This window comes from Cetorhinus maximus, chromosome 21, assembly GCF_964194155.1.
Source record: "Cetorhinus maximus chromosome 21, sCetMax3.hap1.1, whole genome shotgun sequence".
Taxonomy (NCBI): Eukaryota; Metazoa; Chordata; class Chondrichthyes; order Lamniformes; family Cetorhinidae; genus Cetorhinus; species Cetorhinus maximus.
This window is the reverse complement of record NC_135899.1, coordinates 68,854,778-68,998,956: the sequence shown is the minus strand read 5'-3', so window position 1 is coordinate 68,998,956 and position 144,179 is coordinate 68,854,778. Positions and strand designations below refer to the sequence as shown.

The 144,179-nt window shown below is 43.1% G+C and overlaps 1 protein-coding gene across 3 annotated transcripts; it reads right to left on the bottom strand.

Moving 5' to 3' along the window:
* Positions 1-43,536: 43,536 nt before the first annotated feature.
* LOC144695964 (grainyhead-like protein 3 homolog) lies at positions 43,537-135,968 on the bottom strand. Of its 3 annotated transcripts, none has more exons than XM_078567086.1 (16): positions 135,831-135,968; positions 104,749-104,935; positions 102,947-103,017; positions 101,369-101,690; positions 99,149-99,213; positions 98,141-98,297; positions 91,441-91,552; positions 89,495-89,589; positions 71,216-71,374; positions 66,812-66,890; positions 58,407-58,546; positions 56,265-56,302; positions 52,898-52,986; positions 50,439-50,524; positions 47,764-47,828; positions 43,537-45,263 (listed from the first exon to the last, which is right to left on the bottom strand). In XM_078567086.1, exons 1-16 carry the CDS (start codon positions 135,845-135,847, stop codon positions 45,149-45,151), a joined length of 1,797 nt encoding a protein of 598 aa, XP_078423212.1. In that variant the 5' UTR covers positions 135,848-135,968; the 3' UTR covers positions 43,537-45,148. The 3 variants fall into 3 exon arrangements, with proteins under 3 accessions (XP_078423212.1, XP_078423211.1, XP_078423213.1); XM_078567085.1 differs by having other exon boundaries at positions 135,907-135,928; XM_078567087.1 differs by lacking the exon at positions 135,831-135,968 and adding an exon at positions 123,511-123,655.
* Between the last annotated feature and the right edge of the window lie 8,211 nt (positions 135,969-144,179).

The following is a 144,179-nucleotide window of genomic DNA, read 5'->3' as shown; positions in this document are numbered from 1 at the left end:
GAAGAGAAGAGGGGCTCGTCTGCTGTCCTGACCAATATTTATATCTTCTGTTTGTGGGATGCGTTGTGCACAAATCGGCTGTTGCGTTTCCCATCGTTGGAATAGTGATTGAACTTGAAAAGCACTTCATTGATCGGGAAGGCAATTGGGACATTCTGAGGACGTGGAAGATGCTGGGTTAAAGTGAGGACAGTGAATCTGGTACTGGGAGCCAGCAGCAGCACCAACCCGCAGAGAGCAGGCCTGAAATCTGTAACAGCATGCATATGATTTTGCAACATGAAACCTCTTGGGCAGCCATGTTTGCTGTGTGCAATTATCCATGTTGACTTGAGGAAAACTTGACTGGCTGCTTTCCCAGAGTTAGTATTATTTCTGAAGAAAAAAAATGGCATAATGCCATTGTTCTAATGTGCAGGAGCGGGGGTAGGAGGGGGTGTTGGTGGGGGGAGGGGAAGATTCTCTGCAATTCTTGTATGAATAGTTTGTATAGATAAATGCGAAGTGAACATGGACACTATTTCCAATAATTCATTTAATGCTTTTTAATGTATTAATTGATGAAAATTCAATCTGGCACAATTATGCCTCAAAATAACAGATGATGGGGGGGCGTGGGCGGGGGTGATGGATATGACATATGATAGATGTGCAGAAGGATTTCAATCTATTATTTACATCTCCTTCCATAGATTTCTAATGTTTACCTTGGGAAAGCTAACAATGTCTCGGCAGAATCAGCATTTTTATCCAAAACCAGCAGGAACATGATCCCAAAAGGCACTCTGAAGGGACCCTCCCCTTGTAAGTACATCTTACAAATACAAGGAAATAGTCTGTGTTTAGTTGCTTTTTGCATATAAATATGACAAGACTCACTGGAGAAATGAGGTAAGTAATTGAGCAAGTTGAAAATAATATTTAAGCTTTGGTCCTCTGCACTTGTTCCTGTACTGCAGCCAAAGTGTATAGGCCTGATTTGCCTGTTCTTTTTTTTGCTTTGTCTCGCCATCTTTCTCACCAGCCTTGCTAAAACTGAGGCGCATCTTCTGTCACAAAATGGTTATTACTTCATAGCATCATTTATGTGTGAAAACAAATCACCCTGACTTGTGTTAATGCTGCTCTACATAACTCTAAGTTCAGACTAAGAAAGGAGTTGAGCTGTGTGGAGAACCGAACTTAGCACAAAGATCCGATTGGTCTCTTTCCACTCAGCAACTAAATTTCACCGTAAACTTCCAATAAAAGTATGCCTCCGCAGAATTTTTAAAAAGTGACCGCTCAGGACAGGGCAGTGAAGTATGTTAGACACCTTTCTTTTCACCTCCAGGGCCTCAGTAAAAATCTAAGCCTCACTGACAGGTTTTTGCTCTCTCTCTCTCTCCCTCTCTCTCTCATGCTAATGCGGTTTGGAGCAGTTTCAGGCCAGTCCTTTGTTGGTAGAAGCCAACAAAAGGAGAACAAAATTGCTGGTAATTTGGTGCAAAGTGGTACTAAGTAAGCAATCTTACATCTGACTCTTTCATCATTGCTGCCAGGTTGTTTATACATGGATTATAGCATTATTAATCTGAATTATTGTAAGGTCAATAAAATATCTCAGGAAAACAGTGCGAAGTTGCTAGTTTTATTTCTGTTTCCTTTTGGGATGTGGCGATATTGGGCAAGTCGGAATTTAGTGCCTATGAATTTTACGGGAGGGTGGGGGCTACAACGGTTGGCCACGAACCAGTCGACTTAAAAAAAAAGGCCGCCCCGCAGTGATAACACGCTGCTGGCGTCCTAAATAAACTGAGGGTTGAACTTCCACCCCTCAGGGATTGGTCGGCTGGCAGCTCTGGATGTCCCAGCAGCGGTAGAACTCAGTAGTGGGCCCTGCAGGGATTGCAAGTAGCCCCATGAAGAAGACAGAATAGATCCTGGAGACATGTAAGTCAGGCCTTTTTAGGCAGGGAGGGATTGAACCCCATATAGAGGGGGAGGGGGTGAGAGGGTTCGGGAGATGGGTTTTGGAGCCCAAGCAGGGAAGCACAGAGGGGAGGGGTGTATTATCTTGGGGAAGTACCCCTGTCATGCACAGGGTACCCCCCCCCCCCCCAAACCCCCAAAGAGCTTCAGCTCTTTGCTCCCGGCTCTTTGTGTAACTTTGTTTACTTTTCTCTGGGCTGACACCCTGGCTTAACCAATCAAGCACAGTAAGCATCAATTGTAAACAGATCCACATAATCAAACATGGAACAATTAAACACTGCAGTACCGTCCACAGGTATACAAAACAAATGTTCTTCACCATTTATTGACTCTGGACAACTGCAGCAAAAGAACTTTGTTGTACAGAGAACTATTATCAAAACTGGGAAAGCTCATTTGCCTATTACAATGCTTTGCCATTGCTGCAGTTGTATAGAGCCTTGACATACCACACCTGGATTACTGTGTGCAGTTTTGGTCTCCTTACCTAAGGAAGGATATACTGACTATAGGGGCAGTGCATCAAAGGCTCACCAGACTAATCCCTGGGATGGCGGGATTGTCCTATGAGGAGAGATTGAGGAGTCTGGGCCTGTAATCTCTGGAGTTTAGAAGAATGGGAGGTGACCTCATTGAAGTGTACAAAATTTTTACAGTGCTCGACACCGTAGATGCAAGAAAGATGTTTCCCTTGGTTGGGGGATCTAGAACCAGGGGACACCATCTAAGGATAAGAGGTAGGCCATTTAGGACTGAGATGAGGTGGAGTTTCTTTAGTCAGAGGGTGGTGAATCTTTGGAATTCTCTACCCCAGAGAGCTGTGGAGGCTCAGTCATTGAGTATGTTCAAGGCAGAGGTCGATAGATTTCTAGACACCAATGAAATCGAGGGACATGGAGATAGTGCAGGAAGGTGGCATTGAGGTAGAAGAACAGCCAAGATCTAGTTGAATGACAAAGCAGGCTTTAAAGGGCTGAATGGCCTACTCCTCCTATCTTCCTAGGTTGTTACCTGAAACACATTGGGCAGAATCTTCTGGTCAGTGTGCAGGGGCGGCTCTACACGCTGACGTGTAAAATGATGCGCGGTGACTTCAGGCATGTGTCCCAACGTCACCGCGCGTCATTCTGATCTTCCGTTCGGCGGGCACGCACCGGAGTTGGCTTTGCACCCGCCGAGCTGTCAAAGGCCTGTTAAGGCCATTAATAACCTCATTAAAGCAATTGTCAGGGCTGCCCATCGTGTGCATGTGCGATAGAGCTCAGGCCCCAACTCTCCCTCCTCCCCCCGCCCCCATAGGTAGCGCTGAGCGCTTCTGGGTGCACATCACACGGGGTGGGCCTGAATTGGCTCACCCACGTTAAATGGCGGCGCTCAGCCAATCGCGGGCGCCTGCCTGCCCCAGCTCCCAACCAGCCCACCCGACAGGGAGAAAATTCTCCCCATTAAGAGACCAGAAGTAGATTTCCCTGCACAACGAGCATATTGTTTCATTGACACATTGGCCAGGATTTTATGCTTGCAAATTGGGACTGCTGATGTCCCACGCACGTGTAAAATCAGGTGTGATGACGGCAAGAGTGGGAAGTCACCGTGAAAAAGCAGGAAGGAAGGGGGATGCATCCTTTGCGGGAAGGATGCCCTGTGTGTATCGGGAGTACCAGAGTTGGTGAAAAAGCTGACTTCCCACTCTTGTCTGCCTGGCCATGCCAACCGCATTATGGCATGGTATGCTGTGCGGGTCATTTGGCTTGTTAACAAGATCAATTGCCTGTTAATGTCTTTTAAGAAACCAGTGGGTGGGCTGCTGATTTCAGCACCAGCCCAGGTACCATATTATGGTAAAACTGGCATGTCACAAAACTGGGTTTGTGACCTGACGTCATCACACCTGATTTTACACATGCGCTGGACATCAGCAGTCCCAATTTGCAAGCTTAAAATCCTGGCCAATGTGTTAATGAAACAATATGCTTGTTGTGCAGGGAAATCTACTTCTGGTCTCTTAACGGGGACAATTTTCTCCCCGTTGGGTGGGCTGGTCGGGAGTGGGGGCAGGCAGGTGCCCGCGATCGGCTGAGTGCCGCCATTTTACATGGGTGGGCCAATTCAGGCCCGCCCCGCGTGACACGTACCCAGAAGCGCTCAGCGCTACCTGTGTGGGCGGGAGGAGGAGGGAGAGTCGGGGCCTGAGCTATTTCATGCATGCACACGAAAGAGTGCAGAAATCTCCCTGAGGTAGCTCCATGCCTCAGGGGGATTAAGTTCAGTGCCAAAGATGTCAAAAATAAAAAAACAAAATTAATCATGCAGTGTCACATGAGCCAGGACATGTTTATGAATTTTAATAAAATTTTTTATTTAAGTTATAAACCCTTCGTGAAACCTCATCCTGCCCGATGAGGTTTCATGAGAAATGCGAAGGCTGCCTGGGCTCTTTGCCTGCCCGCCAACCTTAAGGTTGGATGGGCAGCCCTGACAATTGCTTTAATGAGGTTATAAATGGCCTTAACAGGGCTTTGACAGCTCGGCGGGCGCGCAGCTGCCTCCGGTGTGCGCCCGCCGAACGGAAGATCAGAATGACATGTGGTGACGTTGGGACACATGCCCGAAGTCACCGCGCATCATTTTATGCGTCAGCGTGTAGAGCCCACCCCCGCACACTGACCAGAAGATTCTGCCCAATGTGTTTCAGGTAACAACCTAGGAAGATAGGAGGAGTAGGCCATTCAGCCCTTTAAAGCCTGCTTTGTCATTCAACTAGATCTTGGCTGTTCTTCTACCTCAATGCCACCTTCCTGCACTATCCCCATGTCCCTTGATTTAATTGGTGTCTAGAAATCTATCGACCTCTGCCTTGAACATACTCAATGACTGAGCCTCCACAACTCTCTGGGGTAGAGAATTCCAAAGATTCACCACCCTCTGACTGAAGAAATTCCTCCTCATCTCAGTCCTAAATGGCCTACCTCTTATCCTTAGATGGTGTCCCCTGGTTCTAGATCCCCCAACCAAGGGAAACATCTTTCTTGCATCTACGGTGTCGAGCACTGTAAAAATTTTGTACACTTCAATGAGGTCACCTCCCATTCTTCTAAACTCCAGAGATTACAGGCCCAGACTCCTCAATCTCTCCTCATAGGACAATCCCGCCATCCCAGGGATTAGTCTGGTGAGCCTTTGATGCACTGCCCCTATAGTCAGTATATCCTTCCTTATATAAGGAGACCAAAACTGCACACAGTAATCCAGGTGTGGTATGTCAAGACTCTATACAACTGCAGCAATGGCAAAGCATTGTAATAGGCAAATGAGCTTTCCCAGTTTTGATAATAGTTCTCTGTATAACAAGGTTCTTTTGCTGCAGTTGTCCAGGGTCAATAAATGGTGAAGAACATTTGTTTTGTATACCTGTGGACGGTACTGTAGTGTTTAATTGTTCCATGTTTGATTATGTGGATCTGTTTACAATTGATGCTTACTGTGCTTGATTGGTTAAGCCAGGGTGTCAGCCCAGAGAAAAGTAAACAAAGTTACAGAAAGAGCCGGGAGCAAAGAGCTGAAGCATGGAGTAGACAGGTTAAAGCACTGTATATAAAGCCTGTTACATATATGGAAGTTAGTGTCATTTCTGCAAAGATCTGAGATATAAAATATATAACATACCATTACTGCTAATATGTCAGATGTGAAATTCATTCCCAGGTCAATACAGTGTCAACCATTCTTTGACGAAGGAGTCATCAAAGTCCATAGTCTCTTCTTTTAGATCCAAGACAACCCGCCTGAAATATCCAAATGAAACAAGCCCAGGACCAGCAACCTATGAACCATATAAACCAATGGGACAAGAGAGGATGCAATTCGTACATTTGCATCCTTGGTATGTGTAGCTGACTCCATTTGAGTGGCTGTTAGATGAGTGAATACAGCAAAACCTATCTGTATGAAGGTCTGATTGTGGAAAAAGTTATAGTGCATGAATTCTGAGCTTTCAGAAAGTAAAACGTTTGCATCCTCCAAGTCTGTTAAATGGGAAGGTGGGGGCTGGGGGCATGTGGCAATTAACACTGTCTGTGCAGAGTAATTTTGGCCCATAGTGGACATGAGTGCCTGAAACAAAGACTTGGTGCATGGTGTTAGAATTTAAAACAATTGCTTAATGCAGTATGTGCAACTTAGGAACAGGAGTAGGCTATTCAGCCACTCAAGCCTATTCTACCATTCAGTTACATCACAGTGGAATGATACCTCTACTTAATTTAACAGCCTTTGCCTCACAACTCTTGATAACCATAACTAACATCTATCAATCTCTGTCTTGAAAATGTCAGTTGACCTATATTCCGAACAAAAATATATAGTGTACTGTGTAAGCATCTGGAACAAATGCATAGTCCAGACTGAGCAATTAAAACAAAATGTGCAGCGCTGTATTTGAGCTTCTAAAATAAGCTATACAATGTGTGACAACCTAAACCAACTGGGCAATGCAGAATATGAACTTTAAAAACAAATGTGCAGGGGAGTATGTGAACATCTAAAATATCAACAGTCCAATAAGAGTGCATGTAAAATAAATTACAGCTTAATATTTGGCTTTTTAAAAATTTGGTCATACACTTCCATGAGTTACCTATGTTTTTTTTAAGTTAAATACGACCACCCGCCTTGTTTTAAAGTAACATCTTAAAGGGCCTTGGCCTGTTTTAGTGGAAAATCAAAGCTAGCCTCGGGAAGTAGGAATGGTAGGTGTGAAACGGTGGAGGTTGAGGTGCATTGACAGCAGGTGGACTGCTCTCCGGTAGGCATTGCTGACAGAGAGAGAAAGACTTTATTTCACAGTGATGTAATTTTCTTTCATGAGCCGGAAGCTTACAAGCACTGTGCACACAAATGGAGGCATTCCGATGGTTTTTGCACAGTGAAACTTCTTGTTGCTACGTTGGTGGGACATCTTGTTTGTTCATGACTGACCCTTGAAATTTTAGTCTTTAAACATCTTGCAGAAATCAATTCACTGGATGATTACTGTATCATAGATTTCACTTCAATGAGCAATGCAAACATTCACATCAACAAAATGAACGTGCTTCCATTGTATATGAGATAATTTATGTGTGTTTACCTTGGGGGTACCTAAATGTACTTCTTCCCCCAATCATTAGTAGCTTCCAGGCTGAACAATCACTGTGTAGGTGCTCCCAGGCTGAACAATCACTGTGTGGGTGCTCCCAGGCTGAACAATCACTGTGTGGGTGCTCTCAGGCTGAACAATCACTGTGTGGGTGCTCTCAGGCTGAACAATCACTGTGTGGGTGCTCCCAGGCTGAACAATCACTGTGTGGGTGCTCTCAGGCTGAACAGTCACTGTGTGGGTGCTCCCAGGCTGCTTACAATGCCCTTTTTTTGTGGTAACAGCCAAGTAAAGACTCCATGTCTGATTTATTTTCCTGCAACAGAGAGATATTCCTGAAATTCCTAGGAAACAATCCTGACAGTGAGCTGGGATCATGCCTATCGATGGCCTGCAGTGCAAGGCCCATGTGCAATTTGTGTGGTTAGTGGGATGCCACATAATTTACATGGGGCAGACAGGCATAGCTGCCACAAAAAGCACAACTTCGATGTTTGCCTGTCCCAGTCGGTTAGATAATCTGGTGCCTGACCACCATGAAAGATGGTTGCCCAGCCTCCAACCCCAGTCATGACTCCTTCTGTGTAAGGGGCCAGTCACAAAAATGTTGGGAAAGAAAACCCTTCCTTTGGGATCCAGATCAATTTCCTGGTCTGGATTGCACTCGTGAGGTCTATGTTCACCCATTTCAAAGCCACCGGCATCGAGAGATATGCCAATTCCTAACATCCATTGAAGGGGGACCTCGTGGTGTAGGGAATTTTCAGCTCTCTGACAGCATCTGCTTTCCAAGAAAAGATTCTGCCATTTATAACACATGTCAGAATCTTCTGTAAATGATGCAGATAACAGTTCAAGCAGCAGAAGATAGGCAGGACAAGCTGTCCCACCCCTGGATTTTCAAAGCATAGGGCCCTGCTTGACAATTTCCTAAAGAAGCTTGGCTGAGATCAGGAACTCAGTGGAGTAGAGGATTGAACCGTTTTGGTTCAGCATGAACAATATAAATAATCTGCAGCAATATTATGTTGTGTATATACATATTATGATTTGTTATCTGGACAACATGCTAAGGCTTGAATTCATTTCACAAATTATATTGCTGAAATGAGAAGCATGCTGCCAACCTTTTCATCTTGCATGCATCAGGACAAATGCAAGAATGCCAAATTTCAAATGATCACAACAATTTATACTGCAGTAGGAAAGAGTGCTGATTGGCAAGTTGACTCTGATTGGCTGAGACATTGCCATGGAGAAAGCAACAGGGAGCTATAGGTTGCCCAAGCTCCTGGGATAATTTCACATATGGATAAATTTCACAACTGAGGCCTAGTGGCTAGCTTGCAACATCATGAAATGAGTTGTAGTCAACTTCATTATATAAATCACTCGGACTAATTTATTGTTTTTGTAATAGATTTACCATCATTTAACAAAATGTTTGTTTACTTCTCATATTGTTCTGTTACAACTTATCTTTTCTAGGAAGAAACATTACTTGTGTATTTCTGCTCCTCCCTTCCCAGTACACAAAAACCCGGCTCCTCCTGGTCCCGGCTATTATGACGTTGTTGATTTTCATGATCCACCCAAGCACTATATGTCCAATGCTGTGTTTGTATCTAACACTAGCCGCTGGACTGGAAATGTCCAAAACAAAGATGCTCCAGGGCCAGGTATGAGACTTTGATGATTCGAGATAAGGAATAGTAATAGCATGATGCTGTAATTTTAACAATAGATGGTTGCCACTGTATTTGAAGGTTGCAATGCACACAAAAGCACGCAAATGATGCCAGGGTCTAGTGCTAAACTTTTAATGCCTTACAAATGTAGAGGTGGGAAATCTGCAGCCCTTCTAGAACATTCTAGCTGTAAGTCGTGAGTACACCAGAGGCGCCTGAAATGAGGATGTGTTCAAGCCTTGCATTGGGACTTCTGCAGGCTTTAATAGTTTTCACCTGGCCTGACGCAAGGAGAGTGGTCAGGGACTCCTAAAACAGGCAGTTATATTTGACTCCCACCCCAATGCTGCTAAATGCCAGATATTTATCTCCAACCCATACATGTAATATATCATTTTGATGCACATTCTCAGCTTTAAAATTGACAGTTGATAAAATATTAAATGCATTTAGGTGAAGGAATGTATGCAAATTAAAAGCAGCTCATTTACGGAACAACGGATGGATTTGCGTAAGTTGACCACCAAAGCAGGTAAACAGGTAAAAACCTTAAAATGCCACACAACAAAACAGACTTGACTTATTCAGTCACCATAAATCAGTGGCTTTGGTGCTATGCTCGACTTGGCATAAACAAATCACCTGGCATAATGCCACAGATCTGCTAGTTATACAATAAGGGCTTAACCTAAAGCACGCATTACCTGGAAGTGTTATAAAACTCTGAGTCACTGTGAACAGTACCATGGAAGATTTATTATAATATTCACACTGCTGAGTTCATCCATCTCCTCAGTTCTGCTGAACCTCTGCTGAAACTCCTGGCATCCTGTTGGACACTGCATCCCTGCAGATTCTAGGATTATTGGTCAGTTCTATAAGAGACAGACCTAAGCCCTTAAAAAGGGCACTGGTGTAAGGGACAGCACTGACTGCGTACCAGCCTCCATATGTGTGCAATGAAAGGTTGAGAAGAGATTTGATAGAGGTATTCAAAATCATAGGGGGGGTGGGGGGGGGCTACACAGTAGATAGAGAGAAACTGTTCCCTTTGGCAGCAGGGTGGAGAACCAGAGGGCACAGATTTAAGGTGGCTGGCAAAAGAACCAAAGGTGGCACGAGAAACATTTTTTTGCACAGCGAGTTATTAGCATCTGAAATGCACTGCCCGAGAGGGTTGTGGGGGCAGATTTGATTGTGGCTTTCAAAGGGGAACAGAATAAGCTCCTGCAGGTAAAAAAAAAAATGCAGGGGAAAAGGCAGGCGAGTAGGATGAGCTGCATTGCTCTTGCAAAAAGCTGGCACAGACTCAGTGGACCAAATGGCCTCCTGTGCCTTAACCATTCTCCCGATACTATAAGTGGACGCAACTGGAGGGGGAGGAAAGGAGACAGGTGAGGGGAGCTGCCTGGATCGTCGTTGAAATTTTATTTTAACACCTGGGGCAAAGCAGAGACTCTTGTGGCTTGATGGGCAGAGCAACACCTCATCCCCCACCCCCTGCCCAGCATCAGAAATGTACTGTTTCTTTGGGCCGAGCGCAGTGAGCAGATGATGGAAACGTGCTTCTAGTGGGGTGCATACATGCTGGGCCCGAGCGAATTATGTCCTCTCCTGTTGACCCTTCGAACTGAAGCTGATCCATCCAAAATGAAAGTCAGTATATGTTAAACATAATAAAATACAAATTGTAAATCAGGATGATTGTGCTGACTGGTCGGGTTTTGGTGGATTTTCTTTATCGATCCCTGGGATGTCAAACACAAATGCAGCACGAATACCAAGCAGTTTTGCTTGCTTCTTTGTAAAACCGCAGATGAACGGTTTGCAGTAAATTCATGAAGCACAAGGAAATGTTAAACCCCAAGAACTTTTTCTGCCAGATTTACTTACTGTTGCTCTCTGCCCATAATTTGCAAGCTGACATCCTTGTAAATGTTTTTGAAAGTTGAAACACTCACAGGGGACCTCCCTGTGGAAAAATCCAAAGATTGTAACTGTTGTTGATGAAATGGCACAAGGGTCACAAGAGTTTTTTAGAAATGGCAAGATACTTCACTGTTCCACTTTAACTGCAAAAAAAAACTGCATGACATCTCAACTCAGCCATTTCAAAATACAATGCAACTGTAAAACCTTGCTGGGTCAATTTGCAAACAAAATACAATAAGCAAATAGTTGCTGTGATAGAAATACACCCTGACATTTCCTTTACACAGTGCCAGCTTTTTAGTAAATATGGGTTTCTGGAACTATGCTGAAGGAAGCATTTGGTTCTATTTTTAAAACTTCCTGCAGTGTATTTTGTATTTTGGCAAACTTTTTGTCTTGTAGAAGGTAAGTTTCCCTTTGGGCAGGTTGGGGGGATGGGACTGGAGGTAATGGATCAGCCGCTTGTTCTATTCCTAGCTCAATTTTCCGATCTACTGTCTATAATGGAAAAGTAAATCAGGCAGCGTACAATCCCACGGAAGGTTGGCATTTCAACTTTTTTCGGGGCAGGGCAGGGATGAATTTTAACCCCATCAAGGTGAAAGATACTGGCACTGGGAAAAGAAACACTTCAAATCCTCAAACTTTCAGCCCAAGCTGCCTGTAAGTGACCAGATCAGCTGAGGTGTGATCTAATGATTTGCTAAACCCTTAGCAGGTATCATTGTGCAATGACTTGACACACTGGGCAGGTTTCAACAAGAAACAGTGAACTTTATTACAGAGCTTTTTTCAGATGCCACGTGCTTGAACCAGGGCCTCGACAAGAAAGCCCCGCCCCGGATTACCTGTGTTTAGAGCTCATTGGCCGGAGCCTCCAAGAATAATCACGTGACCCCCGATAGACAGTAGGAGAGGCAATGCCTTCAGTTACTACATTTCCTCCCCCTTTAGTTTTTTGTAAGTTTCTATTTACAGATAACATTTGAATATCCAACAACACATACATACATATATATATAACTCAGGTGATTAAAGATTAAGGGCAGAGTTTTCCGTCTGGCGGGGGTTGGGGTGCGGAGCGGGCACGGGCAGGCGATCCAGCGGCGATCGGGTCTGCGCCACCATTTTACACAGACGGGCCTAACGTGTTTCGCGGCTCCCGGGGACAGCGGGAGTCGGCAGGCAGCAGCAGATCGACACTCACCTCTGGGTCCAATGGCGACCCAGCGGCCTGTTTAAAGGCCAAGCTGCAGCCGCTCCAAGGCTGCTGGACATGGCCAGAGGTCGGGGCCAAGGCAGATCCAGGCTGGCCATGCAGGAGGGTAGGGCGGGTGGTCAGTGCGCCCCCCAGGTTTTCGGACGAGTGCCTTGCAGCCCTCCTCGAGGAGGTGGCAGCATGGTGGGAGTCGCTCGTCCCCCAGGACGGGAGGAGGAGGCCACCCCACTTGACAAAACGTGCCTGGGAGGAGGTAGCGGAGGTTGTGAGCTCCCATGACGTGGTGTGGTGCACATGGATCCAGTGCCGCAAGCGCTTCAGCGACCTGCTGCGCACGGGAAGAGTGAGGAGCATGTTGGCATCGTTCACTTCACCCATCATGTAAGCTTCACCCCCAGCCCCCCCAACCTCCCCACTAGTGCCCCACCCATGTCTGACTAGCCTGAATGCAATGAGTCATTGACAGCATGTGTCCTTAGCTGGGCAGCCCAGCAGGTATTCCCTTTGTGTTGGTCAGCCTGAGAGGGTGGTGATGAGATGGGTTCTGCACCCGCAGCATGTGTTGGACTGACACCCACACAATGTCATGTGTGGGGGGCAACCTGGAGGATCTGCACCCAGGCGCAGTGCTCGAACTCCAGGACATGTCGAAGTCAGGGTGATGACGCGGTGGGAGGGGATCTTCAAGGTGGCGTGGCACCGATCGATCTGCTGCCCTCTGCGCTTCACGTCATTGTGCCTCCTTGCTAAGGCAGGTTAAACTGTGTGCTCCCAAGTGTGATGAAGGCAGCATGTGGCCGGGGTGGGGTGGGGGTGGGAAGGATACACCGGGCATATTTGTGTGAGCGTTCGGCAGCAGCGGGGTAAGGATACATTGGACCCCTGCAATGGCCAACTGGGCTTGGGGAAGGCCGGCCGTGAGGAGATTCACGGTACAAATGTCACTTATCAGTGCTCTTTTCTCATTTCCAGGAGAAGAATTCTCACAACACCGCTGAGCGGATGAGGGCTAGCGATGGGCCAGCCCATGTAGTGCTGCTTAGCTGCTTCGAGCAGGAGACCCTTGACCTGGAGAGGCGCCATGCGCCCAGGTCCACCGGAGCCAGAGAGGCTGGGGTTCCACGGGCAGGTATGTGTGGCCAGCACTCACGTCATCAGTCGTCTCCCAACATCCATGGCAGTGCTGATTGTTGAGTGAGTGACGTTACCAAAATGGCTTGCCCATTGCGTGTGGAATGATGAGTGCATGACGATCCGGGGGACAGGCATGTACATTGACATTGTCCGCACACTAACTGATCGAATTTCCTTACTCTTCCTTTCAGCATCAGCGGCGCAGGGCCGGGACCCGGAGCAGCAGGGGCCCCCCCTGACACCTGAGGGCCATGAAGTTCCAACATCACAAGCGTCACACCATCTCTGCCAGGCAGTCAGCAGCGCAGACACGGGCACCTCAGTGGGCATTAAATCTTTGGCTAGTGTCCCGGGGCACAGCGGTGAGGGCACTTCAGAGCCGCTGGAGAAGCTGGCAGAGACAGAGAGTGCCCATGGCGCCAGCAGTTGGAGGACTGCAGGGGACCAGGCACACGCTCAGTCTATGGCTGATGGTGAGCCTTTGGAATCGTCCGCGATGCAGCCAACTCATGAGATGCGGTTGGCTGTGTGGGACCATCTGGTGGAGATACATGGGGCTGTGCTTGGCTTGGTGTCAATGGTGGAGGAGTCTACGTGGGCTGTAGCCAATGCATTGAGCCTCATAGATGAGCGCCAAGCTTCCTTCATGGAGAGAGTAGCGACTCTCATGGAGAGGCAGCTCCAGGGACAGGATCAGGGGTTCCTGGGGTTGCGCTCGGACCTGCAATCCCTCACAGTGACATTGACCTCAGGTGATCAGTGCCCGTGTGGGTGGTGGTTCGGGCACCAGGTAGCCCACCTCGGTGCCCATCTATCTATGGTGAGCAGGGAGGGCTGAACGGACCTCACGCCAACGAAGCAGCTGCCTGTCATCTCTGCTGGCACCTCTCAGGGCACTGTGGATGAGGCTGGCAGCTCCTCCACCCCTCTGCCAGTGACCGTGGCACCCAATGAGGCGGGGCCAACACAGGCTCCACAGTCCAGAGGACGTCCGCCAAGGTCATCGAGGCCAACAGGACAGCAGAGAGAGCAGGCTGCCTCAGATGCCAGTGCCAGAAAGGGGGCACCACAAAGATATAGCACACCAATGAGTTCCTTCTGATTGTGTTTGCAGTGCGACGCCATTTTATTTGTATAAAAGCAAAAAACTGCGGATGCTGGAAATCTAGAACAAAAACAAAAATACCTGGAAAAACTCAGCAGGTCTGACAGCATTTGCGGAGAGGGATACAGTTGAGGTTTCGAGTCCGTATGACTCTTCATCAGAATTAAGAAATATAGAAATGAGATGACATATAAGCTGGTAGATGGGGGTGAGACAGGTAGAGCTGGATACAGGGCCAGTGATAGGTGGAGGCCAAGAAGAGACTCCCAAAGATGTCATAGACAAAAGGACAAAGGGGTGTTGACGGTGGTGATATTATCTAAAGGATGTGCTAATGGGGGCATTAAGGGTAGCAAGCAGGACAAGCTAGTGGCAGGTGGCCCTAGTGGGGGTGGGGTGGGGGGAAGGGATCGAAATGGGCTAAAAGATGGAGATGAAACAATAAATCGAAATAAATTTAAAAATAGGTGGGAAAAGAAAAATATATTTGTAAAAAAATTATAAATTATTGGAAAAAGGGGGATCGGAAAGGGGGGTGGGAATGGAGGAGAGAGTTCATGATCTGAAATTGTTGAACTCAATATTAAGTCCGGAAGGCTGTAAAGTGCCTAGTCGGAAGATGAGGCGCTGTTCCTCCAGTTTGCGTTGAGCTTCACTGGAACATTGCAGCAGGCCAAGGACAGACATGTGGACACGAGAGCAGGGTGGTGTATTGAAATGGCAAGCGACAGGGAGGTCTGGGTCATGCTTGCGGACAGACCGAAGGTGTTCCACAAAGCGGTCACCCAGTCTGCATTTCATCTCAACAATTATAGAGGAAACCACATTGTGAGCAGCAAATGCAGTAGACTAAATTGAGGGAAGTTCAAGTGAAATGCTGCTTCACTTGAAAGGAGTATTTGGGCCCTTGGACGGTGAGGAGGGGGGAAGTAAAGGGACAGGTGTTGCACCTTCTGCGGTTGCATGGGAAGGTGCCGTGGGAGGGGGTTGAGGTGTAGGGGGTGATGGAGGAGTGGACCAGGGTGACTCGGAGGGAATGATCCCTGCAGAAAACCGTGTCCGGCCCATCTCCCGCGCATCCGCCCTCACCTTCCTTTCCCTCCCAGAACCATGATAGGGTCCCCCCTGTCCTCACTTATCACCCCACCAGCCTCCGCGTTCAAAGGATCATCCTCCGCCATTTCTGCCAACTCCAGCATGATGCCACCACCAAACACATCTTCCCTTCACCCCCCCGGCGGCTTTCCGCAGGGATCGCACTTCCCTCAATTTGGTCTGCTGCATTCGCTGCTCCCAATGCGGTTTCCTCTATATTGGAGAGACCAAATGCAGACTGGGTGACCGCTTTGCGGAACACCTTCGGTCTGTCTGCAAGCATGACCCAGACCTCCCTGTCGCTTGCCATTTTAACACACCACCCTGCTCTCATGCCCACATGTCCGTCCTTGGGCTGCTGCAATGTTTTTCCAATAATTTATCATTTTTTTTACAAATATATTTTTCTTTTCCCACCTATTTTAAAATTTATTTCGATCTATTGTTTCATCTCCACCTTTTAGCCCATTTCGATCCCTTCCCCCCACCCCACCCCCACTAGGGCCATCTGCCACTAGCTTGTCCTGCTTGCTACCCTTAATGTCCCCATTATCACATCCTTTAGATAATATCACCACCGTCAACACCCCTTTGTCTTCTTGTCTATGACATCTTTGGCAGTCTCTTCTTGTCCTCCACCTATCACTGGCCCTCTATTGAGCTCTACCTGTCCCACCCCCCTCTACCAGCTTATATTTAATCTCATTTCTATATTTCTTAGTTCTGATGAAGGGTCATATGGACTCAAAACGTCAACTGTATCCCTCTCCACAGATGCTGTCGGACCTGCTGAGTTTTTCCATGTATTTTTGTTTTTGTTCTACCGTTTTATTTGTGTTATGTTAAGAGACTTTTGTGAAAGCATTAAATTAAGATAATCTAACATGGCTGGGGGTGCCTCTTTTTTTGGGCAGGTGGTTGGACTCCTGAGATGTTATGAATGATTTGTGTGTCATTGACATTTATTGACTGGGCCCATCATCAGTGCTCCTATCCTGACAGATTTGGCGCTAATGTCTCCAGTATGGAGGCTGCAGCTCCGGCTTGTCCTGGAGGTCCATATGTGCTGTGCTAGCTGAAGGTTCCTTGGATTAGAGTGTCCCGGGTGTCCCTGCCTCCCTGGAGTATGCCTGGGTCAGCGTCTACCCCCTCAGCATTTTCCTGTACCTGTTCGTCCTCGGACTCACCGTTGGACTCATCGTGTGCAGCCGCAGCCACTGCGTCTACGTCTTCATCGTCCACTACGTCCCCCCTTTGCAGCGCAAGGTTGTGCAGAGTGCAGCATGCAACCACTAACAGCGACACACAATCTGGGGGGCACTGGAGTGCGCCCCCTGAGCGGTCCAGGCATCGGAAGCACATTTTGAGAAGACCGATGGCTCTCTCCAACACAGCTCTTGTGGTGCCGTGGCTCCTATTGTAGTGTTGCTCAGCTTCTGTTCTTGGATGGTGGAGAGGCATCATGAGCCACATTCTGAGGGGATAGCCCTTGTCACCCAGCAGCCATCCATCCAGCCGGGCTGGAGCACTGAAGAGCCCCAGCACCTGTGAGTGTCTGAGGATGTAGGCATCGTGGGAGCTGCCTGGGTACCTTGCACAGACTTGTAGAATCTGCATCCTGTGATCACACACTATCTGCACATTCATGGAGTGGAAGCCCTTCCTGTTGATGAAGGCACCGGGCTTACCTGCTGGCGCCTTGATGGCCACATGTGTACAGTCTATAGCACCCTGGACGCGGGGGAAGCCAGCAATGGCCGCGAAGCCTCTGGCTCGCTGTGCCTGACTTGCCTGGTCGCAGCGGAAGTGGATGAAGGTCAATGCCTGTCTGAACAGAGCATCTGTAACCTGCTTGACACCAATGTGGACAGCTGATCGGGAGACACCGCAAAGATCACCCACCGAGCCCTGGAAGGAGAGAGAGGCATAGAAATTGAGGGCAACTGTGACCTTTAGAGTCACTGGCATAGGGTGTCCACGCACACAGTTAGCTGAAAACTCTGATCCAATCATCTGACAGATAGTGTTGACTGTCTCCCTTGACAGACAAAGCCTCCTTTGGCACTGCACCTCAGACATATTGAGGTAGCTGCTTCGCCGCCTGTATACCCTGGCAGCAGGATAGTGGCACCTCCTGCGGCTCCTTCTGCCTCTTGGCCCTGCGCCCCTTGTGCCTGTGCCTGTCCTCCCAAAGGTGGCTCCCCTGGTGGCTGGATGTGCACTCCTGACCTCCTCCCCCTTCTAACCCTCCCTTCCTCCTCAGAGGAGGTGCCTCCACTGGAGAGTTCACCTCCCATTCCCAGACTCAGGGAGACTTCCTGAAACCTACAGGCCCCAAAACAAATCCTCACTGTAAAGTGCTGACCTGAAGGTTATGAGTCCAGTCCAAGCAGCTGGTATGCGTTTTGAAGTTTTCCAGCTCACACAGGCAAGTTTCAGTAACTTTTATGCAATAACTTTTAAATCTGTAGAATCGTGACCCTACTGAGCCCTCTTCTCCCGCTCGTGGATGAGGTTCATGCAAATCTCTGCTACCCGCCTGCCCGTTGCACCCGTGTGACAAGTCGAAGATGGCACGGGCGCCGCAAAATCCCTGTCGGTTGGAGCCTCAAGGGCCTGTTAATTAATGGCGGGTGTGCAACGGAGATCGTCGCGTGCCCGCCCACTGAAATATTCCGATGGCGTGTGGTGACGTTGGGCGAGCATCTCGACGTCACCGTGCATCATTTTACACGTCAGCGTGCGGGTCCCGCCCCCCCACACATCAAACGGAAAATTCTGCCCTAAGTCCCTGAGGCAGTTTCCTTATTTGTTTAGAGCGACATAGCTCTACCACTTGAGGTTCTTCCACAGGATCAACATGATCAGGAATTGCAGCATCAGGCACATCATTAGAAAGTGGCAGTTCAGGGTTTGGCAACTCTACAGAGATATCAGGCATGTCTATTCTAGGTCGATCTGTCACCACAGGGATTAATGGTTAGATGTTAATCACAGGCAGAATAGCTGGTTGGAATTTCTTTCTATTCCTAAGATGATCCACATGTTTTTGAACAATTCGGTCTTCCGTTTCCACTTGGAAGGACAAAGGACCAGTTTCTGAGACAATTGTGCCAGGAACCCTACAAGGTCCACTTCCAAAATTCCAAAAAAAGTGCCTCCTTCAGTGAATCTTCAAGCTTTGCTGTGAATATCGAGATTCAATTTTTGATTACTCTGATTCTTCTCTACCTTCACCTCTAAATTTGGAAACACCAGGCTTAACCTTGTACATAGGCGGCGTTTCATCAATAATTCAGACGGCATTGAACCCATAGTTGAATGAGGTGTTGTACAATAATTGAGAAGAAAGCGGGAAAGTTGAGTTTCTAGAGTACCTTCTGATAACCTCTTCATTCTAGATTTGGAAGTTTGCACAGCTCTTACAGCTAAACCATTTGATGAGGGATGACATAGTGCTGTTTTAATATGTCTGATTCCATTTAAACTCATGAATCTCTGAAACTCTGTACTGGTAAAGACTGCACTGTTATCAGAAACGATGACTTCCGGTAGGCCATGTGTACTAAAACTCTGACGCAGCTTTTCGACAATTGCGTTCGGTGTTGGTGATCTGACTTCATACACCTCCATCTATTTAGAATGTGCTTCAACGATCAATAAAAACATAGTACCTAAGAATTGTCCACATAATCAGTTTGTAATCTAACCCAGTGTCGACCAGGCCACTCCCATGGATGCAGTGGAGCTGAAACAGGCAACTTCCGTTGTTGCTGACAATGGAGACAGTGTGTGACCACGCTTTCAATCTCACTGTCTATGCCTGGCCACCAGGCATAGCTTTGAGTGAGCATTTTCACCTTCAATATGCTCGGATGCGCACTGTGAAGCTCTGTCAAGAGTGGTTCTCTTCCTTGCAAAGGGACAACAACTCCTGATCCCCATAACAAGATTCCATTTTAGCAACTTACCTCTGATTTTCGGGCGTGGAATGGTCTCAACCCTTCAAACGCTGGTAAATTTGACCATCCTTGCAATACGGGGTCTCAGACTTTTGACAAAATTGGATCTCTGTTCACCCAGTTTCTAATTTGCTTCGCACATACAGGCGAAGCATCCAAGAAATTCAGTACAAGCACAACTTCTTGTGCCACTGGAGCATGTACAATGCTATTTGGTAATGGGAGCAGACTGAGTGTGTCTGCATTTGCAACATACAAGCCAGGACAGTGCATAAAGGTATACTCATACGCAGTTAATATCAAAGCCCAAAGTTGAATTCTTGCTGATGCTATTGGCGGAATGGCCTTAACCTCTTTGAATAAACCCATTAATGGTTTATGGTCCGGCACAATGGTGAAATGTCGCCCATGCAGGTACTGGTGGAATTTCTTCACTGAATACCACCAATAAACCTCCCTTTTCTAGTTGGGAATTAGCCTTCTCGGCTGCGAAGGTCATTCTGGAGACATAGCCAATTGGCCTTTCTGATGTAATTTCTGCCTTTTCTTTTTCGGTTTGCCGCAGGGTTTTGTCTTGTCCTTCATTTTGACTTCACTGTTGGCCAAATTTCTCTCTAGAGAAATCTTAACTTGGTTTGGTTCGGTGGTTGAACTACCCATGGCGTCATTATCCACTCGCATCTTGGAAAGTTCGACGACTTTTCCTTCTAAGGCCTCTTTTGTTTCATTCAGCTGATTCTTCAGCTCTTCAGCCTCTTTCTTGTATCTCTTGGCTTCCTCCTGGAATATTGAACATTGTTGAGTTTTCTCTGCCAACTGTTTCTTCAGGTTTGTTCAGAGTGGCACTAAATTCACTTTGTTTCTCCTCATGATTTTCCAGAGGAACCAACTCTGACCTGAGGGACCCTTGCAGCATGTGATGATCCTTCAATTGAGCGGTTGTCCTCTCCAGATTCACCTTCATTTAGGTATTTAAATGTGTGCCCTCCCACCACTGTGGTCGAGGCTCCCGTATCTACCTCCATTATTAGTGGCTTCCCATTAACTTGGATTGTGACAGTAATACGTTCGGCTTTTACAGCTGTGATGTTGTACAGGGAATAAATGTCAGTATCGGCAGCTTCAGGTTCTGTTGTATTATTCAATTCAGTCATGTTGGTTTGCTGCTTTGTGGGCTATTTTGACTTCGGCCTACATTGCCTTACTACGTGACCTTTCTTGGCAGTAATGACATTTTGCCTCTTTGAATCTGGTGTCCAGTACGTGGTCATTCCCACATCTATAACAATTAACCATGGAGTCGCTGCTGAAATATTTCTACTAGGCTTTTTTGTTTTCCTAACAGCGGACATAGCCTCTTGCTTCGCTGCTGTGTCTCTGGATTTCGCACCATGCCCGGCGGCAGGTTCCCACCCTACCCGAAGAACAACGCCATGTTGTACATGTTATAAAGTCTGTGAGTCTCTCGCAACACTTTCCGTGGCGTGCTTCAAATGGTGCTGAATGGCGTCGTCGTGAACTCCACAGATTAATCGGTCGCGCAGCATATCATTGAGTGTGTCCCCGAAGTCACAGTGTTCTGTCAACTGTCTCAACTTCACTATATAAGTTGCGATGGACTCTCCCAGGGCTCTTACTCTGGAATTAAACTTAAACCGCTGCATTATTACAGATGGCTTCAGCTGGAAATGCATTTTCATGAGGTCCGATAATTCGTTAAAGGACTTAGAATTGGGTGCATTCGGGGCGTCAGGCTGTGGATGAGATTGTATATCTTGCTAACACATACACTCAAAAGGATGGCTTTCTGCTTCTCCTCCGCGGTAGTTTTGTTTGCTACGAAATAAAAACCAAGGCGTTCTACGTACTGGCTCCAGTCTTCCATAGTCGCATCGTAAGGATCAATTCTGCTGACGAGTGGCATGACTGGTGAGTCGCCTTTTCTTTTTCTTCAGATTCGATGTACTCACGTTAACCAGGCAGGGCGCAGCTTCGGAGCTATCCCATCCTTGTCGCCAAATGTAATAACTTGAAGTACCAGACAGGTTTCAAGAAGAAGAAGAGAGCTTTTCAGAAGCGATATGCTTGAACCAGGTCGTCGCCAAGAAAACCACGCTGCACGGATTACCCGCGCTCAGGGCTCATTGGTCGGAGCCTCCAAGAACAACCTGATAGACAGTAGAAGTTATACCTTCAGTTACTACACATTGTTCCAAGCCTTTCAATTGCAATTTGCAGTTTATGTATTACCCTACTGAAATATAGAAGGCAGTTATGTTCATATGAAAGATTAGTATGGGTGAGCAGGATTTGTGAAACAGGTTGATGTGCAATATTTTGTGACATGCCTCCTTGGTCAATGGTACCGTGAGCAGTCATACCTCACCAGGCTCCTTAAAGCACTTTGTACCCCCTCATGCCTTTGCCTCATGTAGCAGGATGTCCAGCTAGCCATCCAACAAAAGGGATTGGGGGTTGCACCACTCTGCCACATGCACAATAACTGCTTTTCATCATTCCAGGTTTGGTTTTCTTACAATTGGCTTTTAGCTGCCAGCCCTTTTCCACCATTCAGTGTTTGGAATGGCTGTCAAATATTCAGAAACTATTTTCAGCCAAAGACTGAAAGACGTTTTGCCTCAATGTGCAGCCACTCACTTTATGTGGTCAATCCCTTTAACTTCTCCTCTAGCAGCTCTTCAGGGATACTAGGTGTTGAGATATTCTCAAATATGTCCCCTTCAAATGTGCACAGAGAACATCTAAATATGGAAATAAGCTGATCCTGTAAACTCACTGCATGAATACGGCAATTCATTGTAGTCCAGATAGCGTTAAGACATGATTATATACAAGGTAGTTGGCCCTAATGGCACCATGGCATAGAGGAAAAGAACAACAAAAGAGGAAAATACTGGATAGAGAGAGAAATGAGACCCAAGAGAGAAAGAGCAATTTGTCCTGTGCAGACTGAGCAACTTGACACCGATATCAGAAATGTTTGCATTTTCAAGTTTATTTTCCCCAGCTTGCGGTATGTGTTGGGGAAAGGAATGCACCACAGTATGTTAATAAGTTAACTTTATGTATATGTAGTATAATATATATATATATGGATCCAAGATAACCGTCCGGGGTCATATCAACACTAGGGCGGGCCTATGGTCAAGGAACTGAGAAATGGAGCTGAGCGAGGCATAACCAAACACTCTGCATGGGCAAGCGCATTGTCTCATTACTTTTCACCTGGATTCCAGCCAATCTTTTAACTACGTTGTCCAGTGACAGGCCTTCCTCATCCCTCTGGACTACAGTGTGTTGAGAAATTTCAGGTGCTCCTTGGGAAAGCACATGGTGATTGTAGCAGTATTTGTCTTATTGCAGGGTATTATAAAAATACAAATCACAAAGCATATTTCATTGCCGTACATCACTAAACCAGCCAAATGTTCAGTCCGCTTGCCCATGCAGTGTTTGGTTATGCCTCGCTCAGCAGTGACTGTAGTAACTTGATGAACTGTTGGTACTCGTCATTGCCTCTAGAGGCACCTTCCCATTGTAAGGATTTCAGTTTTGGGCCAGTTGCCTTCTCAGCAGTGACCTTGAGGTGTGTCCTAGGAGGGGAAGGAAAGGACAATGGCAGGAGGACCGGATCAGTTTTCAAGCATGCAGTAGATCCAGGGGGAGCTCCGAAGCATTTTAAAAAAACTTCAGTTGTTGATTGTTCCCTCTGCTTATGCTGGTGCTGGCTCTGCATAACACCAACCGACTTAGTGCGCGGGTTCTAGAATAGGCGATTACTTATGCAAGGGACTTAACGCCTGTTTCAGACTAGTACCCACAGGCACCTGGGCAGCCACTCATACCAATATTGCAGTGCCCATTCCCTTGGTGCTGATCAAGTGCAGGACATCGCTGCTTAAGATTGGTCTTCATTGTAAAACAGGCACAATTGCAATCCAAATTCTGCCTGTCCACATTTTAATGCCGCATTTCTATATTATATAAATCATATAAATATATTTTTATAATTCTTATTTATCTCTAAAATATGAAACAAGTTAATTACTGGTGAGGTATTGTTTTTTTTCATTTTTGTGGTCATGGACTCCCTTTCAGTTGAGGTTTCTGTTCAACAGATGCTGCCAAATATATATCACAAAACCCCAACAAAACACATTAAAACTTCGCATTCCTTATTAACATATTTTAATAAATAAACATTTCATGGTTCTTCTTGTGGATGATGAGGCAGCTGTTTCCAGAGTTCGGTCTTGGTGAGAAAGTGCGGATAGGCTAAAGTCAGGCCTTTTCAAGTCAGGGAGAAAATGAAGCAGAGTTGAGTTGGATCATGTGCATCACATCTGACAGCCAAATACACGATCAGGCAAGCGCAAACTATAGCTGTGAATTATACCCATCATCAGTAAAACTCATTCAGCAGAGCCGAAGAGGCAGATCATCATGGCTCCTTTGCTTTCGATAGCTTCAGGATATAATTGTTAAATCCATGAAAGCTAAATACTATATGGTTAGCTGGCCCTAGCAGATAGCAAATGGGAATTTTATGTTTATTTATTCATATAGACACAAATTACCAATTTATGTAAACAAATTCTTAATGCATCCAGCTAAATGAATTATATGATCCAATGCCCTAAGGATTGTTATTCTCTTTAAGTAGGAGAGGATACTGAAAAGTGGAGAAATGGACTCTGATATTTTTCCGCTCCCTTTCCCTAAAACAATCCAAGACTGTCAAACCTGAATTCCTTGCACAATTTAAGTAGGAAAGTCGGTCTGTACTGCAATTCAAACTCAGTTCTCTCAGATGGAACTCCAGTACCTTGAAGTTGTAACAATCAGAGCAACAGTATTGTCCAATTCATTATGTATAGTATCTGCCAAGCTAGAAATAATTATCAACAAATCTTAATCTAAATGTTATTTAAACCACCTTCCAAAATGCTATAATGTGGTGTTGTTTATCTGTTCTCCACCCCACAGCCTCCTATGTGCCGGAGAAGAAAGGAAAGCAGTCATTTCTGTACAACAGTGGTGGAAAGTGGGTGCCACTATAGAGATTGATGGAGAAACAAGCAATGACATATGGGATTTTCAGTGATTACACTTCAAATCAGCTTATGTTGCACATCTGAAGCTGTGAGCTGTGCTTTGGGTGGCACTGAACACAACAGCATGGATTCATCATAGATTTTATAAGAATTCTATTGTAGAAAAATATGATCATAATCAAGTTTTTGAATTTATTGTTAACCTTGGATTAGAGGCAATTTCACTTGTTTGTATCATGCACTGAATATTTCCTCATGAGGTATAAAAGCTTCTCCTCCAAAAGAAGAAAAACTTATTGTTTTCTGTAGGAATCAGTGCTGTCAAATTTAATAATGAGTGCATTTTTATTTAAACTATTACTTATATCATTCATACATGTATTGAAAGCATAAAGCATCTAGTTTAAATATTAATTTTAATATATTTATTTATTTTCATTTCAACCAGACATCTTATAACACTTATTTTCCAAGGTAAAACCACGTTATTATGGCAGTAAGAAATTGGGGAGCATGTGGTGATTGATAACTGCGCAGGGTAGCATTTTGTGTCAAATGCAATAGTAGTGAGTCAACTGAACTATACATTGTTGATATATATCTGAATAAAACTGGTGTGGTAATAATAAGCTATTGTATTACTTAAAACCTATCTCTTTGACCAAGCTTTTGGTCATCTGATCTAATATCTTCTTACTGTAGATGATGGAAATGTGAAAATACACAGCAGGTCTGACAGTATGCGTGGAGAGAGAACCAGATTTCAAGCCTGTGGCCCTTCATCAGAATCCATCTTGTAGATTAGTTGAAACATCAGTTTTGCTGAAAAATCATTGGCCTGAAGTGTTAACTCATTTTTTCTCCACAGATACTGCCAGATCAGCTGAGTATTTCCAGCATTTTCTGTTTTTATTTCTAATACCTATTTCAGTGACTCAGTGTCATCCTTTGTTTTATAATGCTCCTGTGAAGTGCCTTGGGATGCCTTATTATGTTAATGTGTTGGCATCCTTCCATCTGTGAAAGATGGTGGACTTGCAGCAAACAATCCATTTAGGTGGGTGTCTTCATTTGGTGCACCTTTACTGATGGCTGTGAAGGCCAATTCTTGAGTAGCAGATTCTGCCACATTTGGCACACATGGAGCTATCAAGTGACATTGTGGGTTATTGTTTTCAGCATTGGTGCCTGTTGCCAAGCTGCGATAGTCATTGGTCATCATGGTAGTGCATGCCAGCCAACAGGAGGTGTTGCCATTTCCCTCTTTTGTCAGCTCGTGACTCCCAGGTGCAACAGTCAATGTTTAGGGCCTTCATGTCACACTTGCAAGTATTCTTAAAGCAAAGCCTTGGGTCCCCTATTGGTTATCTGGTTCTGGCTACCTCACCAAAAAGAACGTCCTTGGATATATGACTGTATTCCATCCTGTGGATGTGCCCGAGTCACTGAAGCCACCACTGTTTGATTAGTGCCAACACACCTGAAGCCCTGCCTTTGAGACGACTGTTCATTGTGTTGGTCACGTGACCTATCTTATCTTGACTAACTCTGCTCTGACTCAGGTAGGTTACTTCAAACTAGTTTACTAACACTATATACAGGATAGGCTACAGAATAAGTACATCTCTCTTGAGTACAAACTGTTCCATCTGTTCAACTGAGTCTCTAGCACGTGACTGCTGATGTTACTGTTACATCATGATACCCCATCACTAACTCATTACCATAACCATTAACCCATTATACTACAAGGACTGCTGCATTTGTGATTTTGTGCTTCCAGGATATACCCATAATGTGCAGAAGACAGCAAGGGTGGAAGTTATTGACCTTTTCCTGGTAGACGTGAGTCGTCCATGTTTCATAGCTATAGCCGCTAGGAAAGTAGAGAGGGTTTTAAATTAAATAGTGGGAACAAGGGATCAAATTTGGGAAGATGTGGTAAGTCAAAGAGTAGAGACAAGGCAAGAGAGAAATGTATGAATATGGAAAAGAATAAACAGACCGTGACAGGAAGGGACAGGGAGTACAAATCTAAGAGTAGATCAGCAGATAAGGCTCAAGGTTACAGAAATAATAAAAGGACAAAACTAAAGGCTCTGCATCTGACTGCACGTAGCATTTGAAACAAAATAGATGAACTGATAGCACAAATAGAAATAAATAAGTACGATCTGATAGCCATTACAGAGTCATGGCTACAGGGTGACATAGCTTGGGACCTGAATATTGAAAGTTACATGACATTTAGGAAGGACTGAAAGCTTGGAAAAGATGGAGGGGTGACTCTGTGAATTAATTATTATTATGTATTATCACAATAGATGATTAGATGACCTAAGTTCAGGAAACCAGGATATAGATGCAGTTTGGGTAGAGATGAGAAATGATAAAGGTGAGAAGCCAATTGTGGGAGTGGTGTACAGACCCCTTAACCGTAACCACATGGTAGGATGGGATATAAAGGAAAAAATAGTGGGAATTTGTCAGAAAGGTACGACAATAATCATTGGGGATATTAGTCTACATATAGACTGGAAAAATCAGATGGGCATAGTTAGCCTAGATGTGGAATTCATAGAATGTTTTCAGGATAGTTTCTTAGAACAGCACCAACCAGAGAGCTGGCTATACTAGACCTGGTATTCTGCAATGAGATAGGATTAATTAATGACCTCATAGTGAAGGTGCTCCTATGTAACAATGATCAAAATATGGTTGAATTTACATTCAGTTTGAGGGAGGGAAGAATGGGTCTATAACTAGTATTTTAAACTTGAAGGCAATTATGAGGGCATGAAAGCAGAGCTAGCTAAAGTGAGCTGGCAAATTAGGTTAAGAGATGGATCAATAGAGATGCAGTTGCAGACATTTAAGGTGATATTTCAGAATATACAGAATATATACATTCTAATGAAAAAGAAAAAATTCCAAGGGGAGGACCGATCATCCATGGTTACCGAAAAAAGTTAAACTTAAAGATAAAATATATAATTGACAAAGGTGGGTGGCAGATCAGAAGATTGGGCCAAATATAAAAAAACAGGAAAGAATGACTAAAAGATTAATAAGGAGGAGAAAATTAGAGTACGAGAGAAAGCTAGCTAGAAATATAAACACAGATAGAGTTTCTATAGCTATTTAAAAAAGAAAATAGTTTACAAAATGAGCGTTGGTCCTATAGAAAGTGAGTCTGGGGAATTAATAATAGAAAATAAGGAGATGGCATATGAATTGAACTGGTATTTTGCATCAATCTTCACTATTGAGGATACAAGTAACAACCCAGAAATAGTTGTACATCAGGAAATGGAAGGAAGGGAGGAACTCAAGAAAATTACAATCTCTGGGGAAGTGATACTGAGCAAATTGTTGAAGCTGTGGCCTGACAAGTCCCCGGGTCCTGATGGACTTCATCCTAGGGTCTTAAAAGAAATGGCTAGTGAGATAGTTGATGCATTGGTTTTAATTTTCCAAAATTCCCTAGATTTGGTGAAGGTTCCATTAGATTGGAAAATAGCAAATGTAACTCCTTTATTCAAAAAGGGAGCAAGACAGAAAGCAGGAAACTTCAGGCCAGTTAGCTTAACATCTGTCATAGAGAAATGTTAGAAGCTATTATTAAACATATTATAGCAGGGCACCTAGAAAATTCAAGGTAATCACGCAGAGTGAACATGATTTTGTGAAAGGGAAGTCTTGCTTTACCAATTTATTGGAGCCCTTTGAAGAAGTAACATGTTGTGCATAAAAGGTAATGAGTGGATGTACTGTACTTAGATTTCCAGAAGGCATTTGATAAGGTGTCACATCAAAGGTTATTGTGGAAAACAAAAGCTCAAGGTGTAGGGGGCAAGATCTTGGCATGGATAGAAGATTGGCTAGCTAACAGGAAATAGAGAGTAGGCATAAATGGATTAATTTCTGATTGGCAAGATGTAACAAGTGGGGTGCCAAAGGAATCCGTGCTGGGGCACTAACTATTTACAATTTATATAAACGACTTGGAGGAAAGGACCCAAAATATGTTTGCTAAATTTGCTGATGATACAAAGATAGGTAGGAAAGTAAGTTGTGAGGAGGACATAAGGAGGCTACAAAGGGATATGGACAGGTTAAGTGAGTGGGCAAAGATCTGGAAAATTAGCATAATGTGACAAAATGTGGAATTGTCCATTTTGGCAGGAAGAATAAAAAAGAAGCATATTATCCAAATGATGAGAGGATGCAGAGGGGTCTGGGTATCCTAGTACATGAACCACAAAAGGTTAGTATGCAGGTACAGCAAGTAATTAGGAAAGCTAATAGAATGTTGTTGTTTATTGTGAATGGAATTGATTACAAGAGTAGGGAGGTTATGTTTCAGTTATACAGGGCATTGGTGAGACCACATCTGGAGTACTGTGTCAACATAGTTTGTGAGAGGGAAATCATGTTTAACCAATTTACTGGAGTTCTTTGAAGAAATAACATGTGCTGTGGATAAAGGGTAAAGTCTTGTATCCACTGGAGTTTAGAAGTGTGAGAGGCTACTTGATTGAAACATATATGATCCTGAGGGGTCTTGACAGGGTGGATGTGGAAAGGATGTTTCCTCTTGTGGGAGTAACTAGAACTAGGGATCACTGTTTAAAGATAAGGGGTTGCCCATTTAAGACAGAGATGAGGAGAAACATTTTCTCTCAGTGGATCACGAGTCTTTGGAACTCTCTTCCTCAAAAGGCAGTCGCAGCAGAGTCGGTGAATATTTTTAAGGCAGAGCTAGATAGATTCTTGATAAGCAAAGGGGCGAAAGATTATATGGGGTAGGTTGGAATGTAGAGTTGAGGTTACAGTCAGATCAGCCACAATCTTACTGAATGGTGGAACAGGCTTGAGGGGCCATGGCCTACTCCTCCTAATTTGTATGTTCTATATAGCAAGGTGCTGGCTGAAGGTGGTATCTGCATTCTCTATGTGTGTGTCGAGCTCTGCATCAAGGGACAGATTGTCTGTCACCTTGGATCTAAGGTAGCAGAATTTGCTAACTACTTCCATTGGAGTGTTATTTAGTGTGATCAGAGGCAGGGGTGCAACACCTTGCCCCATGGCTGCAGTTTTCTTGATGCGTAAGTCAGAGAGAGCAAGTTACAGGCATGAAAGAACCAGTCTGCGAGTCTTTGTAGCTGAGTTGCTGTGTGAGCAATTAGCGCAGCATCACCAGTGTAGAGGAGCTTCCTTTTCGGGACACAATTGGGCAGAATTTCGTCCTTGATGGGCGGGTGGGCCCGACCGACTCGTTGGCAGGCGGGCAGCCGATTGCCGCCGCTGAAACGGGCCCCGCCGCCATTTTAAGTGGGCGGGCCTGACGGGAAAGAGCGCATATCTCCCTGAGGCAAAGTGCTGCCTCATGAAGATCGCTGAAAGGCTGGCAAATATAAAAAATAGAACAATAAAAAATTCATTAACATGTCCCCCTCATGTGAAAATGTCACACGAGATGGGACTCGTTAATGAAATAAACAAAAACTTTATTAAACATTTTTAAAACCGCTATCAAACCTCATCCTGCCACTGGATGAGGTTTTTAAAAAAATCACCTACCTGCCTGCCCGTTGGGCCCGTGCGCCGAGCCAAAGTTCACACGGGCCCCTCAAAATCATCGACGATTGGCAAGTTAAGGGCTTTAACGAGGCCTTTAATTAATGGCCGGCACGCGTCCTGCTGCATAGTGCGCCCGCCAACCGAAATATAGCGATGCTGTGGGCTGAATTTGGGATGCTCTCACGACATTTTAAGCGCTGGCGTGCGGGCTCCACCACCCGCACGTCAGCCAGAAGATTCTGCCCAATGTGTGTTTGTCTCCACTTTCACTCTTGATAGATTGTACAAGCTTGCCGTTTGACGTAGTATGCAAGTAGACTCCTTCCATATCTGCAGGGAAGGTGGTAGTCAGGATGTTACGAAAGTATAATAATTTTCATAATATTATTCTGGTTTATTGTAAAATAGGTTTATGGGCGTGAGTGTAGATGGTTCTGTCTGTGTGATTTAATTATATTTGGAGTCAGGTAGACTGCAAGCTTGAAATTATCAAAGGAAGCTAGGTGCATAAATTTACTTGAAATGCTAATGAGTAAACACGGATGGGGGTCTTAGCATGTAGGGTGCGAAGGGAATTTGCATTTTTAGATAAGTGATGGGATGTTAGGATGTTTACAACTAGCCAGGTAAGCAAGGCTAAACAGTGTGCTTATTTTTCCCAAGGGTTACTGACAATATTGGCAACATGAAAGATTTTTATATTATGGGAAAGGTAAAGTTCCAAAGACGTATGGAACAATGGAATTTACATATTAAAGAGAGAGAAATATGAAGGAGAAGGAAAAGCTATGTTGGGAGGCCATGTAAGATTTAACAAGAATGTGTGAAACAGGCTTTGGGAAGCCTCCAACCATTTTTGTAGAAGTCTGCTGTGATCAGTAACTAAAGTTGGAGACAAGCTTTTGGAATTCCACTGTCAAGTGGGTACTGTGGTAACTTGCTGGCTTGTTTTTTTTTCAATTTAAAACCTATTTTGGACTGTTGCCTTAAAGGGAGTGTAATTTAGAGTCAGGTTAATTAGGAATTGTAGGATTTGTTATAGTAGTAAGTAATTGTAGTTTTATGTATGTGCTTGAAATATTTTCTTTTGTTAATAAATATTTTAATTTAATTTTTAAAATCTCTAAAATCTCTTAGTGGATTCGTTACTTCTGAATTCAGTGCACACAACTTCTCGTAATAAATACAAATTACAAAACCGCTGTGATAACATGGCCAAGTTTCCCATGTGGATTTGGTTTACCTGGCACACATCACCTGCCATGTCATAACAAGGAGCATGGAGAATAAGATGTCAAACAGAGTGTGGGCTAGGACTCCATACTTCACTCTGAAACTGTCGGAAGTAGAGCCATCAAACTGTACAGTGCAGTGCATCTTGTCATGGAAGGACCGACTGAGGCTGAAGAGCTTTAACGGACAGTTAATTTTCCCTGAAATCTTGTGGAAATCCGCTCTGCTGATAGTGTTGAATTCCTTAGTGAGATCTACAAAAGTAAGATAAAGATGTATACCCTTTTCCCTAAACTTCTCTTATAGCTGGCATACGAAGAAAATCATGTAGATCTTCTGGCACAGAACTCACCATTGCTTTTGGGTACACTTGGTCTGCAAGCAGATGGAGTCTTTTAAATATGAACCTAGTAAAGGTCTCCCCCATGACACTAAGGAGTGAGATGCCCCTGTAGTTGTTGTAGTCTCCTCTATTGCCTTTGTTTTTGTGGAGTATGATGATCTTGGCTTCAGAAATCTCCTATGGAACCTACCTTCCAGCAGAGAAGGAGAAGGTCATAAAGGATGGGACTTCCTGTGCTTGCACAGTTTGGCTAGGATTCCATCCTTGATGGATGCCCTTCTGATTATTAGGTGGTCTCTGGCCTTCTCGGCCTCAAGAGATGACGGTTCTTCGTCTAACTCATCCATGACAGAAGGCTGTGGGAGAGTGTCAAGCATTGACTGGGAGATGTCCAACTCACAAGATTATAACTCACAGTAGTGTTCAACCCAGCAGGACATGCGTTTACTTCTGTCGGTGAGTACTTCACCATCTGCTGGCTTCAGGAGGGACAACCATGGAAATGGCAAGACCAAGCCCCCTATTGACCCCTTTGTACAGAGCTCCTAGATTTCCGTTGTCACAAGCAGGTTGGATTGCTTGACAAAAGCTGATCCATTATTTGCGCAGTATCCCCCTATCTTTTGCACAGCTGTCTTGGTTACTTTCAGGTCAGATTTTAACTGTTGGGTTTATGTTGTGCATCATGTAGGCTTTGTTTTTTGCATTGATGACAGATATTGTCTCAGCTGAGTAGGTCTCAAACCAGTCCTTTTTGTGGGTTGTACATTTACCAAATGATGCTTCTGCTGTTTCATAGTTGACTGAGCTCTGTGACTTCCAAGGTTCATCGATACCATCATTGGCACTTCCCACTAAATCTTTGATGGGTAGCAATTGTTCTAGCGACAGTGTGAAGTGTTGTTATTTCGCGTTATTGCTTGTACAGAGCTTGTTGATATGTGGCGGGCCATTGCGTTTGGAGTTCTGGAACTTTCAGGGGCAAACCTTCACTCTGTTGCTGACAAGAGAGTGGTCGGTTTTGCAATCTGCACTGTGGTAGGAGAGGGTGTGGAGAACAATAAGCAAATTGAGCCTTCTCGTGATGACTAGGTTTAGTTGGTGTCAATGTTCAGATCTTGGGTGAAACCATGATACCTTGTGCCCTGGAAGGTGGTGTTGATAGCGCAGAGTACGTTCAGGGCACAAAGCTCAAGAAGGTATCATCCATTATCATTGATCTTGCCCACTCCATGTTGACTGAGGCATATCAGCCTTGAATCACTGTTTGCACCAACGTTACATGTTGAAGCCACTCAGGATGAATAGATCTTGCTGTTTGGAATGTTTCTCAGTTTATCACCTAGGGAGCCATAGAAATGCTCTTTGTCTGAGATGCTGGCATAGAGTTGGTGCGTAGAGGCGTATGATGTTGACTGTGCCTCCATCAGAGGAAAGCCGCAGGGAGATGGGGCACTCCGAAGTTACTATTTGTGGCTCAATTAACTCACTGAGAAGCCCACATCATTCTCGCGGCAGTCTTCAGTGCTCTCTCCATGCTGGTAGAAGGAGCAATTAGCCTCTCGAATAGAGCCTGTGTCAGCTAATCTGGTTTATTGAGCGCAGCAATAACAAAGAAAGGTAACTTTTCGGCTTGGAAGCTAGAATGTGAGGACTATGTTTCCCTGGCATGAACGATGCCACTCCACAGCAATTGCGTGCAAAATGAGCCTGATTGACCGTCAGCGACACAAGCTCGGTGGATTATATTGAAAGCACTCTAGAAATATAAGTAACTGTTGTTGCTTTTAATCCTCCAGAATTTTCTGTCACAGTACAACAAAGCAATATAAGAGAAGACATTGAAATGTAATTGCTACAATCCACTTACTCCCCTCGGGAAGCATCTAGTGTTCAGTTAATGTTACACAATTACCAAACATATCACTTTCTCTCTAAGAATTGCAAGCCAAAAATAATCAGCTCCTAGAATGTGCCTGGTTAAGAGCTGAAAAAAGTTAAGTAAAGAAATTAGAAACTGTATCTTAAATTAGCACAGTCCAAAAAAAGAACTCCACAGTTGGGTGCAGGAAAGATGAGTGACACAGCACCAGAACTAGATGGAAAACGATTTTGTTCATAAATGCAGAAATAATTTCAACTCATCTGCAAAGGCTTCTTTTACCTTTGTGGATGTTTTCAAGTAGGTTTGACAAAGGGTGAGCTGGAACTAATAACAGCAGCAGCAAATGTTATCTTTGGTTCACTTTCAACAACCTCAACTATGTCAAGGTTCACAGCTTTCTTTGGCTACCATCCTGGAGGATTTACACCACAGTCAGAAACACAAACTTGGGCTATGGTTGATTTATTATAAAGGCAATAGACAAATCATCTGCGGGTTTTCTGTGGAGCCGTAGCAACTATTCCCTTGGCATCGATTGTCAGCTCCTAAACCTGCTTCATTAATGATTGAAACGTCAGTGGTATAAGTTTGTTCAGGGGGCTTCAAATTGCTCAGGATAGTTCCAGTGTTGTTTTGTATTTTAGTGTCATCAGGGACACCTTTGTGTTCGCTTTGTGACTTTGTGTCGTCCAAAATTTGCAAAGAATTGTAAGAACTCTGAGCCCCTGGACAACATATGCAAAAAATCTAAAGGTCAGTTTGGTTGAGTTAATCTAGTCAAGGACAAGATTGCTGATTACAGGCAAACCATCTGCGTTCTGGCTACTGTCTAATAGGAAGCTGACACCCAGGAAAAATTCCAAATTATACCCTGCTTTGAGCATTTTCCACTGATCTTCCTTGAAGCCACACACGAGAGTGCTACCAAGGCTTTATTTGACACTGGTCTCTGTATTTTTGCTGCTCTCCGAATTATTGGCAGGGATTTCAACTCACTTAAAACTCATGCACTTGCACAGATTTGAAATGGGCCAATCTTGTTCAGCTTTTACCACCGGCATGAGTGGACTTGCCCAGTTGATGTGGCAGTTTACTTACTTATGTTTTTTTGCTCCATGAAATCTAATTTCACTGATATCCTTTCATTTGGAGAATTTACTACCACTCTGGGATTAACATTTTTTGGCTTTGTTGCCCACTTCACATTAAGTTATACATGGATATCCTTTGCTTTTGCCGAATTTTGAACAACTTGAATTCTTCCATGAGTATTGCGTCCAGGCCAGAGTTTTGATGTTGGCGTGCGGGGTTGGGCCCCCCATGCCCCCATGTAAAATGATGCCCGGTGACATCGGGCAAGCGTCCCAACGTCACCGCGCGCCATCGCAATATTTTGTTGGGCAGGTGCGCATTGACCTCCGATGCGTGCCCGCCATTGATTAACATTCCACTTAAGGCCCTTGAGGTGCCAATCGATGGTGATTTTTCGGCACCCGTGCAATCTTCAGGTCATCGCACGGGCGCAATGGGCAGGCGGGTAGGATACATTTGTTTAAACCTCTTCCACGGGCGGGATAAGAGGGCTCAGTGGGGTCGCGAGTGTGCTCTGTCAAATATTGATTTTTCAAAGTTACTGATACTTGCCTGTGTGATCTGCAATACTTCAAAACGCATACCAGCTGCTTGGACTGGACTCAAAACCTTCAGGTCAGCACTCTACAGTGAGGAATCTTTTTTGGGCCTGCAGGTTTCAGGAAGCCTTCCCTTAGCCTGGGAATGGGAGCTGAACTCTCCACTGGAGGCACCTCCTTCAAGGAGGAAAGGAGGGCTAGAAGGGGGAGGAGGTCAGGAGTGCACATTCAGCCTCCAGGGGAGCCACTTTTGGGAGGACAGGCGCAGGCACAAGGGGCGCAGGGCCAAGAGGTAGTCCAAGGCGGAAGGGGCTGCAGAAGACGCCACTATCCTGCTGCCAGGGTATACAGGTGGCAAAGCAGCTACCTCAATATGTCTGAGGTGCAGTGCCGAAGGAGGCTCTGTCTCTCAAGGGAGACAGTCAACTCTATCTGTCAGATGATTGGGACTGAGATCTCCACAAACTGTGTGGGTGGACACCCCTTGTCAGTGGTTCTAAAGGTCACAGCTGCCCTCAACTCCTATGCCTCTGGCTCCTTCTAGGGGTGTCTCCCAATCAGCTGTCCACTCTTGTGTCAAGCAGGTTACAGATGCTCTTTTCAGGCGTTCATTGACCTTCATCTACTACTGTTGGGACCAGGCAAGCCAGACACAGCGAGCCAGCAAGGCAATCATCAGAAAAACGAGGGGCACAGTGCCCCCCTGCCCTACCCTCCTGCCCGGCCTGCTCACCAGCAGTGCTCTGGGGAGCTCTTCCACTGGCCACGATTCACAGCCTTTGAAAGGCTGCAGCAGCTTTTTAAAACAGGGTCGCCATTGGGCCCGGTGGTCATTGTAGTCCCGCCATCGCCCGCCCACTCCCGCTGTCCTCAGGAGCCATGATTCACGCTGGGCGGGCCTTAATTGGCCCGCCCATGTAAAATGGAAACATGGACCCAGTTGGGCCCACACCTGCCCACAGTTTATGAATGTCAATCATAAACTATTTTTATTCATTTTTAGGTACCCAGCATTTATTGCCCTTGTACAGAGGGCATCTTTAAGAGTCAACCCACATTCCTGGAGTCACATGTAGGCCAAACCAGCAGATTCCCTTCCCTAAAGGGTATTGATGATATTCAGCAATGGTTTCATGGTTGCCATCAGACTTTTATTGAAATCAAATTCTACCACCTGCCTTGGTGGGATTTGAGCCCAGGTGCATCTGAACATTACCCTGGATCTCTGAATTACCAGTTTAGTGGCAATACCACTACACCACTGCCTCTCCACACTTTAACCTCAGGTTACAAAAGCAATCTGGCCCATCAATCAGGACCCTTGCCATTAACTACAATTACAGACAATTATTTGATATGTATTTGTATTTCACTTGATTGTTTATTTTCCCAAGGATTAGCAATGGCGTCCAGAATAAGGGTTGAAAAAAAATGTCTTACAATGTTAAAGAGTATACAGGAAGCCAGGCCTGGTTTGAATTAATTTTCAAACTTTGTTTTAAAGTTGAGCAGATTCTTTCGCTGTTTCTCCTCTAGCGTGAATTATCCATGTGAACATGTAGGATTTGGCCTAGTTACAACACTCTCGGATCTGGATGATAACTTTATAACTTTCTGAACTCCCGCTTCACAAGACTTACAGAATATTCCCGCCGACTACAAGTTGTCATTTTGTACCCAACGAAGCCTCTTTTTCTGAAAATGTGTTATTTTCAGTTACAGCGCTGCAGCATTTTTAAACATGGTTACCCCAATCTTTTTGTTCAGCTATACAAAAATGCAATCACAAAGCTGACATGAAATCCTCGTCAAGATTATGGATCGTCTTCTAATTTTTCAGACACTGAAGCTTCAATACAAATTGTTCAGTAACACATTGAGTGCAGGAGGAGATGTTCTATGCAAAGTAAAAAAAAATTCCCTTTTGAAAATCATTGCAACAAACTGCTTTCGCTGTACTGAACAGTTGTAAGATTTCCTTGGTTTAAGTTCCTTTATTAGAATATAAGAAATAGGAGCAGGAGTCAACTATCTGACCCCCGAGCCTTCTCAATAATTTAATGAGATTGCAGCTGATCCTTGGACTCAGCTTTGCTTTCCTGGTCCAATCTCCATATTCCGTACGGGGAGGTGGTGGTGTAGTGATATTGTCACTGGACTGGTAATCCAGAGATCCAGGGAAATGTTCTGGGGACCTGGGTTTAAATCTCACCACGGCAGATGGTGAAATTTGAATTCAATAAAAATCTGAAATTAAGAGTCTGGTGACGACCATAAAAAAACTGTTGCAGATTGTTGGAAACACCCCTCTGGTTTCACAGGCCCCTGACTCTCCCCCTGCCTGCACAGCTAACTCTGGGTGTGCATCATGCTGGGTGGGCCTTAATTCCCCCAATGTCAAAGTCAAGGGTTCCTTCAAGTAGGAGTTAAGGTTCAGTTAGCTGAAAGCAGGAGTTGCCAAATTCCTTTAAAGTTGGTGATGACACAGCAAGATGAGGTTGCTATACAGAGACTTGGGGCAGAATTTTGCGACAGCAGGATTTTACGTTCCCGCTGTCGTCAATGGGATTTATAATGGCCCACCGCACTTTGCAGCCCTGTCCCTGCCGAAACAGGGCCGTAAAATTCTGCCCTTGGTCTGGTCCGTTCTATTGGCAGGAATCTTCCAGAGAACCAAACTTCGAGGAGGTTTTGACTTGAGGCAGGCTTTGTTGTCAGCCTGGAGTTCTTCTTTGGTGTTGACAGATTGGATGTTAACAGCAGACTATCCTGGAAATCCAGGAATGTAACAACAAAACTTTCCAAAGGCCAAAGGAGCTTAGGTCATGTGGTGTTGCCCATTGATGAGTCAGTTTCAGGTTAACAATCAGTTTCTGTGTCTTTGGTCAAAATCCGGGAGGGGGTGGCATAGTGATATTGTCACTGGACTGGTATTTCAGAGACTCAGGTCAATGCTCTGGGGACCCAGGTTTGAATCCCACCACAGCAGATGGTGAAATTTGAATTCAATAAAAAAAAAACCTGGAATTAAAAGTCTGACGATGACCATGAAGCCATTATTCATTGATGGGTAGAACCATTGATGGGTAAAAATCCATCTGGTTTACCAATGTCCTTCAGGGAAGGGAATTTGCTGTCCTTACCTGGCCTGGCCTACATGTGACTCCAGACCCACAGCAATGTGGTTGACTCTTAAAAATGCCCTCTGAACAAAGGCAATTAGGGATGGGCAATAAATGCTGGCCTAGCCAGCAACACCCACAGCCCATGAATGAATAATTTTAAAAAAATCTTGGGAGATAGATGGTGGCTAAAAGCGCCTCCAGGGTTATAACGAGTTTTGATGGCTCTCTCTCTTTGCTATAAGTCCAGGCTGGGAGAAAGGCCATCTGCTGCTCCCTTGTTTCATTGATAGTACTGAGTCCATGCAATGGTAGGTATGAGATTCCACAAGGATGAGGGTTGAGCTTTGTCCTGCAATTACTTTTGGAAGTTTCCAGAGCTGTAGCCAACTTGCAAATCATGTGACCTGTAGCAGCCTTGTTTTTGGTCCAGCAAAGTCCATTTTTAAATAAGGTTTGATTTAAACAGTTTATGATCTATTTCATGTCTTATGGGCATGACAATCCCAAAATGAAAAAAAGGGAAAAACTTACCTTAAGTTTAAATTGGAGTTGGAGTTTAGCAACTCCAGTTCTCAGCAGGCCTCTGGACTTCTCTCGGACGGGAACTAGCCGCATCTGTGCAGTCCAAGTCTTTTACCATTTTCATGTCTCCTGTGCATGCGCTGGCCGGGAAAGGGGCCGCACATGCGCAGTTGGTGTTTTTTCTCGTCTTCAGGTTGGGAGACGTCCCTGCACACATGCGCAGAAGAAGAAGAATGAAACAGCGCAAAACGGTAGGTCAGGTGACCTGAAGAGGAGCACCATTTCAGAGACCGTGCCCCGGGGAGGTGGACATGGAGAAGGTGCCAAACCAAGAAGAAGGTTCCAAACATGGGAATGGGACAAATAGAGGTCCCAGAAGACAGTCCCAGGTAAGGGACGAGGGCAGAGATCAGAAACAGATCCTGTTAAGTAAAGTTGAGAGAAAGAAGCAGAGGAAAAGTCTCCTAGTTAAAGAAGGAGCCGCAAAGAGCAGGCTTGAAGTAAAGTAGGCTCAAGAGAAGCCCTGAAGTTCCGAGAGGGCAGGTCGGTGATTCTGTGCTGCAGGTGGTGGCAGCGGCATTCTGCTTGGCATGGCCGAAGCTCTGAAAATGTGCTTGGAAAGTGAAACTTGAGCGTATGTGATGATCCAGAGGAAAGAAATCTCAGAAGGCGAGATTGAAATCCTGGAAGTGGATCCTTGTTGAAGCCGTCCAACTGGGAGCGACGTTCGGAGAGAACTCCAAGGCGTGTTCTTCGAACGTGGACATTGGAAACCTTGTGAGAAAGGCAAAGTTTCAGTGAGGCTGGTTGGCTCACGGTGAGACAAGCACCTGGGTGGGTTGTTGAGAAATCCATAGAATTTGGTCACACCTGCCATTTACTTTGGAATGTGATGCATCTGACCACAGTTCGCCAGTTGGTTCACATGTACTACACACTTACCCTGAATATTAGAGTTTAAGATAGATATGGTAAATTGTTTTATCTTTCCTAATTTGTGTGTGTCTGTAAAGATATAGCTCGGGTGAAGGAATAGTGAAAAATTATATCATTTTCCTGTGTTTGCACTGAGATCTTTCTAACCTTTTTGACTGGCATAATATAGTTCTTTTCTTTTGCTTAATAAATACTTAATTATTTGTGTTAGGAGTTCATTGGCAGGCTCCTGTGAATTTGTTCAATAACTAACCTTCACGGTTTCTATAAAAAATTAAAAGTTAGGCTCTATCAAGCCAGGTTTCATTCTGGGGTCTGACTTATCCAGCACTAACATCAGCTGGGATCATAATAATCGAAATACATTTCATCTACTGGTTCCTTTATATCTAACCTGTTACTTACATCCTCAAAAAACTCCAACAGGTTGGTCAAACATGATTTCTCTTTCATAAAAGTGTGTTGGCTCTGCCTAATCATATGTTGTTTTTCCAATTTCCCTGCTACCACTTCCTTAAAAATGGCTTCCAACATTTTCATGATGACTGATGTCAGCCTATTTTGCCTGTGGTTTCCTGTTTTCTCACTCCCTCCTTTCTTGAATGGTGGGATTACATTTGCTATCTTCCAACCCGTTGATACTCTTCTAGAATCTTGGGAACATGAGGCATCCATTATATCTGCAGTCACTGTTCCAATTAGGATTTTTTCCCCCTATTAACACTTGCAGGAGCAAAATTTGTGTCTGCTGTTATAGCCTCCAATAACACACATTTAAATCACATGGTAAAGTATCACCTCTTTCCAAATTACATGCTTCAGTTGCAGGACCTGTTAGCCATTGGTAAAAGCTATAACATCACATCACCAAAAGTGAAAATACGGAAACATAACAATTCGTAAACAATGTTATGTAGAACCATGTACTTTAAAGTGCTCTCCAAGTCAATAATAGACCCCTGTGTTATTACCTGTTTAATATGTTGTACCACAGATTAAATTAGCCAGTTTTGTCCTTGGTTTTGTACCGGCATTATTTCACGAACATGATACTCATTGCAGTCAACTGTCCATCTATTCTCATGTCACACTGCATACTAATTGCATAGGCAACTTAAACTGTAACTCCTGATGTGGTCAGACACCAGGGACAGTTGTACATGCGCACTTGGCCTGCAATGCATCCAGCGGCACAAGTGTAGTTTCTCCCACCAATCATGTCATTAGTGTGTGCCCTGTCAGCTGGTGCCAGTACTAGTTTGCGCCTGTGTGAGCAGCAATACCGCTCGACTAACGGGCATTAAAAATAATACAGCAAACCATAAATTACATTTTTTTTATTTCACTTTTTTAAAACTTAAAATAAACTGTTCTTTTGGTGGCATGACAATGTTTCCTAGTTAATAAAATGTGTTTCTTACTTGTTCAATCTGCATTTTCCAATATTATTCACAATCCAGTGAGTGGCAATCACATATCCCATTAGTCCTTTTGTACCAGGTTATGTAGTTTACCCACAAATAAAGATTAACTCATAAACCACAAGTGGCACAGGCATGAGGTTTTTCTGGGTAATCAACTGTGTATCTCACCCTCCCTACTGTTGATGCCTTAACTACTGATGTCTGCCATGGCCATTAATTGCTTCATTCAGTGGACAAAATGTTCCATTTTTGTGAAGTAGTGCAGATCTATGACTCAAGCACTGAAGGAAGAAAGAGATTAACAGCTCCTTGGGAAATATCTCCCCTATTTATTTGTCCACCCAAACAGAATTACTAGTATGGACATGGATTAAAGACTGGCTAACAGGCAGAAAACAGAAAGTAGGAATAAACGGATCATTCTCGCATTGGCAGGCTGTGAATAGTGGGGTACCGCAGGAACAGCACTTCACATAATCATTACAGCGTAGAAGGAGGCCATTTGGCCCATCGAGTCTGCACTGGCTCTCTGAAAGAACAATCTACCTAGCCCCACTCCTCTGCCTTATCCCTGTAGCCTTGCACATTCTTTCCTTTCAGATAGCAATCCAATTACCTGTTGAATACTTGGACCAGAGCTGTTCACAATATACATTTGGATGTGGGGACCAAATGTAATATTTCCAAGTTTGCGGATGACACAAAGCTAGGTGGAAGTGTATGTTGTGAGGAAGATGCAAAGCAGCTTCAAGAGGATTTGGACAGACTTAGTGAGTGGGCAAGAACATGGCAGTTGGAATATGATGTGGAAAAATGTGAAGTTATCCACTTTGGTAGGAGGAACAGATGTACAGAGTATTTCTTAAATGATAAGAGATTAGAAAGTGCAGATGTACAAAGGGACACTGAATTTGTCACTGAAGGCTAACATGCAGGCGCTGCAAGCAATTAGGAAGGCTAATGGAATGTTAGCATTTATCGCAAGAGCATTTGAATATGGGAGTAGTGAAGTCTTGGGCAATTTGCAGCAAAGGTTCACCAGACTTGTTCCCAAAATGGTGGGATTGTCCTATGAAGAGAGATTGAGGAAGCTGGGCTTGTATTTTCTAGAGTTTCAAAAAATGAGAAGTGATCTCATTGAATCCTACAAAATTTTAAAGGGATAGACAGGGTAGATGCAGGTAAGATGTTTCCCCTGGTTGGGGAGTCTAGAACCGGGGGACAACATTTCAAAATAAGGGGGCTGAGATGAGGAGAAATCTTTTTACTCAGAGGGTTGTGAATCTTTGAAATTCTTTACCCCAGAGGGCTGTGGGAGCTCAGTCATTCAGTATGTTTAAAGTAGAGATTGACAGATTTCTAAATACCAATGACATAAAACGATATGGGGATAGTGTCGGGAAAAAGGCATTGAAGTGGATGATCAGCCATGATCGTACTGAATGGTGGAGCAGGCTCGTTGGGCTGAATGGCCTACTCCTGTTCCTATGAACTTATGTTCCTATGAGCCCGATTGCTAGGAACTGGCGCTGTGAGTAGTACTGAGGATAGTCCTGAGCACATTTCAGAGCAGGCATTAGTGCGAATAACTAGCTAGCTTTATTTAAGCACGAGACAGACATAATAAAAGTTTTTTTTAAAATGTAAATCTCATTGTATTAGAACCATTTTTCCTCCTTTAACAAGAAAGGAAACAGGCTCTTGCATTGCACCAATTATAAAATCTTTCCCTGGAGTGGAATACAGCAACATTTAAGTGACCAGGTAGCTGCCAGATTGTTGCAAAATCCCACCTGGTTTACTAAGGTCCTTTAGGGAAATAAAATTACTATTCTTATTTGATCTGGCTTATCTGCGATTCCAGACCACAGCAATGTGGTTGACTCTTAATTGCTTTCTGAGATGGCCTAGCCCATGGTACAATGACAAAGTTTAATAAGACTAAAACGGGACGAACCACCCAATATCAATCTAAGCATCAAATTCGGACATGGCTAAGATGCACCAAGTGTGCCAATTGCTTTTTCACCTGTTGGAAATGAAACAGGTAAGCAGGAAGACGTTGGTGAGGGAGGTAGAGGGGTGGGTTGAGAGTGTAGGAAGAAGATGGGAACAGAATTCTACTCATCTAGGCACACTGGAGATTGATAGAAATACATTTTCTTTTGAACAGTTTAAGTTAGAAAGGTAACATTTGTTTAGAATTTGTGAACTTTGTAAACTGCATCTCTGTGAATACCCAAGAGATAGATAGAATGACAATGGCACATAGACACAGTGGGAGGCTTATATCTCTCATTGGATGAGAAATGCATCAACTAAGGGAATTTCATTAAAAAAATTGCAAGTTACATTTTTCAATTGAAATTTTGACAGGAAGTTGGCAGTGAATGTTCTATGCCACGTCATTAAGAATCTTACAAGAAGCTGATTCATTACAATTGGATAATAAAAATAGATCAGGCAATTCTGAGACCACATCTGAGGTTGAAAGATATCATAAAGAAAACATGAAATGTCCATCACCACACTGTTCATACTTGAGCCTTACTCTTTATATGTACAATATATATGCTTCACAATGCGGAGATCTTTAGCACAATACTAATAGATGTCACAAACTGACCGTATTACAATACATAAACCCCATAATAATCATAATAAGTCAATAGCAAATCAGGCAAGTCAATTCATTACAAGATAAGTTCCTGCCTTTATGCACTAATGTTAGTGAAAGTGTCAACCTGAGTAGATAGCATGTTTCTGACTTCATGCTTCAAGTAAATGTTCTCACTAACATTAGTGAAGAGAGGAAAATATACTCAAAGAAAAAAACTTGAATCACTCAGATTTGCCATATCTTCAGGTATAGAAATGTAATGTTTCCTTAAGTAGTTTATCGAGCAACCTAGCATTAAATTTGGAAGCTCAGTAAAAATATTATAGCACAAGACAACAAGCCAATAGGAATCAGTGGTCTCCCCAGTTTGCTGCACTTGGAAAACAATGTTTCCTTGCCCTAATTTTGACAGGTGACAATGCCAGAGAACATTTGGTATAAAAATAAAGAACTTATACATGATAATAGATTTTTTTTAAAGTAGGCAGTTAACAGGACTAGTAATATTTTAAATTTAGTCAGCTGAGGAATGTTTTGGTAACTGAGGGATACCAGGTCATTGTGCGTTGCTTCCTCTTTAATCCACGATACGATATTTTATACATATCCATAGTACATAACTTTAATGTTTCAAATCATGATATGATACCAGCACACCATGATTCCAAAACACACATCCTCTGTAAGCTGATAGTTTTAAAGATTTTGGAAATCCTTGATCATATCAGGAGGTCCTGGTACCATTTTGTAGCATTAAAATGACATGAATATTTCCTCTAGTGAAGCATTAAGGAAGTATATCACAGATTCATGGCATGTGAAAGAGAAGGAAACCATATGCTTTGATTTATATTTCAAGAAAAGATAAATATTTTTTGAATTATCACTGAGTCAATGTCCCTCAAAGGGGAAAATAGTTATTTTATACTTTCTCCTATGAGCATTGAATTCTTCCACATACTTCATGAGCACCGTAAAAGAATTTTATAGCAATTGCTTTGCCATTCCTTGTAAAAAATATTTTATATTGACAAACCTGAAAATGTGAAATCGGTTGAATTTGCAATTAAAAAATGACACACGTAAATTGCAGAAAAAGATGAATAATCCAAAAATATCACACATTCAAATACACTGAAATATATATCGACTGGCTAGTGATTCCATGTATATGGTCCAACAGTCAATAAACATTTGTTGGGCGGAGCTGAAAGCATGTAGCACTTTGACACTGGAGATTTAACAAGTTGAGCAGTATAAACAAATAAAGAAAAAAAATTCTTCAATGATACAGAGGGCTTCTTCCAACATGAGTATAGATCAAAAATAAAATAACGTTGAGTTCTTCATTCTTGACTTCAACAAGTTCTTTTTTGCAACTGACCAGAAGAAAGTGATCTTGAGTCCGAATATTGAAAGCAGCCAATAGTATACGTACATGGAGAGAAGGGAAGAGGTAGAGTGATAACTGGTGCGTTCCTCATTTTGAGGCTCCTTTGAGTTTGTCTATGAGTGCTGAGACTCTTTAAACCTCTTTAAGTGTTATTTGACAGCCTCCACTTATGTCCTTTATTTGCACCAAAAATGCAGCATGGTTGCAGTAATGCTGCACAATGTTGTCATCCATGTTTACCAAGATTCTGTAGGAGGGAAAATGGAAAATGAGTGTTAATTAGAGCTCACTAATTGTGGCCAAAGTTCCTAAGCAAAAACAAACCCACTCTCAAGGGATAGCTTTTCACCACACATGAGTCATGTGAAGAGCATTTAAAAGTACTTTTAAATAACCTTTAATACTGCAACCTCCTTTATGTGGCACAGCAAAGTGGCTAAAACCATAGTCTTCTGTCTGACTAGTGCTATATCTATTCTTTAATGAGCCTGTAGGTTACATGCTTCTAATGAGGAAGAACACTTTGAACTTGCATTTTGCTCCTCAACTATGTTTGGTTTAGAATTCAATCCCATCCCTATTTGTTACAAATCCAGCTACATCAAAACCAGTTGCAACTTGTTTGGAAAATCAGAGCTAAAATAAACCAACTAGCTTACAATATTTATAATTTCTAAATTTAAATACTAAATTCCTTCCAAAGAACTGGGAACACCTGTTTTGTGTTCTTGCAATGAGTCATTGAACAAGGACCAAAATCAGTGCTCAAATCAGCAAGGCCACATTCCAATCCAGTCACGAACAAACATTCCAAGGTTATTAACTATTTGTGTGCATTCATTTCCTCTTACCCACCTACAATCCCTTTTGTTTTGCAACACTCATATTAAAATTATCAAACCCATAAACCATATCTCAGTTTAACGTTAATGCAGGCTCTCACACTGACATTTTTATTATCAGGTTGAATAAACACATCAAGGAAGGTTTCAGAGTCATGCTTGCATTCCTGTCCTACCTATTGTTCATAGTTAAAAAAATGTCCTTTTTGTCATTCTATATATGGAGCACATATGATAAAAGGTGCAAAATTTAAAAATTTAACAAAGACGTTACTGGGAAAAAGTATCTTCCGAATGAAAATGTAAATAAGCTTTGAAATTCATCTTGTAATATTGAGACTGTAATCATAATATAATAGCTTCCCAGAAATACAGTGAACAAATGAGTGAAAAACGTTTTAAAGGAACAACACTGGAACTATTTTGAGACTTCATGATTGTTGTGAGTCTTCCCCATGTACTATAGTTTGTGTCGATCTAAGGCACTAGCTGCGTAAACTGTGTAGCGTAATTTGGGAGTAAAGTCAGCTAATGTGTATTCCACGTGACACTACTTTGAGGAGGCAGTCTGAAAATGCTGTTGCTACCGAGCAATAACAACTGATGTGAGGTGAATTTTTAAAATATCTGCCTGGACTTTGAAATATATATTAAATAGAATTGCAACACAAAAATAGATCATTTGTCCCAAACATCTTGTGCTGGGGTTTATCCTCCACACATACAATAGTTCTTGTTGCATGTCTGAGATTTTTATACTCTTTTCCTTCATGCATCCACCTAACCTATTCCCAAATGTTAGCATGGTCTTTGTTTCAATTATTAACGCCAGTGGCACATCCCACAGTCACGAGATTCTATGTAAAAAGGTTCCCTGTGCTCTCTGTTCTCAATCTCTTACATTTAATCTTAGATCTTTTTCCCTTCTTTCTATGTCCTTCAATCACTGGAGTTGAAATTTTTCTCTCTTCTTTATCCATCCCTTTATATTTATTATGATATCAGCAATTGTGATCCCATCCTACTTGTCCAAATTACTCTCATAATACTGGGTTACATACAGGTACAAATTCAGAAGCAGTAAATGAGATGCAGATTCATCCCAGGTGCATGTTTACCATCAGTGTCTATATTGCTGTTGCCATTCATAATGCAAATATATCCATGTATTCAGAAATGTATAAACATAACAATATGCGCATGCCAATCAATAAACAATTCAGGCCATAAGTGAACTCGCTCTGCCAAGATCTTTTTATGAGAGTTCACACCACTATTTAAATTTCCCCAACTACAGATAGCTCACAATATCAGAGCTGCCTGCAGTTTATATCAACTCACAGTGGAAAAACTCCATTTCAAAAGCATAAGACGCTGCATCACTTTCAAACCATGGAGCTTACTCATGATTGGTTTGTACCTTAAGTATAATTTTAATCCAGTATTACTCTTCTTTTAATATCCCATCCATCACTTCCCCTACCTGCTGTATTTGTTTGTCTATTTTTGTTACTACATAATTGTTAGATGTTTCCATGTTTTTCATTTGATTACTTAGTCTATATACGAACGTTTTAATGTAAGTTACACTACAATTCAGCTTTCGGTCTGTGAACATGTTTCTTGAGTAAAATATCATTATTGCCAAAATACCATTATGATGTAGTGTTTCTTGATAACCGAGATGGTGCCTAAAAGGGAGAGTCACTCCATGGATGCAAGTAATAAGTACAATTGCCCTGATTTTAGAGTTGTGCCTGATATGAAACCTACAGTTCAAGAACAGAGTTTTGTCCTAGCCATTACTTCAATTTGTGTACTTACCAGCCCACTGGCAGTCGCTACTAATATGGCACTGTAATGAGACATGTACAACACAGAGATAAAATCTGTTCAATTACTCACCCTTTCATACAATTCTTGTAAACTTTGCAAATTCTCTCCTCAAGCAGTCCATACTTTTCTGAAATCTAGGTCAAGAACATCAAAATACAATTGTTAAAAGGTCAAGCAAAATTGCTAAGAAGGTCAACTCTGTTTAGAGGTTTATATAAGTGTGTCATAATAAGGGGTGAAAACATGGAAAAGAAGGACAACATGATATTTACTGTTGCCTTTTAACATTTATTGTAGTCCTTATTCTTTTAAATACATTTTCCTAAATAAAGCATTATAATCAAAGACAAAAACAAGTATTTATATAGCACCTTTAATGCAATTGAACTCCCAAGGCTCTTCACAGAAGCGTTATAAAACAAAATATGACACTAAGCCACATATTAGGGCAGATGACCACAAGCCGGTTCAAATATTTTTAAGGAGTATCTTAAAGGAGGAAAGCAAGGTAGAGAGGCAGAGGAATATAGGGAGGAATTCCAGCGTTTAAGGTTAAAGGTCAATGATCTTGTTAATGAAAGGTTAATGATCTTGTTAAAATAGCAGGAGGGGAACATGTTAACACATTGATATGTCAATATTACATTGCAGTTTTACCCCATAAAAACTATTTTCCAATTGATTTTCCAGATGATTTTTGTTGGCAAGTACTTTCCAAATATGCACTTTGGACCATATTTTTCCACGTCAATTTTCTTCCACCTCTCCTTTACTCTAGCTCTTATTGACTACAGTTCTACAGCTGCCAGGCACACTCTTGGTGGAATCTTGTTGAGGTGTCAGGGGTCTTGTGCTGCCTCTTTTTGGGAAGCCCCGCCAAACCACAAGCCAATCAGGCAGTGACGAGGTCAGTGGCGGGCCTTCCCCTTGAATCAAGACCCTGGGGGCGAAAGTGTCACATACCAATCAGAGGCCAGCAGCTCTTGTGCTCAGCAGTGCCCGAGGAGTCTGTGGCTGCTGCTGGAATGACAAGCACCAGGGTCTCAGGATTGCTGAGTGACCCGGGCCACAGGTAAGTAATATGGGGGTTGTGGCGTTTGGCGGGGTTGGGGTTGTGGGGAGAGGGGCATAGGGGATTCAGCAGCATTGTCAAGGGGTGGTTCACAGCAGGTCCCCACCACTGTCCCCCAACTTCCCAACGCTGAACCCCTCGACCAGGCACTGAGTGTCTTTGATTAAGGGGCTGCTCCCCTGGAGGTGACAAGCAGCCCACACAAGTTTACCTGTCATGTTCTCTGCATGGTGATAGGCCTGCCTGCAGCTGGGTGAATACCAGGAGAGGTAGGATGAGGCCCTTAAGTGGTCATTAATTGGCCACTTACGGGTCTCAATTGGCAGCGGGCGGGAAGGTCAACCATGGGTCTTCCGGCCCAGAACTTAAATTTGGGCACAGGCAGGAAGGTGCTGGGGTTCACTTACGCCACTATCCAGCCTAAGTACACGCCCTTTCCCCCTCCAAGCTCACCACCAGCCAGAGCACAAGATTCCTCCCGCAGACACCACCAAAGTAGCCAAGCCTCAACTTGTCCTCACCTGACACCCATATGCACACACTTCTAGTAGGCCACTTGGTAACAATCAGGAGCTGGAATCCTGATCAAGTTATTCCTCCCTAACTCAGGGACACTGAAGCCAATTGTGCCACTCATAAAATCATGTGAGCTGAGATCAGCTAATTCAGCATAATTTAGAGACCTTGTTGTTTCATATACTCTTGGCATGATTGCTGGCTTCTGGTATGCTTAACCTATCTTACCTAGAGAGACTGCAGTCTTACTCTGGTACTTACTTTAAACTTGTTTATTTAAGATAGGTTACAGAGTAGGTATGTCTCTCCTGAGTACAGAGTGTTCCATCCTCCCTCCCAAGGGTCAAGTACATGCATGCTGATGTCACTGAAACATCATGGTCTGCATCAGTCATTAGCATTGCCATACTATTAACACATTACACTACATTTCTGGTCTTTATGGCTCAGGTACTCATTGAATAAACTTGCTAAATAGTTAGGAGGATCCCCCAAAACTATTTCTTATTGTCAGGATGAATGTTAGTTGAATTCTGTATCTATATGGTCAAACCACATGGATGTAATGAACAGTTGGTTTCTGCATAGAGTTGAGACAAGGTTCTCCCCCAGGGTGATGATAAAACACTTCATCCAGAGATCAGTATTTCTCTGCAGTTACAGAGATGACATAATTTTAATATTAAATACCCCATGAGTAGAACTAATCTCCTATTACAGCCTTCTTTTGCATCAGAGAAAAAAAAGGGTAAAATAATCATGTGACAGCTAAGCGACACTATTTGTCTCATCCCTTGTCAATACCCCTTTCTGAGCCCTTTTAATGTCACAGGAATAGGTGAAAAGCAAACAGCTAGTGGTATCACTGTGGGCAATTTTGACTTTATAGATTGTGTGAAGTGAGTGATTGTGAATTGGTAGCCTGTTTTCACACCCCTCCCTATTTTTATACCCCTTGAACTCAATGGGGGTAAAAGTAAAACAGACTGCCCCACAGAGCCAGATGCAAATCGTTCTGAAATTCTTCAATTTGCTGGAAATGCCTCTGTAGGTTAACACCATGAAATAGTACTTACACGTTGAATTTTTCCTATTAACCTCAGTACATTTTGAAACAAGATATTCAATAAGGGGAATTAAGTAACCTGATACTAACAGCACTCTTCAATCCATTAAGATTAGGCGTCTTTAACAGCAGTGCATCAAAAACTTCATCTGACTCCCTCCGCACGTATAACAGCACTAGAAGGAAATACAGATATGTTTTACTTATATTATAATTTACACGTGGTCATTATTCATCCCATTTTCCAAGGAAAACTATGCAAAGCGAAGAATCAGTATCAAGATACTACATTATATTTACACTGTCACGGACAATGATAGAATTGCTAAATATAATTGTTTATTAAAAGTTTAAAAATTCAGAAGGATTTGAGAGCTGATTTGCCTTCAATAGCTTTCAAAACTGCACAATGCTCCAATAACCTTTATGAAGTGATTTTCTATATTTAACAAAAAAACTATTAATGCTCAATGTTTATTCTGTGCACTGTTGTATTAAGTTTGACACTGTACATTTAATGGTGGATCTACTCTGCATGCGGCAGCAGATACATTTTAATCCAAACTACATGCGCACAGGATTCATTCATTCCTAATAAATAAGGATTTTGATGACAGACTCTCTTTTAAATTAATAACAGCATTAGGGAGTTTTGTTCCTGACCTGTGACCCATATATGTGACTATATTAAATGATATGAATCTATTATTCATTATAGATGAAGATATAAAAAAAGCACTTTATATTCTGTAATCTTCAAAAAATTGAAAAATGAATTGTACTCTCTATATTTTCAACTTGGGAACAAATGGCTAATATAAAATTATCTGGAGAGAAATCTATCGTGTACTGTAATTTAAATATTTTGATTATATATTTTGTAAATATTCTTTATTACATAAATATTTTGCTTAATTTCTAGTTTAGTGAGATATATCACTAATTGATAAATATAAAATAAAGGGAATGTTTATTTTCAGCAATATTTTAATAATTATTCAGTTCAGTTTTCATGTGGGCAAATTCATTTTGGTGATAATATTCAAGAAGTTTTGAGTAGTTTTAAATTTCAATCATAATGAACTCTCACAAAGATTAGCTACATATGAAGGTGACATAACTCATTAACCCTCACGCACCATCCACGAGAAGCAGAAAGGCCTGGATTTTCACAATGACAGAGAGCATCTCCATCATTGCAAAAATGGCGGAAGAGGCCGAAATCTGGAAGTCCTGCCCCGGAACATGGCACCTACCATTTTGAGGGGGGTGGGAATGGGTCCAGGTCAGGATTCGCACATGTGCATTTCACAGAGGCAGCCGCCCATATAAATCAGTGGCTGCATCCAATCATGCCTAACTTTGGTGACCATAGGTGTGCAAAACATAACGTGTGCAGATTAGACCTGGTAGGAGCAGACCTAAATTTTGTGGAATCCTCTTATTACATTTGTTGTTAAAAGTCACAAATCAAATACAAACATATTTCACAATCTTAATTTTAAACAGTAAATTGCATTATCAGATAGCTATTTATTAGAGAAGCGTAGACTAATTAGTTAAAATGGGATAAATGGGAAGGGTCTGTATAGTGAGTGAGTATAAAACTGCTCAGTTGGACTGTACAGCAGGAAAGCCGTTGAATACGTGGCCAAATCTTCCTCTGACAACTCTCTGGTTTCTGATTACATTACTGTTTAGTTTGGTGCTGCCTGCAGGGATACCAATGAGAATTGTCTCTTTTAGTGATGCACAAGGGCGATAGAGTGTCCCACTGTTGCCTTTGCACTGCTAATCCTAACATTTGGGGTACCATCCACAGCAATGTTGTACATATGTTATGAAACTTCAAAATTAGTGGTTGTTCAATTCAGGCGACTCCTCTAGTTGTCATAGTTTTAAACTGAAAAGTAGCTCAAATTTGTACCTTAACCCAGTCTGCCCATAGCAGATCCTTAAAATAGCAGGTGGTGGGGTTTGTGACACATTCCATTTTGACACCACTCATCAAAAAATAGGCACAGTAAGATTGCCAACTGGGCTCAGGCAGGGTCCAACTTTACGTTCGAAAGTTAATATCTGCTGATTGGGGCCAAACTGATAGCTAGAATTGGTGAGACTTGGCAGAGAGATAGGAAAGATCGAGGTAAATATTTTCATTGATAATTCTTTTCTATGGATTCCTGGCAGGTCAGGAGAATCAGGAGTGCTTCACTCATCCAGCGAGGATCCTTGGACCTTCCCAGCCCTTTGCTTTTCTCTCCCAGCGATAGCATCACTTCTCAAATCCCCAACAATCCCCCAGCACTAACTTTATACTACACATTGTTTCCATGGGTTTCTGGTGGTGTCAGGCTCCCACCCAAATTTCCAGTCCAGCTTACTGGCCCTGAAGCAACTCCTGCTGGCTTAGGGACAATGCTGCATTATTCAAGTGAGGCCTAGGAGTTAAAATGGCCCAAGCAAAACAATTCTCCTCAAGTGCTTCCCTCCCACTCTGTACCCTGCCCACCATGAACACAAGGCGTTAAAGACTGTTTTCGCTGTACCTCTCTCTGGTTCACAAAACCTTGCTTGTTTGACTGGCGGGTCCAATTCATCTTTGTACAGAACCTTGTTATCCCTTTTCATTGGAAACCTGCACGTTAAAAGCACACGATTATAAGTGATACACAATACTGTCAGATGCCACACAAGAATGCAATTGCAGGCACACTGAGGGAAATACAAACATCCATTCTCCATTTACATTCTAGACATGTGGTCTATGGTGGAAACTGAGATTTCAGTTACCTGACGTGATTTTAGATGGTTCGAGTAAATCTGATTTTTTTTTTAAAGGGCTTCATTTCACTGCAATTCTTGGACCTGCTACAAAGTTGGTATGTTGGTCACTGGCCACATGTAACCCAGACCTTGTCATCATATTCAACCAGAAATGCCTGTCCGAAATTGGTGTTCTTTGCTGTGTCAGTGCAGAACAGGACTACATCAAGGGCAGTCCATAATTGGAGTCCACGGGGTGATTTCATGTTATTAATCTATGTGAATAATTGTTGGTGGTGCCAATCTCAAAATGTATCCTTTTAGTCATGTACAGAGAATACATATGTAATGGCATATTACAACCCTTGAATGTATTTACACTGTAACTACCCATCTGAGACTGGTAGCTGGTGTTCAGGTTCAGTCAGGCTGAATCCTGTTTCCATTGATTGACTTCTGCCTGGTTAGATCCTGTTTACGAGAGGGCTCTGCAAACACCTGGATGCATGATTGTCTCTTAAAGTTAGAAATGTAAATGTTTGCAGAACAGGTGGGAGTGAAATCTCTGATACATTTAGATTGAGGTTATTGCAAAGTCGTAACAGTTGGTCCCTCCAGTGCACCATGGTTGCAGTGTGTGTTATCTGCAGGATGCACTGCGGCAAATTGCCAAGGCTTCTCCGACAGCAAATCCCAAATCCGCAAGCTCTACCAGAAGAATAAGGTGCACAGACGCATGGGAACACCATCGCCTGCAAACTCCCCTTCAAGTCACACAGCATCCTGACTTGGACATAAATCACTGTCCCTTCATTGTTGCTGGGTTTAAATCCTGGAACTTTCTACCTAACAACACTGTGGGTGTACCTTCAATACATGAACTGTAGCAGTTCAAGAAGACCCCTCACCACCGACTTCTTGGGGCAACTAGGGATGGGCAGTAAATTCTTCGACATTTTCTAATTTTTTTAATGTCTGAAAAGGAGGAATGTACAGGGATGTGGGGAGAGGCCTCAGGAGTGGCAGTACGTGAACTGCTCCTTAAAACAGCCAGCACGAATACAATGGGCAGAATTTTCTGCCTGTCGGGTGGGTGGGCCCGACCCAATCTCCGGCGGGCAGGGAGACGATCCCCACCGGAGAAGCGGGCCCCGCCACCAATTTACGTGGGTGGGTCAATTAAGGCCCGCCCAGCGTGACATCCAGCAGGAAACGCTACGTGCTCCCTGTGCGGGCAGGGGGGTGGGCTCCCCAAAAGCAAGGGTGTGCTTTTTTGCGCATGCGCACGAAAGAGCGCACATCTCCCTGAGGCTAAGTGCTGCCTCAGGGAGATCGCTGGCACTTTTAAAAAGATTAAAAATAGAAAAAAAAAATTCCCTAACATGTCCCTTTCATGTGACAATGTCACATGAGATGGGACATGTTCATAATTTACATAATAAGTTTATTAAACTTTTTAAAACCCTACATGAAACCTCATCCCGCCGCTGGATGAGGTTTCATTTTTTTTCTATTGACCGCCGGGGCTCCTGGCCTGCCCACCAACCTTAAGGATGGACGGGCAGGTCCTTTAATTGTATAATTGATCCCATCAATGGCGTCAATTGGCCATTGACAGGTCGGTGGGCGCACAGCTGATTTTGCTGCGCCCCTGCCTTCCTGAAAATTTAAGTGGGGCGGGATGACGTCGGGGGTTCCGCCTGACACCATCCCGCGTCATTTTAAGCGTCGGCGAGCCGACGGCAAAATTCTGCCCATTGGACCGAATGGTCTTCTGTGCTGGCATTGACAGTGATGTCCACATCACAAGAATGAATTACAAAAACATCAGGTTTGTCACCGCAGTGGATTCACCATTCAGCAAACTGAAGCTATGCGAGACAATCCCCTCCAGTCTCACTTTGCTTTGCTCTGGCATCAGGTCAGGTTCTGAGCCCACATTTGCACTGTCAGTTTTGCATCTGTGCAAAGCTGAAATTACTTCACACTGACAGCAAACTGACAGTGTGAATGTTCCCTTTGTAAGAGGCTTCTCTCCATCAAGAGCTGCTCTAATCTTTTAATGAAACCACAAAAACTGTAATACGTTTTTGTTAACCATGTAATCTACAGTCTTGCCTGTGGCCTAACAAAACTGTCGAACACATACAGCATGTATTGCACAGCTGAAACTGAAACTGTGCTTAAAATTAAAAATCAAATCAAAGCAGTATGATATATAATAACCCTCAACTGAACATAGGTCAAAATGTTTTAACCTTGCTTCAGCTGGTGGTGCTTCTAACAGGTCTTGTTGACCATTATGTTTCATTCTCTTACAATTCACAACTGTGACTTGTTCCTAAATTTCTTTAAAATTAAAGTAATTTCCAAATGTATACTGTCTTATATTTTTCCACAGTTGTTCCACTGTTTGGCCTCAATGCCCATTACTTTAACTGTACAGTTCAATGATAGCACAGATTCTCACAGAAGAACTAAATAACAATTTGTAGTTGTGAATTAATCTGTGATAATGGCGGTTTAAGTTCCAGAGTTGATTGAAAGTTTGTGGTAAGATTTGGAGGATTATTAATATTTTGGACAGACACTCAGGTCATTCACCTGACTTCATAAAACATATATTATGATTCAGTCATTAATACTAAAAGATACTTTTTCCCCATAACTTACACTGACATATATTTCAGTGTAATTACCTCCTTTGTTTCAATGTTTCCATTCTGTAAATGTTTCCTGGATGCCGAATTGTTGATGTTTAAACTATGTCATGCATGCACATAGTCAGATGAAATGTTTGCCCATCAGTTAAAAAAAAGGTTTCAGGACCTAATGATGTCCAAAAGCGTATTACAACCAATTAAGTTCTTCTGAAGTGTAATGTAAGAATGTTAAATTCCAGCATCACCTGTAAGAGATGGTATCAGTGCATAAAGCCATTTGAAAATTCCTTTATGCCTCTCTCAAAGGCTCTGATGTATCCTCTGATGATCAAATTATTGAATAGAGACACATCTCTGGGCTCTCTGAATTATAGTGAGGTATCTCATCATCAACCACATACATACATACATAGCACCACCAGCATAGAAAACCATCCCAAGGCATTTCACTTTACTAACTTTAGAATAAACAGAAAGGATTCCTTACCTCTCAGGATTTGTGACTTCACAACTCATTGAATGCCCCTAAAAAGCAAAACAAAATTTTAACCCAGATTTGAAGTATTATCCAGGGTACTTAAAAAAAAAATAATAGTTGCTGCTAACATTAAAAGAGGATTTTGGAAAGCAACTTTGCGAGTTGCAGCTTGAAATTTGGAAGGCCTGAACTTGACCATATTATACGAACATACCAATGAGGAGCAGGAGTAGGCCTCTTGGCCCCTTGAGCCTGCTCCGCCATTCAGTAAGATCATGGCTGATCTGAATGTAACCCCAACCCCACATTCCTGCCTCCCCCGATAATCTTTCACCCCCTTGTTAATCAAGAATCTATTTAGCTCTGCCTTAAAAATATTCAAACACTCCGCTTCCACTGCCTTTTGAGGAAGAACGTCCAAAGACTCTGAACCCTCGGAGAAAATAAATTTCTCCTCATCTCTGTCTTAAATGAGCCACCCCTTATTTTTAAACAGTGGCCCCTAGTTCTAGATTCTCCCACATGAGGAAACATCCTCTCCACATCCACCCTGTCAAGACCCCTCAGGATCTTAAAGGTTTCAATTAAGTTGCCTCTTAGTCTCCTAAACTCCAGTGGATACAAGCCGAACCTGTCCAGCCTTTCCTCATAAGACAACCCGTCCATTCCTGGTACTAGTGAACCTTCTCTGAACTGCTTCTAATGCATTTACATTTTTCTTTAAATAAGGAGACCAGTACTTTACACAATACTCCAGATGCGGTCTCACTAGTGCCCTGTACAACTGAAGCATAACCTCCCTACTTTTGTAATCAATTCCCCTCATAATAAACTATAAGATTCTATTAGCTTTCATAATTACCTGCATATTAACCTTTTTCTTAGTTGCTGGAATTGTTGCTACATTTATGTTAACTGCTAATATAATGTTCTGGAAAACAAGGATTCTGGTTTGAAGAAGCAGCTGTGCTGAGGTATTGTAGTGCTTAGAATTTTGTGTTCATGGGGTTGAGAATGGAGTCCAGCACATGATTGATTCATCTGAAGCCATACGGTGTCATAGTAACACTTTCTAACATAAAGCAGTGCTTCTAATTTTTCAACAAGGAGGTTTTACTCTCACCCCTAAATTCCAAACAACGTGGAGAGAGGGGATGATTTTGTTTAAAAATCGGTGATACTTGTTAACATGAAAACATAAGGAATAGGAGCAGGAGTAGATAATTCAGCCATTTGAGCCTGCTCCGCCATTCAATAAGATCAGCTGACCTTTTACCTCAGCTACAGCTTGCTGTATTCTCCCCATATACCTTGATTTCCTTGATAGCCAAAAATCTATCGATCTCTGACTTGAATATGCTCAACGGTTGAAGATTCTCAGCTCACTGAGGTAGAAAATTCCAATTGGATCACAACATTTGGAGTGAAGAAATTTCTCATCTCAGTCCAAAATGGCCGACTCCCTGTTCTGACACTGTGACCTTGGGTTCTAGACCCTTCAGCCAAGGGAAACATCCTCCCAGCTTCTACCCTGTCAAACAGCTTAAGAGTTTCATATGTTTTGATGCGAACACTTCTCATTTTCCCAAACACTAGGGAAAAAGGCTGAGTTACTCAATTAGGAGTTGCATGATAACATATCATACGTTAAAGTATTTGAGCTTAATCTCCAATCACAGTGCAAAACTGCCTTCGAAACAAAATGTATGGGTGGCTCAATGATCCAGCCACTACATACAGAGTACAGGATAGAACCAGCTTATAGACCAAGGAAGTAAGCTTGATTCCCAGATCCACATTGCATTACCTAGTCTCTATTGAGGCAGCAGTAAAGGCATAAAAGTTGGCCTCTACAGGTTAGGAAGCAACCTCATCTTCAGGCTCGGAAACAATGCAATGAATCCCACTGGAAAGTCATCAGGCAGAACAAGTTGTGTTGCCTCGCATGCTAAAACAGCTCAGTGGAGCACTCAGTATTTCAGTTCACACATGAAGAATAGTTACTTGAGGGTAGGGTTGCTGCTGCTTAAGGGACTCAACTCAGCACAAGGAGAGAAAATTAGGTAGGGAAAAAAGAATCAGAAAGACCTGTAAAATAAACAGTAACAATCTTTCTCTAATATTATTGCACTTATCAGCACATTTACATACCAATCCAGTTCGTTGTGAATAAAGAAAATGGGCTTCTGGGGTGAATAGAACAGGAGGAGATATGAGATCTGTTATTGGCTTAAAGTACGTAATGTCATTTCCTTTGTGGTCTGGCTGTGAAATCCTCTTGTTATCGATGGCTGTTAAATGAAAAGGACGAGAAAGAAGATTAGGAGTTTATTTTTTGCAGACTGATAATGAATACAGAAAAGGCTTTGTAGATACCCTTGGAGCAACAGGTTTAACAGCCTGCGGAGACCAGGAGCAAATCCCCACCCAGCACAGATATTGTAAACTTCACAGCCTTCAGTCATTCCAATAGAGCAGAAGAAATTAAGAGCTAAGAAAAGGCATTGACCTCAATGTTAATCACCCAAATGCCAAGTGGGTGAGGGTTGTGGGGAAGCAGAGAGGTTAAACCAAAATGTGATCACAAATCACATGCCCGTCACTGTTTTTATGGTGGCGGATCTCATGGCATCTGAGTGTACCAACATGGAAAGGAGGGCTGCTTTATTACCATATTTAAACTGGGATTCCAATTGCATTGTTCAGCCAGTTTCCAAGAGGTCAAAAAACCCAGCACTGAAAGGGAAGTGGGAGCCACTGACTTCAGAAAGGAAGTGCCTTTTCCAGCACTTCTTGTTGGCCAGGAAGAGCAGGAATGCATCCCTCGGTCCATCAAGGAAGCCTTCGGCTTCCTACTTGCAGATCACATCTTCTCTTCCCTTGCCAGTTGCTGACTCCCTCCCCACTCCCAGCTGCAATTTCTTCTCCTCCCTGAATCCATGAATGGTGACCTTCCCCCTCTCCAGATTACTGCTGAATATCTCTGGCTGTGGCCTTCTGTTGTTGGTTATGCCACCCCACTCGACCCTGGCCACTAGCTTGCCTGTCAGTTTGGCCAGCTGCTAGGCTGGAAACAGATCCGTATTGTCCCATTCCCGGTGCATCCCGCCTCATTAATAATGCACTGCTGGGAAATACGTTGGGTCACTGGTGGGGCAGTCTCTGATTCACCCGCCCAGCCGTCACCTCAGGCCTTCAGTAATCTGGGCGCCATATTTAAAGGGCACCCCTGCACACAGCTAGCTCTCTCTTAGGGATCGGAAGCTGGTGGAAAGTCATGGCTGCCAAAGGGAGGAAACATGCTGCCCCCAAATTTAGTGTTGCCACCTTCAAGTGTCTACTGGATGCAGTGGAGGGCCACCATGAAGTCCTCTACTTCCACTCGGCGAAGACCAACAAGCAAGGCCATCAATCCAGCATGCGAGGCGGTGGCAGCAGTGGTCAGCGCCCATGGCCTGCAAAAGTGGACAGCCACCCAGTGCCAAAAGAGGATGAATGATCTCCTCTGTTCTGCCAGGGTAAGTCACTCTTCTCATCACTCTCAACTCACATACTCACAAACACATCACACATCCACAGGGATCTCACTCGCTTCCAGTTCAAGGGACATCACCATTCACTCTCTCACACAAACCTTCATCTGCCCTGAGGATCGTGTCCTCATCCCATCCATGGCACCACTCACCACCCACACGTGCCAGGCATCCCTCTCATCTGGCCTGGCAGTCATCTTGCTTACACTATCTCCGTCTTTATTCTTGCAGGACAAGCTGGCGCACAACAAAAGGGAGAGGTCACAGACTGGTGGAGGAATGCCCGACAGCAAGGTCCTCACAGACTTTGAGAACAGAGTCATCCGGCTGGCCGGCGATGATATAGAGTATTACTGCGCTGACGGTGAGGTCGGCGGTGCTCAGCCAAGTGAGGATCCAACAGTGCAACATCCATCAGACAACCATGCTGTGAGTGAGCTCCCTTGTTCCGCAGTCCCCTGCCATGTACTAATTATCTTTCCTTGTTTTCGCAGGTGCATCTGGGAAGAAGCTGAGGGGGTCCACGAGCCAAGTCCTCGACTCAAGCCCCGAAGATACCTCGGAAGAGGAAGCTGATGACACCCTCACTGAAGACCCATCACAGCGCTCACCCACACCCTCCTCCAGCGCAGAGACACACACGTCGGTGGGATCTAATCCTAGAGTAGCCTTGGGGTCACAGTCTGGTGAGCACATCGCACTGCCTGATCCACAGCAGGCAGCGACAGGGACTTCCCAGGTCCCCGGCACTGGGAGGATTGCTGGAGGCCAGAACATTGCTGAGTCCGAGTCAGATGACGAGCCTCTGGACTCGGTCATACCTCAGTCGCTGGAACTGCAAAGGCAAGCCCGGGAACATCAGGAAGGGATGTCCGCTGCACTCCTCAGATTGCAAGTCACAATGGAAGAGTCAGTCCGCCTTCAGTCTGAGGTGATAGCGCTGGCATGCCAACGCACCAAGATCAACACTGGTAGGATGGTGGCCGCCATGAAGCCCTTGGCCCAGGACATCAGACCTGCACTGCTGTGCGGGCTCAACTCCATCGCTGACGCCATATTTGGCCTCCAACAGTGTCAACGCAACAAGGGTGCAGGGCAGCTCGATCTCGCTCCAGCTTCCCCTTCTCCTCAAGGAGTCAGCTAGGCACCCTCGAGCACCCATAGGGAAGAGGATCAGCAGGCACATACCACGGGGCCATCCATCCAGGTGACTCCGGGAATGTCTGGCACATCCAACTCCCCACTCCCTGTGATCCCAGCAGCTCTAGCTCCACGGGCTGAGGAGGGTGCCACTGCTACACAGCAGGACTCTGAAAACAGGCAGGGCCCTCCAGGTCTCGGCCCTCCCGAGGACGCTGGCCAAGGTCATCACAGACAGGGCACAGCAGTCAGCAGGCTGCCTACACCTCCGCTGTGGATGTCCTGGGAGCAGCAAGATGCAGTGGCAGGGTTAGGAAGGTTAAGAAGATGTAACTCTTTTGAGTCAAACAAATAAGCTAAATTAACAAAATCAGGGACAAAGTAAAAAACAGTCCCTTAAAGGGAAACTGCAAAAACAAAGACAAAATTTAAAGGCAAGTTAAGATGTAACTCTTTCAAGTACATTCACAGTAGTTCTTGACTTTTTTTTCTTCAAGTCCTGGAGTGGGACATGAACCCACAACCTTCTGACTCAAAGGGTGCTATGAACTGAGCCACAGCTGACACCTAGGTGCACAGCCTGGGCATGGGTGTTAATCACTAGTACATAATGTTTGCTGTTGTAAATAAACTCCCAAGTATGTCCCCTTGTCTAGGGCTCTTTGTCATGATGAGCAGTTCGTATCACTCAGATGTGAAACCTTGGTTCCTGCACAAGATAAAGGCAGGTGTCTCAGTCCAGGGCCTCTTCCCTGTGAAGTGTGTAACCTTCAGACCAAACTGATGGTCCGGCTTCACACTCACTGGACACATTACTGATGCCTGCACCTCGATGGTGCTTATCATTGCTGCTAGAATGTCGTGGGCAGGCGTCACAGAGTTCTCTCTGTGTGCTCTCAGCACCTTTGAGGTGGGGCTGGCCCCCATCTCTTCAGCATCTGTGACCGGTGATACTGTGCTCCTGAAAGGGTCAGATGCTGCAGGCTGACAAAGGATCAGGTGCACTTAAAGTTTCATGGCTGCGTCTCCATCATATGACCCGGGTCACAGAGCTGCCCTCAGCCAGACAGGAGTCAGACATTCACAGAGACAATGTGAAGAACTATGGAGTGTCCTCACTGCATTTTGCCATCATCCTCCTGGAATCCAGTGACTATTACAGCCTCTGCTGCATCTCCATGACATGAGCATCAGAACTGAGGTTATGTGCATTGCCATCAGACACACTTGGAGTCAAATATTCACAGATGCAAAATGAGGATGTCAGAACTGTCCTCACTGCATCTCGTCATCATCCTCCATGAACCTCCCGAGCTCACCTGCCTCGCCTGGCCAGTGCGATGGCCTCATCGCCGGCATCGTCACCTTTGAGGACCTCATCACCATCATCCCCTTCGATGTCCTCTTCATTGGAGGAGACATGTAGCTCTTCCATCTCTTCCTCAGCCAGGTCCTCCCTTTGTGCAGTACCAGGTTATGGAGCATGCAGCAAGCAATGATGATGCGCGACACCCTCTGGGGACTGTATTGCAGTGCTCCATTGGACCTGTCGAGGCACCGGAATCTCATTTTCAAAATGCCTATCATTTGCTCCACCAAGTTGCGAGCTGCAGCATGAGCCTTGTTATATTGTCACTCTGCTGCAGTCTGAGGCCGCCACACGGGTGTCATCAGCCACGTCCTCTGCGGGTAGCCCTTGTCCCCCAGGGGCCAACCCTATAGGCTCTTTGCACCCTGGAAGATGTCAGGGAACTGCGACCTGCTAAGGATATAGGAGTCATGGACCACTCCCTGGGAATCGTGTGCAGACCTGTAGGATGTGTTTGTGGTGGTCACACACCAGCTGAACATTCAGTGAGTGGAAGCCCTTGCTGTTGACGTAGTTGACTGCTTGTTGCCATGGAGACTTAAGCACCATGTGAGTGCAGCCAATGGCATCCTGCATCTGTGGAAAACCTGAGATCTACACAAATCCCAGTGGTCTTGCTTTCCTGGTCCTGTGTGAAATGCACAAAGTTCTGTGCCTTTGCGAAGATGGCGTCCATGACCTCCTGGATACACTTGTGTGTGGAGGCTTGTGAGATCCTGCTCAGGTCACCTGTGGTGCTCTGGGAGGAGCCACTGGCATAAAAATTGAGCACTGCGGTCATTTTCATGGCCACTGGCAGTGGATGCTCTCCATGTCCCCGCGGCACCAAATCCTGCAACATGTGGCATTTGTGACTGACCCGTTCCATAGGCATGCTCAGTCTTTGGCGGCACAGGATCTGAGTCATCTGCAGGCATGACAAGTATCATCTATAGACCCTGGGTCCAGTCAGGCACCCACGAGCAATGGCTCTCTGTGGATCTTCAGCTGCGTGCACAGCAGGCTCTGCCTCCCCTTCACCTTGAGGAAGGTGCTTCTCCCTTTGCCGAGCCAGGTGCCTCTTCTTCTTCCTCTCTGGTCTCTGTAAGCCATGAGGCACACCGCCAAATCACCAGGCCCCATGATCCTGATGTTCTCCTCCTGCAGGATCAAAGAGAGAGACCCATTGGCTAGCATATGTGTCCTAAGAACTTCTCTTGGTTAGGTCTGAAGGCCCCTTCACACATCCCGGAGATGCTGGCCACCATTTCTATGGCCAGTGTGTAGTGTGCTTCATGGCTGCCAAAACCCCACCCACCTCTGCCCCACTCCACTTGACTGATTGGCAGCAGCTTTGCCCACTTGTGAGCTCTCAGCTCAGGCGCAGGCATTCTCCAACCTGCACTGCAAGGCTGCACTGTTAGCTTGAACCATGGGGATACTGGTCCAAACCTTAATAAAGATATTGCAAAGAGCTGTGAGCGCCTCCACCAGTGACTGCGCCATGGCTGCCTTTCACAGGGGGATTGTACAACTTGCCCAGTCGTCCAATTGTCCTGCTGCCCCATGAAACATACATTAATTTGCAGTCTGGGAATGAGGGGTGTAAAATTCTGGAGCATTTGGTGGCACTTTCATGCATTTGTGTTGCTTGAGTGGGCGGAAATGCTCCAGAGGCTTGACTCTAAGCCTGAGCCATGTCCATGGAGCTGCAGCTGAATGGCCTCACCTGGGGATGAATGCTGACTTTTGACAAGCTTTTCCACGTACATGGCCACTTTCCTCAATACCCCCCCAACCCCCTTCCCCCAACACCCCGGCATGTACTTGTGTATTTGTGTACTTCCTCCAGTCTGTGCTGTCTTGCCCCCTTCGCCCCACCCCACCGGGCCCCCAGCCTGACCCACACTGGAGCCCTTGCCCAGCACTGCACTGAAAGCAAGCCGGGAAAAAGCAGCTTGCCTGTGCCCCCACCGAATGCGCAGTGTCTTGATGTCCTACGGGCGCCGCTGGTGAGTGCTGCGCAAGGTTGTGCGCACTCACCTCTGAGTTGCTCTTGAAGTTCAGCTCACCAGGTGCACGCCTTTTAAAGGCAGCCATGAAGCACACCGTTCTGAAGTCACGTCGATGTGGACGGTAAATTTGATGTGGAGAGGTGATTCCGGTGAGCAGGGGTTATAATGAGATGCTAAAGTATTGAAATTAAGTTCCCGGCATGTGGCGTTAGGAAACGCGGCCCGCCATTGACGGGTGGAGCGGACGATCGCAAACTGGTTTCACAACGGCGTGAAACCGATTTTTGGTCTTCTCACCATATTGTCCTGCTCCGGCCACCATGACGCCCGATGTCAACGGGGCCGGAAAATTCCAGCCTGAGCCCTGACATATATCGGCCCCACCCTCCTCCCAAATATTGCCAGATCCTTCCTACATCACAAGCAATAACTGCTATGAAGAGAATGTGGAGTGCAGCTGGGGGTCTGGAGTTGCTGGCATCAATGTTAAGACAAGCAAGAGGCTGGATTTTCTCTTGAACCTCACAGTCAGGCTGAAACGGGGGTCAGAAGCCTGAACTTGGTGGGGAGAAGTCACTCAACGTGATTTTTCCCCCGAGTGACCAATTCATAGTCAGAGGGCAGGCTCACTTTCCAAATAAGGATGGTGGGTGGGCTATCGAAACTGGTGGGCCAATCAGAGGGCTTACAGCTTGAAAGCATCCGCAGGATGGCATGGCAGTTAAGTGAGGGAGAGGAAGCTTCAAAGTGGAGGTGCCTGTTGTATTATCTCTTCCTAGATTAATACAAAGGAAACTGAAGAGCAGCCAGAGAGTTTGAGCACAAAGATTTAATGGCAACTTGTTGCTTCAGCTTATGAGTGCTAACTAACTGTGCAAGAGAATTGAATCACGTGATATTTCATAACTTCCCCCAACATACATATTTACATAAACATATATTTAAATGATTATATTTAACATATTATATACTCTATCACAACACTGCATTGAGTCTCCAACCCTTTTAAATTTAAAGTAAAAAATGACCTTTGCAGCCAGATCACTACTATGGTGTGGGGAGTTAGGGGGGTGCGGTGTTGGGGGGGCCCTCCACAAGGCAGCCTGCGGCAGCTCCAGCACCCTGGTATGCAGGGGGGTTCTTTAGGCCAGTCTGCCACTGGGATGCCACCTCCAGGCAGCTAATTAGCTGAATTGTCTACCTATTGTTTAAGGGCAGGGAGCCCTACCACCACACCCACCACCCAGCCCCCATTTTGCCTCCAGGAAAATGGCCCCAGCGGGCAGGATGGAGTGGGGGAACTAGCAAACAGGATGGTCCTGCCCGCCTCTGTTCCTGGCCCTGACAGGGGCTCAAAATCCAGCCGAGGTTTATTGTTTCTGAATCTCACATTGGACTCTCACTGAAACAGCGCAGGAAAGATTTAGAGGTCAGGGTGGAAATGGAAAAGGCGAAGAGCCACAAGCAGTTCAGGGTAACAGAGACATTCAGTGAAGCAGTCACCTAAATTCCATTTGGGTTTCTCATAATATAAGATACAAATACAGTGTGTATTAGATAGAGAAAGCACATGTGGACTGCTGTCTCACATGGAAGGAGTGTTTGAGACGCTGGATAATGATGTGGGAGAAGGAAATGGGCAGATGTTGTATTTCCAGGGCCTGCGGAGGAATGCTCCAGTAATAGGATAGCTGGAACTAGGGATGGCGAAAAAGCTGACAAGAGTATTGTTCAGGGAATCAGTCCCTTTGAATGACAGAGAGGGCTGAGGAAAATATGCTTAGCTGTGGGATCATTTTGTATGTAATAGAAATGGTTGAACATGACCTGGTAATTGAAAAGGTTCATGGAACAGAAAGTGAAAACTAAAGGGACCCTATTGATGTTGTGAGAGGGAGGGGTGATGTAAGAGCAAACATTTGGGAGAAGGGCTCGTTTGAAGGAAAAGGGAGAGACTTCAGAAGCTCTGTGGAAAATTGAGCCATCAGAGAAAATTGAGGAGTTCTTAGGTTTTATGGTGCATTAACTCCCTCTGTGTAGACTATCTTTTGGTTCTCTCTCCCTCTCTTGCTCCAGTTTTTTCTCTCTATTTTTCCAATCTCACTGAAATGTCTGTTTATCGCTTTGCCATTGGTCTGATGAAGGGTGTACATATCTCTTCTCTTTACTGCTGCTGACTAACCCCCTTTGTATTTCCATCATTTTCTGTTTTCACTTCTGAAAGAGGACCCTGCTGTTTTAAAAATAATGATTTTCCTCCTGATATTTCACAGAGAATTTTTTTTTCTCCTTTGAGTTCTTCAAGCTCAAAATTTTCTATTTGGGACCAATGTTTATTTTGTACATCCTTTACTTTGCTCTCACCTTTGTTGTGTTCAGGTTTATATTTCTTCAAAATGTAATTTATGAAAATATAAAAGGAGCGGAAATAGAATGTTGAGGTGTTGAGTGCTATTAGGATTTTCATTCACTTTATTCTGTAGGATTCTAGCATGCTATTGCAAACATTATTTTGCTTACTGTCTGTGGTGGAATCCGGGAACTTGCTTTTTCTTTTCGATTGTTTGCGTTCTTCATCTCTCATTTTCCTCTCAGCACCCTGGAACCAAAGACATAAGAAGAATATGGAGTGACTCTCCAGAATATGAATTGTAAATTAAATTGTTAACAGAAGTCAAATGGTTTCCTTATGTAAACTTCAAATAGTTAATTGCACAGGACTGTATAAGCAATAAGGTACTAAAGACCAAATTCTATTTTATCATTCTCAAAGGATCTATGTATTGTATTTCCTGTTGGTAGATCCAATTGTAGAGTCATAGAATGATACAGTGCAGCAGGCCTTTGGTTGAGCTATCCAATTAATCCCATTTCCTTGCTCTTTTCCCATAACCCTTTAACCTTTCTCCTTTAAATTGTTTAACCAACTCACTTTTGAATGTTACTATTGAATCTGTTTCCACCGCACTTTCAGACAGTGCATTTCAGACCATAACAACTCACCGTGTAAAGAAATGTTTCCCTCAAGTCGCCTCTAGTTCTTTTGCCAATCATCTTAACTCTGTGTCCTTTGGCTCCTGACCATTTCTGCCACTGAAAATAACTTCTCCTTATTTACTCTACCAAAACCATTCATGATTTTGAACACCTCTAACAAATTTATTCTCAATATTCTCTGCTCAAAGAACAACCTCAGCCTCTCCTGCCTCTCTACCTAACTGAAGTCCCTCATCCCTGTGACCATTCTAGTAAATCTCTTCTGTACCCTTAAAGTCTTGACATTCTTTCTAAAGTGTGGTTCCAGAATTTAACACAATAGTTCAGCTCAGCAGTGTTTGTTTTTCTGAAAGGAGAAGGGGAAATAAACTTTTTACTCTATTAATAGAGCCAAGGATTTTTAAATAGCCTTCTCACCTTGTCCTGCCACCAACAAAGTTTGTGTATATACCCTTGGGCCCCTCTCTTCTGACACCCTCTTTAAAACATGTCCAATCAATTCATACTGCCTCTACTCTTTCTTCATCCCAAAATGCATCACTTCATACATCTGTGTGTTAAGTTTCATCTACCATGTGTCCGCCCATTTCACCATTCTGATAATGTCCACTTGATGTCGGTCATTATCTGCCTCATTGTTTACTACATTTGCCGGTGTCATATAATCTGCAGATTTTGATATTATAACCTATATACTCAATTCCAGGTTAATATAGATCAAAAAGAGCAGTGGTCCTCATACTCAGCTGTGGGGAACACCACTGTGTATGTCTTTTTGGAGTAATCCGATTAATCTTTTTACCTCCTTTAGGCCATTGCTAATCTGTTACTTTAATCTGACTAAAACACTCAAAAAATAGATAACTGCCACTAACTGTGTTTAATCTAACTGAATCTATCTACTGTCTACCTGTCTATGCAAAGTGGCTGGTCAGGAGACGAACTATCAGATCATTATTGGTTTCCAAACCATGCATTTACATAGCTTATGAAAATATAAGGGTGGGGTATAGGACCACATACCATATAACTGGCTAAACAAAACAGATATCTCTATACTTTGGGTGCACTTTAAACTCCAAAGAGTTCTTTCTCACCCATTCTCTCTTTCACTGTCACATTCCATTTCAGCTCCATCTGTTATTTTGTGATGGTTCATGTCTGAGGTATATATTACATATCTTTCACTAATCCTGGCTCAGGTTTTAAAGGAGATCCTATCTCTTTTCATTTTCTACCATTATTCATAATAGAAAAGAAAAACATACTTACACCAAAGACCTCTACAGTACACTACAGGTTGATATTACAAAGACTCGTCAGCCAGTGCAAGTTTTATATAATACTCTGCAGTCATTGCATTCAACCAGCAGGCATTTTCCTACCATGACTAGATTGCTAACTAAGTGTTGCTAGTAACTACAAACCTTTCCACAGCATTCACCTGTCATCCAATGAATGTAATAATACAGTTGAACATCTACTGATGCACTGGTCAGGCAATTCACCTTACCTTAATCATAAATCCTTCTGTTATATCCTGTTTGCAACAGACTTCTTTGTAACTTTGAGAAATCTCCCTTTCATAATTTTCCATTAGTAAGACATTTACAATAATGCCATGCACGCATCATTTGAATGAAGAAATGGGTGTGATTCACTGGTTGAGAAAACAAGTGTTTCACTCCCTATTATAAATGCAAAGTTTTAATGACTAGGTTAGTGATCTTATACATTGCCTACAAGGTTTACCTTCTAGATATGGTCTGCAAAGCACGGGACTTAGAAACATACTTTGAAAGCCAATAAGAATATCATGTTTTTATTTAGAACTTGCCCACAGGTAACACATGAAATGAACTGATGAGAAGCCTGCAGATCTTTTCCAGCATTTTCTGCTTATCATTTCATCAGTCTCAATGTAGTAATCAAGTCACAAAGATTTGACATAACTCAATCAATCCCACAATATGTGCACAAGTCAGGGGGCATTCCTCAACTGCACTCACCCAAACTGTTCAAAAAAAACTATTTTGCAAGTTTTGGCATTTCAATTGTGCAATGCATATTCCTATCGCTGAGATTGTTTTTATTGCAGCAATGGGCAAAGCATTTCCTTTTTTATCAGAGATTCATCTTATACTCAAGAAGAAAAAAAATCTTTATCCACTGGCATCAATAGGGGTTTCAGAAAGGGAGGAGGTCAGGATAGATTTTCTCCCATAATGTTAACTCTTTACAATAAAAAGATATAAGTTGCAGTACTTGCCCAGAATAAACCACAATGCTGAACAAATTTTACTTCAGATATGGTCTACAGTTTATTATTGCACTAACATGAACTACACAGCACATTAATCCTTTAGCAAATCCAGTTTAGCATTAGAAAATAACTAGAATGCTCACAATATTAGTATGTAGTCTTTGGGAAATGACTGAACCATTTTCTATGAACAAAATATTTAAATAGATTTTCATATAAATTATATTATTGACACCTTCATAATAAAGCTCTTGATATTCTGTCAAATATTTGGTTTAACCTCCAGACTCAGAAAAGCAGCTTGTATGGAACATTTCCATTTTCTACGCTACCCTTTTAGCGTCTCTGAGTAAGGCTGACAACTTTGTACCAATCAGGACTGAAGGGTGAACAAATTAGTGCTGTGGCTTGATGTTCACTGGGAATTAGATTATGACCAGTCAAATTTACCATTTTCTCTTTATTAATACCTGAAGCTTCTTTTCTTTTACAATTTCTCCACTTTTTATTTTTCTGCTCTTCTCTTTTCTATATTCCTTGATCTTTGCTGGTTATGGAACATAGGACTTAGGAGCATGATTAGACCATTCAGCTTTTCAAGCCTGCTCCACTATTTAATAAGATCATGGCTGATCTAGTTGTAGTCTCAGCTCCACTTTCCTGTCTGCATCCCATAACCTTTGACTCCCTTGTCTAACAAAAATCTTTCTAACCCTGCCTTGAAAAAATTTAAAGACCCAGTCTCCTCTACCTTTAGGGGAAGAGAATTCTACAATCTAATGACTATCTGAGAGAAAACAATGCTCCTCATCTCTGTCTTAAAGGGGAGACCTCTTATTCTTAAGCTATGTCCCCGAGTTCTAGTTTCCCCTCCAAGAGGAAACATCCTCCCGGTAACCACCCTATCCAGTCCCCTCAAGATCTTATATGTTTCAATAAGATCATGCAATGTTGGCATTTATTTCGAGAGGACTAGAACATAAAAGCAGGGATGTGCTGCTGAGGCTTTATAAGGCCCTGGTCGGACCACATTTAGAATATTGTGAGCAATTTTGGGCCCCGTATCTCAGGAAGGATTTTCTGGCCCTGGAGAGGGTCCAGAGGAGGTACACAAGAATGATCCCAGGAATGAAAGGCTTAACATATGAGGAACGTTTGAAGACTCTGGGTCTATACTCGATGGAGTTTAGAAGGATGAGGAGGGATCTGATTGAAACTTACAAAATACTTAAAGGCCTGGATAGAGTGGACGTAGGGAAGATGTTTCCATTAGTAGGAGAGACTAGGACCCGAGGGCACAGCCTCAGAGTAAAGGGCAGCCCTTTTAGAACAGAGATGAGAGAAACTTCTTTAGCCAGAGAGTGGTGAATCTATGGAATTCATTGCCACAGAAGGCTGTGGAGGCCAGGTCATTGAGTGTATTTAAGACTGAGATAGATAGGTTCTTGAATGATAAGGGGATCAAAGGTTACGGGGAGAAGGCGGGAGAAACTTACCAGTCATGATTGAATGGCGGAGCAGACTCAATGGGCCGAATGGCCTAATTTCTGCTCCTATGTCTTATGGTCTTATAAGATTTTGCTATTAAATATCAATATCCTCTGGATACTAAACACAACAACATTTAAGACACCACACCACTGATTGCACAGATGAAACTGTACCTTGTCCACAAATATTTTAATCTGGCAGACAGACCGGTGAATAGGCTTGTCTGATTTGGCTTCACAGTCATAGGTGTCTATCTGGAGATTCAAGGGAAGACCTTTGACTCCCTTCTGTGAGGAGAAGTCTGTACTAAGGCAGTTAATTCCAATGTAAACCTATTGGAGAGAGAAGAAAATGGAAAAATTATTTTCTGCACGCTGAACAATGCTTCTTTTATATTAAAACATCCCATTTGGGCAAGACAGGAAGTTTGGACTGAATTGTTAGAGGCTTCAGAATATGATTATACCCTAGGGAGGGGTGACACATTAATATTCTCATACTTTACTGGAAAGATAATTACAAATAAACGCTTCCTTACAGATGAACCCTATGGATAATTATAGGTAATTCGTGTTAAACAGGTTAAAGCGAGTGGGCAACAAACTGGCAGATGGCGTATGATGTGTGGAAGTGCAAGGTTCTTCACTTCAACAGTAAGATTAGTAATATAGGGCAGAATTTTCCTTCCCGCGGGCAGTATAAGCCCGACCTGATCAGACGTAAAATAACGCACGGTGACGTAGGGTGAGCGCCCCGAAGTCATTGTGCACTTGTGCGTTATTTTGGTCGCCAGGCACGCGGGAGAGTCAGCAGTGCGCCTGCCGACAATCGAGAGGCCTATTAAGGCCATTAATCTATTAATTTACAGCGATTTTCCGTTGCCTGCCCAACCTTACAGTTGGCAGTCCGGCGAATCGGCCAGGCAGCTTTTGCGTTTTTGAGGACCTCAATCACGGGCGGGATGAGGTTTCCAACATTAATTTTTATTATGGTCCCTGTTCATGTGAGTGAGTCCTATGTGTGGACATTTTTTTCAGATTTTCAAAATCTCTATTTTAAAATTCTTCAGCTCCCTGCCTTCAGGGAGCTTTCAGTATGTGTTTCCCCGCGCATGCGGAGACTTATGCGTTTGCCCTCCTCCCCCAGCCCCCCTGCCCCAGCAGAGCCAAGCTTCTCAGGCACCTTTCACGCTGGCTGGCCGTTAATTGGTCCGCCAGTGTGAAATCGCGGTTGGGGGGCTGATCGTGGGCAGTGGGTCGTTTCCCGGCCGCTCCCAGGCCCGGCCGCCACACCAGCCTGACGACCAGAAAATCCTGCCCATAGAATATTTTTTTGAATGATATGAAACTTCTAAATCTTAATGTTCAGATGCACTTGCACAAGGGGCATGCAGCTACAATAAGCAATTAGGAAGGCAAATGGTTTACGTTGGTCTTTATTGCAAGGCAATTGGAGTACAAGAATAAGGAAGCCTTGCTACAACTGTACAGGGCTTTGGTAAGACCACACCTGGAATACTGTGCACAGTTTTAGTCTCTATATCTAAGGAAGGATATACTTGCATTGGAGGTGGTAAAGCAAAGGTTCACTGGATTAGTTCCTGGAATGAATAAGTTGACCTATCATTAGAGGCTGAGTAAATTGAGCCTATATTGGGGAGGCGGTGGCAAAGTGGTATTGTCACTGGGCTAGTATTCCAGAGACTCAGGGTAATGCTCTGGGCACCTTGGTTTGAATCCCACCACATCAGATGGTGAAATTTGAATTCAATAAAAATCTGGAATTAAAAGTCTGATGATGACTATTGCTGATAGTTGTAAAAACCCAACTGGTTCACCAATTCCCTTTAGGGAAGGAAATATGCTGTCCTTACCTGGTTTGGCCTACATGTGCCCTCTGAACAAGGATTAGAAGTGAACAATAAATGCTGGCCTTGCCAGTGACGCCCACGTCCCATGGATGAATAAAAAAAAAATTATTCCCTGGAGTTTAGAAGAATGGGAGGTTTTCTCAATGAAACATACAAGGTAGACATGGAGAGGATGTTCCTTCATTGCTGGGCGATCTAGAATACAGGGGCACGGTCTCAGGATAAAGTGTCAATCGTTTAGGACTGAGGTGAGGAGAAATTTCTTCACTCAGGAGGTTGTGAATCTTTGGAATTGTCTACCCAACAGGGTTGTGGATGCTCCATCGTTGAGTATAGCTAAAGCTGGGATAGACAGATTTTTGGTGTCACAGGCAATCAGGGGATATGGGGAGCAGGCGGGAAAGTAAAGCTGAGGCAGAAGATCAACCATGATCATATGGAATGGCGGAGTAGGCTCGAGGGGCCATTTGGTCTACACCTATTTGTTCCTATTTCTTCTGATCTTAACTATAAAGTGAGATTATATTATTTTGTGTCTTTGATATTTCTTTAAATTCTGTCATATTTCTACAAATGACCTGCCAGTGTGGTATAATTTCAAGGATTGTCCTGGTATGATGTCTGCACGGTGTGATTTTATTAAAAAACCAGGACTTATCGTTCTATTTGTTTTATTAATTAATGCTCATGACTGATGCACAAATTGATAGCTGTGAAAATACAGAAGAGCCATCAAACTGTGTTCAGACAATTTTATTGTATTTATTGTACAAACCATACACGGCATCTGTCGCTTCACCGTCAGGATAATAAAACCAATCATGTGCAACCCTATTGAAATTGAAGTCAGATACATGCAATATTCCTTTCATGATCATATGGTAAACAACCAGATTTTGCTAGTCATTTGTTTCATTGAGATTGTTTTTGACTTCACCGTTCAAATGAACATCATTATAGTGACGGAGGGCAGCGAGCCATTGGGTTACAGCATCCAAAATCAACCAATTGTACGAACTCTGTGTCAGAGTCGTTTGGAAATTTCAGTTACCTGGGAATCAGCGTCAGTGTGGTCTCCATGCAAACATTTCTATTAGACTTTCAAATGAAGGAAACCTTTTGTCCCTGACAGTGCTCGCTGGACATTTGTTCACTAGCAAAATCACATAAAAATCATTTTAGCAGGAGGATGCTACTCTTTAAGCTCATGTTTCAAATGCCTTGTATGGTCTGAATTTTACCATGGACTTTGGAATCCTGACATCGAGGTGAAAATGGAAGTCCTGAGCCTGCACTCGCTGGCAGTGGGGGCAGCTCGGCAATATTCTTGGAGGCGACCTCCTAACTGGCCACCTCTGGGCTCGCCATCCGTAAGGACAGTGGGTGGGTAGGGTGTAGATGTTGTCAGCCCAATCACAGGCCTCAATACGGAGATGCACTCAGAGGAGAAATTTTAATTTAATACACGTGTTTCTCACATGTCGGTGTAGACTCGATGGGCCGAAGGGCCTCTTCTGCACTGTATGATTCTATGATTCCAGATGGCCAAGGGGGACGGCAGCACGGGAAGGTGAAGAGCCCCTACCCAATGGTGTATCAGAGCTATGGAGATGACTTTCCTCCCCACGCCCTCCACTCTGGGGCATGAAGCCTCCAGCTCTGAAGGCCTCGCGGATGTCTGGAGGGAGGCCGCCCTACATGGTGGGGGCCACCCTGCACCGGACAAAGGGTAGCCCTGAAAAGTAACCCCTAAGGGGGCACTTAATTAGTTCATTTGCTCACCCATCAATCCGGCTCCCATCCTGCTGCTGGGAAACTTACCCGGCGGTGGGAATGCATTGAGAAGCCATTGTGGCACGGTTTCCCACTACTTTATCAGCCCCCACGCCCACCTCCACGCCTGCCATCCTGGCGCCAGGAACGTTCTGCCCTATATATTTACTCCACGACAACATAAGGGCAACAATTATATTTCCAAGTAAACAGCGAATAAACATATGAATCTTTCTCTGTTTCTTTGAAAGTTGAACTCTGCAAGCACCTTAGGCCACTTTCCCATGCCACACACCATTCCCCATAGCAGATGTCGACAAGAGGAAGCTGTTATCAGGCACCTCTGTCAGCATCAACCAGCCAATAGGAGATAGAGATAAATGACAGCTGAAAACTTGTTTATGTTTCACCCTACTACAGTCGATGAAGCAATTCTGAAGTTTAGACATTGTTGTAATGTAAGAAACACTGCAGCTAATTTCCACACAGCAATGTGAGAATGACCAGATAATTTGTTTTTTTGATGTTGATTGAGGAAAGCTATTGGCCAGGACAATGGGATGAACTCCCCTGCTCTTTGTTGATATGGTGCTTTGGAATCTTCTACATCCACCTGAGAGGGCAGGTGAGGCCTTGGTTTAATGTCTCAGCTGAAAGACAGCATCTCTGACAGTGCAGCATTCCCTCAGGACTGCAGTGCACTGCATTGATAGCATTAACCATTAAATGGCTGTGAGGCACCCCGTGTTCCCCTCAGCAGCCTTTCCCCAGCTTTTGAGCTGCATTGGGATGATGTGGTGGCGTTGGGGGAGGGGGTGGGTGGAGGGGGGGGGAGGCTGAGGCCTCATATAATTCAGTCCTTGGTAACAAAATGGTGAAAAAGACGGGTTTTTAAAAGAAAATTAAAAATTATTAGAACTCTGTACTATTATATAACATTGTACTATTATATCACTATGTAAAGTGTCATAAAATCCAGTGCTTAGTGTCCCTGGGTGCAAGATTAGCAGTCTGTGGAGATTGTAACATTTAAGGCACAGGATGTGCCAATGCTTGTTACATTGCTTCCTGCCAAGTAACAAGGGTAGGACCCTCTTGGAATGTTTTGATTGGTCACCAGATCAGTTCAAGGGTCAGTGAACAGCTTTTCTTGAGGCAGTTTGAGGCAGTTGGCTAGTCAACAAGGGTCACAAAGACATAAAGGACAGAAACAGGTCCCAGTTAAGTTAAAGAAAGAGCTGCAGGGAGCAGATTTTAAGTAAAGTGGGCTGTTGGGGCAAAGGTACCCTTTTGGAGCAGTGGTGTTCTGCTTGCCAAGGCCATATTCCTGAAAGTGTTCTTGTAAGCTAGTGTTTGAGCATACTTGGGAATCGAGGGAGAAGGAATCTCAGAAGGTAAGATTGAAACCCTGTGAGGTGAGCCATTATTAAAGCCGTCTAAGTGACAGTATCTTTTGGAGAGAATTCTAAGGCGAGATCTTCAAACTTGGAGATTGGAAATCCTTGTGAGAAAGATGAAGTTTCAATGAGATTGGTTGACCCACAGTGGGGCTAATGTTTGGGTGATATAATGAGAAATCTATGGAATCTGTTTTGGTTGCATCTGTCATTTACTCTGTAGTGTGGTGTGTATAATCACGGTTCGTCTGTTAATTCACATGTATCTCATACTTACCCTGAATGTTAGAGTGTAAGATACATATTATAAATTGTTTTATCTTTCTGAACTTTTATAGTAATGTTTGTTTTCGTTTGTTCAAAACCCAAGGAATCTTGTGGCTTTATTCCAAAAGCAGGTGTCTTGAATCTCAACCTTTATCTACTTTAAACAAAAACATTATTGGTTCCTAACTGTACTTCCCCCCATGTCCTGGGGTCTGGTCAAGGATTGCAACAAAGGTCAGAGCGTAAATCAATCCACATTAAATAATTGCCCATGAGCCCCGAAATAAACTGTTATCTAAAATTTCTATTAATTTCAAAACAAAAGCAAAATAACAACATTGCCGTAATGAATGACAAGCCTGCCCTGCAGCTCATTTATAATAAGCATCTGGCTTATTTTAACGATCTCAGAATTAAGCTGTGTGATGTAACTGCACAAATGTGAAATGGTCATGGGCTAAGATCACAGAACATCATTTCAAACCTACATCATACATTTGAAAATTGTTTTTTCTTTCTAAATACCTATCCATAGTGAAAGTAAACTAATTGAGCTGTACATTATTTTTCGGTTTGGACTACAATTTAATCCTGTTCCAGTCATGTGATCTTATTGGCTTTTCTCTCTGTCTTACTCAAATTTCCTTCAACAAACCAAATTGGGCCAGCTGCAGAACGATTACAATCAGACCCTGAAGGAGTTTCGTTTCAAGCACATTTATAGACTGTGCTGTCAAGGGAGTTTTAAATCATCTGTCACAGCTGGATCGGACTTTTTTTTTACTTTATTTCCTTGTTCTACTTGACAGAGAAGAACATGAACATAACAAGTGAGCACTAAAGGTTGCTTGCATCGCAGGAAGCCACCTCAATATTGCCATGGAACAGTTCAGGATATAATTCCAAATTACTAGCACTGCAAAAAACAGGTGTTAGAGAGACCGAGGAACAACAGAGGGGGAGACACTTCTTCTTCGCCTGCTCTCGTCTGCAATTAGCTTGAATGCGGCGTGTGATTCCACACCCTACAGCCTTTAGGGAGAAGGGTTCATAACATTTCAAGTACCTTTTCAAGGCGTATATTATTGAGCAAATGCCCTCAGGAAAGTTGCATACCTAAAGTCTGTTTAATAGAATGATGCCCACATCCTCAGCTCTTAAAGTAACTTTACTATCAGGCTATCAGTCTAATGTATGATTCTGCACAGATATTTGTGCAGATGTAGCTTTAACTCAACACTATGACCTTTAAATATACCCTATAACTCATTGTACATGGTTTAAATAGAATCCTTTAAACAATGATCCTCAGTAAGGCATTGCCGATAAAACATTAACAATCAAATGCAATCAGACTGATTTAAGAATTTCATATAAGATCAGCACAAAACATCACTGTTTTTGGTGCTGTGATAGAAATTGTGTATATGGCTGCAGCCTTTAGCTCAGTGGAAATAATTGCCAATTTTGCAAAGATGGCCCACAGTAGGTGTCACAGGACAGAAGGCAGGTTATGCCACGCTTTATTGCAATCTTTCATCCTGCCAAAACTGGATTGCATACTTTCCTTGAAGATGGAATTGCAGCCAAATAACAATAAACAGGTGCTCAGGCATTCAGGCAAGGTGCTTCTCTGCTGTTAGGTGTTTAATGTAGTCAGTAACAGAGGTCAATCGTGGTCTCTTTAAGTTGTTACCCCACTAACGACTCCCACAAATAAAGCAGGCCTACTGGACTGCTTCATAAGGAAAGCATTGCAACTGCTTTCTGGGCCTTCACGATGATGTTTCTGTGGCCAGATGTCAAATGTAATTGAATACACCTTTTCTGTTCATATATAATGTAGGCTGGATTGGACAAAACCCAAATACGTGCTATCTCTGAAATCCTACGCTCAAGAATACTCTGTGAGACAGCAAAAGCTGTGCATCCTGACCAACTAATGCTTCCTTTCTCTAGGGAAACTGATAAAGCTGTTGCTTTTACAAATGGAGCATTTGTTATAATTGTGATACATGTGGGTACTGCAGGCCCCTTAATGTGACAGATGCTCCCAGGATTGGCATGGAAAGATACAGTAGCAAGAAAGCTTCATTGGTTGACTCTGTTGCAGACAGTGTCCCCAGGATAGGAAACAGGGCCTCTTATGAAAACAGAGGGGATAAGACTGTATTCTGGTGTACATGAATGGATCCATAGTACCAGGTACAGACCACTTTCTCTTATAGTCCCTCTTGAACTCACTTTGTTAATCTCGATCATGTGGTGCTTTAGAAACACACTAAGGAATTTATATAGGATTCAGAAAAGGCCATTCAGCCATTTGAGCATTTAATGCCATTCAATTGGATCATTGTTGATCTGTATCTTAACCTCTTCCACCTGCTGGTTCCATAATCTTTAATACCCTTGCCTAACAAAAATCTATGACTCTCAATTTTGAAATTTTCAATTGACCTAGCTTCAAGAGCCTTTTGGGAGAGATAGTTCCAGATTGCCATTCCCCTTTGTATGAAGAAGTGTAATTCTGACCACCTCTGAAGGGCTTAAGGCTATGTCTCCTTTGTTCATTTCCTCCACCCTGCACTCACCAGAGGAAATAGCCTTTCTTCATCTACCCTATCAATTCCTTTAATTATCTTAAACAGCTGAATTAAACCACCTCTTAACCTTTTATATTCAAGGGAATAGAAGCCGAGTCTATACAACCTGGCCTCATAATTTAACCCTTTTAACCCCAATGCTGTTTAAATGACAGCAGCAAGCAAACTTAAAGAGGGCTGGAATTGGCAGGAAAAAAAATACAAAATCATAGCACCATAGGATCTTACAGCAGGTGGAAGCTATTCTGTCCATTGTGTCTGTGCCAGCCCTTGCGAAGAGCTACCCAGTTAGTGCCACACCCCTGCTATTTCCCATAACCCTACAATTCTTTCCTTTTCAAGTATATATCCAATTCTCTTCTTAACATTATTATTGAATCTTCTTCCACGACCATTGAGAATTCCAAAAAGCATCAACTCAGTAACATCATTAATCTCCCTTTAAAAATCTACTTGAGCTGGTCAGACCTGAAGATTTGTGATGAACTTGTTAAGTATGTTGTGGTAAGTGACGTGGGTGGAACCTTCCCCAGACTTGTGAAATTCAATGTGGCACCTAATCCTAACAGGTATTCAAAGGGAAAGAGGCTTATGCTTGCCTCATTCTACCCTCAAAATTGCACATTGCCAAAAGTGGCGGATCAAATCAGGCTTGTGAGGTGCCATGCCCAGTCTTACACCACACGCCCGCCGCCAGAGAAGATGCACAAATAGAGCCCTGCAAAATTTACCATATGGCGTTTACTGGAGGCCTGCTTACGTCAGTGGGAATAACATTTACCGCAACCTACAGCAGTAGGGGATTTTCAGCATTTTCTGAGCACCCTGCTCCTAACTGATCCTGAGGTGAAGCCTCCCGAGAACTCCTTAAGAGACATTGCTGAAAAGAGAGACATGTCGCCAAAGCTTTTTGTCTTGCAACCATCAGGACAAACACAATAATGCCAAATTTCAAACAGTCACAACAATTTGTACTACAGGAGATTTATTTTTAATTACCTGGGAGCTTGGGGAGCTTATAGTTTCCTGTTGCTTTCTCCCTGGCAACACCTTGGCCAATCAGAGTCGACTTGCCAGCCTATCAGTACACTTTTCTCCTGTAGTTCCACTTTCTAACCACTCTCTGGGTAAAAACGTTTATACTGAATTCCTTCTTGTATTTATTTGGAAAGTGGGGAAGGAATCCAGCTCCCTTCTAACCTACAGCAAGATTTATAAGTGGTTCTGTTGTTTCAAACCAGAAATTCCAACAACAGACTACTAAGTTATTTACTGCGAGTGTTTTGGGAATTCTCTGACCATTTATTTACAGGTAAGCTTCGGAAAACAGTTTCATTTATTTGGGATTTCAAGGCCAAGTATTTTCATGCAAATTTTCAAAATAAAATTGGGAAGAACGTGCTAAGCATTAAAATTGTTTTCCCAAGGATAGAAAACAATAAGCAATTTATGACAGTATTGCAGTAATCAATAAAGACAACAACAACACCCCCCTCCCACCCCCACCCCATAGTGTGTGAGGAATTCCTTAGTCCTGAGGACTTGAAAGAGTCATCAGGTGTAGGCTGTCCTCTTTGATTGTGAACATAAAGAGATAGGAAGGTCAGAAACACACACCACGGGCGGAATTTTACGCTGGTGGGATTTTACGGTCCCACCAAAGTCAATGGACTTTTGAACGGCTCGCTGTATTTTACAGCCCCACCCCCGCTGCGACGGGCCTGTAAAATTCCACCCCAAGAGTTAGTATTTTAAGCAAATGGCCACTGGGGAGGCCTACACTAGACTCAAGATTGGAATATAAAAGAGTAATTAGAGAAGGAGTTTATGTCAAACAAGATGAGCAACTGCTGTGGGGATGTGTAGTGTAGTCATTAATTCATACTGCTATGCGATAGCCGATCTTAGCATTTGTTCTGTACATTCACTTGCAGTCTATGAAATAAAGCAGCATAATAATTTACGTCAGCGCTAATCTCAGCAAGTGTTATTTTGTTCAAGAGGTGCATGTGCGAGAGACATGGCATCTGCTTCAGCTCACAAGAGGGTTCTACTGTTACACCTTTGGCTTTTGCCATCATAGATTTAGTTATTGGGCAATAGGGGCACATACTTAAGTATAAGATGATCAATCCACTTGTAGAAGTGACCAGAATTATTGCACCTGGACAAAGATCTAAGGTAAGACTCAAACTTGTGCAAGTGAGATATGTTAATTTTGCTTTAAAAAAAGTTAGCCTATTTTAATTTATCTCATTCTTAAAATTAAACACACGTCTTCATGTTTAAATTAGCTAACGAGCAGCTTGGTCATAAATTTCACTCCTGAGAGGTTCCTGTTTTTTACGTAAAAATTGAAAACTGACTGCGAGGCATGTGATCCTTCTCCCCAGGAGGGCTATGAGATAATAAAACCACTGGCTACCACCTCCAGGTTCTTACAATAGAATGGGTGTGCTCAGTGCTTGTCTCCAGGAAAAATATTATGTGGCTACAAACATTAGCTTCAGATTGTTCAGCAGTCAAAACTGGCAAAGCTATTGAACTGCTGATATAATAGGTAAGAAAGAAGGTAGCTGTCACAACCCACAATTACTATTGGATCTACTCTTCAATTTTGCACTTAGCCCATCAAGTATAGCACTTTAAAAAAAAGGCTACTTTAAATTTCAATATAACCCCCATGGGTTGTAATCTTTCACAAAACCCGAACCTTGTAGCAACACAATATCCTCTCGTTGGGAAGTGGTGGCATATCACTGGACTGCTAATCCAGAGGCCCAGGATAATGCTCTTGTGGCAGGGGTTCAAAGAAGCTGGTGGAATTTAAATTCAGTTCATAAATCTGGAATTAAAAAAGCTAGTTTCAGTAATGGTGACCATGACAACTATCATCGATTGTTGCAAACCCCCATCTGGTTCACTAATGCCGTTTCGGGAAAGAAATCTCCCGTCCTTACCTGATCCGGACCCACAGCAACATGGTTGACCCGTAAATGCCCTCTGGAATGGCCTAGCAAGCCATTCACTTGTATGAAACCGCTATGAAGCCTAAAAGGAATGAAATCAGATGGACCACTGGGCATTGGCCTAGGCATGGGAAATGACAATGGCAAAACCCAGCCCTGTCAACCCTGCAAAGTCCTCCACACTAACATCTGGGGGCTTGTCCCAACATTGGGAAAGCTGTCTCACAGACTAGTCAAACTACACCCTGACATAGTCATACTCATGGAATCATACTCTACAGACAATGTCCCAAACACCACCATCACCATCTCTGGGTATATCCCGACAGCACGAACTGGCAGAGGTAGAGGCACGGTGGTATACAATAGGGAAGGGTTGCCCTGGGAGTCCTCAACATCAACTCCAGACCCCATGAAGTCTCACGGCATCAAGTCAAACGTGGGCAAGAAAATATCCTGCTGAATACCACCTATTGCTCCCCCTCAACTGATGAATCAATACTCCTCCATGTTGAACACCACTTGGAGGAAGCACTGAAGGGGGAAAGGGCACAGAATGTACTCTGGGTGGGGGACTTCAACGTCCATCACCAAGAGTGGCTCGGTAGCACCACTACTGACCGAGCTGGCTGAATCCAAAAGGACATATCTGCTAGACTGGGTCTGTGGCAGGTGATGAGGGAAACAACTGGAGGGAAAAACCTACTTGACCTTGTCCTCACCAACCTGCCTGCTGCAGATGCTTCTGTCCGTGACAGTATTGGTAGGAGTGACCAACTCACAGTCATAGTGGAGACAAAGTCCAGCCTTCACATTGAGGATACCCTCCATCGTGTTGTGTGGCACTACCACCCTGCTAAATAGGATAGATTTCAAACAGATCTAGCAATTCAAAAGTGGGCATCCATGAGGGTCATCAGCAGCAGTAGAATTGTATTCAATCGCAATGTGTAACTTCATGGCCTGGCATATTCCCCACTCTACCATTACCATCAAACCAGGGGATCAACCCTGGTTCAATGCAGAGTGCAGGAGGGCGTGCCAGCAGCAGCACCAGGCATACCTAAAAATGAGGTGTCAACCTGGTGAATCTACCAACACGACAGTACTTGCATGTCAAACGTGTGAAGCACGCAATTAACAGAGCTAAGTGATCCCAGAACCAACGGATCAGATCTAAACTTTACAGTCCTGCCACATCCAGTTGAATGGTGGTGGATAATTAAACAGCTCACTGGAGGAGGAGGCTCCACAAATATTCCCATCCTCAATGATGGGGGAGCCTACCACATCACTGCAAAAGACAAGGTTGAAGCAATTGCAACCACCTTCAGCCAGAATTGGCCAGTGGATGATCCATCTCAGCCTCCTCTTGTGGTCTCCAGATGCCAGTCTTCAGCCAATTTGATTCACTCCACATGATATCAAGAAACAACTGAAAGCACTGGATACTGAAAAAGCTATGGACACTGAGAACATTCCAGCAATAGTACTGAAGACTTGTGCTCCAGAACTAGTTGGGCTCCTAGCTGAGCTGTTCCAGTACAGCGATGACACTAGCTACGTGGAAATTTGCCCAGGAATATCTTGTCCACAAAAAGCAGGACAAATCCAAACCGGCCAATTTCCACCCCATCAGTCTATTCTCAATCATCAGGAAAGCGATGGAAGGGGTCGTCAACAGTGCTATTAAGCAGAATTTACTCAGTAATAACCTGTTCACTGGTGCTCAGTTTGGGTTCTGTCAGGTCACTCAGCTCCTGAACTCATTACAGCCTTGGTCCAAACATGGCCAAAAGAGTTGAATGCAAGACATGAGGTGGTAGTGACTGCCTTTGATATCAAGGCTGTATTTGACCAAGTGTGGCATCAAGGAACCCTAACAAAACTGAAGTCAATGCGAATCGGGGCGAAAATGCTCCACTGATTGGAGTCATATTTAGCACAAAAGGAAGATGGTTGTGGTTATTGGAGGTCAATCATCTCCATCCCAGGACATCGCTGCAAGAGTTCCTCAGGGTACTGTCTTGGGCCCAACCACCTTTGGTTGCTTCATCAATGACCTTCCTTCCATTATAAGGTCAGAAGTGAGGATGTTCACTGATGATTGCTCAATGTTCAGCAACATTTGCAACTCCTCAGACACTGAAGCAGCCCATGTCCAAATGCAGCAAGACCTGGACAACATTCAGGCTTGGGTTGATAAGTGACAAGCAACAATTGCACCACAAAAGTGCCAGGCAGTGACCAATCTCTAACAATAGAAAATCTACCCAGAAGGAAGAAGTCCAGACCAGTACTCTTATTTCCCAGTTTTTACTGGTGTTCCATTTTAAGTTATACAAGACCAGTTCAGACCAGTATTCTTATTTCCAAGTTTTTATTGTTTTTTCCTTCTGGGTAACCATCATCCCTTGATATTCATTGGCATTACTATCGCTGAATCATATGCTGTCAACATCCTGGAGGTTACCATTGACCAGAAACCGAATTGGACCAGCCTTATAAATACTATGCCTACAAGAGCAGGTCAGTGGCTGGGAACTCTGTGATGAGTAACTCACCCCATGACTCCCCAAAGCCTGTCCACCATCTGTAAGGCACAAGTCAGGAGTGTGATGGAATACTCTCCACTTGCATCGAAGAGTGCAGCTCCAACAACACTCAAGAAACTTGATACCATCCAGGACAAAGCAGCCCGCTTGATTGGCAGCCCATCCACCACCTTAAACATTTACCCCCCTCCATGCACATTGGCAGCAGTGTTTACCATTTACAAGATGCATTGCAGCAAAACACCAAGGCTCCTTCGATAGCACCTTCTAACCCTGTGATTTCTACCACCTAGAAGGACAAGGGCAGCAGATGCATGGTAACACCACCATGTGCAAGTTCCCCTCCAAGCCACTCAACATCCTGATTTGGATCTATATCAACGTTCCTTCACTGTCACTGGGTCAAAATTCTGGAACTCCCTCCCTAATGGCACTGTGGGTGTACCTACACCACATGAACTTCATCGGTTCAAGAATGCAGCTAACTACCACCTTCTCAAGGGCAATTAGGGGTGGGCAATAAATGCTGGCCCAGCCAGCGAAGCCCACATCCTATGAATGAATAAATTTTAAAAATAAACACTTTACCAAGCTGAAGTCACCAATTTACCATTGATCACAAGTATAGTCATTGTCCATAAATACATGATCCAGTGAAGGGGTGCAGGCACTGCCCATCTGAACTTCTCCAGAAGAAACATGTGTTTATAATGTTAGACTTGCTGTAGAAGAGGAAAGACCCAACACCATCTGTTCTCTCAGAAAGTGAAGGATATTTTAAGAGGGTGGGAGGGATAGGTCATCTCTCAGAACAACACTTACAGTGGAAGATCAAATAGTCTTCAGTACCTATAAGCTACTGCTTTTGGGGTGTTGCATGCAAGTAGCCTTGTGTTGTATCTGCATTATGTTGGGGATGTTCCAAGTGCACCCATCCACATTTCCTATTAAAGCAGGGTTCATTACCCACTTTGATGGAGAGGTTGCACTTTGGGATTTGTGAAGTTACAGATTGTGATGCTATACAATTTGGCGGCTGCTCATGCGGCCCACACCTTATTAATGAGCTGGTTATTGGGCTGCTAGAAATGTCCTTAATCTGTCTCAATCAACATGGTAGTAGAACCATAACACAGAGGGTACCTTCACTGTGAAAACAAAATTTCTTTTGACTGGGACTATGTTGTGTCATTCCTATTATGGACACATGGACACAGATAGGTTGCTGAAAACAAATCAACTCATAATTACTGACCTATCAGTCACTTCTCAATCATTCATAAAATAATGGAATAATTAATTAACAGCACCATCAAGTCCTACCAACTCACTAGGTAACCTGCTCATCCATGTTTAGGTGAGATTCTGTGAGAACTACTCAGATCCTTACCTCATCACAGCCTTAATCTAGACATGGATGCAAGAACCGAAGGGCAGAGAAGAGGTTAGTGTAGTTGCCCTTGACATTAATGCAGCAATTAACTGAGTATGATACCAAGGAGCCTTTACAAAATGAGGTTAGTGTGGTCAGTAGGAAAAGTCTCCAGCGGTTGAAGTCACATATGACATACATGAAGTTACTTGTGGTTGCCCTAAGCGAATCTATCATCACAGCCCCAGGATATTGCTGCTGGAGTTCCAGAGGACAGCATTACAGGCACAGCTGTTCAGCCGGTTCCTTCAGTGACCTTCTCTCCAACATGTCAATACTGTAATGGGGCTGTTTGCTGACAGTGTTTAGCTTTATTCACAACTCTTCCAGCATACTGTAGGACCTCAGCAACATCCAGGGCATGGATAATTAGTGACAGATAACATCTGTATCATAATTACCCTTTGGCTTGGACTAGCAAGGCATTCAGTTATATCAGAGCAGCTAGGAATAAACAATAAATGTTGGCCTTGCCAGCAATACCTACATCCTAAGAATAGATACAATGGCCTCTGCTCAGTGGTAGCACTCCTGTCTCTAAGTCAGAGGTTTGAGGGTTAAAGTCCCATCGTAGGGACTTGAACATATCATCTCAGATGTGACTCGTGCAGTATTAAGTTAATGCTGCACTGTAAGAGGTCCTGTCTTTTGGGCAAGTTATTAAATTGATGCTTCGTTCACTTTACCATATGGAAATAAAAGATTCCATGGTACTTTCAAAGAAAACCAGGAGAGTTCCCCCAGTGTCCTGGACAACAATTATCCCTCAACCAATATCATTAAAACAGATAAACTGATAATTTATCTAATAATAGTAATTAAATATAATAATATATTATTAATATAATTATAGTTATTCATAATTAATTATTAATAATAATTAAATTAATAATTTAGATAATTTATAATTTTTTATCACCCACCCTCTGCCCTCACACCTTCATCTCCCTCCCAGAACCATGATAGGGTCCCCCTTGTCCTCACTTTTCACCCCACCAGCCTCCGCATTCAAAGGATCATCCTCTGCCATTTCCACCAACTCCCACTTGATGCCACACCGAACACATCTTCCCCTCATCCCCCTTGTTTGCATTCCGTTCCCTCCAGGACACCCTGGTCCACACCTCCATCATCCCCAACACTTCATCCCCCTCTCACAGTACCTTTCCATGCAATTGCAGAAGGTGCAACACCTGCCCCTTCACCTCCTCCTTCCTCACAGTCCAAGAGCCCAAAGATTCCTTTCAGTTGAAGCAGCGCTTCACTTGCACCTCCGTCAATTTAGTCTACTGCATTCGCTGCTCCCAATGCGGTCTGCTCTACATTGGAGAGGCCAAACGCAGACTGGGTGACCGCTTTGCGGAACATCTTCAGTCTGTCCGCACACATGACCCAGAACTTCCTGTTGCTTGCCATTTCAACACACCATCCTGCTCTCATGTTCACATGTCCGTCCTTGGCCTGCTGCAATGTTCCAGTGAAGCCCAACACAAACTGGAAGAACAGCACCTCATCTTCCGATTAGGCACTTTACAGCCTTCCAGAATTAACATTGAGTTCAACAACTTCAGACCAGAACTCGCTCCTCTATCCTCACCCCTTTTTTACCCACTTTTTTCAATATTCATTTTTATTTTTTTATTTTTACCCACTTATTTTATTTTTATTTATTTTTATTTTTATTCATTGTTTTATCCACACTGTTTATCCTATTTTTGATCTTTTTTCCCCACCACCATCCCCTCCCCCCACCCCACCCTCACAAGGGCCATCTGTTACTTGTTCATGTTGTTCTTTCCAGAGTGCTTACCCTTGTCCTGCTATTATCACATTCTGCTTTCTTACCTTAAAGCCACTATCAGCGCCTTTAGCCCTTACCACTACCATTAACACCCCTTTGTCCTTTTGTTCATGACATTTTTGTCAACCTCTCCTTTGCCTCCACCTATCGCTGGCCTTCTATCCATCTTCACCTGCTCCATCCCCCCCTTAAACAGTATAAATTGCATCACATTTTTGCTTCTCTTTAGCTCTGAAGAAGAGTCATACGGACTCTAAACGTTAACTCTGTTTTTCTCTCCACAGGTGCTGTTGCACCTGCTGAGTTTTTCCAGCATTTTCTGTTTTTGTTTCAGATTTCCAGCTTCCGCAGTATTTTGCTTTTAATTTTTCACATTGTTGTTTGTGGGCCTTGTTCCACGTATATTGACTTCCATGTGTCTCTTCATTACAATAGAGACTACACTTCACAAGTACTTCATTTGTGCATTTTTTGTATCAGCACATTACATAAAGCATATATAACCAATAAAATTATATATAAAGGTTACAATGTGTAATTGTTTTAAAGTTTCATATGTCACATGTGTAACATGCCATAAACAACCTCATAACTCCAAAATCATGTTCCAACATAAGGCAGGGCACATTTCACGTTGTCCATAGAAAATCATGCTGATGCAGACAGAGCAATTCTAAGTGCACAGACTCAGACTGTGGCATTCTGCAGGGAGAGGTGTAACCAATAACCTCTTACAGTGAGCAGAGTAAAAGCTCTAAGAAAAATGTTTAAATCAAGTTCAGGGTTTGGAGGAAAGCCGAAACCTTTGTGTAAGGACATTATTGGGGAGACCCAAGAACACAAAAAAGATCATTTTGAAAATCTTTCATCACGTGAGCATGAAATGTTTTTATTATGTTAGAAATCGTATTTTGAGGCTGGAATAATTAAATTTGTGAGGAATGCCTATGGTGGACAAAATATTTATGAAAAGCCATTCTGAGCAGTTTAGTTGACCTCGGTTTCTGCTACAGATTTCTGTATTATTATAGCTAAAGTGAATTTTTCTAATAACTGTTTTGCTTGACTCAGCTTCTGCTCACCTCATCTAATTGAGATGCTGATTTGATGTTGTTTTATGGGTGCAAAACTTGAGCAGATTGAATTGGAATTTCCATGTCATATCTGAGATGGAGGACAGGAAATGTGACACCTAAAGCGTGAAGGACAAGAAGTACATCCATGCAAACTGTTTTTATAATAATAATTGATTACATAGATCTAGTGAGAGATGGACTGGCAGCTATAGGTAGGTAGACTGTAACACTTAGGCGGATATCTTGTAGAAAACAATGGTTTATTATAGAATACAGTTTCATCGTTTCTGTTTGATCAAATGATTACAGGTACAGTGTCTCTAAACCGGAAACCTCAGGAGGGAGGCTCTGCCGGATTTCAGAACCTGCAGGATTGCGAGTTGGGCAGTTCGGGTCAAGCTGGGCCAGGTGGGGTCAAGGGTTCCTCTGAGCATGGGAATAGATTGGTGCGCAGGCAACAAAGGGGATAACTAGACAGGCGTCACACCACACCGATGCGGCGCCTAGCCAAATTGTCCAGGTAAGTTATTTTTTGAATTATTTTACTCAATTAGATGTATTGCACATTCTAAAAGTGCCCAGTTTTTGGACAACTTTGGTTTTTGGATAGCCGCATTTGAGACACTACTGTATTTCCCAGTCAATTTGTGAATGTCATTGAAGGTGACTAGGGTTACCCTACGGTATCCCATACATTTCCCTGTTTTACCTTTGCTTCCTTGCTGGTATCCCAGATGAAGGACAGAGCATTAAATGCCACTTCTTCCACACAGCTGATTGTGTTGTTGCTTTCCTTGTAATCTGCTGTATAAGCAAATGGATAGAAATAAGTCGTGTGTCATGTCAATAACTGTGAGCAAATAGAGCCTTTGAGACTAATGTCAGCATTCTCCTCCTGGTAATGTTGTACTGGTGGAATGGTACTTCCAAAACTATTGTGACACCACCATAACCCTGATCCTGTATCCTGATGGATAACGGTTTGCTGATGGGATTTCGCCACCAAGCATGAGCTCACCATTGCTTGGCTGCTAAATCCCAGCAGGTCTGCAACTGCAGGACCAGAAGATATCACAGACAGGTAAAGAGGCAGAGCCATCCTGAAGATTAGAACATCTAGGTTCAGTAGACCCTGAGACCTACTGCCACCTAGCCGTGGCAGCCCTAGTAAGTGGCAGTAACATGCACAGGTGGAAGGATGATCCATTGGAGTCCTGGGACCTCCCTCCCACTATCATTTATATGTGGCAGGTGGGGGAAGAGCAGCCAGCGGCAGTCTCTGTGGGGGAGGAGAGGGAAATGCATATCAGGCAGTAATACCTGCAGCCCAAAGTTTTCATCATTCTCCACTTCTATTCCATTCAATTGTGTAGGTGAATCCAACGCCAGCTGTCCATAATAATCTATTTTAAAATGTGGTTTCTACTTCAATAATAGAAAACGTGCTGGGTGCTTCAAAAGTGAGATTAATTTTGAATTACTCTAACAAAACGTTTCCACAGATATGATGGGTTGAATGGACTTCCTCTTTGTTGTAACCTTCAATAGTTCCACATGAAATCCTTCTTTTAATTGTTGAAGAACAAAGGGCTTCTTGCATCTTCTAACCTTTGAGGAAAGTGTTCTGATATCTATATCAATCAGGCTAGAAACATTACCTTTTTCTTTAGATAATCCCACAAATGACTGAGGTCTGTGATTTCTTTATTTGAACCATTTTGTGTGGGGATTTCAGCAAATACACTGTTTAATCATTGACCACTTAGGTGGTGATCGCAATAATGAAAACATCCAGGTCTTTACTGAAAATTGACTTCTTTTCCCAGGGTTTGCAGGGTTCACCTATTACAGGTCAGCTGAAAAGTGAACTACATTACACAGCATAGCCATTAATCTACAATTTCACATCACATCGTATTACATTGTATACACGGCAGAGAAACAGACCATTCAGCCTAACAGGTCATGCTGGTGTTTATGCTCCACAAGGGATTTGTCCTTCTTGATCTAACCTTTTAAGTGGCTGCATCCTTACAAATTTGCCTGCAAAGCAGATTTTCTACAGTGCAATTTAGTTGGCTGTTGATGTGGGACTAAATTTATGCTGGAAGTTTTTGCTGATTATTTGAATCAATTGACTTTGCAAGATTGAGCAGTGTTACCTTGGAGCACTTTTGCTTAACAGCATTGGCAACTATAACACTCTTGGCATGTATTTTGCTGAGACTGCATTCAGTTCCTTGTGTGATACATTCTTCAAAGGCATAATCACCAATTAGATTTTATATTTTCGTTTAAATCAAAAGTCACGACTGTTCTATATGATTAAGTATTTTGAATTATTTTCCCATGCATTTCACTTCACCAATTGACCCATACAAGAACTAACATAATGGAATCCTCTCTGTAAAGGCTTTTAATGGAGCACAGGTGAAATGAATATTGAACACTTCAATAAATATTAATGACAGCTAATATTAAATTTTATGTGCCATAAAGATCAATATTCGTACCCAGTACAACATGAGCATTTTCATCAATTTCTGCCAGGTTTTGGGGAACAAAAGTAGTGACAAGGAATAAGAAAGAAAAGGGATTAAAAATAAAATGCGGTGTCCATGTGTGGTTTCATCACGATGGTACCAATTTCCTTACCAAAATCGATGACCCGTTGCTTGACTGTATGTTGTCGGGAATGCCAATGTTTCCAAAACTTCACTTGTTCCTCCGGAGTCTTTGCATTGTCAAAAACAGCCATAACCATACTCTACATAGAAGAAGAGTTATTGATCAATTATTGTACACTTAGTGATGAAACACTTTTCTGCAGCTCACCCTCAAAAAACAGGCATAGGGTAAGTTGGGAAGTTATCATTTTTTTAATGTTAGCGCTGACTGGAATACAGGCTGGAATCTTCTGCTCTGAAGTCAAAATTCCTTGGTGGGGGCGGAAGTGTGAGTGATTGTCACTGGGGGTGGGGGGATGGGGAGGGGGAGCAGGATGGCTGAACACGCACAATCTTGCACTGTTCAGCTCCATTATTTATGCATCCATACGGATGGTGGCAAATCTTGTGGTAGAGGCAGGTAGGAAGTCGCCCTTCCCGCCATTACCTCATGAGCTTTAAGTCTGGGTGCCACATTTAAAGGGCACCCAGACAGCCTCCCTCACTGCCCCCCTTAGCCTGCCTCCCTGGTCCAGCCTCCTTGGCCTTAATATGAATATATTTCAGCCTGACATCTACAAAGTCCTTTATAATTGAGGAAGAATGATGGGTGATACTTAATGGAGGCAGCGGGGATCTTGCCTGCCAACTGGAGAGCTGGTGGGAGCCTCATGTCACCTCCTTTTAGGAATGCCCGCTGTATTAAGTGCTAATCAGGCACTCAACTGGACACTGACAGGCCTCCCCCGGGATCAAAGACCCAGGGCGGATATCCCACCCCCACCTCCCCAAGAGCTGTTGGTCAATCAGAGACCAGCAGCTGTGCGCTGCCTAGCAGCGCCACCGGAAGAGCAGTGGCTGCTGCCAGTAATGCACCCACCAGAGGCCCAGGATTGCCAAGGGACCCAGGTCACAGATGAGTGATGGCAGGAGGAAGTTTACAGAGTGGGGATTGCAGGGGAGCGATAAGGGGAGTCAGCAGCTAAGGCAGGGTGTTGGCTCTCAGCCGGCCCCTTTCGTCTTGATGCCAGTTCCCTCAATCAGGCACTGAGTCCCTGACAACATGGGACACCTAGGAAATCCCACAAGCAACCCTGACAGTGTTTGCTTTTTGGGCTTCCCACATGGTGAATCCCCTGCCCTTAGCTGGGTAAATACCAGCAGCAGTGAGATGGGGTCCTTAGGTAGGCATTAATTGTTTACTTAAGGGCTCCAATTGGCGACGGGGCAGGAAAATTATTCACAAGCCTTCCCACCCCGGACTTAATCAGAGTAGAGGCAGTGGGGTCCCCACCTGACACCCTCAAACCCGATTAAATGCCCCACTCACCATCAAACCTGCATCGGGAGAGGGCATTAAATTCCACCCGCTGTGTATAAAAGTGCACCGGGAGTGGCTACCTACTGACCAGGCTGCCCTGGGCGCTCAACAATGATGTGCTGCTAGCATGTATAGGCATTGCTAAGAGTTTGAAACCACAGCAAGCAGAGCAGGGCCTCCCAGCCCCACATTATTTGAGGTTTGCTTCTGAAATGCAATGTTATTGCTAAAGGCACATTTTGGGTGGGAACCTTTGGCAACTTGTTTCCCAGCACTTACAGCTGTGTTCCGCTGCATTAACATGACGTTAATAACGTTACATTTTGACCTATTATTTGTCATTTGTTCCATTTAATTTGATGCATTAGTTTTATGGCCAATTTATAATTAATTTTTGTATTGCTTTATTTTTTTTATGTCCTACCATTGAAGGGAGTTGGACTCACAACATGAATGCCTTTTACTGGTAGGCTGGGCCTTCCTTTGGGAAATCTTTGTGTTCAGCAAGCCTCAGGATGAGGAGCAGTTGAGAAGGATCTGAGGGAGATCTGAGGCACATTGTAATGATGTGATTTTACTTAAATATGCAAGTCCGCAAACATTGCAACAGGTGCTTGAGCCTATCATGTGAGGCCTTCTGCAGATTTGGATTATGTCCATGATGTCAAAGAAGGACATGCCCAGAGATGGACAACACGCTTTACATTGATTTGAGGTACTACGCTCTCAAGTTACGAGTGTGATTAGTGTGAGTGTGCACAACACCTTGAAGGTGTGTTCTACTGAGGTCTGTATAAGCAATGAAAGAGCTGTATGGTTGTGAGGCCTTGACATCAGCATGCAGAAAATGTGGAACAGAGTGAATAGTCCAAGACTGCATGCCATTTGAAGGGGGATGTCACGTGCTACCAGGGATGGTGCACTGTTTTCCTCTCTGGTTATCAAGCAGTGTGTTGCCACACCATTAAGTCACTTGCCTGCATTATCTGCTTCATACCCCACTATTGTGCTTTATTTCATTTTGTTTCCCTGTTCTTTCCCCCTGTCCCCCATCCCATGCCCCAACCTCATCCCCATCCCCAGGTCAAAGTCTGACAAACAAATAAAGTGAATGTTGAGGCTTTATAAAAGCCAAAACAATGTTTTACCCCATCATTTTTTTTATTATTCGTTCATGGGATGTGGGCATCGCTGGCTAGGCCAGCATTTATTGCCCATCCCTAATTGCCCTTGTTTAGAGGGCATCTAAGAGTTAACACATTGCTGTGGGTCTGGAGTCACATGTAGGCAGATTTTCTTCCCTAAAGGACATTAGTGAACCAAATGGGGTTTTACAACAATCAGCAATGTTTTTTTGGTCAACATCACACTTTTAATTCCAGGGCCTGAAGGGCTAAGTGCTACCTGTGCAGGCGGGGGGGGGGGGGGGGAGGAGGGAGAGTCAGGCCCAGCGCCCTTTCACACATGCACGGAGCTGCCTCGGAGATTGAAGTGCTTTTGAAAAAATAAATGCATGCAATAAAAATTTAATGAAACATGTCACATGAGATGGGTCATGTTTTTATTTTTCAAAAAAAGTTTTTATTCAATTTGTAAAAGCTTTAGGAAACCTTATCCCGCTCGTGGATGAGGTTTCCTAAAAAACGTAAAGGCCGCTTGGCCTTTTCGCCTGCCCGCCAGCCGTTATGTTGGACAGGCAGCGTGAATTTGAAATTAATTAATCGGGGCGCACGCCCAACATCATCGCGTGTCATTTTACGTGCTGGTGCACACCAACTGTAAAATCCTGGCCCAGATTTTTATTGGATTCAAATTTCACCATCGGCTGTGGTGGGATTTGAACCCTGGGTCATCTGGAATACTAGTCCAGTGACAATACCACTATACCACCACCTAAAGTGGTCATTTATTGTTAATTGTACACATCCTTTTAAATTTAAATTAGACTTTCCACAATCGTTATTATGCAGGCTTCCTGCAGAAGGAGCTATAAATACTGAAATGAGATGACCAGGTAAAATTGTCGGCAGTCAGTTCACCATACTGCTATCTTGCTCTGCGCTAGTTTAGGCAGGATGCTGAAATTTGTCATTGTTTCTCAGTGGCAGGGGACTGCAGTGGCTCCTCCAAAGGTGTAACAAGTTTTAAAAAAGGAACCAGATTGACTGCCGCTTAGACAGAGGGCAAAGGGATCAGGGTCAGGCGCTGGAGATTTCTGAGCGCATGGGGCAGGCTGTTATCAACTTGTACTAACTTATCCCATGTTAATGAGCTGTGCATTTGCCCAGCAGAAAAAACTCTGGTGCAATCAGCACTGAAGGGTAGAGGTGAGCACAATCTGATGCAACTATTTTGACTGTAATCCCTCGGTTTGGGCTTCCAAAATTTAGCTCAGAACAGAGATTCAACCAGATTTTGCTTTGGTACTTGTCTCTGAGCTCAACAAATGACAAAATAATTCTCCAAAAAATGTTATGAAACAGGTAATTTTTAAAAATGTAAGTGCTGGGAATCTGAAATGAAAACATCAGCTGTTGGATAAAGAGTTTGTACTGGAGATATTAACATGCCTTTACTTTAGCTGGAAACGTCCAGCAATCTATTCCTAGCATTTTATATTTTCTTCATTAAATACAAATAATTTTGATGGAGATTTCATCCTAAGAGTGATGTGAAAACAAATTCATGAAGCAAATACCAACAACCTCCAGAGACAATATATGGCACATATTGAGAATTGTCATTTGTTTGTCCACATTCTAAAACTGAACTGAAACATTAGCTATGTTGGGACCCCTTCAGTGCTAGTGTTTGGTTCACAAGTGCATACTTGTCAACATTCGTTCACATGCATAGCAAGAAGGGTGCGGCGATAATAGGAAAAAAGAAAGTACATGAAAAAGAAACTGTAAGTGCAGTTAGGTAGGGCTTAAAGAAAACACAAGTATTCTCCCGGCAGTTCTAGGTTCATGTGTGAGAATGAGAATTGGACTTCATGTCCATCAGCACCTGAAAACTGCTAGCCCAAAACTTTAGCCTGCCTTTGTTCTATTCAGATGCCATTAAATATGGTCTGCATTTCCAATAATTTGTATTTTTATTCCTGCCAAGATGCAATTCATTAAGAACAATGTATGTATTGCACTAAAGAAAATTACTTGGTCTGTAGGTATGTTAATAGCCCTGTTGAATCATCTACTGCATGTAAATGTATGTTGATGGCCCAGAATTTCCTGGAAATTTGCACCTTTTTTAAAGACACATCTATGCCACAGAGACCTTAAAAGGCACAAAAAGCTGACATGCCACTATTTAAGCCACATCATAATTTCCTGGGATTTTGAGCCACTTTGCCTTTACTCTCGCCACGATTGCTTTGTTAAAGCTCTAACCACACTGAAAAATCAATGGCAATCATGAATTTCCTGGGCTAACTCCAGTTTTCAAGTCGCTGACATTTAGACTGAAAAATAATGGCATTGGTGCCTTGGTGACAGCACGATTAATGACGGTGGAGATGCTTCATGTGAAAGTGCTCGTAACTTTTGTAAACATGAAAAGCCAATTTCATGTGACGTTCTTGACATCCTTCGAATCAGAAGGAGTGTGAACTCAGACTTTCCATATTAGAAAAGAACAGATTAATCACTGATGAATGCTCACTGTTGATTTTGGATAATTATTGTGTTATTACATTCTTAGGGTAAAATAATGGAAATGGCTTCTGATAACACTGGGTGCAGAGCAGCTGGCTTTACATTGTACATTCTAAACAACAGCTTATCATTTGGATTATGAAGTGCAGATTTAGAAATTTAAAGCTTTACAGTTTAAACATGCCACCTTTCAACATGCTTTGCTGAATTTCATCCACATGCACAGCACCTGTGAGAAGAACGGCCCAGTTATTATTTTAGGTGTGGGGCCTTCAACAAAGGAGGGGTCCACCCCAATTGTCATTTGTTCTCTCCACAAACACAGACTGAACCACTGAGTGCTGCCAACATTTTCAGTTTTGACTTTTCAGATTTCTGACATTTGCTTGTTTTGCTTTCTGAAGGCAAAACTTAAGTTAGCAATCCGATAAAGGATCCCGCCCATCATTTTTAATCCTAGATTATGAAGCTGTCAGTTTATGACAATAGTTTAGAACAATCTAAGATACTGTTACCCTAGTAATAAATTCAGCGGTATCCAAGACAACAGTGCACTTGATGAACTGTATCGGAAGATATCAAACAATGAGTACTAAATAAGAAAGTTATTGGTTTCTTGACACCATATGAAAATATTTCTGACATTCAAAAAACTCTCCGAAGATAACACGTAAAAGATTGCCTGACATCACGATTCTGGAGATTGCTAAAATCGGGATGAGTGACTTGGTATAAGTGACACTCTTCATAGACTTCTCTCCACTACGGACCGGATTTACAAACTGGGTTCCCATCATATTTGTTGCCTTAGAAAATGCTTCTTTTCACATTTATGTGATTAAACCTGGTGACCTCCCTTTGCTCACTGGGCAAGTTGAAGTGCTGCTAAGAAGTATAACTATTGACTAGTGAGTGCTGACACATCACACTTATCTGTTAATTCTGATATGAATCCTTTGTCACTTTAGTAGTAGAATTCATTCAAAACGTTGCTATACCCGAACTCCCTGTCTGACTCTTAAAAAATCTGAAGCTTCAAAATGAATGTGGTACATAGGTGTAGAACTTGCTTAATCAGAGGGGCTTCACCTTCATAAGTGTTTGGTAAAATCTTTTTTTTATGGGGTGGGAAAAGATCAGGTGTCATTTCTGTTGTAAGGACCTCGTGTAGAAGCGACGTTGTGAAACAACGTGAAATGGCCATGATCTGCAATGTGACATTACGCATTTGCAAACAAATAGAAAACGTTTGGTAAACTTTTCTTTCCCCATGAAAACCACGAGGAAAACCTTCCGGCCCCGGCGCGGCGGATGCGGCGGACCACTCAAACTTCCATTCACTTCGGCGGGACAGGAAGATACCGCCAGCGGGGGGCCGGAAAATCCCAGTCCACGTTTCTAATATGGAAATAGCATTTAATCCATGCATTCTTTCAGCTCAGGAAGATGCCGAGCATGCGTCAAATTGACGTGCTCCTGGTGTTAATGGATGGAGAACACTGATGTGCAATTCCAGCAGGCGAGGCTCCATCCTAAGAGGGCACGTTCGGTGTCCATGTTAACGATGAGCATACAAATTTATAAACAACTTAAAGTGTTTCTACAAGATCGAGCAGGTGTGAAAACGTATCAGCTGAACATCAAATTTAGCTGGCAGTGCAAAAGGAAATCTGGGTTAATGAAGCCAAGGTGCAGAATCTAAAATGTCTTACTCGAACTTTGGTTGAGGACGCTTGCAGACATTTGTCACCTTCCACAGCTCTCAGTGTGATGGGGTAAAACTGTCCTTTGTTGAGGTAACCCATCGACTCCTCCCCTGGTTTCTGGTTGACAGATTTAGGTGCTTCCAGCATACATTCGAAATCCACCCTTAAAAATGAGGACAAGCGTATCTTAAAACAATTTTGCCATTTTTTTTTGAACACCTAAGGGGCAGTTTTTCCAATTTTACCCTCCTTCGGGAAGCTGTGGCTGCTGGCAGCCGATATCAGACACTTGACCACACGTGTATGTGATTTTCTAATGATTTGAATATATGTGCCAGCACTGACACGAGGGGTTGAATGGCCTCCTGCTGTGCTGAAAGTTTCTAGGATGGTTTTACGCATTCTATTAATTTCTAATATGTTGTGCACAACCAGCAGGCAAAGCTTTTCTCCGGCAGCTCAAAATCAGAAAATTGTGTCAATTAAAACAAATTCAGACTTGGCCTTGCTTTCATGTCTATGATGTAGGAACTCAGAGCAAGGCAATGGGAGACTTTTATTAATCACTGTCACTATTTGCTATGAAACATGTACTTTACAGGTTACATCAAGAAAATTTTGTCAAGCTGATTAATTCCAGTTAAAGCTCCAGCTATGCCCAGAATTGTAATATTTTTGCTTGCAAATGGTAAATAAAAATCAACAAGATGGTTTAAGGTTAATGGAAAACCATTCAGAGCTGATATAGGTTCCGCGTTCTGTTTGGAAATTCCATTATTTTTTTAAGAGAGCACCATTATTTGGCATCACATAAATACTTCATCCAGCTTATCAGAACATTGTGTAACTAAGATCCCAGGGGGTTTAAAATTTTGTTTTGTATCCTTCTTCCACACCACCCCTATCAAAAGCCAAACCTTGACAAAACGTGTTTTCATAAAATATTGAAATAGGATGTATATTTCTTTAAAAGTGCTTTACCTAATGGCGCAAACTGAGAGAGAATATACCTACCTTGGTTTACTATTTGTAACATCTTCCTCATCACAGGATGGTCTTATCAAATCATTAAGAAAGGCCTGTTTAAAGAAATGGAAGAGATTTTTAAATTGGTTACATTTATAGTATTATTTGCCCACATTTTCCACTGTCCAGTTTGTGCTTTCCTTTTCATATAGCCACGTCTGTCCATGTGCATTGCCATGGTGCCAACATATCAATAGTATTCTTTGGTTATCTTCTCAGGGCCTAGTAATTTCCTCTTAAATGTTTGGCCAGGACCAGTAAACTCATCCATTGAGAAAGTCTTGTTGCAAAGGGAATAATTGTGATTTACGTTAATCTTTAATCCACGATCTCCTCAATTCAGATGGTCCAGTTCACCAATACTGGCATGGTTACCATCAAGTGGAACATCTAATATATCACAGTAAATGTCTTATTCCTCCTACTCTTTTCTCCAGTTCTGTAACAGATCTGTTAGGGCTAGAGTGACCAATAACCTTGAACCTTGGTCTTTCATTTCTGGGCTCTGGGTCCAAATCTAATTCAGAGTGGTGAGATGATTAGTTCTAAAAATATAAAATAAAATATATATAATATAAAAATATTTTACTTGAAATGAGTGGTTTGAATCTAGCATCCAAGCCCCTTATTAAATTTTATTTGGCACCAATCTCAATTTTTTTAATATTTGTTCATGAGATGTGGGCATCACTGGCTAGGCCAGCATCCCTAGTTGCTCTCATTCACAGGGCTGTTAAGAGCCAACCAACCAACAATGCTGTGGGTCTGGAGTCACATGTAGGCCAAAACAGGTGAAGACAGCAGATTTCCTTCTCTAAAGGACATTAGTGATGGGTTTTTACAACAATCAGCAATGGTTTTGTGGTTATCATCAGACTTATAATTCCACCATCTGCCACAGTGGGATTTGATCTCAGTTCCCCCATAGCATTACCCTAGGTCTCTGGAATGCTAGTCCAGTGACAACACCACTATGCCAGAATAGCCTGAGGGCTGTTGGCATGGGAAATGGTAAAATGACACCTTTGTGCAACAGTGCGTGATCTTCTGATGTAGGGGCTGCGATTACAGCAAGCTTTGCTTTGCATCAAAACACACTGGGCACGGTTTAATCACACAGTGGGATCAGTCTATGTTAGAAGCCCAAGTGAGCAATAGATTTGCATGTTGGCACCCATGCAATTTTAACTCTCCTGAGATTTACATTATGAAACCATTTAAAGACAATCAAGAGAGTTTTGATAACCATGAAAAATAAATACTGAGGGACAGCAACAACTGAATATAGCTGAATAAACAAGTTAACATTGGTAGGGAAAATAACTTCACTTTGTAACTTCAGCTTTCAATTTCTTATTTAACTTGATATTAGATTCTCTTACTGTTAAGTTCAGATTCAAAAGCTACAGAGCACAGTAATTCTTCAAAATTATATATTGGTGACTAAGTCGCTAAACTTTCAAACTTACTTCTTTTTTGAATTGAGCCATCTTCAGCTTTATCAGTAAATAAACAATTTAAGTTTGTCACTTTCTGTTAGTTCTATAACCAGGACTAATTTATTACCAATGGCTGTAATGTCACGAGATAAGTTTAGGTAGATATTATCTATGCGTAAATACCTCATTGAGCCCCAAACATTATCAAGCAAAACTCCAGAATATTCGTCCATTTGTTTATTCAATTCTGTTCTGCTACCTTCCACATCCTTCGCTCATCCATCCCTTCTCCACCGCAGAAACACAGGAACAGTCATCCATTCCAGCTACACTACTGCTTTGTTAGTTAATTCCTTGACTGCAATAATTAATTTTAATCCTCTCTTCTCTTTGACACTATTTTCTCCCTGAGATTTCTTTTCTTCATATTGTGTCATCACTTATCTGAAAGCACATCCTGACTCAATTCAAGTCCCCTGTCGAGCCAACCATCAGGGAGGGCTGTGAGAACAGGGAAGGTAAATGTCCTCCATTATTATATCTTCCCACAGTGACCAAATGAAGATCAAGACCATGCCAAGAGTAGAAACACAGGCCTGGACCTGTTGTATAACTGATTTATTGCACAATCCATTGGTACACAAATAATTTATACTGGTACCAAAATTAATCATTTGGGTCTTAACCTGACTAAAATGTTATAAGTTAGCTCATTTTCATAAACAATTACTTTAGTAAATATTTGTATTACTATGAAAGCTAAACCTACCTCAGGCGATATGTCCTTGAATGCATCTTTGAAACTGTTCTCAGGAGCCCACCTTTGTGGTGGTTGAGTCATTAAAATATTATCAAATGAATCAGTTAGATTGCAGTCATATAGATCCGCGGGAATAATGGTGTAGTTATCCAACTGTGGCTGAGATTTGGGAGTTGTAAAGACAGAATCTGAATGCAGCCGGTGAGGTCTTCTGGTTGGATCAGGGTACTCTGTTGACATGGTGATATCTTCAGACAAAAGTTTCATAGTTTGAACAGGACTATCCAGAGATATCATGTCATCAAATTCAAATCCAGTTCCAGTGCTACTCCTGTAAATGAAACGCATTTGTGAAAAAGGCATTGAATCAAGCTTTCCCCCCCTCAGTTTATTGGGTTTTTCATTTGCTTGAGGCCTTTCAACGCCAAACACTCATTTCAGTGAGGAAACGAGCCAGTGAGTTCCAACTGGCTTCCAGTGACAGAGTGGGTCGGCCGGCTAGTGAGGAGGGCATTCAGTGGACTCCTCCCAGTGTAAGAGCGGGTACAATTTTACCTCTATCGGTCTGGAGGATACCAGGCAGGTGGACAGTCAAAATGCTCCTGGCAAATTACCCACTGATTTCCTCCCTCTCTTTCATTAATCCTGATTTTAACGTTTGTCACATTTTTCAACAAGCGGCAAGAGCACCAGGCTGAAGCTAATCTTTAAATATGCAGTGTGAAGCCATCTCTTTAACACTGGCCAGAAGTGGGGAAGCTCCTGTAGCTTTCCTATGAGGTCAAGACATTGAGAAGAGGATCCAGCACCAGCAGAGATTATTTAAGGTTTCTTTCACTTTCCTTATGGTGCCATACATGGAACCCCAACTGTCATTTTAGAACAAAATGGGAAGGAGACAAAGGTGATCCCAAAAGTAAGTTTTACTGTATTTTTGTGGAGCTAGGAGGAGCAGGAGTGTACCTGCTGCTCCACAAAACTAGCCTGGGGCCACTACCCCACCTGGTCCCACCATTCCTGAGGTTGGATACCCCTCCGGCTCCCCTGACCCCTGACACCACCCCCTCCCCGCTCCCCCCCACCCCCCCCCCCCAATCCCCCGCAATGCCTCTTCCGTCTTCTGACCTGGAAGGTATCTGGGTGACACAATACTGTGGCAGACACTGGGGCTGTTCCTATGGAATCATTTCCCTTGCAGTCTGCCAGGCAAATGCTAACATAGACTCGGCCTCTGGCTGGGAATATTGAGGCGCACTCAGCTGGGGCACTCGGCTCTGCACCATTATCTTCAAAACGGGGCACAAAATGGTACATTGTCATTTTGATGATTTTTGGGGAGAGACGTTCGCTTGACCCTGGCTCTGAGATAGGCGGTTCATTTCTTGCACATTTTTGCTTCCACTTAAAAGGAAAAAAAATATGCCCCTGGCTCTACAGACAAAACACCACTTGGGATAGAAAATGGAAAAAAGTGTTTGCCCACATGGGAATTCAGCGCAGTGTTTTCTGCCATTTTCACCCGAGTGAAATGTGACGTGGCCTGTCAGTGGGAGAAAAGAACCATCAAGGTCTAAACATATCTCATACCTCTTCACTAAATTCGGTTCACATTGGCGAGGTACTTTTCCAGGCAGAAGAATTCTTTCCTGCTTTGGGACCTATAACAGAGGTAACATCACATTTCAAAAAAATGAACACAGGAAGCTGTTGAGATTGGCAAAAAAGTTACCAGTCGGCAGGCGTCAGTTTGAACTGCCGATAGTAATTGTAGAATAACACATACTTAGGAGGGTTCAACCACAGCTTGTTCATATCAGCTCATGTGAACTGAGTAACTTGGATCTTATCTGACTTTTGAGAATGTGATAATAAACTATTTACGTGGTTTCCTTCATGTTTCTCGAAATTTGTAGCATATTTTACAGTGGTGTTACTGTTGTTTTGCAAGCTCAATATGCATATCTCAAGTGTGACATTCGAAAGCCTCTCATCTCTCCCCTGCATTCACATCTCTCTTCCCTGATCTAAAGAGAACAAATAATCGCATAGCAGCCCTGATTTGCACTCATGTAGGTTTTTTGATGTATCTATGAATTTCTTAGTTGGTTGGTGGGCCATTACATGCAGCAACCTTTTATATAGGATTTCAGAGGACATGCAGCACAGAAACAGGCCATTCAGCTGAACCCAAGCCAGCGCTCATGGCCCACTTGAGCATTGCCCATCCTATCAAATAGACGTTGGCCTGTGTTTTGTTTCAATGTCAATTGTTAATGGTAGAAATTGCCAACTGTATCTTAAATTGAGCTAAATTTTATTTGGCAAAAAACACAGTTCTCCCTGACCATAGTGGCATCTCAAACCTTCCAATTCCATTGCACTTGTCAGAGGAATTTATGGCGTGACATCCTACCATGTAAGCAGGGCAAAAACAAAAGGATACTGGGTGTGTGGTCAGGGTGTTAATTCTATTCATGATGAGTTGCACAACACAATGATATGAGCAGCACAAATTTCCTCTTATCCAACTGAAAGGACTTACAGGTCAAAAACAATAAAATAGAAACTAGTCCATCTTTCAGCTTAGACAGTTCAGGTAAAGCACTGTAATGAAGGAGAACGTTTAGTTTCATATGGGAAGATACAGTAGAGCAGAAGCTTCATTTGTAGAGCCCACTGTACTACCTGATGTTTGGAAAGCTAGAAAATCATTGTTTTGATCACTTTTATCTCAATTTGGCTAGTAAATGGAGCATGGGAAAACTCTCTAAGTGTTTTTTTTTATTAAATGGAGAATTGAAATTTTGACAAGACAAATTAAGTTAAAATCCTAGGGCAAAGTGATACTCAGATAAATGTTAAACGAACTGATTTGTGGAGTTCATGCTTATTGCCAAATAGGTCAAGGAACAGTTTGAACAGAGAAAAAAATAAGAAATAGGAGCAGGAGTAGGCCATTCAGCCCTTTGACCCGCCCACCCTGCCATCGAATGAAAACATGGCTGATCTTCTACTTCCAGTCCACCTTCCCACACTATCCTCATGTCCCTTGATTCCCTTAGTATCCAAAAAACTATGAATCTCTGCCTTGAATAAATCATTGGCTGAGGATCCACATGCCTCTGGGTAATTATGGTGCTATTGGTATTAACATTCACTGTTTGGACCGACTGCCCTTTTAGGGTGTGCAATCATGGACTTTCAGAGAAATATAGAATCACAAAGGAAAGGGAGTGGATCAAAATTTGCAGCATATCATGTTAGTCTTTCTGATGTCATTGAACTATTTTGTACAGAAGGCAATTGAGATTTTTTTACTAAGTGAAAAACCCGTTTTATTCAAATAAGTTTACACCTTTGACCACATACCTTTCAATCAAAACAAATACCTTATAATAGTCATAGAGGAAACTCAAAGCAGCTACACTTTCATCATCACCATTGATGCTCATCATGGCCTTTGTTGCTGCAGTTAATGGATTTTCCAGGTAGTTTTTCCAAGCTTCGTCCTCGTTGTTGAGAGAATGTAGTTGGAAATTAACCCCTTCATTGTGGAGCACCATCACAGGCCTCAAACTGAAATAAATTAATCATAATTACAGTGAAAAACAAGTAACCTGACATAATTGAGACAAATTAACCAAAATGGCTGTTTACAAATGAGGCAAAAAAATACAGATAACTATTACTCAAGGGAAGTGCCGTGGTCGATGAACATGTGGTGCCACACAGTCTCGATTCCCCATTTGCGGAGATCCAATGAAAACATGGCTGATTGGAGAAAGATATTTTTCCTACTTCTGAGCAGACAGTTCAAGAGCAGGTTTGAGCCAAAGTTACTTGATCGATGAGATCAGCAATAGTGAAAAAAAAAAGCTGATTTCATGGAATTTTGAATTGTCTGCTGAATCCAAGGGTATGTTCAGTGTACCTCAGACTCCAAGGATTGGATCATTACCAATGGATAAGTGGAATGCTATCAGATTCTGATGAACATGTCCCTTCCCCATGATGACATTGAGCCTAGAGGGATATGTATGACAGGGTGTCAGTGCTGTTTATGTCTGTAATGAAGCCATGACCAATGCAGTTAAACATTTCAAAAAGGCTGATATAAAAACTAAGAACAGTTGTGACTGTGCAGTAAAAGGTGTAGCATTATGTGAATGAAAAAGAATAGAGGACAGAGGACTTCAACACATAACAGAAATGAAGAAATAATTAGCACAAGTATACCATATTGCTGTAAAGTGTCATCCATCATTCAAAAAATAATGGGGGGACTTTTACGACCCCTGCAGTGTATTTGCAGGCATGGGGCAAATGAAATAGAATGGGTGGCTATACCATTGCCTTCCCACCTACCCCTGAGCTGCCCCATAATACAGTGACCTGTATGTTGACCTGCTAAGGGCCTCATTCCACCTCTGCCATCATTTGCAGTGGGTGGGGAGGGGGTGAGCAATACGGCCTCCCCGCCCTGTGTAAAACACCCCAATAATTTTGAATAGAACCAGGCCTATTTGTCAATGCTTGGTTGAATGGCACTAATGTGATGATAACTTGTTCTATTTCAATATTATTTATTCTCCATGCTATTTTAAAATATAGCACAAAGGCCAAGCCTTGTCACACCCCTCAGTGACACTTTAACTCCAGGGCTCATTGCTGCTCTCCAACATTCTGTTTTCGCAAGCTTCTATCAACAATCTTGTTCACAAATCTACCTTCTAAAGAAAAATATGAAATACCCACAGAATATTTCTATCTGCATGCAATCTGCAAGGCTTTGATCTTTCTGAGATAGTGGTTTCATTCCTGACTCTCATCCAGAATTAACACAATATAATCCTCTTAAAGGCACTACCTTACATTGTATCAAGTTCTTTTGCAGTAAAACAATTGTGTTAAGCAAATAAGCATCAGGGAACTCAAGTTATTTCAAAAGGAGGTATTCCTCCCATAAAACATGCTTTTAAGTTGTAGGTACATTTGAGATGTAGGTACATAATTTGGTTTCTTTTCTATTTTAAAATGTTAGACATGGGATTTTGCAGTGGATTACTGGAACAGATGACAAAATGGCCATCATTGAAAGAATTTGAAACCAAAACATTGCCCTGTATGCAAAATTGCATATTTCTGTCAAATTCAAGAAATGTTCAATATGGTTACAGACCTTTTTAAATTGGGAATCTATAAGTCAAAACAGGCTAGGGGCGAGCACTTTGGAGAAAAGACCTCATTGTTTTCTGCCAAATGTCGAATTGACTTTCCAAGAGAGATGAAGAAGAGCTACGTCGCTCTCTAATGGGTTGTCATCTGACAACTGCACCACATCAGACATTGTTCCAGTTTTGTCTCTCATCCCTTGAAACCGACTCTGTTCCTATGACATTTTCAGTTATCACACAATATGAATGCAGTACTTTGATCCTACATCTGGTGCCTCTATCTGACTGGAGGATACAGAGACTGAGCCTGCTGGGAACAGACCATGCTTATTTTCATCATAATGCCAAACCAAGGAAACTTTTCATTGGTCCTTTTGGAGTGTTTTTCAAAGATGAGGGTTTCTGTGTTAGTAGGATACATTTTCATTTTGTGCCTTCAGGACTATTACCATTGCCAGGCAAGTTACAGTACATCTCCAATTGAGGAAAAAGTTTTGCTACTCTGTCTCAAAAATGTGCCTTCACTGCAAGTTTATTCTTCGGTACAATAGCGCAACATTCACATTTCTAAATACTTTTGAGGCTCATTGAGGTAAAGCTGCCATTTTTTTCCATCAAATTCTGCAGCTTTGAACTGCATGCCAACTAGGAAGTGAATTAAACATCCAAATTCACTTAGAAATCGGCCAGGGAGCGAAAATCATTCTCTGGCCTGGGTTTGAAATAGTTTCCCAATGATGAAAGGAGATATTCACTCCTCCATCTGTTCCCTCAAGAACAGAGCATGAAGTCAAACGAAACAATTCATATTTATCACATTTTTGTACAGAATCCACTTAAGCCACTACTTAAGAATCTCCTGAAAAGGATCATTTTTAGCTATCCCAGTTCTTTTTTATAACTGTTTCGCTCTCTTCTAAAGGCACACACCTTAATGGCCCGAGCTTATTTAATCAGAACATCTGATTAACATCATCAAGGATAAAAGCAGACATACGGGGAATCTTTTGGTCCGCCAGCAGCGGGAAGCTGGTGGGTGAGGGAACGTAATTTGGCGCGAGGTAAAAAAATCAGTTTCCCGATGGCGGAATGGACTTCAGGAATTAAGTTCTCGGGACTTTAAAGGTGGGTTAAAGGTGGGTCAAGCTTCCCGATGAACAATGTCGGGGAACCCTTTTGCATGCATTAGCATGTCATGCATACTCCTTAAAAGGCTACCTCTCCAGAATTAAGTTCTCCCTCTAAATTATGTTCCCCGCCAGTGAGAAATCAGAACGTTCACTTCTACGACTGCACATAAATGGTGTGCACCTTCATTGTCCTCAGGGAGTGTCTGTAAATGCTGGCCTATGCTGGAGAGCAGGTGGTGGCAGTGCAAGTTGTGTGGAGGATGACCAAGGAAGGGAGGAAGGGTTAGCTGGGAAGGGTGGAGCAGTGGCCGGACAACAGTGGAAGGGATAGTGCTGGCTGTCCATGTGCCCTTTAAACATGGCTTCCAGACCTTCGAACGCATGAGGTATTGGCAGGGACGGCTACTCCCAGCTTGCCCCACCATAAGAATTGGCAAGCTCCTCGCGGATGCATATGTAATGAGCTGAACAGTGCAAGCTGAACCCCACAGTGGAAATCACACACTCAGGCAGTGCATTCCAGATCCTAACCACGCGCAGTGTAAAATGGTTTTTCCTTATCTTGCTGTTGGTTCTTATGCCAACCATCTCAATTTGGTGTTCTCTGGTTCTCAGCACTTCCGCCAATGGGAAGTTTCTCTCTATCTACTCTGTCTGGACCTCCGCGCCTGCCACCGAACGTAGACACCAGAATGGAAAATTCCAGCCAACTGACTACATCTTCTGCTTCTCCACTTACTAACTCTTGATGTTCCTGTCCCTTGAAATAAATCAGAGGAAAATCAAAGACCAAAGATAGCACAAGCAGAAAACCCCGACGAGAAAGAGGTTGATTTTAACCAAACCTGCCCGACAGGAATCTGGCAGGATTGGATCCACCACCAGTTTTACATTCCACCCAATTTTATTCTCCATTGAGGTAATTTATCTTCGGCAATATGTCATTTACATTAATACTCCATAGATCCGGATAATTTATAGCACAGAATTAAGTCATTTAGCTCTTTGTACTTGTGCCAGCTCTTTGCTAGAGCACTCCATAACTAATCCAGTTGTCTCACGTTCTCCTTCATAGCTATATATCTTATTGTTTTAAAAGAATTACCCAAATCTCCCTTAAGAGTTGCAATAATTTCTTCCTCAACTGCTGGTAACAAAACATTCCATGTTCTCCCTGTGTAAACAAATTTCTCCCAACCTCATTTATCAGATTTTAAATTGGTAATCCCTTGTCTGCTTATTCACTCTTATCAAAACCCTTCACATACTATTGAAAATATCTTTTAAACATCCCCTTTGCTCTTTATATTAATGGGAATAGTCCCAATATCTCAATCCTCTTCTCAGAACTGTATGTTTCTTATCCCCATATCTTCAGATGGTGTCACCAAGAGGCAGCCTGTAGATGAGATCGGGAAAACCCACAAATAGACCCCTGGAAGATGCTGGAGGTAATGGTGCTGGAGCGGGAAAAGAAGCCATGGATATGTAAGTGAGAAACCAACTGAAGGCAGTATAACCAAGCCTTGTCTCCGACAATCTGGAAGCTGAGCCTTTACCAGGGCTGAGAATTAATAATTAAAATACTTACACTACATTTAAGGTAGTCCTATTGAACTGGTTGAAGATCCAGCTTTGAACCTCTTAATTCTTTTGAAGTCGATATTTTCAGATAAGTTCAGCAATACCAAATACAAATTTACAATTGACAATTCTATATAAAAATGTACAAACAAAATATTATACCATTGTGGCAATGGCTGGACTTTGCAGTAAACACAGGAGAAAAATGTATTTCTCTCTAATGGCGACAAAGTCCTTGCCAATCAAACAACGAATCAATCAATGAAACAAAGCACTTCTGATAATTGAATCAAAAAGTACTTGGGGGTAGCCTGGAATGGTAGCATAGGGCAGGATTATCCAGCCTCATTCGCCACCGGGATCGTCTGGTCCCACCGCAAGGCAATGGACTTTAGGCTGGGTCGCTAAATCTCTCGTGGTGGGATCCGCTACAACGAGGTTGAAAAATTCCCGGCTATAGTTGTTATGTTACTGGAATTGTAATCCAGTGATCTATTCTGATGATCTGGAGAATGAGTTCAAATCCTGCCACAATAGTCAGGGGATTTAAATTCAGTTAATTAAATAACTCTGGGATGGAAAGCTATTATCAATAATGGTGACCAGAAAGCAATGGGATTGTTGTAGAAACCCATCTGGTTCACTGATGTCCTTTGAGGAAGGAAATATACCATCCTGACTCAGACAGGCTTATATATGATTCCAGACCCACAGCAAGAGCATTGATTCTCAATAACTGTTGACTTTATAAAACCCTGGTTCAGCCTCAACTGAATAGTTTGGAAATAATGGGGTTGTTCATCTTAGAGAACAGACGATTTGATAGAACTGTTCAAAATCATGAGAGGTCCAGACAGAGTAGATAGAGAGAAACTTCCCACTGGCAGAAGTGTTGAGAACCAGAGAACACCAAATTGAGGTGGTTGGCAAAAGAACCAACATCAAGATGAGGAAAAACCATTTTACACTGCGCGTGGTTAGGATCTGGAATGCACTGCCCGAGAGTGTAATGAAGGCTAATTCAATTGTGATTTTGAGAAGGGTATAGGAAAAGCACCTGAAAAAATTAACAATTGCAGGGCAAGGGTAGAGGGACGGAGTGGTGGGATTAGCTGAGGTGCCATTGCAGACAGCTGGCAGGGTTGTGACAGGCTGAATGACCTCCTTCTATGCTGCAACCATCCTATAAATCCATGACCCTTGACCATCCTCTGAAATGGCCTAGCATGTCACTCAGTTGTCAAGCAGGTGGTTCACCACTTTAAGGGCAATTAAAGATGGGCAATAAATGTTGATGCCCACATCCTGTGAATCAATTACATAAAAATTCCACGCTTGCACTCTCAGTGGGAAGCCTCAACAATACATATCTGGTAATGACAGGTGTGTAGCCTACGCATTTCCAGACCTTCATTTTAATAGATAGAAAATTGTTGGCAGCACGTCTGTGATTTTGAATTGCATAGCCAATGGCCAATGGCCCCTGCCAGAAACAGAATTAGAGGATCTGGCCTAACAACCCTTCTTTAATGACCACTGCAATGAGCAAAGGCACATGGTGTCCTGGTGATTAACTTTTGGAGAACCAAATGACCTTTGCAGTTTTGAATGCCCATGTATCTTTCAGTTTTATTTCATTACATATGTGCAGAAATATGCTAATGTAAATTCTTAGTACTGACTATTCCAAAAATCAAACCAGAAAAGCCAAATTGTAGAAATATTTTCAATTCACAATATGAACTAAATTTTAGGTAAATAGCCCTCTTGCTGTATTACAGATTTTGGTACAGAAATGATCTAGTCTTCAAGCAAATAAGAGTAACTATTGTTGTTACCTAATCATAGCAACATTCCACCAACATCAGTCAGATGAGGGTGGGGAATTAAAATTGAGCTTCTAAAGCATTTAAAATATTTCAGTTTCACTGATGATGGAAAACTTAACAAACCCGAAATCAAAATGGCAGTTGCATATGATTTTGTTAAAGATAATTCATGAAAAACAAATTTAAAGTTCAAGCAAAAGAATGTTACTAGGGAAGCCTCGGGGTTCAAACCCAAGAAGAATCCAAAGATGGTTCTAACTGGCTTGCACGTTCTTGAGGGAATCAAAGACCTGAGAAAGGCACATAGCTCTATGTTCTGGCAACTGAGGTTGTGAGGAGGTGGTCTCCATCACGCGTAGAGAAGCATAGGAACAGGAACATGGTTGGAAATTCTGGGTCATTGCATTGCTCTGAAAGATCAGAAAGCAATGACACTACACTGGCACTAATCCAAAAAAACTTTACATTAGTCACGCATACACCTTAGGCTTTCTTATTTACCAGTTGGCTCAGTAGTCACTCACCGCTGTTACTTCCTCAATTAAAGGAACACTTACAAATAAACTCATATGCACATGTGATTGCGATTTGTAAAAGCACACAAATTACGGGAGTGGGTGGGGGGAGTGGTGGGAGGGGTTTCAGCATCCTTGTCAGGCAGGAGGGAACGTGGCGATGCCACTCTGAAAATCACAATGCAGCAAATGCTATTCTGTTCACCAGCCGCTATTTTTGATCTGTCCTAAAAATGGGTGGTTAGAGTGCTCACCTGTTTGGGGGAGGGAGGGGTGGGTTGGGGGGGCGCGGGTGGTGGGGGTGTGGTGGTGAGTGTTGGGGAGGACCTGATGGAATGCGTATGAACTCCCTTCCAGGCCCCACAAAATTCTTCCCATCCACTTGCCCATCCACATACATCAACCATTTGTTTCACCCTTCCCATAACTTTTTACCTTCGGCTTGGCTCCACGTAGGAACCACTGGGCTTGCAACCTTCCCCGATCAGCACCATTGCTCACCACTGCTTACCTGATGTCGGTACAAAAACAAATGATCCTCCCAGCATAAGTGGAAACAGCAGGAAGATGCATTTTTGCTTTGATACAATTTCCTTCAAGTTAAACATTTGGATGACTGAGGCCATTGTCTTCAGCCCCTGCCACAAACCCCTTACCGCCAATTTTATCCCCTTCTGCAACTATTATTTTAGTCTGAACCAGGCAAATTGAAATCTCAACATCCTCTTTGACCTCAATTAAGCTTCAGACCCTTTATCCTCTCCATCATAAATCACTGTCTACTTCCTTCTCTGGGGTCTTACTGCCTACCTCCGCTCATCTGCTGCTGAAAACCTCATCCCTTTGTCACCTTCAGACTCAACTATTCCAATTCTCCTCCTAGACAGCCTTCCTTTCTCTACTCTCCGTAAACGTCAACTCATCCCATTTCCTGCTGCTTCCTATCCTATATCAACCTTGTCCTCCAATGAATCCTGGTCCTCCAATATCTCCAACTTGAAATTCTTATCCTTGTGTTTAACGCCATCATGGCTTTACCCCTACCTCTGTAGTCTTCCCTAGCCCAACAACTACCCATCCCCTAAGCTCATTGTTCCACTCACTGACCTCTTGTGCACCCCTCTCCCTTCATCCCACCATTGGCAAATATTCGTGGAAGTCATTCTTTAACCCCATCCATCTCTCCACCTCCATCTCCATATAGCTCCTTCTTCGGCTCTCTGTCCAATTTTGTCCGATTTCACCCCTGCAAACGCCTTGGGAAATTTGCCCACATTAAATGCACTATTTAAAATGTAAGCTATTATTATAGCATATTTGCTGGAACACCCTACACATTCATTAAATAATATTATGTCACTTTTCATTTATCTTGTAATCTGTTATTCATTTATTTTGCAATGGACAGAAAACTTTTTGGAGAAAGCACCAGAATTCCTGCCATGCTTCCTGGTGAGCGAAGCAAATTATTAAAATTACCAATAATATGCTATTCAATTTAGGTATGTCAACACACAGTCAGCTACACGTGAGCGGTCAATGGTGCATTGTGTCTTTGATAACTGGTGCGCTGGTGACCTCTCGTGAATCCTCACGTCTACTTTTTTGTCAATGATTACTCTGAGAGGAAATGGAGCCCAAAGACTGAAACCTTTGAAATAGAGTTTATAAGTTCAGGGAACTTTTATTAAAATTATGATGTTAAAGGCTCAACATTCTTGAAAATATAGTTAAACTCTTTAGTGTAGAATTTACTTTTGGCAATGTTAGCAGGCAAATGTTTAACATACTTGTAAGTCCACTTTTTGAGGGAGACATGGATGGGATCTGAGTTCAGAATTGGGAAATTTTCTGCATCAACATTCCCAAATAGTTTTATATTAAGGATGCACAATAGGCTATTCCAGTCTTGACTGTTCTATTTACTACTTAATTAGTTGCACAAAGCAAGGAAGAAAGAGGTTTCTAAGTTTCACCACAAAAAGAAGTGAAAATAGTCTAGTGGAATTTGTATTCCCCAACATGGATGCAGATATTGCAAAGTGCCAGAATAGCAAGAAGTCTGAATAAATGGAGGGCATGGGGGAGTGCCACTCACACAGCAATTAATCCCAGAAATCAGATCTATTACAAGGGCAACTACCTAGATCTCTCTGAAAGAGTATGAGATAAGGATAAGATTCAGCAGGGAGCTTGTGATTGATGAGAGTCATCTGCTCTACATTTGAACTGTGGATACTCAATTGTGCATACTGTTCTTGCAGTGAAATTGTCCCTTCAAGCTCTGATCCAAGCTGCCCAAATGCTAGGCTACTCAGCACAGACTGTGGGATTGAATCTGTGATCTTCTTCGGCTACATAGTACCAAGAGTTTATCCAATGGGTGGCTAAGGCTTTGAACCAGCAAGAGCACAGGTACAATCCTTAGTCTATGTCAGGGGTGCATCTTGGAAAGCTATGATTGTTCTGAGTGTCTTCAGGTTAGGGAAAGGGAAATCAGAGTTCATTCCTATTTCTATTTGCTATCCAGAGTTGCTGGGACATAAGAATATAGGAAATAGGAGAAGGAGTGAACCATATAGTGCGTCAAGTCTGCTCTACCATTCAATATGATTGTGGCTGATCTTCTGCCTCAACTCCATTTTCCCGCTTTCTCCCCATTATCTTGATTCTCAGAGACTCCAGATTTATCTCTCTCAACCTTGAATATACTCAACATTGAAGCATCCACAGTCCTCTAGGGTAGAGAATTCTAAAGTTTCACAACCCTCTGATTGAAGAAATTCCTCCTCACCTCAGTCCTAAATGATCAACCCTTTATCATGAGACTGCTCCCATTTTCTAGGTTCTCCAGCCAGGGAAAACAACCTCTCAGTGCCTACACTATCAAACCCCTGCAGAATCTTCTATGGTTCAATGGGATTGCCTCTCGTTTTTCAAAACTCGAAAGTGTCTAGGCCCAATTTATCCAGCCTCTCATCATTGGACAATTCTCTCATCCCAGGAACCAATCTAGTGAACCTTCGCTGTACCACCTCCAAAGCAAGTATATCCTTCCTCAGGCATACAGACCAATACAGCGCACAGTACTCCAGATGTGGTCTCATCAAAGCCTTACATGACTGCAGAGACTTCCTTATTCTTTATTCCATTCCCCTTGCAATAAAGGCCAACATGCCACTTGCTTCCTAATTGCTTGCTGTACCTGCATGCTAACTTTCTGTTTCTTGTACAAGTATACCCACGTGTCTCTGAACACCCACATTTAGAAGTTTCACGCCTTAAAATATACTTCACATTTCTATTCGTACCATCAAAGTGAAGAACCTGACCATTCCCCACATTATACTCCATCTGTTTATATCTCTTTATAGTCTCTCTGTGTCCTGCTCACAGATTACAGCTTTGTATCATCAGCAAACTTTGATACATTACTCTCGGTCTCTTCGTCTAAGTCATTAATTATAAATTGTAAATAGCTGAGACCCCAGCACTGATCAAATGACATTCCACTAATTACAGCCTGCCAACTTGAAATTGACTCATTTATCCCTACAACCTGTTTTCCATCCATTAACCAATTCTCCTTCCATGCTAGTATATTACCCCAACTCCATGAAACCTTAACTTGCATACTAACCTTTGTGTGACACCTTATCAAATGCTTTTTGGCAATCCAAGTACACAACATCTACTGGTTCCCCTTTATCTACCCTGTTAGTTACATCCTCAGAAAAACTCTCTTAAATGTGCCTAACATGATTTCCCTGTTATACAACCATGTTGATTCTCTCTGATGATAATATGTTTTTCTAAGTGCATTGTTAGGACTTCCTTAATAACAAATTGCAGTATTTTCCTGCTGTTGCAGTATTTTCCTGATGACTGGGTAAGCAGAAGTGAAACGGGCATGTCTACATATTATCATTTTCACAGCGCAAATTTCCTGTGCACAAACTTCACTTCCTGTTGCTTTTCTGTTAGCATTAACCATTGTGATTTCTATGTCAATATTTTCCATCCAATACTGCTACTTAACTGTTGCAATGCAATTGAATGAAAATTCTCTGAAAGAAAATTCTAACATAATAATATATAAATATACTACACAAGAAGCAGACAGAAAGATCTGCATTTATATAGTGCCTTTCACAACCTCTGGACATCCCAAAGCACTTCAGAGCCAATGAAGTGCTTTTCAAGTGTAATCACTATCACAATGTAGAAATATATAATATATATATTAACATTAAGTACTGTTTCAAAGGTATATGGTAAAGAAGGTAATATAGATAATTGATTATCTATTTCTTGGCATGTGCTTAAGAATCCAAACCTTAAACATATAGATAGTAAAGGCAAAGAGTTGTTTGCTCAGGTACTTGGATAAATTGGTCCAAGAGTTATGCTATTGATGTTCTGAGCAGGTTGTTAGTAACACAAAAGAATAGTCTCAGGTCAACTCTGAATAGAAAAGACAGTCTTGCATTTATATAGCACCTTTCACAGCCTCATGATGTCCCAAAGCACCATTTAGCCAATGAAGTACTTTTTGTTTTGAAGTGTAATAGCTGTTGTAATGTAGGAAACCCTCATCCTACAATAGACTTTCATTTGGATCCCTTCACAATATTGTAGTTAAGATGAGGACCTCAGAGGTGCAGTGAATACAACCTGTACAAATTCCCACTGACTCCAAACTACAGCTTTGTTCCTGCTGTTGAAGGGACAGAAATAATTAATAACTGCTCAAAAGAGTGAGAATAACCCTTTAAATCTTTGGCTAGAGATTCTGACAGTAAACTAACAAGGCCCTCCCATAGTAATCTAATATTTCAATGAAGTGCCAAGATTGCCTAATTAGTCCCGAAACTATTGCACAATTTTTAACTTATGGAACCATTTGGAGGGAGGGCTCGTCAATTATCTAAACATTAGTCACAAACGAAACCTGACAGATACAGACATGTTTTTGCTAAGGGTGGTTCGAAACTACAAGCTCCCGAAATCCCTGAACTGTTATATGTTACAATGGGCAGCATAGCCATAATTAAGTTTGCTCAAATTACATAGAATGTACAATAAAGAAACAGGCCTTTTGGCCCAATAGACTTGAGCTGGTGTTTATGCTCCATACAAGCCTCTTCCTACATACCCTTCTTCACCTAAGCCTATCAGCATAACTTTATATTGATTTCTGCTTCATATAACCATTTAACTGTCCCTTAACTGCACCAATGCTAAATACCTCAACTGTATGCTGTGCTAGTCATTTCCATATTCTAGCCTCACTCTCGACAAAGAAATTTCTCCTGAGTTCCCCAAATTAAGAAAATTGGAGAATCTACATTTTGCTATCTCAAAATATTTGGAAAGAAAAATGCAAAAATGATCGGACATTTACACATGTGAGGCAAAGTGCACTTCCTTGTGACGTCTCTTAAAGATATTCAGAAGAAGCTGGGGTACCCAATTGTGCATGGCTAAGGTAACAAAGCAGCGCGGCTGAAGGGATGCTATTGATTAAGCTTTGGGAGCCAACACTCAAGTCAATAGATCATGTATAATAACAATATCAGTAACTGAAATTATAATGCCAATGCAGCATTGGCTAAATCCCAAGCCTTGTATAATGATGAGCTGACCTTATTGGATGCTACCAAGCCAAGTCATGAGCTCATTTGGAAATGCTGCCTATGCAGTTTGAGCCTTGTGCACTGAGCGTGGCTACAGAATAAAGATAATACAAATTACATAAAAACTTTATTTTGAATTTAAAAACATGTCCCATCTCATGTGACACAGTCACATGAGGGGACATTTTTCATTTAATTTTTATTGTCGTTATTAAATTTTTTAAAAAGCGCTTCGATCTTCTTGATGCAGCTCCGTGCCATTCGATGCACGCAGATCCATGCAAGGTGGGCATTAACTGGCCCGCTCGCGTGAAATTGGGAGCGGAGCCAATCGCAGGCGGCAGTCGGCTTCCCGACCATCCCCGCCCGCTCCCGCCAAGCCCGCCCGACAAGGGAAAGATTCTGGACTAGATGTCTGAAGATATTGCTAAGTTCTGTGCATCACTGCTCTCTCTCACAAGCACATTACGAAAGATATATGTAAATTGCAGGAAAGATGAACTGCAATTTTCATGAAAAAATGTCACATTGTGAAATTATGCTACTCCACCAGAATAATCTTTTCTGACCCAACTGTTCGATTTGCGGGTTCTTTTCAATTTTCTGCTGGCCGTAAAGGTAAATGTGAAGAGTTGCTTAATCAGGCGTTAACATTTGGACAATTGTAACATTAATCTGCCCATTAACCTCACAGTACAGATCATCCCACCAGTGCAGACATTTTTTTTATTCGTTCATGGGATGTGGGTGTCTAAGCCAACATTTATTGCCCTTCCCTAATTGCCCTTGTTCAGAGGGCATTTTAAGAGTCACAGGTAAGGATAACAGATTTCCTTCCTTAAAGGGCATTGGTGAACCAGGTGGGTGTTTATAACAATGGTTCCCTTTTATTCCAGATTTTTTTTTTATTGAATTCAAATTTCACCATTTCACTGGGATTCGAAACCCAGTCCACAGAGCATTACCCTGGGTCTCTGGAATACTAGTCCAGTGGCTATGCCACCTCCTCCCCATCTGCCAAAGTGAATGGAACATTTTGCATTGATCTTGCTGCACATGATGCTAAGTAGGCTTACTTAGTCTATTATATGGCTGGTAAGTTCCATGGAGCTGCTACTCTGTTGCTTTAGCTTCACCGTGTACTGTGGAAATCTTGATCACCACATAAACAAGACTTCCACCAAAATTTAGGTATAATTACCATAGCAAAACAGGAACAGCTTCAAGAAATTTTTCAGCTCATGTTTTCCAATGGTACCTTTCTGACTTAGATTTTGAAGTATGTTGGACATTGTTAACTTGAATGAATAACATTGGTGCAAAAATGTCAAGCACAGTATTCAAGGTCATACATTTGTCCTACTGATAACCGTATTGAAATGAGATTTCAAGAGATGGGTGTCCTGTTGCCCTGGAGCTATGAGGTAACCAAAGGGATGGCCATGATTGTGTAGTGGTTATGATGCTAGATTAGTAATTCACAGGTTAGGGCTTTAGATCCTACCATAACAGGCTATGAACTTTTGTTAGCTAAACCTGATCATTGGCGATTGTTTATAATCAAGGATTTGGTTCACTCTGTCCTTCAATGATAGGAACTTCTAATCTGCCCTACATGTGACATCAGTCTTGCAATATAGTTGACTCCAATGCCCTCTAACAAGCCACTCAGTAGTAAAACAATCACTACAGTCACCAACGTGGGAGCATGATCAACACCCAGAAATTCAAAGGGACAGCCCATCACCTTCTTATACCAACAAGGGATGGGAAATGAATGTGGCTTTAATAGCTTTGCTCCAATCTTGAGAACAAATTTAAAAGAAGCAACCCTCACAAGGAAAAGGAAAATGAGTGAGACAAAGATCCTGTTTGCCGCATCAATGTTATTTTGTCTTTCCAGCCAATGTTATTTTGTCTGCCCTGCCAAGGTTATTTGCTTCCAGCGACTGTGCGGTGCCAAACCACATTCCTATGGTGATTGTTTCCTTTAACCGGTCTGATACATATATGTGCTGTACATGAGTATGCAAGTATATTAAGGTATGCAAATAAGATAAAAGAGTTACTAAGTTGTTTTTAAGTACCACTTTTTAAAAATCCTAACTATGGAAAACTGGAAGGAAGAGTTCTACAATCACTGAAAAGTGATGTAAGTCATTAAATAACGTGAACTGGCTCCTAATCATTCTAATTCAGTTGCCATTAATCAGTGTGGCTCCTCAATCACATTAGCAGGTAGAAAGTCAGATATTTTGCAGTATTCTTATCTTCAAATATACGTCAATAGCCCTATTGCCATCACAGCACATCATCTGTTCCATAATGGTGCTCTTAGTTTTGAGCACATAAACAATATGTAACTAATAATATTTTAGAGAAAATCAGAATCTATTTCAAAATTAACGTTAGAATGCAATTAAATAAAAGGTTATGAAAAACATTTATGAGGTTGTACATTCACAATGCTTAGATGAAAATACAATTAAAATCTAATCTATAGACAAGTAAATAACTTATAAATAATTTAAATTCTTACAAACTCTAACTTTATTCAAGTGCGAAGGTTTTGCTAATGCCAGTCCCAAGCTATTGCTGGATGCGGAGCAACAACGCAAGTGGTTTTAGGAATAGAAAAGGGAAAAAGGCCTTTAGGTGCAACAAACCTGTCCTTGATTGATTTCCAGCCACTTACCTGCATTCTCATTTTATCTCTCTCATGAAAGACATGTTGAACTCATTTATGTACAATTCAATTATATGTGCTTAAAAAGTCTCCCTCTGCTAATTTATTCCTCAAGTCATTTACCCTATGTGTAAAATATTTCTACCTTTCTTACTTCTAACTTTGTAATTCTTGTGTCTTCTGATATTTGAACTACTCAACACGGTGAACAATGTGCCTGATCTACTTAATCAATATCTTTCATAATGTTGAAAGCTTAATTTATATAATCCCAAAGTATTTTCTTCTCCGAAGAACCCAAACCCATTCTCCTTAATCTTTCCTTGTAACTTTAAATTGCTGATAATTCGAGTTATCTTAGTTGGTTTTTTCTGTCAAGGACAGTAATGAATCCTCCCTCGTGGTGACGGGTCTACAAACACTACTACAAATGAGATCTGATGAAGTTTTAAGCATCAACAATACGATCTCTTCGGATTTGTATTCTGTTTGTTAAGAAACACCCTACCTTAGTGAGGTTTTTTCTTCTACGGCCTTGCACAAGGCTGCAGGCCCTATATATTTACTAATAATCCTGCAAGCTGATCATAGAAGTGTAATATTGAGGAATAAGAATGAAATAGGAAAAATAGCGTGATGACTTTCATATCATCTTGTGGATACTTAATGAAATGGTGAGATTATGCCCTAATCGTGGACAGTAGATTTTGGACTTAAAATGTGGTTAAAATACGATCTTTTAGATTAGAAGTAGTACAAGAAATCCAGAATCTTGTGATTAATGATCATACCTTTTTATGGTATTTTACATACTGCCACTATAACACTAATGCATGGTAACGCAAAGTTGTAGAGTACCATAAATTCTCTTTCAGGAATATTCAACTATATAAGATTCTTATTAAAAATATTGATTGATGTTAGGATTCTGATGTATTATGTTGTGTGCCAAACTGATTATTGTGCCAATGAAATGGGAACGTGTTTGCCACTCAACAAGTTTTCTCTAGTGTAATTTTCAGGACTATTGCACAAGGAATAGTACACATACAAAAGTGATCTATCCCGTTCTTATGAATGGCATTATCATCATAATGGTCTTGGAATCTAACTGAAATATCTCCTTTCACCTTATACGGCATGTAAGAAATTCTGAATATTAGGATGAATTATGAGAAAATATATAATAGATTGCCTACTTTACAACAGAGTCTACACTTCAAAAGTAATTAATCAGCTGAAAGATATTATACAAATGTAAGTTTTTTTAAAGGTTTCTGATTGTTGTTTAGTTTTCAGTCCCATTCACATATTGCAAATCAATTTGAACAAATAATTAAGGGTTAATTTTAATGTTCAAATAATACCAGATCCTTGAAAGCTTTCTCTAGGCACAGTCTCAACCCATTTTTTTTTCACACAGGTATGACAGAATCATTACACAGTTGAAAGTCAGTGGTGCAGATATGGCCTGTATTAATCTGACTCACCTTCTCCCACATCATATTGGAATCTGTGCTAGCGTGCAATATTGGATGATGAGGGCATTCAGAAATTCTATTACCAGCACAAACTCTCGATTAATGTCCACAATTGGTGAGAGAGGGGCTTGAATTTGCATGAAATACCAGTACGATGATCCCACGGGAAATATTAGAACTTTTTCATTCTCGGTCAGCTCACACATCCATAGGAGCATAGGAACAGAAGCTGGCCATCTAACCCTTGAGCCTGTTCCACAATTCAATGAGATCTTGGCTAATTTCTGACCTAACTCCATATACAAGCCTTTACCCTGTATTCCTTAACCTTGGGTTAACAAAAATCTAGTAATCTCAGTCTTAAATTAACAATTCCCATTTGCAGAAGTGAGTTCCAAACTTATAACACTTTTGTGTGTAGAATTGTTCCCCAGTTTCACTCCTGAAAGGTCCGATGCTAAGTTTTTGGTATACAGCCCCCTAGTCCTATGCTCCGCAACCAACAGAAATTGTTTCTTGCTACCCATTGTATCTGTTTGCCTTTGTATCCTCAAAACTTTGGTCAAATCACCCCTTCCAACTTTCCAAATTCCAGCGAGTGCAACCCTTGTGTGTGTAATCTTTCCTCGTAATTTAACCCTAGGAGGTCAGGTATCATCCTGGTAAATCTAAGCTGCACTCCCTCCAAGGGCAACAGATCCTTCCTGAGGTGTGGTGCCAAGAACTGCTCACAGTACTCCAAGTGTGGCCTAACCAGGGCTTTGTATAACCGTAGCATGACTTCTACTCCTTGCATTCTATTCCTCTAGATATAAAGACCAATATTCCATTAGCCTTTTTGTTGTTTTCTGTACCTGCTCATGATAATTTGAATACCTATGAACAAAGGAACACAAATCTCTTTAGACATCCACTGTTTCTAGCTTCTCAACATTTAGAAAGAAACCTATTCTATCCTTTTTAGGTCCAAAATGGATGACTTCACATTTCCCAACATTGAAATCTATTTGCCACAGTTTGGTCCATTCACCTCATCTATTAACATCTCTGTGTAACATTTAAACAAACGTAATAAGTCTTGCTTATTTTCAGTATTTATTGTATGTGAATTTCATACCTTCAAAAGGAAACCAAAAATTGTCGACAATGATGATACAAATATTAAGGTAAAGCAATGCTAAATAAAAAGATGATTGATTCCTTCCATTGTGAACATTGCATAAAATTGACAGCACGGAAGCAGGCCATTCAGCTCAACAGTGCTATGCTGGTGCTTGTACTCCACATAAGCCTTCTTTGACTCAAATTGCCACATCCCGCCCTGCCTCCATATCCCTCAATACCTTTCTCCCTCATATATGCATCAAGCTCTCCTTAGTTGTGTTGATGTCATCTGGAAGTGAGTTCTATATTCTCACTATTCTGTGTTAGGAAATTCCTCCTAAGTTGTTTATTCAATCTGCTTGTGTCAATCTTATCTTTATACCACTTGTTCTATACTCACCCACATGTAAAAACAGTTTCTTCACATCCACTCTATTGAACCCCTTCATAATTTTAAGACCTCAATCAAATTCCTCTTAGTCTTCTCTTCTTCAGAGAAGTGAACTAAGCCTACTCAATATTTCCTGATAGTTGCATCCTCTCAATTCTGGTAATATCCTTGTAAATTTTTCTGCATTTTGTCAAGTACTTCAATTTTTTATTTATAATATGGAGACCAGAACTGCACGTAACACTCAATGCACAGTCCAATCAAGGTTCTATATAAATGCAAGTTGCATATTACGCTTCCACGAACAGGTTATTTATTAAAGAGTTGTACTGAATAGTACAGAAGAATTTATTTTCAATTTTAATTTACCTAAACAGCAACAATCTTTGCACTTCTAAAGTAATTCACTGTATGAAACATGCTTCAACATGATATAGCACTGTATAAAACAAACATTATTAATTGGGCTTTTACAATGCAGAAGCCACCATTACATATTGTTCTGTGTGCTTTGGTACACCATGCTGCAACTGTTTTGTTCATTATTAACAAAAATACAACTGTTATATCTCAGACAAGTTATATCCTGACTTATCTATTCTCAGAATCTAATGCACATACCTTTTCTTAAGCTAGGTGGTGGGGTTGTGAGTCTCCATTATCTCCACTCCAGTCAAATAGTCCTGCTTGACTAATACATTGGGCTTTCCGTTTTAACAGAACTATGCTTCACTCCAAGTCTTGCTCCCACTGACAGTGCTGCAATAACGCATGAACGTCATCTTTAATTTATTGGACCACATGCAGAACCACAATTTGTTCAAACTTGACTTGACGTTATGAAAAATCTGTTTTCTTTTACTCCTGCTGATTCTGTTTGAAGGAGATATCAGCCTGATATGATAAAACCCTCTGCTCCCATGTGTCAGATCCCCCACCTGTGGATCAGGTCCCCCCAAGTTTCTCTTGAGACCCTCCAAAACCAAAAGCTAAGCGTTGGCCAACTTGTTCCATAAAAAACCTGGCAGGGGCCTTGGCGAACATAATGTGGGTCAATTGTATACACACCATCACGTTAACAAGGAGATATGAACGGTTTTAAGCAGGGTCTCGAGGTTAATACAATATCTCTGGCAAAGGCACCATAAAGTAAAACTACAGCTGGAAGCTTGATTGTAACAACTGATAACAATCTAAGTGTACAATTGCAATGCTTAATTATTGGTTTTAGCACATCTGTATCTATCTCATGACTTAATTTTGCCTGGTGGCAGGAGAAGCATTGGCCCTAGCAAACAGGTGCCCTCTCATTGGTACTGCTCAGGCAATGCTACTCGCAGTGCTTTGTTATGAAGGGTCTTTGCCTTACAGCAGTTAAAAATTTTATTAAGGTTTGAGTGCTTCACACATGTCGAAATCACATACATAGGCAATCTTACTTCATCTTAATGAGCTTCTTCACTTTCCCAACACCCACTCAATAAGGAAGAAAATTGCATGCATAAAAATTTGCCTCTGGCAAAATAGTGTCCTGCTGTCGAAACCAGCAACTGACAGCAGGGTACTTTAAGTTTGTTTAATTCAAATGGTGGGCTTGGTCTGACAACGTGACAAGTTATCTGTGATCACATTGACTTACAACATCACAATAGAAACTAAGGAAACTAAGAGCTTATTGACAATAGAAAGCCCTTCCTTACCCTTTCTCTTCAACTCACGCAATCAAGTTTAAGTGCATTACAACACAGGGAAGTATTTTTTAAAGGTATACAGGCTTTTTCTGTTTCTTCATTTTGGAATTAGCCAAAGGAATAGCAGTTCTGCAAGTATGTGCAGCAGGCAAATCTGGTCACTTCTTTCACAAGTTGTCAATTTTTCTGGGTCTGGCACGGAAGGTGCTTTTGAGTTAGGAAGCAAAATACTGCAGCTGCTGGAAATCTGAAATAAATTCAGAAAATGCCACAAATACTCAAGTGGGTGTTGCAGCAGTGGGCGTTGCAGAGGGAAACAAAGTTAATCGGCAGGATTTTCCCTTCATCGGGTGGGCATGGCGGGCAGGCCCGGGAGCGGCCGGGCAACGGACCATGGTCAGGCCCCGACCGCGACTTCATGCTAGGCCGGCTAATTAAGGCCCACCTAGCGTGAAACGCAGCTCCGCACTGGCTGGGAAGAGTCGAGCAGAGGCGGGGGCCTGTCAGGTTTAAAATTGGCCCAGGCAGCCCCTGGATGGATGGCTGCCATGGAGGACATTTCCTGAGCCGACACTATGCACCCAGGTGCAACTGGACAGGGCAGGCGGGAGGGCAAGTTGGGTGGGCACTCGGCCCTCCCCGCCTCTCTGATGAGTGCCTCACCGTCCCCCTGGAGGAGGTGGCTGCCAGGAGGGACACGCTTGTCCCCAGGGATAGGGGGAGGAGGCCACCGTACCTCACCAAGGGAGGAGATGGCAGCGCTGGCCGTGACGTGGTGCGGTGCTCCTGGGTGCAGTGCCGGATGTGTTTCAATGACCTGCTGCACTCAGAAAGGATGAGTACCATGTTGGTATGGGTCATTGTGCAGATGTGTTAAGGTCTGGCCGTCCCCACCATGGACATCAGCGGTGCTAGAGCCTGAGTGCTAACTGTCAATCACACTGGAGTTGGCCATGGGTGAGTCCTGGCTGCTTGGACTGAGAGCATTGCGGCTCAAGGGCCACAACTCGGATGTGCCCTGAAAGGTGTTCTTCAGGTGCGGTTGGCCAGACTGCAATGGGGCTGCAGGTACAGAGTGGACTAATCAATGCTCCTTTGTTGTTTGAGGAGAAGACTACCCACAACAATATAGGAAGGTCGTGGACTGGTGGAGGCCCCACTAGCCTCCTAATCCTCTCAAGGTATGAGCAAGACGCCCTAGATTCGTACAGAGGTGAGAATTTCAGTTTGTGCAGCCATTCCAGTGTAGTCTCTCCATTGATGTGAGCCTCGAACCTGGAGTCCCCATTGATCATTGGAAGATGAGGTCACCATGATGCAGATCTCCTTTGTCTCATCAGGGTGCCTGGCATGCACAGTGACAGTGTGATGACTTTAATGAATGATATGTCCTTCTTCTCCCTTTTAGGTTTGCCAGTAGACGCTTGCTCTCCAGATCCCAAAGGGCCACCCCTGACACCGGAGGACCACCGAGCGTCATTTGCACCTGCGTCACACCCGCTCTTTGAAGCAGGCACCAACGCAGATACCAGCACCTCGGTGGGCATTAGAGCGGTGGCTAGTATCTCGGTGCACATTGATGAGGGCACTTCACAATCACTTAAGGTGCAGGCAAAGGTAGAGAGTGGCCAGGGTGCCAGCATGGGGAGGACTGCTGGAGACCAGGACAGTGCTCAGCCGAAGGCTGATGATGTGCCTCTGGAGACGTCCATTAGGCAGCAGATGCTGGATGTCCAGCAAGATGTGTGGGAGGATCTGGCGGAGATCCATGAGGGTCTGCATGCCATGGTCCCGATGATGGAGGAGTCCATGCAGAGCATGAGCACTGCGTTGACCTTCTTGGCCGAACGCACTGTCTCCTCCATTGAGAGAGTGGCGACTTTCATGGAGAGGCATCTTCAGGGACAGGATGAGGCATTCCTGGGGTTGCACTCGGATCTGCAAGCCCTCACAGAGGCAATGACCTCAGGTGGCCAGTGTCAGTGTAGGAGATGGATGAGACACCAAGTATCCCAGTTAGGTGCCCATCCATCAATAGTGCGCAGCGAGGTCCACAGCGACCTCACGTTGGTGCACAATCTGCCTGTCATCTCCGCGGGTTCCTCTCAGGACACTCTGGATGACGGCAGCAGCTCCTCTGCCCCTCCACCAGTGACCTCCTAATCTTCTCAAGATGTGAGCAAGACGCCCTAGTGTTGCGAGTTAGCAAGACTCACATGCAACCATGTGTGGAGAGGCAGGGGTGCCAGACGAAGGCATCTGATGAGGCTGCGGCAACTGAGGAGATGCCAGCTGTGGCGCTAGCTGCTCCCTCCCAGGTGGGGCCAACACAGGCTCCACTGGCCGGAGGATGATCACTAAGGTCATCAAGGCCAACAAGGCAGCAGTGTCAGCAGGCTGTCTCCAATGCTAGTGCCAACAAGGGGGAAGCACCTAGATGTAGCACTCGCTACGAGTGATCATGAACACAAGAGGGACAGGTCATGGGTAATTTTATGTTCATTTTTGTTTACTTTATGTATACTGGTCTGATGTTGAATACCAGGAATGTTTCTGTTAAGATCATTGAACTGTCAGAATGACATTAATTGTGTTTTTGTCATCACAGCCTGAATATGCTTCACTGTGTTATTTCATTGGTGCGGGGAATGCCCGCATGTAATGCTGGACGTAAGTGGCTCTGAACTTTATTGCACAGGCACTGAGTGTTCTTTGTGTTCAAATGAAAAGGTCCTTTCAGACATCTAGGATGGAGGAGGGAGCCCTGGTATGCATTTGAAGATGATCTTTGGTGGCCTAGCTGAAGGAGCATTGGATCAAGGAGTCCCTGGTGTCCCAGCAGGTTACCAAGGTCTGGCTCCATGCCCACAGTGTTCCCCTCACCGTGCTCCGCTTCGGACTCAGTACTGGACTCATCATCTGTGGCTTGTGGAGATGTGCCAAGATCCTCTTTCTCCAGTGAGTACCCTTTGCCAGTGCCAGGTTTGGGAGAGCACAGCATGCAACCACTATCAGTGACACCCAACTCTGGGGGGTATTGTAGTGCACCCTCTGAACGGTCCAGGCATCGGAAGCGCATCTTGAGAAAACCTATGGTCCTCTCTACCACTGCCCTTGTGGAGGCGTGGCTCCTGTTGTACCATCGCTCTGCCTCTGTTCTTGGGTGGTGGAGAGGCATCATGAGCCACCTCTTCAATGGGTAACCCTTGTCACCCAGCAGCCATCCAACTGGTTGGACTGGAGCACTGAAGAGCCTCGGTAACTGGGAGTGCCTCAGGATGTAAGCGTCATGGGGACTGCCTGGTTACCTTGCACAGACTTGCAGAATTTGCATCCTGTGGTCACACACTATCTGTACCTTCATGGAGTGGAAGCCCTTCCTGTTGACGAAGGCAGCTGGCTGATCCACTGGTGCAATGATGGCCACAATGTATGCAGTCGATTGCACCCTGTACATGGGGGAGCCCAGTAATTGCTGCAAAGCCACTGGCTCACTCAGCCTGGCTGGCCTCGTCTGTATGGTAAAGAATGAAGGTCAGTACCTACCTGCACAGAGCCCCTGTCACCAGTTTGATGCAACTGTGGACAGCTGATTGGAAGACGCCACACGGTTCCCCCACTGACGCCTGGAAAGAGCTGGAGGGCCACTGTGACCTTCAGAGCTGCTCACATGGGGTGTCCATCCACACAGTCGGAGCTGATCTCAGGCCCGATCATCTGGCAAATGGAGGTCACTGTCTCCCTTAAGAGACGGAGCCTCTTTCGGCATTGCACCTCAGACATATTGAGGTAGCTGCATCATTGCCTGTAAACCCTGGCAGCAGAATGGTGGCGTCTTCTGCAGCCCCTTCCACCTTGGACTACCTGCTGGCCCTGCGCCCCTTGTGCCTGCGCCTCTCCTCCCACTGGTCGCTCCCTGGAAGCTGCATTGGGACACCCGGCCTCCTCTCCTTTCTGCCCCTCTCTTCCTCCTCAGCGGAGGTGCCTCCAGCGGAGACCACAATCCCCATTACCAGGGTAAGGGAAGGCTGTCTGATACCTGGAAGGGTCCACACGGTCTGAATCCTCCGGGGGCCTGGCAGACAGCAATGAGCCCTGAAATGAAGCCAGGAAATGCTGAGAATGAAGCCCCGAACAGAGATGAAGCTACCAAGTTCCAATAAGCAACCAGCTGCAAACTGTCTCTAAAACTCCTCGTTATTCACACTGGCAATGCTGCTGATCCTTTTTATCCCGCCCTTGGCTGAGGTTTGTGAAAATGTCAGTTGGCCACCTGCCCGTTTTGCCTGTGCGACGAGCAGAAAATCGCACAGGCAGAGAAAAATCACAGTCAACTGGATTCTTGAGGGTTTAAATGGCCATTTAATTAATGGTGGGTGCTGCTCCGGCACCTACACGCGCCTGCCGAGCGAAATATCACGCGAGTGTGCGATGATGTCGGGACACTCGCCCGATGTCATTTCGCACTATTTTACTCCCGATCAGGTCAGGGGCGTGCCCGCCCGCGGGACGAATAATTCTGCCCAATGTTTCAAATCCCTTCTGACGAAAAATCACAGACCTGTAACACTGGGCTGGGGTTTAGTCAGCCGGATGTGGGTCTCGCCCACTGGTTGGAGAATGGTTAGGGATCTCCCGTTAGTTCCACGGGGGAGGCCCAACGCTGCCATCCTGGGATTCAGGACCCGAGCGGCGGAAGCTCCGCCTGCTGGGAACTGCCAGCCAATCAGAGGCTGGCAATTCTCCATTGCTTGTCAGCGCTACCAGGGGTGGTAGCAGCTGCTGGAATTGCACCCATCAGAGGTCCAGTGTTGCTGAGGGACCCCAGGCCAAAGCTGAGTGAGGGTGGGATAGGGGTCATGGGGTGGGCAGTCATGAGAGGTGCGGGGGGGTGGGGGGGTTGCATAAGGATCAGAGGCAAGGGTAGGGGGTGGCTTTCAGGGGCCACCCCTTCCCAATGCCGGGTCCCTCAATCAGGCACTTAGTGCGTGACGATGAGGGACCCCTCCCTCCCTGGCAGGCCTTTAGGAGACACTGCAAAACCATACGGCTCCCATTTAATCCCTGAGCCATCACTGAATTGCGGTGGGCTCAGGGACATTGGGTGTCAATTGGCTCATTAAGGAGCCTAACTGACTTCCCGCTGCTGTAGGCAGGGAACCCTGCATCAGCCTGTTTCACCCTCTGACTTAATTGGGGGAGATTTTGCCGCCTCTGGAAGACTGACATGTGGCTCTCCCACAATTAAGCCAGCCCAGCCACCATGGTCCAGCCATAACGGGCTGCATTAAACCCAGCCCATTAACTCTGTTTCTCTTTCCACAGATCGTGCCAAGCCTGCTGAGTATTTCCAGCATTTTCTTTTTTTTATTTGACTTAGACATGTTTGTTTTAAAAGTGCAAAGCCGCTGGAACAATATTAATGGTGTCAACTTCTTTTTAACAATATACAAAAAAATATTTTCCATTTCTCCCCTCCAGCTCCAATTTTACAACAGTTACTACACCTCTGACATACATAATTGGCTGTAAAGAGCTTTGGGACAGCTTGATATCATGAAAGGCACTATAAAAATGCATGTTCTTTCTTCTTCCTGCCTTTCTTTTCTGAAGTTGCTGTTCCTTGCAGGAGCGTACTTCCAGGTTAAGCCCTTACTCTGACATCAAATCCAATTGGCAATTCTCCCTGTGTTAGAATAGACCCTTTGAGGCCACAAAGCTCATGGGCCTAACAGGTTACAATGTCGGTGTAAATGGGAAAAATGAACTTGGATTTGGAGCCGGACCCAGTTCCTGCAGATCTCTGTTCATTATTCTTTTCATTGTAAAATCCTGCTGTGTTGCGTAATCCTCCTCTATGTGGATGTCATTAGAAAAAGTGCAACTAGGGTGATAATGGCATCCATCAGAAATCCCACCACTTCCACCGCCAGTATGTTCCCAATGCAAAGTACACCTACATGATATGCAGGCACACTTGTGTGTCAGAATAAGATCTGTCAGAAATGGAGTTCCAAAAAGCTAAAAAGGCTGTTTTTGCAAAGAAAGCTTTAATATTGCGACTAGAACAGTCCACCAGACACTGCCTCTCTGCCCCAGTAGAGGGCCAAGTTTCCACTGACAGATTCCTGGTGCTCTGTCGGTTGGACAGACAGTCAAGGAACACCACAAAAGGTATGAGCATCTGTTCCCTTGAGACAGATGACCTGAATCCTGAAATTTCGATGGTTCAAAGCCGGGGCAAACTAGTAGAAATGCCAAGCACTCCGGGGCCCGAGTACCACAACCATTTTGACCATGTGGTTAATTCTGTCCCCTCAGCTGTCCTCACATGCACTTACATTCCAGCACCATCATCCAATAGTGATCAGCAGCAGGAACTCTCTCACAGCTACTGACATGGACAAGTTTCACCCCCAGCTTCCAATGCAACATTCCCTCAGTGATGGGTCCACGTGATATGTTTTTTCAGCCTCTCCTGAACATGTTCTTGCAGATAGCATCAGAGCATCATTGGTTGATGCCTAGGAGCTCATCATCTGCCCTTTTACTGCCTTGTTAGTGTCATCTTCACCAACGAAGTACTAACTGTGTGACAAAGCTTTCGTCTTTCATATTTTGAATAATGGTTATTTTCAATTCAGTAATTTGACAAGCTACAGAATTTGTTTTGGACTGCACTGAAATATTAAAAGAATAAGCTTACAAGAACACCTGTTCGGTGATACACCTGTATCAATGTGGCTCATAAATTTGTTTGAGAATTAAACTCAATCCTGGCTCTTCTGGCAGAGCCCATTTGTGTGAAATAGATCTTAAATCAATTTAATTATTTTCTCATTAGTGTAGATATGTATAGGAAGAGTTACTTGATTTCTGATTTACTAACAACTTATACTGCTAAATGTCTCTCCCCCCACCCCTCCACCACCATTTACTGACAGGTACGATTTTTACTAGCTAAATTGCATTTCTAATAATGAGTCTGGGACCAGTTTAAAGAGCAGAATCACTGTATTCTGCCAGACAGCAAGGCAATTAAGTGATTAGCACATCCACATTTACAATGAGGATGAACAGATGGCACAACAAAATATCCAACAGAAAATTCTCCCGATCATTGTACTCTTGGCAACGCAGAGGCTAACACAAGGAAAAGTGGGAAAGATAAATAGTTTTTTTTAACAAAGCTATGCACTTTTCAGGTATACACATAAGTAGACATACATTTACAATTCTGAGTTGTATATCCACATCATTTACTCAACTAGGGAGTTTTTAAATGAAAAATTGGCCAGGCCAGATTCTTCCTGTTTGTTTAACAAGAACTCTGCAGTCCCCAGCTGTCACAGAGGATGACAATTCTCCAAGCTGCAAGCAGAGAAAAGACCTGTGTGAATCCCATGCTCCCATTTAAAGTCAATTTTCTGGCCCCTCTCCAGCTTTTTAACTTATTGATCAATTCACTCTGCCACTGCCTTCATCTGTGCGTTAGTTTTTAAAATATCCACTTTTGATTACAGTAGAAACTGTATGATCAGTTGGTCTGCACTGACCTTAGCATTTGCCTGATCAGCTGCATGTCAGTCACATCAACGCATAGGTAAGACTCACTTATATGAACCTATTTCATAACCGATTAAGATCAACATCTCTTGAGATACATTCTGTGGGGTTTTTCTCTCTCAAATTCCGTCCACTGTCAATCTGTCTGGATAGTGGGATGTACAGAACTCTAGGCTGCACACCAATTGCTGTTACCAACAAATCTTGCTTATGTAGGATCTCTTACATTTGAGTGAGGTACTTCACTCACTGATCAGTTGGATTAATTGAAACAAGAGTAGCCTGTATCATGTAACGATTCAGAATCAATCTTTACTGAAGTGTATTAACATAGCAGCAAGCAAATAAGATCATTAGAATGTAAGATCATAAGAAATAGGAGCAGGAGTCGGCCATTTGCTCCCTCGAACCTGCTTCATCATTCAATAAGGTCATGGCTGATCTGGGTTGTGGCTTTAACTCCACTTTCCTGCCTAACCCCCCATAACCCAGGGCTTCCTTGTCGATCAAGAATCTGTCTAACTCAGCCTTGAATATGTTCTATGACCCAGCATCCACTGCTGTCCAGGCGAGAGAGTTCCCAAGTCTAACAAACATTGAGAGAAAAAAAATTCTCCTTATCTCCATCTTAAATGGGAGACCCTTTATTTTTAAACTGTGGCCTCTAGTTTCACAAGGGGAAACATCCTCCCAGCATCCACCCTTTCAAATCCCCTCAGAATCTTCTATGTTTCAACAAGATTACCTCTCATTCTTTTAAACTCCGATGAGTATAGGCCAAACCTGCTCAACCTTAAGACGACCCATTCATCCCAGGAATCAGCCAAGAGAATCTTCTCTGAACTGCTCAAAGCAAGTATATCCCTTCTTACGTAGGAGACCAAAAATGTACACAGTACTCTAGATGCAGTCTCACTAAGCCCTGTGCAGATGTAGCAGCACTTCCTTACTTTTAAACTCCATTCCCCTTGCAATAAAGGCCAACATTTCATTTGCCTTCCCAATCACTTGCTGTACCTGCATGCTAGCTTTTTGTGATTTGCATACTAGGACACCTAGATCCCTCTGTATCACAAGTTTCTGCACTCTCTCTCCATTTAAGTAACATGCTGCTTTTCTATTCTTCCTGCCAAAGTGGATAAGTTCACATTTTCCCACTGTTTTCCATCTGCCAATTTTTGCCCACTCACTTCACCTATCTATATCCCTTTGCAGACTCTTTGTATCCTCCTCACAACTTGCTTTCTTACCTATCAGCAAATTTAGCTGATACCATACACTCGGTCCCTTCATCCAGGTCATAAATAGTTGAGGCCCCAGCACTGATCCCTGTGGCGCTCCACTAGTTACAGGTGGCTAACCCAGAAATGACCCACTTATCCCAACTCTCTGTTTCCTGTTAGCTAACCAATCCTCTATCCATGCTAATATGTTACCCCCAAAACCATGAGCTCTTAATCTGTGTGGCATTATTGTTTGCCTTTTGGAAATCTAAATGTGCCACATCTACTGCTACCCCTTTATCCACCTTGCTTGTCCATTCCTCAAAGAGCTCTAATAAATTAGTCAAACATGATTACCCTTTCACAAAACCATGTTGACTCTGCTTGATTGTATTACGATTTTCTAAATGTCCTGCTATTATCTCCTTAATAATAGATGCAAGCACTTTCCTAATAACAGATTTTAGGCTATTTCCAGCTTTCTATCGCCCTCCTTTCTTGAGTAAGAGGTGCTGATAATGGTCACAGAACTTAACATGGTTCAGACAAGGGGTGAAGGAATGAAGACTTGAAATGGCCAAACTTAACTGCAGTGTTTTAAAGTCAAGGCAATCTATTTTGCTATAATGTACAATGTTATAAATTAATTAATATTAAAATACCTTCTAATATACACAATTGTGTAAAATGGCACATGACTAGCAGAAAGATACTTTATTGTTTCCTGCATCTGCATTGCTATAGTACTGAATGTGCACCATCCCTCAAAATGATCTGTGTAGCTAATCGCAACTCACTCTTCAAAAAGAAAGCCACACAAAACATCTTTAGTGGTTTCCTTGGTATCTGACTTATCTCATTCCTTTTGCAACATTCTCAGGCATCATGATGGAGGAGGTCTCATATACATTAAAAACACTGTTTTACCAAAAGACACAAAACATTGCTATTCGAACATTCAGTGCCAACTAAAACAAAACGCCTTAAAGGCACATTTGCCTGTCAACAACTAGCATCTGCTTTGATCAGCAATGTCTCAGTGACAGCTTTAGTCCATGTCCCTGCTATTTCCCTATCACTGAACACAAAACTAAACCAGTGGGTGCTGAAGATATACTATCAATTCAGATTCACAACTGCTCTGAAAATTAAACATTGAGCATCAATGAAACAATCAGATGATATTTTCATGACTCTTTAGGTTGCTAATTGTTTTTAGAGATAATACAAAATTCTACAATGTTTTTCTTTGAGATCACTTAGTTCTATCTACTGTCTAGTATGGGCTGTATCAATAAATGGGTTTATTTTCTAAAGTTTTACAGCCCAGCATTGCTCACTGTTCTTAATTTATTTATTTATTTTGGCTGACTGATAGCTTGCAAAATGAAACTGCAACAATCCACATCATGCCTATAGATACTATGGAGGAGACTTCAGTCTTAAGACAGTCAGGATGACTGGTCACATTTGTGGCATTGCATAATATCTATTATAAATTAAACACATTCAATTACGTTTCTGTGAATAGCTAACATGTAATCTGACGCTGTAACAAACAACTTTTATGCAGGTAAAATAACAGGAGAGATGGGTCATTTATTTATTTGCGATCTATATAATGGATTTAACATTATCCCAGTGAACAGAGATGAGAGTCCGGGACTCTGAGTACTAAGTTGATAGCCAGCAGGGTACGTGTGTCTGATAGGAATCGGGTGATGACCCCCTATCGCATCTAATTAGCTGTCCTAGTATGGTTTGTGAATCAGGCTAACAACCTGTCCACGTAAGAAGGAATTTGGTTATGGAAAAAACCCAGAGCACAAACTGTGGTATGTAAACGATTGGAAGAAACGGGTTGCCTCATGTATTACTAGACACAGAAGAGAATAAGGAGAAAAGTACTTGTTTTCTAATTTTGAAGTCTATTCAGGGACATGATTATCAAGTTAGATCATGAATGGTCTGTCACATGAGAGTAAAACAGATCATTCACGCCCATGGAGTAAATACAGAATCAAGTATAAACTTGTCTAACTTTCTTTCGATTTCTCCTTATTGACATTTCAATTCTAATCACTATTACTAACATAAAATTGAACATTTGCTGAAACCATGGCTACAGGATGCTCTGATGCTATCACGTGGCCAGACTTAACCTTTCAATTATATTGTTCAGGTTTTTTACAATGGCAAAGGAGGAAGCTGATACCCTGAGGAACAAAGCAATTGTGAAAATCTCTAATGATGGTCACTTCTTCCACTGGGAATAAGCAAATACACATAACAAACAACCATCACACTGAGGCAGAAACTTGGCATTCATCTTTTCAGGAAACACAACAGACTAATAGCGTGATATAAACTGGCACGTGTTCCCTCTCCATGAACAGAGTAGTATCTTAAAAGAAAGTAATATCAACTATTGAGACTTGTCTCTGCCAGAGCATTCACTTACCCAAGCTCTTTGGACATTGTCTGTCTCTTCACAGTAACCTTCACAAGTGATATATTTTTATAACAGCTGCTCTTACTCTCTCAGGTCAAAAAACATCCAGGTGGTTTTGTGTGATATTTCTAGTTAAAAGCTGACCGCGTCAGTGATGGATCTCTATTTATTTCCCTTAAGGTTCACTGCAGGAATTTTGCTGACAGGTAGATTCTCCTGCCTTGCTTCTGATTGGTCTGCTCAGATACAGGTACGCCTGCAGGTGAGTCAGACAGGTGTACAATAACAGGTGCAATAGCTTAACCCTTTGACCACTGGTTTCTTGGAAAATTTACCTTCCCAAATTTTTATACAACCGGTGTATACAAAGAAAGGGGAAAGAAAAAACTTCCAGTAATTACAGCACATTTTCAGAACTTCATATGCCCCAAATTGTTTTATAGACAATTAATGACTTTTGAAGTGTAGCCACTGTTGAAATGTAGAAAAATAGTAGAGAATTTGGCAATAACAGTGCCCCATTTATAGCAATGTAATAACTGACCAGATTAGGTGTTTTGTTGGTTGAAGGATAAATGTTAGTTGATACACCAGGAGAACTTTCCTCTTCTTTCGAACAGTGCCCTTCTTTAAGGCCAACCTCAAAGATTTGACCCTTCACTGGAAAGATGCCACCTCCAATAGTGCCAGCCTAGATAACTGTTGGGACTTGTGAATCCCAGTTGCACGCTTGTTGTGGGATGGCCAAGTTGGTACTATAGATAGAGTTGATCAGCAGATACTTCTTAGGTGGAACACATTCTGTTTATTTACAAGGTACTCAGCAGCTACTCATGTGTACTTCTACATCAAACCCTAAATCCATAATTCTGACCCTAACTACAGACTACTGACTAGAAAGGTAGCCCGCGTTACCCTGCGAATATGTATTCGCACATTCTGGAATAAATAAGATACGGAATACCGATTAGCATATGAATATGCAGAAGCTGTGAACTGAACTCTTGGCCTGCTTCCAATGTCATCACGGATACAAAGCCCAGCCCATTGTGGAATATTTTACACAACACTCTGAAAAACATGTAGCTTTGAGCATTCAATCTTTTTTGCCATGATGGATTTTCCAGTCGCACTGAAGGTAAGGAGAAGGACACTATATATAACTTGTTCATTTGGATAACTTCAAAATATAATCACATAACTGAAAACCCAATGTGACAATGAGCAACAGGGATGGTGTAATGCCCTGTGCCACAGCACTGTCCTGTAGCCCATTGCTTCCTGAATTAGAAACATAGGCATTGCTGGACAGGTGAATATCATGGTCCATTTAGATCACCTTCCACCATTTTCCTAAACACATGATATAAAAATAGTGGAGTAGTTGACTAACCATAGCACCCAACCTCTATCCATTTATCTACAATGGACCCAGACATGAACCAAGGAAAACACCCCGTGGTGGAAAGCTTTGAGAACAAAGTCATTTGTCCCTTCAAAGGATGCTACACTTAACAATGACATGTCTCAAATTACTCACATCTTGTAACTCAAAATATTATTTACTGAAAGATACCTATGTGAATTACATTCGGATCATTCAGCACAGTCTGATTCTATTATCTCCTTAAGGAGCCTGTTCGATAGATACATCACTAACTAAATTGAATAACGTTTCTGAAGATTAGATTTAATTTACTCTGCTTCATACCAGGCCATGTCCTCTGGTTCTATAGTTCTGGACAAGGTGAAACAGCATGTTGCGGGCTGCATTCTCTAGTCCCTGTAGAATTCTGAAAATGGCAACCATGTCACATGGTTCTTCCAATTTCACCCCTTGCCATGCAGTCACGATACCATCTGACCTTCTCTTCTCTGACCCTGAACAATCTGTGCTGAGCAAAGGCCCCGGTTTCATCTCCTCACGCCCCATCTTAATAGATTTTGAGCTTGGCGAGAGGCTGAGCTCTTCTTCTGTTGCTTTTGCCTCTTCCTTGGCCAGATCTCCCCCCCCTACACAGTAGAACCTTTTACCATTCTCCAGTATCCTGCCTCCAACAGGACCCCCTACCTTTTACCCTCTTTAGATCTTTTCATTGAGAACTGCTGGCATTACATTGACTGTCTCAACTTTTCTGCTCCCCTCATGCACTCCAACCTAAATCCATCTGAATTTGCAGCTTTCTAATCTCTCAGGTTCAAGTCCTAATGTTGTCATCAAAACTGCTGACAAGGGTGCTGCATGACAACCTGTATGTAGCAGAGGCCGAATGTCAACTCTTTGACACTTCTTCCTACTGCACCCCCACCACCCCCCAACCCCCTGGAACATGATTCCACCACCTAATATCAAGCTATTGTTTCCAGGGCAGTCAGTGACCTCATCTACTCTGGAGATCTTCTCTTCAATCGTGTTTTTCCCCAATCCTGAATAGCTCGCTTCTGCCTCCTTCCCAATATCCATAAACAGGTGTGCCCCAGTAGACCCATCATTTCAGCTTGTTCCTGACTCACTGAACTGATTTCTTCCTATCTAACCCCTACTTTTTCTTCACTTGTCCAGTCTCCTCCTAGCTACATCCGTGATTCTTCCAATGCCCTCTGTCAACTTCAACAGCCTCCAGTTTCCTGGTCTTAACCATCTCTTTTTCACCATGGACATCCAATCCTTCTACATCCCCAGACGGTCTGAGGGCTCTCCACTTCTTCCTTGAATGAAGGCCCAACCAATCCCAATCCACCACCCTCTGCCACCTGGCTGGACTTGTTTTCACATTGAACAACAATCTGTTTAATTCCACCCACTTCCTCCAAATAAAAGGTGGTGTTATGGGTACCCACATGACTCACAGCCATGCCTTCCGTTTTTTGGAATATTTGGAACATTCTTTGTTTTAGTCCTACTCAGGCCTCCTCACCTACCTTTTTCCAGTGCTTTGATAACTGTATCAGAGCCATTCCTGCTCTCACCCTGAACTGGATCATTTCAACCTTGCTTCCAATTTCCACTTATTTCTCGCCTTCATATGGTCCATTTCTGACTCCTCCCTTCCCTTCCTTGATTTCGCTGTCTCCATTTCTGAGGATAGGTTATTAACCAATATTCATTATAACTCCATTGACTCCCACAGCTATCTTGATAACACTTCCTCACACCCTGATTCCTGTAAAAGCAGTTCCATTCTTCCAGTTACATCACCCCTTCACATCTATTGAAGATGGAACCTTCTGTACCAGCGCTTTGTAAATGACTTCCTTTTTCTCAACTGAGGATTCCTCCCCCCCATGGTGGTTGACAGGGCCCTCGACCATTCCCATTTTATTTTAAACACTGTTGCTCTCACTGCTTCTCCTCCCTCCCTGAACCACAATAGTGTTCCCTTTGTCCTCACCAACCACTCCACCAGCCTCTGTATCCAATGGATATCCTGTTAATTCCACCATTTCCAGCATGGTGCCAACACCAAGCACATCTTCCCTTCCCCTCCACCTTTAGTATTTTCAAAGGGACCATTTCCTCCTTGATATCCTGGTCCACGCTTCAGCTAACCCAACCCTTTTTCTGCTGGAAATCCTAAATAAAAGCAGAACGTGCTGAAAAAACTCAGCAGGTCTGGAATTTGTGGAGAGAGAAACCGAGTTAACCTTTCGAGTCCAATATGACATTTCTTTGGAACTGGAAGATGCAACACCTGCCCTTTTACCTCACCCCTTCTTACCGTCCACGGCCCCCAACACTCCCTCCAGGTGAAACAGTGATTTACTTGTACTTTTTTCAATTTCATATACTGTATTCGCTACTCATGATGTGGTAATGGGACAAGTAAAGAAACAAAATATCTGTATAGATATCTGTATAGATACACTGGGGAGACGAAAAGCAGACTGGATGACCGCTTTGTGGAACACCTCCATTCAATCCATAAGCGTGACTTTATTGAATGGCCGAGCAGGCTTGATGGGCCGAGTGACCTACTCTTGCCCCTATTTCTTATGAACTTATAACCCCAAGCTTCCAGTAACCTGTCATTTTAATTCTCTACCTTGTTCCCAATCTGACATTTAGTCATTTGGTAGTACAGAACTTGAGTATTGCTGAAAAAAGAGACATGTCAAATCTTTTCATCTTGCATTCATGTCAACGCTTCTACCAATCAGAGTCCACCTGCCAACCAATCAGCACTCTCTTCACATACAGTATAAATTGTTGTTTTCTCCTTAAATCGGTATTCTTGCAAAGTGCCATGAGGAGTTCAAGACAATACGTTTCAACATATCTCTTTTTTGAGCAATAATCTGATATTTCTCTCCTTGACCTCCTGCAGTGTTCCAATGAAGCTCAACACAACCTTGTGGAACAATACCTGATCTTCTAATTGGGTACTTCACTGGTTTCCAGATTCAACATTGAATTCAACAATATTCTAACCTCTGTCCCCATTTTGTATTGTTTTTCTTTGCTGTTTTGTTTTTCCCTCTCTTGTTTCTCTCTTATTTCCTTTTCTTTACTTTTGGATGGCAGCTATTAAGGATCTTGCCATTCACACCTCTTCTATACAGATATTTTGTTTCTTTACTTGTCCCATTACCTTTGGCCTTGCACCATGAAACGTTTCATCATTCAATCTCTCCTGCCCTCCTCCCTTTCACAGGCCTTCCATTTATTCTTTTGCCCACCCTCCCCCGCCTTTCACTTACTCAAAACCTATTACATTTTGAACTTTTCCCAGTTCTGTTGAGGGGCTATTGACCTGAAATGTTAATTCTGTATCTCTCTCCTTAGAATCTGTCAGCCCTGCTGAGTACTTCTCAGCATTTCTGTTTTTATTTTGGATTTCCATATTTTGTTTTTGAATGACATCACCTCCCAACCTTGGCTTTTCCAATGACAATACGCTTAATTTGCAAAATCAACTCACATAATCCAATTCCTTCACCATGCACCCCACACACCCCCCGCCCCCAACCCCCACCTCACCCCTCTGAATTATTCTGCTTGCTCCCACCATCTTAAAAGCTGAATTGTCCTTTCTGCACTGCGGTAACAAGTGTTCTGTGTGTGGTAATATTGTCACAATTGTTTAGCTCGATGTTGATCTTTTTCTACCCTGCATATCTGAGTTGCATTACTCAATGTCGCAGAGCAATTTTGCAATAGTCCCAGTTTATTGTTAATCAGGATCCTGGATCTTCGTTGTTTTCCGTCGTTTTAATTTCATATGAATGAGGTTATGGCCCCTTCTTGGAATTTTTGTCCTCGTGTGAAGCATTTTGTATTTCTCCACACTGAATTTCATCTCCCCGTTTGCCTAATCCTCAAGTCTATTTCAATCATATTTGTATCATTCGTAAATTTAGCTATTGTGCTTGTGACCCCTAGTGCCAGATCATTTATGGAAATATTAAACAAAAAATGCCCCCAGACAAACATCTATAGGACCCCACTGGTAACATTCTCTTAGGCAAATTACAATCACTCTCAGGATTCTACTAATCAGCCAATTACGTATTCATTGCAAAATATTTCCACTGATTCCTGCTTTCTTTATTTTTGGCACCTGCTTTTCCGGATGAACTGTATCAAAAGCCTTATTGCAATCCTAGTAACCACATCCACTCCTTCACCCCTACTGTGCTCCTTTGTCACACCCGCAAAGAAAACCAGTCAACTGGATGAACAAATATCCACTTTATAAAGCCATATTGGCAATCTTTTATGATCTTATTTCCATCCAGGTATTCCATGATTGTTATCTTTGCATAAGTTACCCGCAATGAACATCAAATGCATGAGTCGGTAGTTTCTTGAGTCACTCATGCCCACTTGTTCTGAATATAGGAATAACATCTGCCCTTATCCAGTTTCTGGCATCTCTGCGGTTTTCAGTGCTTTCTGGAATATTTGTGTCAGATTTCCTGCAATTTCCTCCTTTAGTTCCTCAAGGATTCTTGGATACAACTCATCCAGCCTGGATCTCAGGGACCCGAGATTTATTTACCTTAATTTTTAACATTTTGATTAACATACGGGTAGTAATGTGAAGAGTGTTACAGTTTGTCTCAGCAAAATTCTTTGGGCAGGATTTTGAGGTCGTCGGGTGGGCACGGCAGGTGGGCCCGGGAGCGGCCGGGAAATGGTCCGCCACCTGCGATTTCATGCTGGAGGCCCAGCGTGAAATGTGGCTCCGCACTGGCCGGGAAGGGCCAAGTGGGGACCCTGTCGGCCGCCGTGTCCAATGGTGGCCCGGCGGCTGATTTAAAAGCGGCCCAGGCAGCCCCTGGAAGGCTGGAAGGGCCTCCGGGGTGCTAGAGTCTGAGTGCCAACTGTCAATGATGCCGGAGCTGACCGAGGGATGAGCCCTGGCTGCTTGGACTGAGTGCCTTGCAGCTCAAGGCCGACGACTTGGATGTGCCCTGCCAGGTGCTCCTCAGCTGGGGTTGGCCAGGCTGCAGGTACAGAGTGGGCTAATCGATGCTCCTTTGTTGTTTCAGGACAAGATGGCCCACAACAATATTGAAAGGTTGCTAGCCTCCTTATCATTTCCAGATATAAGCAAGATGCCCTGGAGCTTGAGAGCCACCATGTGCCCCGTGCAACCGGGCGTGGAGAGGCGGGGGTGCCAGGAGGTAAGAGCACAGTGCACAGAGGTGACACTTTCGGATTGTGCAAACATTGTCTCTTCATTGATGTGAGCCTCGAACCTGGAGTCCCCGTTGATCATTGGAAGATGCAGATCTCCGTTGTCTCACCAGGGTGCCTGGCATGCACAGTGACAGTGTGATGACTTTAACTAGTGACATGTCCTCGTTCTCCCTTTTAAGATCGCCAGCAGGCGTTCACTCTGCAGACCCCGAAAGGCCATCCCTGACATCAGAGGACCACTGAACTTCTGTTGCACCTGCGTCATACATGCTCTCTAAAGTAGGCACCAGCACAGATACCAACACCTTGGCGGGCATTAGATTGGCAGCTAGTATCTTGGTGCACATAGGTGAGAGCACTTCACAATCGCTTGAGGTGCTGGTGGAGGCAGAGAGTGCCCAGGGCTCTGGCAGTCAGAGGACTGCTGGGAACCAGGATGGTGTTCAGTTGAAGGCTGATGATGAGCCTCTGGAGTCGTCCATTAGGCGGCAGATGCTGGATATCCAGCGAGATGTGTGAGAGGATCTGGCAGAGACCCATGAGGGTAAACATCCCATGGTCTACATGATGGAGGAGTCCATGCGGAGCATCAGCACTGCGTTGACCATGATAGCTGAGCGTATTGCCTCCTCCAATGAGAGATTGGCGACTCTCATGGAGAGGCAGATCCAGCAACAGAATCAGGTGTTCCTGGGGTTGCGCTTGGACCTGCAAGCCTTCACACAGGCATTGACCTCAGGTGTTCAGTGTCCATGTGGGAGATGGATGAGGCACCCAGTTTCCCAGCTCGGTGCCTGTTCAACAAAGGTGAGCAGGAAGTCCAGAGCAACTTCACGTTGGCGCACGATCTGCCTGTCATCTCTGCGGATTCCTCTGGTCAAAGGATGACCGCCATGCTCATCAAGGCCAACAAGACAGCAGAGTCAACAGGCTGTCTCCAATGCTGATGTCAGCGAGAGGGAAGCAGCAAGACATAGCACTGGCAAACATAAGTTAAAGGCACCATGAGTACAAAATGGACAGGTCATGGATGATTTTATATTTATTTATGTTTACTTTATGTAAATTGGTCTGGGGTTTAGAACCAGAAACGTTAATGTAAGTATTATCTCAGAATGAGATAAACTGTATTTTTGTCATCATGGCCTGAGTATGCTTTGCCTTTTTATTCCATTGTTGCGGGGAATGCTAGTATGTAATGCTGGAAGTAGGTGACTTCGAACTTTATTGCACAGGTTGGTGTTCAAATGAAAGGGTCCTTTCAGACATCTGGGACGGAAGCGGCAGCCCTGGCATGCATTGAAGCTGATCTTTGGTAATCTAGCTGAAGGAGTGTTGGATCAAGGAGTCCCTGGTGCCCCTGCACTAAGGTCTGGCTCCATGCCCTCACCATTCTCCTCACCATGCTTATCTTTGGACTCACTACTAGAATCATCTTCTGTGGCTTGTGCAGCTGCGTCAAGATCTTCTTCCTCCAGTGGGTCCCCCCTTGCCAGTGCCAGATTGTGGAGGGCGCAGCATGCAACCACTATCAGTGACACCTGCTCTGGGGTATCGTAGTGCTCCCTCTGAATGGTCCAAGCATCAGAAGTGCATTTGAGAAGACCTATGGTCCTCTTTACCATTGCTCTTGTGGAGACATGACTCGTATTCTAACACTTCTCTGCCTCTATTATTGGGTGGCAGAGAGGTGTCATGAGCCACCTCTTCAATTG

Excerpts from the sequence above, each read along its gene's own strand:
- LOC144695964 (XM_078567085.1), bottom strand. The coding sequence starts at position 135,926 with ATGTTTTTTGACCTGAGAGA. Across the intron at positions 89,590-91,440 it reads GCAACGGGTCATCGATTTTG|CAGATTACAAGGAAAGCAAC; the intron begins GTAAGGAAATTG and ends TTGCTTATACAG. Across the intron at positions 71,375-89,494 it reads ATACCAGCAAGGAAGCAAAG|GTTTACATTGGAATTAACTG; the intron begins GTAAAACAGGGA and ends TCTCTCCAATAG.